Below are 144,179 nucleotides of genomic sequence, written 5' to 3'. Positions count from 1 at the left end.
ACAAAATAGAAACAGAAGGAATATTACCAAACTCATTCTATGAAGCCACACTCAGCTTGGTACCTTAACCTCACAAAGACTCAACAAAGAAAGAGAATTTCAGGGCAATCTCCCTTATGAACATTGATGCAAAAATACTTAACAAAATACTTGCAAACCAAATATAAGAACACATCAAAAATATCATCCACTATGACCAAGTAGGCTTTATCCCAGGTATGCAGGAGTGGTTCAATATATGGAAATCCATCAATGTGATCCACCATATTAACAAACTGAAAGAAAAAAACCACATGATCATCTCCCTAGATGCTGAAAAAGCATTTGACAAAATCCAACATCCATTCATGTTTAAAGTACTGGAGAGATCAGGGATACAAGGCACATATCTAAATATAGTAAAGGCGATATACAGCAAGCCTATAGCCAACATCAAACTGAACGGAGAGAAACTTAAAGCAATCCCACTGAAATCAGGGACAAGACAAGGCTGCCCACTCTCTCCATATCTCTTCAACATAGTGCTGGAAGTCCTTGCTAGAGCAATAAGACAGTTGAAGGAGATCAAGGGGATACAGATGGGAAAGGAAGAAGTCAAATTATCACTATTTACAGATGATATGATAGTATACATGAGTGACCCCAAAAACTCTCCCAGGGAACTCCTACAGCTGATAAACACCTTCAGCAAAATGGCCGGATACAAAATTAACTCAAAAAAATCAGTAGCACTCCTGTATACAAAAGACAAAAGGGCTGAGAAAGAAATTAGAGAAATAACACCATTCACAATAGCCACAAATGACATAAAGTACCTTGGTGTAACCCTAACCAAGCAAGTCAAAGACTTGTATGAAAAAAATTTCAAGTCTCTGAAGAAAGAATTAGAGGAAGATATGAGAAGACTGAAAGATCTCCCATGCTCATGGCTTGGCAGGATTAACATAGTAAAAATGGCCATCTTACCAAAAGCAATCTACAGATTTAATGCAATTCCCATCAAATTACCAACACAATTCTTTACAGACCCAGAAAGAAAAATTCTCAACTTCGTATGGAATAACAAGAAACCCAGAATTGCTAAAACAATCCTCTACAATAAAAGATTTTCTGGAGGTATCTCCATCCCTGATATCAAGCTGTACTATAGAGCAACAGTTATAAAAACTGCATGGCACTGGCATAGAAACAGAATGGTGGATCAATGGAATCGAACAGAAGACCCAGAAATAAACCCACAAACTTACGGACACCTGATTTTTGACAAAGATGCTAAAACCATACAATGGAAAAACGATAGCATCTTCAACAAATGGTGCTGGTCCAACTGGATGTCTACATGTAGAAAAATGAAAATAGATCCATACTTATCACCCTGCACAAAACTGAAGTCCAAGTGGATCAAAGACCTCAACATAAAACCAGACACATTAAATCGGCTAGAAAAAAAAAAGTGGGGAATACACTTGAACTCATTTGTACAGGAGAAAACTTCCTGAACAGAACACCAACAGCACAGGCTCTAAGAGCAACAATCAATAAATGGGACCTCATGAAATTGAAAAGCTTCTGTAAAGCAAAGGACACTGTCATCAAAAAAAAAGCAACTGCCTACAGATTGGGAAAGAATCATCACCAACCCTTTATCTGACAGAGGACTCATATCCAGTATATATAAAGAACTAAACAAGCTGAAAAGCAAGAAACTAAGTAATCCACTTAAAAAATGGGGAACAGAGCTAAAGAGAGAATTCTCTGTAGAGGAAAATTGAATCGCAGAGAAGCACTTACAGAAATGCTCAACCTCATTAGCCATTAGGGAAATGCAAATCAAAACAACCCTGAGATTTCACCTTACACCCATCAGAATGGCCAAGATGAAAAACTCAAGGGACAACACATGCTGGAGAGGTTGTGGAGAAAGGGGAACCCTTCTCCACTGCTGGTGGGAATGTAAACTTGTACAACCACTCTGGAAATCAATCTGGCGCTTTCTCAGACAACTAGGAATAGCGCTTCCTCAAGATCCAGCCATACCGCTCCTAGGCATATACCCAAAAGAGGCTCAACATAAAAAGGACATTTGCTCAACCATGTTTGTAGCAGCTTTATTTGTAATAGCCAGAAGCTGGAAACAACCCAGATGCCCCTCAACTGAAGAATGGATGCAGAAACTGTGGTACATCTATACAATGGAGTATTACTCAGCAATGAAAAATAAGGAAATCATGAAATTTGCAGGTAAATGGTGGGACCTGGAAAGGATCATCCTGAGTGAGTTGTCCCAGAAGCAAAAAGACACACACGGTATATACTCACTCATATAAACATACAACATAGAATAAACCCACTAAAATCTGTACATCTAAACAAACTAAGCAAAAGAGAGGACCCTAACTAAAATGTTCAATCCCCATCCTGAAAGGCAAAGAGGATGGATATCAGAAGAAAAAGAAAATAGGAAACAACCTAGGAACCTGCTATGGAGGGCCTCTGAAAGCCAGAAGAAGAAAACAGGAAACAACCTTGGAACCTGCCACAGAGGTCCTCTGAAAGCCTCTGCAGTATAGACTGTCAAAGCAGATGCTGAGCCTGATGGCCAACTGATGGGCAGAGTTAATGGAATTTTATGTAAGAAGTGGGAAATAGTAAGAGCTGGAGGGGACGGGAACTCCACAAGCAGAGCAACAGAACAAGATAATTTGAACACAGGGAACTTCCCAGAGACTCATCCTCCAACCAAGGACTATTCATGGAGATAACCTAGAACCCCTGCACAGATGTAGCCCATGGCAGTTCAGTGTCTAAGTGGGTTACATAGTAATGGGAAGAGAGACTGCCTCTGACATAATCTGATTGGCCTGCTCTTTGATCACCTCCCCCTGAGGGGGGAGCAGCCTTACCAGGCCACAATAGAGGACAATGCAGCCACTTTTGATGAGAACTGATAGACTAAGATCAGAAAGGAGAGGAGAACCTCCCCTATCAGTGGACTTGGGGAGTGGCATGCATGCAGAAAGGGGAGGGAGGATGGGATCGGGAAGGGAGGAGGGAGGGGCTTATGGGGGGATACAAAATGAATAAAGTGTAATTAATAAATTTAAAAAAAGAAAAAAATATACATATATTTACATATTCATAATTGCTCAAAACAGCAAGGAACCAAGAGGGTATTCAATAATAGAGTGATAATAATTTATGTGGCCTTACAATGGAATATTATTTTGTGAAAACACATACACACACACACACACACAATGACCAATCAATCCATAAAACTGGAAGATCCTTAATCTGTGGTTGCTCAGTAACAAAGTCAATCTAAAAGGACTGTGCTTTACAATCCTAACTATACAACACTCTGAAAGCTGAGACTATGAAGTTACATTACATAGTAACATTACAACTACATCATCAAAACAGATGCAGATACTCAAAGCCAAACTTTGGGAGGAACACAGGGAATCTTATGAAAGAAGGGAGAGATAGGAAGACCTAGAGGGGACAGGAGCTCCACAAGGAGAGCAACAGAACCAAAAAAATCTGGGCATAGGGGTCTTTTTCAAGACTGATACTCCAACCAAGTACCATACATGGAGATAACCTAGAGCCCCTGCACAGATGTAGCCCATGGCAGCTCAGGCTCCAAGTGGGTGCCCTAATAATTGAAACAGGCACTGTCTCTGGCATGAACTCAGTGGCTGGCTCTTTGATCACCTCAACAGCCTTACAGACCACAGAGAAAGACAGTGCAGCCAGTCCTGATGAGACCTGATAGACTAAGGTCAGAGGGAAGGGGAAGAGGACCTCCCCTATTAGTTGGACTGGGGGAGGGACGTAGAAGGAGAAGAGGGAGGAAAGGTGGCATTGGAAAAGGATGAGGAAGGGGGAGACAGCTAGGATAAAAAGTGAATAAGCTGTAATTAATAAAAACAAAAAACAAACAAAAATATTAAGAGGCATTTAACCCTTTTCCTCATCTCTCACTTCTAGCAACGTGGCCTGCCAATCAATATGTGCAATTTTAGAAGCCTCAAATTAAAAACTGTCTTTGACTATCTGAGCCTACTTCTTTCATCCTCAGAAACCAGTGACTTCTGCGTCTCTGCAGGCACTCAGTGATGATAAGAAATCTCCATGAGGGAAGCTGCCAGCCACTTGATGTTTCCCCTTACCCAAGTTTAACAGCAATCTGGAGGGTTTTGTTTGTTTGTTTTTGGTTTTTTGTTTGTTTGTTTGTTTTTTGTTGTTGTTGTTGTTGCTGCTGCTGCTGCTGCTGCTGCTTCAGCTTTTTTTACTTATGTGTGATGTAGGGAAATGTGATGTGTGAAAACACGTGCTCATCTGAGGAGTTCCCCAAGGTTGACTTAGGATGTCTTTCTCAGTTGCTCTATGCCTTACTGAGCCAAGCAAGGTCTTTCACCGAATCTGGAGCTTTTCTTTCGGTGAGGCTAGCTAGCCATCTTGATGAAGGGAATGCTGGCCCCTGTTTCACTCTGAGCTTAAACAAAGGGGTCTAAGGTCCAAACACATGTTCTCCTTATTAAACCACCATCCTCTCTCTCAAGTGTTTGTTTGTTTTAAATATTCTTAATATTATTTTATATTTTCTCCTTGTAAGTGGGAAAGTCTATTGTTAGTCACCAAATCCAGACGTCTCCAGAAATGCATTTTTATAAATAATTATTTCTATTAAATTGATGTTATATTGAATTCTATGTACCAAAAACAGTAAGACATCAAAAGCTATGTGTCATTATGTAAACTAGACAAAATTGTCAGCTAAATGTAGCATGATGATGATAATACAGAAATGCGGGAACGTAATGGCCCAGGATAACTGTGGGAAGGGTCAAAGAGAGATTCAACCCCTGTTCCTCATGAGGACAGCAGGCATTGGCCTCTTTCCCTCTCCCAATCCAAAGCCAGAAAGTCAGCTGCCCCACCATCAACCCTGATAAAAATGTACTGCTCTGACAGTTATCAGACCTCACTCCTTGTTTGGCCTTAAAAAGTTTTCCCCCGGAGTATGCACATGAGGTATTTTTCAATACCCCTATTCTGGCCACACAAACCTTGCCCCAGATAGCCTGCCCACATCTCTATGGGTATAAAGACCCCATTTTCCCTCTAATAAACGGAACCCGTTCTCTGAATACGTTCTTTGCCTGTACACTCACCAGGCAGACCCTATCTACCCTCTTAAGCCTCCCTCCTTTCTGTGAACCTTGAAAATCTAAAAAAACCTAAGCCTGGGCATCCTGAGGGGAAGAGGCAGACAAGGAGAAGCACAGAAATACACTGTACATTATATAAACCATGTTTAATATGTTGATAAATTATAACAAAATTTAAAACAATGTTGATAGAATGGCAGAATCTCTGCCTAGGCTGCATTAGTGGCGACAACAAATTTGAGAGCTCGGTGAGGTATCCAAGATCCAAGTGACAAGCAGGTTGTAAGCTTGATTTCCATTGTTGATAGCATTAAGCTATACATTAAACCACCTACCTGAAGCTTTCAGTTTTTCTTCTTGACATGAAGTAATTTAAAGGATTTCTTTTTTCGTCAGAACCAAGCCTTCACTAATATTCCCAGCCCCACTCTAAACTTACCAATAGCCTGTTTACCAGCCCTCCTCTGCCTATCTGTATCTCTTCCCCATCCCTACACACACACACACACAGAGAGAGAGAGAGAGAGAGAGAGAGAGAGAAGGAGAGAGAGGCATAAACATCCACAATGTGTATTTTACTATGGAATTGAAGGCTAGGGAATAGTCTAGCACTATTTAGGTCAAGAGACAAGCCAGGCAGTCCTTTTTCATAGCTTCGTTCCTGTATTAAACAGCATGTTCCCTCAGTCGTACTCTTCTACAACAATAATCATCCACAATCTCTAATAAGATAGTTAATTCATTTTTCTGTCCAATGTTTGGAGATACTGTTAAGTGTTATGGTCAGGTTCAGAGTCAAGTGCAAGAAAAGAAACACATTGGAGAGGTTTCTAAATTTTATTTATTAGTTCAATGCATGGCACATATTTGCTCCTCTTCCCATACGCATCTATGAGGACAGGTTTTAGAGTAGAAGACCACTACTGTGAAATCTGTCCACCATCTACAAGTATGTACATTCTTGCTCTCCAACCTTCTGCTGTGGCTTCTAATGTCTGACTTGTGCAAGAATTTATTTTCTAGTAAACATTTGATTAGTAGCTTGTATTTCTTATAAACATACCACCTTTGCCCTGGCTTAAGTGCATAATGCTCTTATAAAGAAGCAGATCAATTTACACTTACTGATACTTACAATAAAAAGGAACATCCTTACAAAGTAATGGACTCAAAACTTTCTGAACTCTGGCCAGAAACTTTAAAACACTAGGCTGGTGACTTGAGCCCATAACAGAATTGGCACAGGTGACGCACATACCTTTGAAGATAAAATCTTCAAAGGTATAAAATCTTTGCTTCATGTAAATTCACTACATTCATCTTGTGGCCAATGGAGGAGGAGTAGTCAAATTCTGCAGATGAATAGTTAGGGAGTCATGCTTACTAAGGAGTGATTGTCCACGAGGGAGCCACATGACAGCCCTGAAAAAGGAACACATAGATAAGAGGATTTTATTAGTGAGGTGTGCCTCTGTTTTATTTAACCACCTTCTGCTCCATATTTCATATAACCAGAGACTGAAAAATTGAGCTTTCTTTTAATATCCTACACAGATGCATGTCAGGTTGTGCTGGTGTCAGTAAGTGTCCCACTGCTTTGAAATGCACTGACCTGCCAGTCATTTACATCCAAGGAAGTACACTTCGATAGAGCAATCTGGAGAGTGAGGAAAGACTATCTTCCTTTCCACCAGGTGATCAGTAGGATGTCACACTCTGACTCATTTGCTAAAAATGATTTCATGAAGAAATCATTTGTCTTCTGCAAACAATAGTAAAATCTGACTTAGTTCAGACAAGGGTATATAAGTTTAGCCAAGAGAATAGTTAAAGTCAAAAGTTTTTAATTCCATTCTGTTACAATCAGATGTGTTCTAGCTGGAGCAGTTCCAGTCGCATCTTAGTCTTTGGATGAAACGTTAACAAGAGAATGAGAAGTACTTGATTTATGAAGACTCTTGAGATCTCCACACTTACAATCTTGTAAAGGGCAAAGTGTGTGATGATAAGGACTTCTTGGTCATTTAAATCTAAGGATTATTTGGAACACAAAAGGCCGATTATTCAGAAAGCAGAAGCAGGCTGACCCAGATCTAGATTCGGTGAATGGCTGTAGTTACACATGCCACCTTCTTTCTACTTTAAGATATCACCAAGCTTTTTTTTTACCTTTTTCTCTGGGTAAGTTATTTCAGCCCACACCCCATGAGATACCAGATGATTCAGTGGAATTCTAGAAAGAAAACAATTGGAACTTCTCATGGAGAAGGGAGAGTACTTCTACAGACACACACTCACAGACACACAAATCACTTTCTCATAGGATGATGTATTTAAGAAACTTTTAGTGCTGGTTTAAGGCTGTTGCAGTAACTTCCTGGGATTAAAGAGAGAGTAAGTTGCCAATCAGACAACTCTCCTAGCATTAATAAGAAAGCTATGTCTGAATGTCTAATCGTGATAGTTCTCTGTGTGCATTGATTATTTCAGCCCTGTTAAATCCTAGAGGGCTCTGGCTTTCCTTCCTGAGCTCCACAGTCATTGCTCTATTTCGGAGCACAGCCTACTGTTTTTCTATCAATGTTTTAAAAAAAATTATTGGGATATCAGTATTTCCTACTATAGATTTCCTAGTAAATGTGGCCTTTTCACACCCACACAGGCAGAATTAAGATTTGTCTTTTCTACCATACAGCTCCAAAGCACAGTCAGGTCTCTGCAAGTATTTACTCTACATCCTCATATACCTGGGTACGCATTCATGTTTATGTCTGTCCTTCATTTTAACGTCAGACCCAGAGGGTGGAGAGTGTATTTTCAATTTTCATTTCATCTCTGCAAGTACCTTGTAATGCCCATTCACCTACTTGGTCTTTAAAGATGTATTGTGGAATTATTTCGAGTTGGATCAAAGATAATAACAATAACTCATCCTTAGCAATAAAGAATGAGAAGCAAGTCTTGTTACTTCTTTGCTTCTAAAAAAAATGAGCTCTGTACATTAGCTGTGAATTTATATTACTGTTTACAGCTTACCCTGTGCTCCTAGAGTGAGAAATAAGTTAACGTTTGAAAAGATTTTACGGATGCTCGGGGACATTTTTCTGAAAAAAAAAGAAAAAGAAAAAGAAATTATTTTAGTGATGACCTAAGGATGTATTATTTGAAAGTACTTATATTTTTATGTTTCCATTATATTAACTCATGTGTAAAGCCCTTGGGAAGAAACAAAGTGATATGTTGTGACTTATGAGACTCAGAAGACACCTCTGGCAATCCATGTGAAATGTATCATGAGCGTCATCACGACTGCTTCTGAAGTGTGTGTTATTATTAAGTAACAGCACAGAGTCCTCATTGCTTAGAACTGTAACTTTTTATTCGCTTCTTTAGCCTAGCTGCATTCTTATAGAGATTTGTAACAGGAGTAGGAGAAGTCTCTCACCGGAAGGATCTTGGGAAAACAGTGCAGTATTGCAGCTCGCCATGAACTTTATTGATGCTAAGTTCCCAAAAGTCAGATGTTTTTAGAGCTAAGTGAGAAAGAAAACAGGACGTGATTTGGGTAAATATGGGTGCTGTCTTCACAAAAGAGTTAGGAAAATTATGCACTTATCTAAAGAATAGCTAAATAGATTTTATCTGCATTGTATATATATAGTAGATTGTACATGACTATTGTACTAATAATAAATGGCAATAATCTATTCCAAATTTTAAGACTGGTATAGTGTGCTTTTTCCTTAGTTTTCAGTGGGGTTCACAAATAATATCCAATGTTTTGGTTACAGAGGCAAATTGACCCATCAGAGACAAGGAAAGGAAGGAATGATGGATTATATATGGAGTTGCTAGGTCTTTGTTGTAGGTCCTCTGTGGACTGCCTACATGTTCATAGCATATGCACTAGTATGGAACCACCCTCAGGTTACAGAAGCCATGGAAAAGGGGGTTAATGAGAGCCTTTTGGTACTAGTTCTAGTGAGTCAAGAAAACTAAGTTCTGGGATTTTTTTGAACAGCACAAGGGCTATGGTTGATAATAATTTTGCTCAGTCTCCAAGTAGGTTCCCAGAGACAGGGGCTGTCTCTGACATGAACTCAGTGTCTATGACAAGAATTCAGTGGCTGGCTCTTTGATCACCTCCCCCTGACTGGAGGTAGGGGGGGAGCATCCTTACCAGTCCAAGGAGGAAGATAATACAGCCAGCCCTGATGAGACCTGATAAGCTAGCATCAGATGGAAGACGTCCCCTATCAGTGGACCAGGGAGGGGAATGGGAGGAGAAAAGGAAGAGAAGGCTAGATTGGGAGGGAAGGAGGGAAGGGGCTACAGCTGGGATAAAAAGTGAATAAACTGTAATAAATTAAAAAAAAAAAAAGAAATTTTGTGATGGCTGTGAAAAGTGACTTAGAATGTTTTTTTAAATAATTTTATTTTTTTCTTATCAGTTACACACCCGCTTCCTCATTCCCTCCCACTCCCACCCTCCCTTCCTTATCTCCACCCTGCCCCTTTGCAAGTCCACTGATAGGGGGGACCTCCTCCCCATTCATCTGATCCTGTTTTATCAGGTATCTTCAGGACTGGCTGCTAAGTCCTTCTCTGTGGCCTAACAGGACTGCTCCTCCCTTGGAGATGGGGAGGTCAAAGAGCCAGCCATTGAGTTCCTGTTAGAAATAGTCCTTGTTCCCCTCATTATGGGAAACCAATTGGTTACTGAGCTACCACGAGCTACACCCGAGCAGAGGTTCTAGGTTATATTCATACATGGTCCTTGGTTGAATACCAGTCTCAGAAAAGACCCTGTGCCCAGATATATTTGGTCCTTGTGGAGCTCCTATCCTTTCCCCATCATACTAACTCCCCTTCTTTCATATGATTCCCTATACTCTGCCAAATGTGTGGTTATAAGTCTTTGTATCTGCTTTGAAAACACTGCTAGTTAGAGTCTTTCATATGCCTTCAGTAGACTCCTGTCATACATTCAATGCACATCCTATCTGTATTTCTAAATGAGGATTGATCATCTTACCCCATTTCCGCTCTTTTGATAATCATTTTAGGTGTATAGATTTCACTATGTTTATCATATTGTGTAGGTCTATATAAGCGAGTATATACCGTGTTTGTCTTTCTCCTTCTGTGATATTTCACTCAGAATGATCTTTTCTAGATCCCACCATTTGCCTGCAAATTTCATGATTTCCTCTTTTTTGATTGCTGAATAGTATTCCATTGTGTAAAAATACCACAATTTCTGTATCCATTCCTCTGTTGATGGACATCTGGGTTGTTTCCAGGTTCTGGCTATCATAAATAAAGCTGCTATAAACATGGTTGAGCAAATATCCCTTCTGTGTACTTGAGCAAACTTTGGGTATATACCTAGCAGTGGTATAGCTGGGTCTTGAGGAAGCACTATTCCTAATTGTCTGCGAAAGCGCCAGATTGATTTCCAAAGTGGTTGTACCAGTTTACATTCCCACCAGCAGTGGAGGAGGGTTCCCCTTTCTCCACAACTTCTCCAGCATGTGTTGTCACTTGATTTTTCATCTTGGCCATTCTGATGGGTGTGAGGTAAAATCTCAGGGTCGTTTTAATTTGCATTTCCCTGATGGCTAATGAGGTTGAGCATTTCTTTAAGTGTTTCTTTGCCATTCGATATTCCTCTACAGAGAATTCTCTCTTTAGCTCTGTTCCCCATTTTTTAATTGGATTACTTGGTTTGCTGCTTTTCAGCTTCTTTAGTTCTTTGTATATACTAGATATTAGTCCTCTGTCAGATAAAGGGTTAGTGAAGATTCTTTCCCAATCTGTGGGCAGTCATTTTGTTTTGATGATGGTGTACTTTGCTTTGCAGAAGCTTTTCAGTTTCAAGAAGTCCCATTTATTGATTGTTGCTCTTAGAGCCTGTGCTATTGGTATTCTGTTCAGGAAGTTGTCTCCTGTGCCAATGAGTACTAGGCTGTTCCCCACTTTTTCTTCTAACAGATTTAGAGTATCTGGTTTTATGTTGAGGTCTTTGATCCACTTGGACTTTAGTTTTGTGCAGGGTGATAAATATGGATCTATTTTCATTTTTCTGCATGTAGACATCGAGTTGGACCAGCATCATTTGTTGAAGATGCTATCTTTTTTCCACTGTATGGTTTTGGCATCTTTGTCAAAAATCAAGTATTCATAGGTGTGTGGGTTTATTTCTGGGTCTTCATTCGGTTCCATTGATCCTTTTTTCTGTTTTTATGCCAATACGATGCAGTTTTTATTACTATTGCTCTGTAGTACAGCTTGAGATCTGGGATGGAGATACCTCCAGATGCTCTGTTGTTATACACGATTGTTTTGGAAATTCTGGGTTTTTGTTTCTCCATATGAACCTGAGAATCTTTTTTTCAAGGTCTGTAAAGAATTGAGTTGGTATTTTGATGGGAATTGCATTGAATCTGTAGATTGTTTTTGGCAGGATGGCCATTTTCACAATATTAATTCTACCAATCCATGAGCACGGGAGATCTTTCCATCTTCTGATATCTTCTTCAATTTCTTTCTTCAGAGACTTGAAGTTTTTCTCAAACAGGTCTTTCACTTGCTTGGTTAGTGTCACCCAGGTACTTTATGTTATCAGTGGCTATTGTGAAGGGTGTTGTTTTCCTAATTTCTTTCTTGGCCCTTTTGTCTTTGGTATACAGGAAGGCTTCTGATTTTTTTTGAGTTGATTTTGTATCCTGCCACTTTGTTGAAGGTGTTTATCAGCTGGAGGAGTTCTCTGGTTGAATTTTTGGGGTCGCTCATATATACTATCATATCATCTGCGAATTGTGACACTTTGACCTCTTCCTTTCCGATTTATATCCCCTTGATCTCCTTTAGTTGTCTTATTGCTTTGGTTAGGACTTCAAGTACTATGTTGAAGAGGTATGGAGAGAGTGGGCAGCCTTGTCTTGTCCCTGATTTCAGTGGGATTGATTTAAGTTTCTCACCATTGTGTTTGATGTTGGCTATAGGCTTGCTGTATATTGCCTTTACTATGTTTAGATATGTGCCTTGTATTTCTGTTCTCTCCAAGACTTTAAACATGAATGGGTGTTGGACTTTGTCAAATGCTTTTTCAGCATCTATGGAGATGATCATGTGGTTTTTCTCCTTCAGTTTGTTTATGTGGTGGATTACATTGATGGATTTCCATATGTTGAACCACCCTTGCATGCCTGGGATGAAGCCTACTTGGTCGTGGTGGATGATATCTTTGATGTGTTCTTGGATTCAGTTTGCAAGTATTTTATTGAGTATTTTTGCGTCAATGTTCATAAGAGAGATAAGGCTGAAGTTCTCTTTTTGTTGGGTCTTTGTGTGGTTTAGGTATCAGGGTGACTGTTCCTTCATAGAATGAGTTTGGTAATGTACCTTCTGTTTCTATTTTGTGTAATAGTTTGAGGAGAATTGGTGTGAGCACTTTTTTGAAGGTCTGGTAGAATTCTGCGCTGAAACCATCTGGCCAAGGGCTTTATTTGGAGGGGAGACTGTGAATGACTGCTTCAATTTCCTTGGGGGATATAGGGCTGTTCAGTCTTTCTACGTGATCTTGACTTAATGTTGGTAGATGGAATCTATCAAGAAAATTGTCCATTTCATTTAGGTTTTCAAATTTTGTGGCATATAGGCTTTTGTAGTATGATCTAATGATTGTTTGAATTTCCTCAGTGTCTGTAGTTATGTCACCATTTTCATCTTTGATTTTGCTGATTTGGATAGATTCTCTCTGCTTTTTAGTTAGTTTGGCTAAGGGTTTGTCTATCTTGTTGCTTTTCTCAAAGAACCTGCTTTTTGTTTCATTGATTCTTTGAATAGTTTTCTTTGTTTCTAATTGATTGATTTCAGCCATGAGTTTGATTATTTCCAGCCATCTACTCCTCTTGGGTGTATCTGCTTCTTTTTTTTCTAGGGTTTTCAGTTGGGCCATTAAGTTGTGTGTATGTGATGTTACGAATTTCTTCTTGCAGGCACTTAGTGCTATAAGTTTTCCCCTGAGCACTGCTTTCAATGTGTCCCATAAATTTGGGTATGTTGTGCCTTCATTTTCATTGAATTCTAGGAAGTCTTTAATTTCTTTCTTTATTTCTTCCTTAACCCAGCTGTCATTGAGTAACAAGTTGTTCAGTTTCCATGTGCGTGTAGGCTGTTTGTTATTTCTGTTGTTGTTGAGGTCCAGCTTAAGTCCATGATGGTCAGATAGAATACAAGGGATTATTTCAATCTTTTTATATCTGCTGAGGCTTGCTTTATGACCAACTATATGGTCTATTTTGGAGAAGGTTCCATGCAGTGCTGAAAAGAAGGTATACTCTTTTGAGTTTGGATGAAAAGATCTGTAGACATCTATTAGGTCCATTTGATTTAGGATCTCTGTAAGTGTTTTTATTTCCCTATTTGTTTTCTGTCTAGTTGATCTGTCCCATGGTGAGAGTGGAGTGTTGAAGTCTCCCACTATTAGGGTTTTAGGATCAATGTGTGATTTAAGCTTTAATATTGTTTCCTTTACGAATGTAGGTGCTCTTGTATTTGGGGCATAGATATTCAAAATTGTGATGTCCTCTTGGTGGATTTTTCCTTTGATGAGAATATAGTGGCCCTCCTTATCTTTTTTGATTAACTTGGGTTGAAAGTCTATTTTATTAGATATTAGGATGGCTACTCCTGCTTGTTTTCTGGAAACATTTGCTTGAAAGACATTTTTCCAGCCCTTTACTCTGAGGTAGTGTTTATCTGTGTTGCATAGGTGTGTTTCTTGGATGCAACAGAATCATGGATCCTGTTATCGCAACCATTCTGTTAGTCTGTGTCTTTTAATTGGGGAGTTGAGTCCGTTGATGTTAATAGAAACTAGTTCCCAACAATTGTTACTTTAGATGTGGGGTCGATGGTGTCACTGAGTTTCATTTCTTGTATTCTTTTGATTTTTTTTGTTGTGTAGTTATCTATTTCCTGTTTCCTTAGATGTAGTTATTTTCTTTGGTTTGGAGTTTCCCTTCTAGTAACTTCTGTAGAGCTGGGTTACTATGTAGATATTGTTTAAATTTGGTTTTGTCATGGAATATTTTGAATTCTCCGTCTATGTTGATTGAAAGTTTTGCTGGGTATAGTAGTCTGGGTTGGAATCTGTGGTCCCTTAAGGACTGTATGATTTCTTTCCAGGCCCTTCTGGCTTTCATAGTTTCTGTTGAGAAATCTGGTGTGATTCTGATAGGTCTACCTTCATATGTTACTTGGCCTTTTTCCCTTGCTGCTTTTAGAATTTTTTCTTTGTTCTGTAGGTTCAGTGTTTTGACTATCATGTGACGTGAAAAATTTCTTTTCTGGTCTAGTCTACTTGGTGTTCTGTAGGCCTCTTGTATGTTTATGGCCATCTCCTTCTGGGAAAGTTTTCTTCTATAATTTTCTTGAAAATATTTTCTGGACCTTTGAGCCTGATGTCTTCTTTTTCTCCTACTCCTATTATTCTTAGATTTTGTCTTTTCATGGTGTCCTTGATTTCTTGGATGTTTTGTGTTTGGAACTTTTCTGATTTTATTTTTTCTTTGAGAGATGTGTCAATTTCCGCAAGTGTATCTTCGGCTCCTGAGATTCTTTTTTCCATCTTTTGTATTCTGTTGGTGATTCTTACCTTTGTAGTTCCTGATCTTTTCTCTATGTTCTCCAGCTCCTGGTTTTTCTCTATTTGTGTTTTCTTTATTGATTCTAATTCTGTTTTCATGTCTTGCACCATTTCCTTCATCTGTTTGAATGTGGAGTCCTGCTTTTCAATGACGTCTTCTATTTTTTTGTCCGTTTCCTCTCTATGTATCACTAATTGTGCCTCTACTTCTTTGGGTATAATTGCCTGTATTTCTATGGGAGCTTTGTTTATTTCTTCTTTATTGACCTTCTTTTGTGTGGACATTTCTTTGAGAGCTTTGTGCATTTCTTCTTTGTTTGCCTCAATTTTCGTGGTCATTTCTCTAAGAGCTTGATTTGTTTCCTCTTGGTTCGTCTCTATTTCTTTGGCTATTTCTCTGAGGGCTTTGTTCATTTCATCTTTATGGGCCTCTAATAGCTGGAGAAACATAGTTTTGAGGTCGTTTTCTTGTATATCTAGTGAATTAAAATGTCCATTGTTTTGTGGGGTTGCTGGTGAAGTCATTATGTCCTGATTTTTGTTGGGAGTGTTCTCAGATGGCCTCTAGCCATCTGGTCATTTATAACCCTCACTGTTTGTTCCTTGAGTTTGTAGTTCGGGCTATGATAGTCTCTTTCTGTTTTCTGGACTGTTTTTTTTTTTTTTTTTTAGGAAGGTGAGTGAGGTTCGCTGGTTTGGGAGTATGCGTTGTGGTTTCAGTTTTGCCTAAGTAAGGAATGTGACTCTGGTGCTATTCGCATGTGCTTTTAGCGAGCGCAGTGTGCATGCGCAGATTCTCTGACTATTGCAGTGGCCTGCAGGCCACTATTATGCAGTTCTGTCTGAGATACAGGGATTGTTTGCCTGGATTACACTGGTGGACCCACAAGGCAGAGGCTACAACGTTGGGATCATTATCCCAAGAATCCCTATGATGCCCACACTAGGGGTGTGGGTGGCAGGGATCTCATCTGGTTGCTTCTGTGGAGAGGCCCTGGGTCTGGGGCAAACTCTCCTTAGAAGGCTCACTCACTCTCTTGCAGGGCCAGTTGGAATGCACAGGGGTTCCCCTTGCTCTCTACTCTCTAATTTGGTCCTGCTGTGAAAAATGCACGGGTAGGCTAACAGTCAGCTCTGTGACACTGTGGCCGCAGGACTCGGTGTCCACCTTTCCTGTGTGCTGCCTCTCTGTCCTTTCCTTCTGCCAAGAGGGGTTATGTTGATTGTTCCTGGGGTAGCGCGGGAAAGAGTTAGGTTGAGTGTTCTCAATCCCAGATCCGAGCCCAGATCTCTCTGCCAGAAGCAGCCTGGCAGAAGAACCTATGTTTGCTGATCCCGAGAGAGTACCAGGTAGGGTTGAGTGTCCTCAGATCCAGAGCTTGGGTTTCTCTGCCAGGGGCCTCTTGGTGAGCTGGAGAGGGTGTGCTGTGTCCTGTGGCAGGCTGCCTCTCTGTCCTTCCCCTCTGACTTTCCTGGCTCCGCTAGGGCTAGCTTATGGCGGAGCTCTCAGCGGAGTGCCAGAAGGGGTTGGGATTTCTCAGTCCAAATCCTGAGCGGGGGTTTCTTTGCCAGGGGCCGGGGGTCGCCTGTGCTAGTACTTGGTGCTAGTCCTTATTGTGCTGGACCCGGAAGAATCTCAGGACATGTTGAATGACCACAGTCCCAGATCCTGAGCTAAAGATTGTTCACTAGGAGCAGCCGGCAGCACTGGGGACCCGGCGCTGTAAAGCTGCTGTGTGCCTCTCTAACCCTCAGCTCCCTCCGCTGCGGCAGGGTTATGGAGGCGTTCTGGATCTTATTGGGCTGGGCCTGGGAGAGTCTTGGGATGTGTTAAATGACCACAGTCCCAGATCCCGAGCTAAAGTTTGTTCACTATGAAGAGCCGGCAGCCCTGGAGGCTGGGTGCTGTGAAGCTGCTGTGCGCCTCTCTAACCCTCTGCTCCGCTGTGGCGGGGTTATGGCGGTGTTCTGGTTCTTATTGTGGTGGACCCAGGAGAATCTCAGGATGTGTGGAATGACCACAGTCCCTGATCCCGAGCTGAAGTTTGTTTGCTAGGAGCAGTTGGCAGCACTGGGTTCAGGGCACTGTGAAGCCGCTGTGCGCCTCTTTATCCTTCTGCTCCGCCGCAGCAGGGTGATGGCGGCATTTGGGTAGTGCCCGAAAGGATTGGGTTTTCTCAGCCCCAATCTCGGGTTTTGGTTTGTTTTTTTTTTTTTTGTTTTTTTTTTTTTTTTTTTTTTTTTTGGTGGGAGCTGCAGCTCTCGCTGGGGCTGGGGTACAGACAGTGTGGTCTGTGGCAGATTCTGCTGGACCCCTCCTGCCTCCTCTGAAGAGGGAGTAGGGTTTTGGGTGCGGGGAAGTGCCTATGGATCACCTCTCAGGGTGTCTCCTCCTGGAGGAGTCTGCTGTGACCTGATTCTAGAAGGACTCAGATCAAGGTTAGTCTCTTTCTTCTTGGAAGTCTAGATAACTCTGTTCTGGGTTGATCAGCCCCTTCACTCACCAATTTCTGTGTTGCTGGTCCTCTCCCCTTCAGCTAAGCTGCACACTAGCCGCCTCCATCTTGGAAGTCCCCAGAATGTTCTTATCATAAGAAATTATAAATATAAAAGATAATAAATTTGCTAGATACCCCAATTTAATTATTACATAATATATTAACATTTCATACTGCAACCCATTAATAGATACAGCTCCTATTAAAACAATTAAAATAAGATAAAATAGTTTAGAACTAAGTAAAAAATAACTGATTTTAAATTACTAGGTTGTGTTAGCATTTCTATTGCTGTGCTTTTATTCCACACTGATAATTCTGTCAAAAGAATAATTCACTCTGATATATTTTATCACATTTTCTTACATATCCTACTAATTCCTGGAATGTTCCTCTTTTATGGGTTTCTTATATAATTTTCTATTATTATATTAAGCATCTATTATTAAATTAAAATTAAGCATCTCTTAACTGACTAGTCATAGTTTATTAATGATCATAGTTTTCTATATCTATTTTTACTTATTGTTAATGCTGAGAAGTTTATTCTTAATTGTGGTCTGTGTGTGTGTGTGTGTGTACAATTTTGTTCTTCATACAAGTATTAGGTAGTAAATTAAGTCAAAATAATAGTTTATTGAGATAACTTAAAAATTTTTGTTTCTATGTATCATTTTTGGCCATAAATTTCTTTTGATTCCTCCAGATTAGAAATGATAGTACTTTGTGTTGGTACTTTGGTACCAACAGAAGCTGTTGGTACACAGAAGCTAATCATCTGTGTTTCTGATCCAACCTTAAGCTACCAACAGGACTTTCATGTGTGAACCACAGATAATTGCCTCTCTGCTTTTATTCCTCTGCATTGGCAGCCATCATAGAATTTTACATAGAAAAAAAAAAAAACAACTAACAACAAAACAAACAATGGTGGTAGGAGTAGAGACTGATAGTTCCTGATTCATTTGACCAAACCTACTCTAATTCACAGTCCAGATGATTCCTTGTTTTTCATTTGTATGATAGTCAATGCACAGTTTGTGGATGGGGTTCTCATGAATATTTTTTCCCTATTAAAAGGAAACATAATACTTTTTTTCCTTCTTCAGCAACAAATGGTTTGTTTCTTACCCTCTCCTTACAGTGGGTCTTTTCTTAGATTTCACTCCTCCGTTTCTTGATGTATATCCTTCATTTAACAGCATGGGCCATGATATAGATAAACTTTTGCGTCCATGCATAACTAATAGTAGTTTCTTCCTTCTCTACCACCTCCTCTATCCTATGAGTAGCCAGTGGAGACCCATAGACTCTAAGTGGCCAGTGAGTATCTTCAGTGACTGTAGAGTTTAGAGCTGTTCTAAATTTTAACACTAACTTCTATCCAAGCCATAACAGTGAACTGAAACTGAATTATTCTCCTTTTAACCTGCTTTCATATGCCTATTCATTCTCCCCCTCTTTTGTCTGAAAGGATTCATTGTGTTCCATCTCCTCTGAAAAGTCTGCCTATCTCATATTGGAATCCACTTCCTTTGGTGGCCTTGAGGCCTCCACTTTAGTAAATCTCCAGGCTGTATAAATGTGCAGATTGGTTGATTTTTTTTCCTTGTCTTTAAGGGAGGAATAATAGTCCCCAGAAGTTTTCTGCATCCTATATGAAAGCACAACTCCTATTGAAGATCTTGGAGATATTTTCAAATACATGTACCTGAATTTGCCGAGGTAGATAAATGCAAAACTAAAAAATAAACAATAAGCTGAGGTAGTTGAATGTCTTGACTAAAGAATCAGAGAGACACTCTGCATGAATAGATCCAATAAAATATTTATTGTATTTACACCTTGACTTACAGTCATTATTTTCATATTTTAATTTTCTCATAAGTTACATAAGGCAAAAAGTTAATGCACACAAAATTTTACAATTATTTTTTTCATGTAGGATTTGCTCATTTTACAGTTACACTTAGGGAATGAACCCATCATGATAGAAATTGAATTTGTTTTATGAGGATATATCAGACAGGACTTTTATTAACCTTAAGGAATAATTTCTCTTGCCTTTAAAGTAATCCCAAAGCACTCTGGAAATTTCTAGCTAGCCAGAGTGGTAATAAAACATCATATAGACAAAAATGACAAATAAAAGAAGAAAAATCCTAGAGAATACATTTTAAAAACCATACTGTTAAAAGAGTATAATTTGTTATGCTGCATCATAGATCAATAACCCCCAGGGTATCCATTCACTAAGAAAAGAAAAGACGAGAGTACTAAACAGTAAATGTATCAATATCTCAATCAGGAGGAAGCAAAAGATTTCTAAGTGGGAAGTGCTGAATCTGTAGAACAAGAGGTCACTGATGGCTTCAGAAACCCCAGGAAACCCACAGTGAATGTTCTTCTCTGAAACTCCCCACTGAGGAAGTTCCTGTGGGAAGAGGACAACCCAGGGTTTGAAAACAGCATCCATTGAAATCTCAGTGAAGGGTAGAGTATTTACTTCCTCATACAATATTTGACAAGTCGTTAGGGGGTGTCATATTGCTCCCCACAAAAGACAATCTGAATTAGATAGCAGGGAAAAGCTGAAATTGTTCAGGAGGCTCTGATGACTTTAGTTCAGCTTTCCAAATACCAGCACACCAGCACAAAACTTTCCAGTTTGAGCAAATTGTCAGACCTGTGTTATCATGTTAATAAGATTTCCTAGACAAACTATTATTAAACTATTAACAAGAAAACTGAACACTCAGGAAACTCTACTGTTTAACGTAATTTTTTTTTCCCGATAACATGGGAAAATGTTGGGAAAAGAGCAAAAAGGCTATATTCTCTCTTGCTTAATGATAATGCTTGCATTGAGTTCGTTCATCTGAATATTTAAAAATTGTGAATAGCAATAAGCAGGTAGGATCTATCCTATTTTAACTACCATTACATTGTCATCTCTTTTAGAATCCACAATCAACTGCTTGCAATGCTATATATCTGGCTCATTTTTGTGTATATTCATGTTTCTCTTTCAAATGCATTCATATCTATCTATATATCAGATAATGTTTTCCATTTTACAGTCATATTAACACCTAATTAGCATATTAGAATGAAGGCAGCACATCTCAGCCTTACGCAAAGCTTAGTAAAGTTATTGTCATTATTTGTGACAAAAAAAAATGTATTTGAAAGGAAAGAATTTTATTTGGTTTTCTGGTATTATTATTATTTTTTTTAATATTTTACCTTCAGGTCTAAGCACTGCACCATTGTATATCTTTGAGAACATTTTTTCTCAGATGCACTGCTGAATAAGACATAACTTATAAAAGGAAGCTAGTCTTAATTTTAAATGTAGTAGGTACATTTGAAACATATAGAAAACATTCTTACAGCGTGAAAAGCTTTGTCTTCCAGGACACTGGATCCTTGCTGTTTTAACAATATCACCAAAAGACAAGGACTTTAATTCTGTTTTGAAATATAAGCTTTCATTAGAATTATGACTTCTATGTATAACTTTTGTTTATTCTTCTGAATTTGAAGAAGAGCTAAGAACAAACAGAAAATTTAGACTGCTGCCAAATAATGTATGTCCTTTTAAATTAATATGCATAGTACTACAAGAAATATAATAGGAAAAAAAATAAAGAATAAACTACATTAGAAATAGATAAACATTTCTGTAAGCTGGGATTGAAGTCAAACTCACTTCAGATCAGGTTAGATAAAATGCAACAGGAGACTGAAATTTTGTTTCAGAAATTTAGCAAGGACCAAAACATTCTTCTTATGCCTAGTATCTAATTTCAGCATTGCTTAAAGATAAAAGCTGACTACTAACTGTTACTGGCATCTGTGCCTAAGGTTCATAAGGACTTACAGGCTCCCGAGACAAGAGATTCTAAACAAAGTCTGTCTAGCTTAAATCACAGAGGAAGAAAAGCTAACACAGTACACTTGAATCTCAATATGAATTAATAGGAAACATCTCTCAGACAACCCAAATCAAAAATGAAGGAGGCAAGGAAGACAAAAATATGAGGAGGAAACAGAAATGAAAATTATTCAAACAAAATGAGGCTGCATCTTTTGGATATAGGCCTAGGAGTGGTATAGCTGGATCTTGAGGTAGCAATATTATCCTAATTGTCTGAGAAAGTGCCAGATTGATTTCCAAAGTGGTTGTACAAGTTTACATTCCTACTAGCAATGGAGTAGGGTTCCCCTTTCTCCACATCCTCTCCAACACGCATTGTCATTTGAATTTTTGATCTTAGCCATTCTGTTGGATGTAAGGTGATATCTCAGGGTCATTTTGATTTGTATTTCTCTGATGACTAGGGACGTTGAGCATTTCTTTAAGTGTTTCTCTGCAATTCAGTATTCCTCTGTTGAGAATTCTCTGTTTAGCTCTGTACTCCATTTTTAAATTGGGTTACTTGATTTGTTGCTGTTTAACTTCTTTTTTAAATTTAATTTTATTTTATTAATTACACTTTATTCACTTTGTATCCTCCCATATGAACCTCCCTCCTCGCCTCCCAGTCACACCCTCCCTTCCTCTTCTTCAGGCATGCCCCTCCCCAAGTCCACTGAAAAAGGAGGTCCACCTCTCCTTCCTTCTGATCTTAGTCTATCAGATCTCATCAGAAGTGGCTGCATTGTCATCTTCTGTGGCCTGGTAAGGCTGCTACCCCCTCAGGGGGAGGTGATCAAAGAGCAGGCCAATCAGTTCATGTCAGAGGCAGTCCCTCTTCCCATTACTATGTAACCCACTTGGACACTAAACTGCCATGGGCTACATCTGTGCAGGGGTTCTAAGTCATCTCCATGCCTGGTACTTGGTTGGAGTATGAGTCTCTGGGAAGACCCCTGTGTTCAAATTTTCTGGTTCTGTTGTTCTCCTTGTGGGGTTCCTGTCCTCTCCAGATCTTACTATTTTCCACTTCTTACATAAGCTAAGTTCTTTATATATTCTGGATATTAGCCCTCTGTCAGATAGAGGGTTGGTGAAGATCCTTTCCCAATCAAGGACATTTGCTCAACCATGTTCATAGCAGCTTTATTCATAATAGCGAGAACCTGGAAACAATGCAGATGTCCCTCAGGTAAGGAATGGATACAGAAATTGTGGTACATTTACACAACAAAATACTACTCGGCAATTAAAAACAATGAAATCATGAAATTTGCAGGCAAATGGTGGGATCTAGAAAAGATCATCCTGAGTGAGGTAACTCAGAAGCAGAAAGACACATATGGTATAAACTCACTTATAAGTGGATATTAGACATAAAATATACTATAATCATAATAAAATCTGTACACCTAAGAAAGCTAATCAAGAAGGAGGACCCTGGGTAAGATGCTTAGTCTTCATTCAGAAAGGCAAGTGAAATGGACATCAGAAGAGGGAGAAAACAGGAAACAGGACAGGAGCCTATCTCAGAGGGCCTCTGAAAGATTCTACCCAGCAGGGTATCAAAACATATGCTGAGACTCATAGCCAAACTTTGGACAGAGTGCAGGGAATCTTTTGAAAAAGAAGGGAGATAGAAAGACCTGGAAGGGACAAGAGCTCCACAAGGAGAGCAACAGAAGCAAAAATATCTGGGCACAGGGGTCTTTTCTGAGGCTGATATGCCAAACAAGGACCATGCATGAAGATAACTAGAATCCCTGCACAGAAGTGGCTCATGGCAGCTCAGTGTCCAAGAGGATTCTACAATAATAGGAATAAGGACTGTCTCTGACATGAGCTTATAGGCTGGCTCTTTGATCACCTCTACCTGAAAGGGAAGCAGCCTTACAAGTCCACAGAGGAAGACAAAGAAACCAGTACTGAAGAGACCTGATAGACTAGGGTCAGATGGAAGGGGAGGAGGACCTTCCCCATCAGTGGACTTGGGGAGGGGCATAGGATAAGAAGAGGGAGGTAGGGTGGGATTAGGAGGGGATGGGGAAGGGCTACAGCTGGGATACAAAGTGAATAGACTCTAATTAATATAAATACAATTGAAATTAAAAAATAAATTAATTAAAATAAAAAACAAAATGAGGCTGCAAACTATTTTTAATTACTAGATGAAATAAAGAAATATCAACAAAAATGCAAAAGGAAATCAATAATATTAACTCACTTCATATTCAGTGGATCAATGAAGCTTGTGATTGACATGGAAAAAATATCATTACATTGCTTTAAATGAAAAAATACCACATTGATTAAGCAGTTTATAAACAAGAAACTACTATGGAAACTTAGAAAGTGCAGATGCATATGAAAAGACTCTACTAGAACATACAGTAACTGTTCATTTCTTTATAAAATTCTCTATACAGCAATGTTTGTGCAAAATATGTTCAGTTAACTACTTTAAGACAAACAAGAAGTATGTTTCTAAAGTAAGTAAGCTTAGCTATTAACACAAGTCAATTGAGAGATATGAATACAGTCTAATCTCAGATCTTATCTTGGCAATTTGAATTTCATTTTTATATAATTTTTTATTTATTACAGTTTATTCACTTGTTATCCTAGCTGTAGGCCCACCCTCGTCCCCTCTCAATCCTGTCATCCCTCCCTCATCTCCTCCCGTGCCCCTTCCCCAGTCCACTAATAGGGAGGTCCTCCTCCCCTTCCATCTGACTCTAGCCTATCAGGTCTCATCAGGACTGTCTTTCATAGTCTTCCTCTGTGGCCTGGTAAGGCTGCTCCCCCCTCAGGGAGGGGTGATCAAAGAGCCAGCCACAGAGTTCATGTCAGAGACATGTCTTTTAGAGGCCCTCTGTGGTAGGCTCCTGTCCTATTCCTTATTTTCACCCTTTCCGATGTCATTCCATTTTTTTTGGTTCTGTTGCTCTCCTTGTGGAGCTCCTATCCTCTCCAGGTTCTTTCATATGATTCCCTGCATTCTGACCAAAGTTAGGTTATGAGTCTCAGCATCTGCTTTTATACACTGCTGGGTAGAGTCTTTCAGAGGCCCTCTGTGATAGACTCTTGTACTGTTTCCTGTTTTCTACTTGTGGTTTCTCTCAGATAGTATAAATCTTTTTCCTTTTACTAAAGATTACTAAACTTCATTCTTTTTATTTTATTTTATTTTATTCTTATCAGTTACTTTTTATTAACTCTGTATCCCAGCTGTATCCCGCTCCTTCATTCCCTCCCAATTCCACCTTCCCTTCCTCATCTCCACACTGCCCCTTTCCAAGTCCACTGATAGGGGGGGACCTCCTCCCCTTTCATCCGATCCTTGTTTCATCAGGTATCTTCAGGACTGGCTGCAAAGTCCTCCTCTGTGGCCTAACAACACTGTTCCTTCCTCTGGGTGTGGGGAGGTCAAAGAGCCAACCATTGAGTTCCTGTCAGAAATAGTCCCTGTTCCCCTAACTATGGGAAACCAATTGGTTACTGAGCTACCATGGGCTACATTCGAGCAGAGGTTCTAGGTTATATCCATACATGGTCCTTGGTTGAATGTCAGTCTCAGAAAAGACCCTGTGCCCAGATATATTTGGTCCTTATGGAGCTCCTATCCTTTCCCCATCATACTAACTCCCCTTCTTTCATATGATTCCCTGTACTCTGCTGAAGGTTTGATTATGAGTCTTTGTATCTGCTTTGAAAACACTGCTAGTTAGAGTCTTTCAGATGCACTCAGTAGACTCCTGTCATATGTTCAATGCACATCCCATCTGTCTTTCTAAACGAGGATTGATCATCTTACCCCATGTCTGCTCTCTTCATTATCTTCATTCTTATTTTGTATTTTGTAACTTGTTTTGTGACATGCTAACTCTATTGAACTTTATTGGACCCAATTGCTTTACAGAAAACAGGAAGTATAGTTTATTTGTTTCTAATATAGTCCCTATTCATGGGCAATAATGTTGAATGCAAAGACAAATAATAACAACATTATCTGTGTTAGGAAATAAAAATCCAGGTATGGTGGCACATGCCTATAATACCAGCAGAGGCAGGCAGAGCTCTCTGAGTTTGAGGCCAGCCTACTCTAAAGAATGAGTTTCAGGAGAGACAAGGCTATACAGAGAAACCTTGTCTCAAAAACAAAACCAAAACAAACAAACAAAAAGATTGCCTGGCTGAACAAATTAAACAATTCTCTGGTTTTGTTTTGTTTTTTTCTTAGACACTACACTTTGGAGTGTCTTATTACAAAGAATGAGTAGCTAATACATAAAACAGTACCAGGGAAGCTGTGGCTAGAGACTGTAACCCTGAAGACAGATGGAAAAAACAATGGCCCTGCTGTTTATGTCAGAAGGGCATTTCTGAATTATTGTCAAAACTTAATCCTTCACTAAGTAGGAAGAGAAAAGTTGAAGTCTTCTGACTTGTGAAAGTACGTTATGTAGCAGATACTTGGGAAAACGCTCCTTAAGATGCTTACAGTTTGTTACACGCAAAAGTGAAACAATAATTTAATGGATTTTTTTTATTGGTTTTTTTTTTTATGAAATAGAATCATATGCTCCCCCCTCCATTCTCTTAAGACAGGATGTTTACAGGAAGGTGGAAAAAAGGTATGTTCTCAATAAGTGGTTCTTAACTTTCCTTTTATACCCTTTACTCCAGTTCCTCCTGTTGTGGTGATCTCCAATCATTTCATTGTTACTTTCTAACTGTAATTTTGCTACTGTTACGGGTCACTGTATAAATATTTTTGAAAACAGAGAGTTTGCCAAAGGGGTCATGACCCCCAGTTTGAGAACCACTGCTCAAAGGGGTGGTGAAAATTCATTAAGTTCAGGAAGTAAACAACTCAAAATAACTTCAGATAGTCTCTGAAATGGATCAGATTCAGTAGCCCCTTTAAATTCCCAAAGATAAATAAGTAGTGATAATTAAGAAAAATAAGAACTGCTGAAAGACACCCTCAGACAAGCTGCCCAGAAGAGGCTCTGACCAGAGCAGGAGCCTGGAAGAAGCAGAAACAAGTTAAACTGCCAAGAAAAAAAAAAGAACAAAGTGAGCAAGCTGCTTAGAAGATTCTCAGGCCAGTTGAGCTACCTGGAAGGAACAGCTTCCAAACTATTGAGCTGCTTAATGGCTATGCAATTCATTAAATAATAAATACATTAAATTTCCAGCTTTCATCACCTATGCCTGGGTTAAGCTCTGGCAATACAGCTGTCTTTGAGTAATCTCTGCTCTTGCAAGTAATGCCTCATTCATATTTTTTTAATTTTTTTGTTTTTTTAATTTTTTATTAATTACACTTTATTCATTTTGTATCCCCCCATAAGCCCCTCCCTCCTTCCCTCCCGATCCCACCCTCCCTCCCCTTTCTGCATGCATGCCCCTCCCCAAGTCCACTGATAGGGGAGGTTCTCCTCTCCTTTCTGATCTTAGTCTATCAGTTCTCATCAAAAGTGGCTGCATTGTCCTCTACCGTGGCCTGGTAAGGCTGCTCCCCCCTCACGGGGAGGTGATCAAAGAGCAGGCCAATCAGATTATGTCAGAGGCAGTCCCTCTTCCCATTACTATGTAACCCACTTGGACACTGAACTGCCATGGGCTACATCTGTGCAGGAGTTCTAGGTTATCTCCATGAATAGTCCTTGGTTGGAGTATGAGTCTCTGGGAAGTTCCCTGTTCTCAAATTTTCTTGTTCTGTTGCTCTCCTTGTGGAGTTCCTGTCCTCTCCAGCTCTTACTATTTTCCACTTCTTACATAAAATTCCATTCACTCTGACCAACAGTTGGCCAAGGGGCTCAGCATCCTCTGTGGTAGGTTCCTTGCTTGTTTCCTGTTTTCTTCTTCTTCTGATGTCCATCCTCTTTGCCTTTCAGGATGGGGATTGACCGTTTTAGTTAGGGTCCTCTCTCTTGCTTAGTTTCTTTAGATGCACAGATTTTAGTGGGTTTGTCCTATGTTGTATGTCTATATGAGTGAGTATATACCGTGTGTGTCCTTTTGCTTCTGGGACAACTCACTCAGGATGATCCTTTCCAGGTCCCACCATTTACCTGCAAATTTCATGATTTCCTTATTTTTCATTGCTGAGTAATATTCCATTGTATAGATGTACCACAATTTCTGTATCCATTCTTCAGTTGAGGGGCATCTGGGTTGTTTCCAGCTTCTGGCTATTACAAATAAAGCTGCTACAAACATGATTGAGCAAATGTCCTTTTTGTGTACTTGAGCCTCTTTTGGACATATGCCTAGGAGTGGCCATTTACTCCAATAAAACTCATTGGTTCACCAAATTTTACTTTGGTAGCATCCATACTTTGGTTTGTTGATAGTTACCTGACTGGGGAGAATAAATGTTTGTTCACATTTCCCCAGGAATAACAATACACATCAATGTGGTACAGAGATACCCAGGCAGACCTTGCAACAGAGAGTGGGTTTTTATATGTCTAGAATTAAATTGAGATTAAAAAAAACAGTGCTTGTTCTGAAAAACAGGATTTAGAGCAAATATAAAGGATCAAGACAGCAGGTTAGAAAATAAAAACACTTTGCAGTTCTTTAACTATCTGAGTATTGAATAATCAACTCAAATACATTCTTGTAATATCCTTAGGTGAGAACACAGAGAATTGGTAGGAATCAGTGTTAAAAATGCTGGAGGTGGCTAGATGAAAGGATATAGATTATGAGTGGTGTATCTGGCTTTGGGGCATGGGAGAACAGTCTAACAGAATTCCAGGAAGTCAGTTTGTTTCTTTAAATTAATTAATTCAATTTACTTCTTGTTCATAGGCCCCTCCTCTTCTCCCAGTACCACTTTCTCTCCTGCATCCCCTGCACATTCCCCCTACACAGACACCCCAGGTCATCTGTTCACATGAGGACTGAGTTCATGTTCCTCCTCCCCTGTGGCCTTGTAGAGAAATTTCATCAGGGGAAAGTGATGAGAAAGCAGGCAAACAGTGTTTTAAAGGAGGCTATATCAGTCTCTTCTGTAGATAATAGAGGTAGCTCAAAATGAAGAGAAGCTTTTGGGATCCCAGATTACCATGGTTAGAAATGAGGCTTAGAAGAGCTGTCTGTTGCAGCTACAGACCATTTACTATAAAAAAAAATAATAACAATAAAAGAAGCCTTGAATTACAAAAGCAGAAGGCAACATAAAAAAAAAACAATTGCAGTCTATCTAATTTTTTGTGGTGATTTATTATTAGATAGATTAGATTGATCTATGTGAATCCTGTCTGGATGGAAACCATTGCCACAATAAGAATCAATGGTGAAAAGCCTCGCTGGTTTTTAAAAGATTTTGAACCAATATTAAATCTTTATTTTTTCCACTCCTAGCTCACTCCCACCATGTGTTTCTTTTTCCTCAATGATGGATTTTCTGTATTTAAAGAAAGACAAAATGGCAGACTTCTTATAATTTTATTTCTTTTTTTCATCAGGGTAATACCAAAAAGGGTGTAAAATCAGAACCCAAAACACTGCTAGCAATAAATTGTTGGAATATTCCTTTTTTTCCTTAAAATCTTCATTGCTTTTGTGAATAAGAATTATAAAACTAGATTTATGGGCTGATCAGAGATAATTTATTCAAATAGTCAATATTATCCTCAAACTTCAATGTTATCATTTCAGAGTCAAAACCTACCTTACAGAATTAAATTTATTCCATTACTTTTTTCAGATTGTGGTTCTCTTTTATCTTTATATTGCTTAAGTTATCTCTTCTGACAGACTCTGTACCTTTAAATGCAGGATTCAGTTATTAAAACCTATAGAATTTAGGTACCAGAGCATGCCCATCTGTTCTAGTCTTAATTACTCTGTAATTATTGCCATACATTTATGTATGACTATTATTGGCTAGTTACTTGTATCTAGCAGAAAAATTGAGTATATCTAACATATGGAATCTCCATGGTTGCTATATTTCTTTCAGAGGTTATTCATCAAAATTAAAATTAGTGACAAGCACAATGTAAAAAGTCTATGGGGTTGTATTCTCCAGATGCCCAGTGTGTATTTCCTGTTGGAATCTTGGAAACAGAATAACATCACTGAAGATTTATCTCCATGTACTCATTTTCTATTTTTTTTCATTTTTCCCATTAAATGTGATTACTTCTTTAAAAAAATTATTATTTTAAGTTAATCGTCTTAGCAATTTTGACATCTTGTAGTTCACTTTCTTCTATGACGCCACTGAAGTTAGAGTATCAACCTGCATTCCCCTTACAGACGTATGGTTTCTAGAATGATGGAACTGCGAACACATAGCTACTCAAGTCTTTGGGGGAAGGCAGCACAAAATTTCTGAGTGAGGTAACCGAGATCCAGAAAGATAAATGTAGTATATATTCACTTCTATATGGATATTGGCCTTCAAATAAATGATAACCAACCTACAATCTATAGATCCAGAGAGGTTAGATATAGAGGAAGGAACTAATCAGGGAACACATAGATTTTCCATGGATTGTATGGGTGGGCAGGAGGGTTGATAGGGACAGGAGCAGGAGGGAGGATCACATGGAGGGGAAAAAAGGAGAAATTGTTGAGGAAAAGAATGAGAGGAGAGACATCTGTAATTGAGAGACAACTTCCTAAAATATATAACGGTGATCCTAATGTAGTCTAATAATGGAAGATATGGAGTCCCAACTGGCCATCTCTTGTCACCAAACAAGGCTTTATATACCAGGGATTAAGTTGCATTCAGTTGAGTTGTTGGCCAAAGAGATTCCATGAAAATCCCCAAACAACCTAGCTGTTACTAAGATAATGGATTTCTCTCTGCAAAATAAAACCATGTCCCAATGCTGAGGCTAACATCCACACAACTCATTGAACATTAAGAAGTAAGGTGGTACTTACATGTCACCCCTATATTCTAATATATTTGGTGTGTGAATATACTCTGCAAGCTACCAAAAAGAAAAACATAAACTCCAGCCCAGCTACAAATTCCCACATTCTGTCCTTCTTGCAACATATGCTAGGGCAATGAAAGCACAGAACTGTGGGAGTAGCCAACCAACGTATGATTTGACTTAAGGCCTACTCCACAAGAAGAAAGCTATACCTGGCCCTGCTTGAGTAACCAATAACCAGAGACTAGAGAACCAATAGATCCAGAATAAAACCAAAGACTACTGGTCTAAAAATATAGTATTAATAAAATGAATCCTAATGATATTCTGCTATACTCATAGGACAGTGCCTTGTCCAGTCATCAGAGAAGCTTCCTCCTGAAGCAGAAAAGAACAGATGTGGAAACTCCTCACAGCCAGATGGAGAGAGAGACTTTGGAATACACATCTCTAGATGCGATGTCTCCATCAAATCCCTCCTCTCAGAGCTCAGGGAATTCTAAGGAAAAGAAAAAGGAAAGAATATTAGAGCCAGAGGGGCAGGAATTGGGGTCATTTGGAGAGTAGTGTGGAAACCTAGTCCAGTGGAAACTTCCTGGAATCAATGGGGGTGATCTCAATGAGGAATCCTTGTAATGAAAGATATGGAGTCTCAACTGGACATTTTTTTGTAGACAGAGAAGGCTTCTAAAGTTAGGTCAGGGATGTATTCAATCGACTTTGTTGAGGAGATTCTGTAAAAATCTTCAAACAACCCAGGCTGATGCTAGAATAGAAGTTTGCTTTCCAAAGACTGGAAGCAGGGCTCCATTGCTGAGAATAACTTTCACACAGATGATTGAACATAGAGAAGAAGAGCTGGTTCCTGCATGGAGCCCTCACCACTACACTCTAGTCCCTTCGATGCAGGGAGTTACTCTGAAGGCTACCAAAAAAGAAACCGAGACACTAACAGAATCACAAAACCTTTGAGCTATAATCTGCCCCATTTGCAATGGTGGGAGAGGCCAAGTAATATCTGGTTTAACTTGAGGCGCACACCATGAGAGGGAAACCATGACCAGAACTAGCTGTATGGCCCCAAACTGGAGACTGGTTAGCCCTGAGAGCTAAGGTAGAACCTAATGTGACTAGTCTATAAAATAAAATCAATGAAATGATTCCTAATTATATTCTGCTATACTCATTAATCGGTGCCTTTGCAGTCCTCATCAGAGAGGATTCCTCTGGCAGCAGATGGGTGCATATGTAGAAACCCACAGCCAGACGACATGCAGAGAGAGAAGCCTCCATCAGTGGAGTATGAGGAACCCCTTGGAAGAAACGGAGAAAAAATTGTAGAAGTCAGAGGGAATGAAGAAAACCAGGAGAACATAGCCTACTGAATCAACTAAGCAGGGCTCATGTGAACTCACAGAGACTGAAGCAGAAAGAACGGGGCCCACATAGGTCTGAACCAGGTCCTCTGCATATATGTTATAGCTGTTAGCATGGTATTCTTATGGGCATAATAGTGGGAGCAGGTTTGTATCTGACTGCTTTGCTTGTTCTTGTCTGTTCCTCCTGTTGGTTGCCTATCTAGTCTCCATATAAGAGCTTTGCCTTGTCTTATCCTTTCTTGTTTTGACATGCTTGGTTGTTGTCTCTTGGAGTCATGGTCCTTTCTGAAGGGAAATGAAGGGGAGGTGGACTAGGGAAAAAGGAGAGGTAAGAGGGAGCTTGAAGAAGTGGAGAGGGGAAACTGGTAGGATAAGAGAAGAATTTATTTTCAAGTTAAAAAAAATTATGAATCTTCTTGAACTGCTTTAAATGAACTAGCCAACAGCCAGGTCAAGTCTGCCTAGAAAGTATCTGTGGCCCACAAATACATTAAAGCAGATAGCTAGAGTTGGTTTTGATATTAAAGAAAGCTCCTTTTCACTTTTAAGGCTTGGAAATGGAAGAAATTTTTCAAAATTAGGCTGTTATGCTATTTTTTTTCATGTTTTCAGTTATACCGGCACCTGAAAACACAAAGAAATGGCAAGACTTCCAAGGAATGTTAATGAGATAGAAATATGTATAGAGGCAGTCCCTGAATCACTAATACTCATAGAGCTAAACAGTAGTGTGTCTTAGCTGATTACTGCATATATTTATATAGTCAGGTGAAAAATTGGAGAAATTTCTACATTCAAGATGAAATAATAGAAAAGAAGATGCAAGTAAAAGGTAAGTACTTGTTGAGGCATCACTCTACAACCTTTGAGCAAACCAAGCCATCGTCAACCTTCCAAGTACACTGATTCCATAAACATCTATTATCGGCTCCTAAATGCTTTAATCATGACTGATAGACTGTTAAACTGATCAGAGAATTTTGTGATACGTTGAAAGTGATATAGGAGAAGATGATTGTACATTAGCTGAAATTCCGATAGTCTTTCAAAAAACTGTAAACTATTATAGAAATACCTAGTGGGTACCCTAACCTAGCTTGGTAAACAAAACAAAACAAGAAGGTGTTTCAGCCGAGATCTCAACAATGAGTTAACTCTAACTTCTCAATGTATAAAAGGTGAGGAGAAGACAAGAAAAGGTTGATTGTATACTTTAAAGTTTTATTTTTCAGATGTGTAATAAGGAGGGTAATTATGCCAGTGAATATATTTGTGTTTCTGTATGCATAATCAAAGTCCTGAGTGCCTTACGGTCTGTATACATAACCAAATGTGTGCTGATTCAAAGAGAAGCCTATGAGAAATGCAGTGAGGATAAAGAACTTTACCTTGTGTGTGGAAAATGGTGTCAAGACTCAAATACAAATTTTTCATATATACATTCCAAATGCTTCCACACCACTCACCACGGAAACAGGATCAACAATCAGGGATACCAGTATGTGAACCATTACTACAGAGGAGCCTGATTGATTCTTCTGTTCACCTTTGATGTGTCTTTCATCTTGAACCCCAAAGACTTCACCAAAAGGTTTATTCTCCAAGATGAAATTGAAAGTGATTCTTCTTAAAATAGAAATAATTTCACCTAGGAAATATCTAGGTTCTTCCCCCCACCCCCAAGACGCAATATATCAAATTGGACAGGCATATTGTACAAGACAATTCTACCGAGACCCTACAATTCTTTTCATATTCACAAAAGAAAAATGCTGTAAGGGGAAAAGTTACATAAAGATCAGAATGATTCATATAGAAAAGGCCATTGAATTTCGCTGAAAAGTAAGTGTCAAGATTCACCTCAAAATATCAGACAACCATATTGCCAGACTTAACTTCTCATGTCATGCATGGAGACAAAGCAATCATTTTTTTTAGAATTCACCACTAAAAGAGAAAAATGCCCACCAGTCCATTCATATTGTTAAGATTTGTCAACTTGTGCTTTAAAATTCATTTCAGTAGCAAGAGAATAAGGCATTTCTTGTCTCTGACAAGTGAAAACCAGTCAATATATTTGTTAAAACTAAAAATGTATGTTTCCGTTACAGATAGAAGTTTAAAAATTTCTCTTAGCAAAAACTATGGTGTTAAATTGAAACACCTCTCTTTTTCATTTATTGGTCTGTAGTGGGTTTTGTTGTTTGTATAATCTATAAAATGTTTATTTTGTTTTTTTCTTTTTTACTAATGTTCATAACTGCTTAAGGACAAACTTAAAAATGTTTGCTCTTAGTAATATTCACAGAAAATTTAATTTAGAATACAAGGACTCGATGTCTTATCAAGTTGATTATGTATACTACTTATTTGGTTTGTCAGATTTTAACTGCTTTGGAACTTGAGTGTTTAAAATAAAGATGAGCTGATTATCTTTTAACACAAATCTAGAGATATCTGAGAAGAGGAATCTCAATTGATGAATTGAGTCCATAAAATTTGTCTATGAACATGTCTGTGGGACATTTTTTTTAATGATTAAAGTAGGCTGACTCAGGTATCTATGGGTAACAACAACCCTGATCAAAAGTGGTCCATGGTGGTATAAGAAAGCAAATTGAGCAGTCCATTAGGAGAAAGCCAGTAAGCAGCATCCTTCCACAGTCTCTGCTTTAGTTTTTCCTTCTAGATTCCTGCCTTGGCTTTCCTAGCTCATTAACACTAATCTGTAAACCAACTAAAACATTTTCCTTGCCTTACTGTTTTATTGCAGTGAAAAGGCATCAGGTCCAAGGCAACTCTTATAAAAGATGATGTATAATTGGAGGCTTACCACCAGTTTTAGAGGGTTAGTTCATGATCATCATAGAGAAGTAGACAGTGATGGTTCTGGAGAAGTAGCTGAGAGTTTATATCCTAATCTACAAGCAGTCAGACAGAAAAAGACATAATAGGCCTGGCATGGGTTTTTGAAACTTCAAATACCACCCAACATGACACACCTCCTCCAGCTAGGCCAGATCTACCCGAACAATGGCACACATATTCTTTCAAAGTATTTCCTCTAACTGGGAACCAGGCATTCAAACATATGAGCCTGTGGTAGCTATTCTTATTCAGATCACCATTTTCTCCAAGTTTTTTTTTTTTTTTTTTTTTTTTTTGTTGTTGTTGTTGTTGTTGCATTTAAGAGTACAAGATGCTGAGACTTATGGGCAACCTTTGGGCAAAGTGCATGGAATCTTATGAAAGAAGTGGGAAACAGTAAGATCTGGAGAGGACAGGAACTCCACAAGGAGAGCAACAGAACCAAAAAATCTGAGCACAGGGGTCTTTCTTGAGACTGATACTCCAACCAAGTACCAGGCATGGAGATAACCTAAGACCCCTGCACAGATGTAGCCCATGGTAGTTCAGTATCCAAGTGGATTCCATTGTAATAGGAACAGAGACTGTCTCTGAAATGAACTGATTGGCCTGCTCTTTAATTACCTCCCCCTGAGAGGGAAGCAGCATTATCAGGCCACAGAAGAAGACAATGCAGCCATTCCTGATGAGACCTAATTGACTAGGATTAGAAGGAAGGAAAAGAAGATCTCCCCTATCAGTGGACTTGGGGAGGGGCATGCATACAGAGGGTGGAGGAAGGGATTGGGATGGGAGGAGGGAGGGAACCACAGGGGGGATACACGGTGAATAAAGTATAATTAATAAAGATTTAAAGAAATAAAATAAAAGGAACTAACAACAACAACAAAAAGAATACAAGAAAAACTAATCTACGACAGAACTTGGTACCAGGAGTGGGATGTTGATATGAAGAATCTGATCACATTGTTTTGGCAGTAATATGGAAGACTTTGGAACTTAGGCCAGAAGTGGTTGAATATTGTATGTAGAGATTAATGATCCATTTTAGTAGGATTCTAGAACACTGTAGTGTCAAGAGTAATGTGGACTTTTATTGTAGAGGTAAACAGGGATTTTAACAGCAACCAGGCTAGAGGCCATTCATGTAATATTTGGCTGATTTCTTCCTAAGTCCTATAGAAGGCTAAATTTAAAAGTAATGGACTAATGTTTATGGCTGAAGAACTGTCAACATTGTATAATGTTGAGTCTCTGATATGGTTATAATTGATAATAATTATTTTGGTCTAAAATTAAAAAATAAAATAGTACAAAAAGGACACATAAAATGTAAAGTTTCGAGAAACACAGAGCTTTAGGAAGCTTAATTTTACACTCAGGGCAAGTGCTAGAAGACAGGATGTAATTGTCAAGAATATTGTTGGCATTAAGGAGAGGACTACTCTGTACAGGAATACAGGGAAATGTTTCCTCAGAAAAAGACCCTACCCAGATAAGCTTCAAACTTTACAAAGGAAACCACAGGGGTCTTGTTGTTGTTGTTGTTGTTCCTAGAAAGCAATTTCAAACAATAATTTCTGCTAACATGGTTCAAGTGACTAAGGGTCCATCCCATGATGGCAGCCAAAGTTGACAATATTGTCTCTGTGTGCTTTAGAGTAAAAACTGATGCAAAAGGAAAAGGTTTGGGAATTTTTTTTTCTACATGTTGTCAAGTAGCTTCTGAGGCCAGGTAGCACTGGCCTCTGCATGAAAGCTATGAGACTCAATTTCATGAAGCTGTGAAAGGATGCTTGAGGCAGAAGACATTTGCTAAAAAATGTATAGAAGTAGAACCAGCTCAAGATATGTATGTATGTTTCAGGCAACAAAGCTGGTGGGGAAAAGCCATCTAAGCTCTTTAGAATGGATAATGAGTTACAGAATTTAGCATTTGCCTTACTGTGTTCTGGTCTTAGTTTGGGATGGTATTTTCTCACTGTGCTGTCATCATTTCTCTCATTTTAAAAGTAGTGCACATTCATTACCATTATCTTGACAATATGTAAAAGTATGAAATTTGCTTTGTGGTTTTACAGGGAGTTACAATTAAGAAATCATCTTGAGTCTTTGAAGAGACTTGAGGCTTTAGGCTTTTAAACAGTGTTGAAACTGAGAAAGACATGAGGGTTTTTAAAGGTGGACTTATTTCATTTTCTATTATGATAGGTCAAGCCTATGGGGGCCAAGGATTGGAATGTGTGGTTTGAGTGAGAAATGTTTGCCTAGGCTCAGGTATTCAAACACTTGGTCCTTAGTCAATGACAATGTTTGAGGAAGTTATGGGAGGTAGAACCATGATGGTAGAAGTTCATCACTAAGTGTGGTTTTCAGTCTTTATGATTTCACCCCACTTCTTGTTTACGTTCATGCTTACAATCGAGAATATAAAATTTTATTTCCAGTCAAGATGATCTTTTCCTCTTCTGGAACCCTAACTCCAAATAAACTCTTCTGTGTCTGAGCTGGTTTGGTCAGGGAAGTTTATCATGGCAACAGAAAAAATAACTAATATATAAGGTTTACTTAAGGATCTTCTTTGAGAAATTTTGTGTAAGTAATATATAATAGCTGAAATTTACATTACTGTTCATTCTTTAAGCCTGGTATTATTGCCCTTCTGGTTGTCCAACTACCACACATGAAAGACAAAGGCAACAGGAATAAAAAAGCTAAGAGGACAACTGATATTTTAGTCCTTGTAATACCTATAAATCTAATTTATCTCCCTAAGAAGGCATCTCATATTTATTCACTAAGTTAATGGACAACATATATTAGGCACCTTGTACAGTATCTCTGAAATTTTCTGAGGTAAAGTACAATTTTAATTTTTAATTTCAATATACCATGGGACAATAATTTATAGAACATGACAACAATGAAGTGCTTAGAAATTAAACATTTGAAAGCCGAACATAATACAAAGCAAATTATTTTAACAGTAGATTCAATAGAATTAAGAGTAGTCTTTCAATTGCCCTAAATGTGAACCCTTATTATCAATTTTGATACATTACTTATCACGAGCCATAAAGAAAAACTTCACAGATAAGGAAGAAAAACCTTTCAGAAACTTAGATGTAGAAAAAGAAAGAGATTACTCAAAGGCACTATAGAATTTTCTGGCAATGCTATGTAAATATTGAAGTTTGCCCTTTTGAAATAAAAGTGTTGCTAGTTGTACTGGTTGTTTGATTTTCCTCTATAGCTTATATCCCATTAGGGTTAGACAGGAATACATTTGATGGCTGAACCCAATCGAATTTGACGCATTTCTGATAAAGGGCGTCAGAAGTCAAATTGATGAAGGGCTTTGCAAAGGCAAAGTGGACACGTTTCCTTCCTGAGTTCTTCTCCATCGTCTTTTCCGAGACTGGTCTCCTACAGAAGCTTGTCAATTCAGCTAAATTGGCTGGCCAACAAGCTCATGGGAATTTTCCTGTCTTTGCCTCCCAGTTCAGAGACTAGAGCATGCCTCCATTACATCTGTTTTTTTATATGGATTCTGGAATCCAAATTCTGGTCCACATGCTCTTGCATCAAGTTCTTCACTAACCGAGCTGTCCCTCCTGCTTTGTGAATGATTTTATTTTTATTTTAGTATTATAAAAAGTCCTCGTTACTCTATTTTAAGGAAGAGAAAAATCAAGACAGACTGTTTGCATATATTTGATAACTATCTTTGCTAGTGGTAGAAAGAGATGGGTAGTTTTATTGTCATTATTTTTTAGATAGGAGAATGCATAAGGTTAATAAAAAAAAAACCTCTTAATGCTTATTTCAACTAGAAAATGGTGGAATTAGGATTTGCACTCAAGCCATTTGGCTTCGACCCATCTGTCCAATTACTGTGCCAGACTAGCAAAGGATGAACAGCTTGTTCAGGTCTCTTACAAATAAATAGGAGGAAGTTAACATTCTGTGAAAAATTGGGCAATGAACCTGAACAGATGATTCATAGGGTACCTCTCCCTCCTGTTCACTGAAGTGCTCACTACGTCCACAGGTAATGGCCTGGGAATCTTTCTATAAAATAATACAAACAGAAAGTTTTTGTAATTTCTAAATTGTGTAAATGTGCTAATGGGAGTGTTCCAATATCAGCATAATGTCAAAATGAACATAAATTTTGTGTAAAGCATGTGATGGCAAAGGCAAATCAAAAGTTGAAAAGAGTTGTGTTTGTTTTTATAGGTTTCTACAAATATTTTTATCGAAAAATCATGCCCTTCAAGCACTTGAAAATTGCAATAAAGTTCACGTTGAAGGCACTGGTTTTAATGGGTTAAAATAGAGAAACTGACATGTATTTTCAATTATTTTATCTAAACTATTAATTTCAATTACACTGGAAAAAATAAAAATTATTATTAAGAAAAACTATCAAGCACTTCACACAACAAAAAAAAGAAAAAGCTAAAATGTGTTGAATATAACTTATGTTTTACTTTACAACTAATATAAAAGCTGCATTTATAGTATGTCACTATAGCACAAATAGTGCTTCTATCTGACAAGGAAGGTCAGTATTGTGGTATGTAGGGTCCTTCAATGGATACGACCTTTTATGTCTTTTATCCCCCATCAGCCTTCATAGTAGTATGAAAGCTGGTAAACCCAAAGGAAATTTCCCAATCAGTAATTGTTTTCCTTCTGTACCTATTCTCTGCTTAGACCTTTCTCTATTCAATATTCTTCCTTTCACTTTAATTTTTATTCTACTATTCCATTTCCCTTGATACATCTCCTACAATGGTCAATGGACCCTTTATTAGTTACTCTTCTGTTGCTGTAATTAAAAAAAAAAAAAGAAATGAACAACAACAACGAAACTTGAACAGAAGCAACTTACAAAAGAAAGAAATTATTTTGGCTTAAGTTTCCAGGAAAGTCCATAATGGCAGAGGAAGCATGGTAGTGGGTAGTTGGAAAAGAAGCTGAAAGATTATATCTTCAGTTATTCACAGCAAGCAGTGGGAGCAAACAGGGAGCCTACCCTCAGTGCTATATTTCTTCTGGAAAGGCCGCACCTCCCGAAGGAGTGGGTCTCAACCCTCCGAATGCTGCAACTGTCTAATACAGATCCTCATATTAAGGTGATCCCCCCACCATAAAATTATTTTGATGCTATTTTGTAATTGTAATTTTGCTACACCTATGAATTATAACATAAATATCTGTTATGCAGGATATCTGGTATGTGACCATGAAAAGAGTTGTGACTCATAGGTTGAGAAGCTCTGTAAATATCCAGTACCACCAACTAGAGACCAAGTTTTCAAGGAGCCTATGAGGGGAATTTCTCATTCAAACCATCATTGCCCCCTTCTGATTTCCTGGCTTCAAGTAAAACATACAAAAACTGAAGAGTCAACATGATGACACTTATGTAAGGCAATATACAGTTGTTGTGGGGTTATAATATATAGTCATTTCTTTCAAAAACAGATGTCTATTAGCTACGAAAACTCAGAGACTATAGCTAAGACAGTAAAAGCAGAAATTTTGTATTAGTTAAGTAAGCAAGATAAAAAGTCATTTCTTCATATTCCTAAACACACACATATTATCCAACAACTTAAAGTGATTATTCAACAATTGCTTTTGATTAAAATATTAAGGTAAAACATCATCTTCTTAATTATTGGAAAATATATTCAGGTGAAAATATGTAAACGTTTCTAAGTGATCCCAAAGTCTATTCCAACTATAACCAGGGACACAACCCCTCTTCAATGCCTGTCTAATTAGACAGACATTTATCTATCTATCTATCTATCTATCTATCTATCTATCTATCTATCTATCTTTTCTCTAATATTTATACTTTCTTAATTATTAGTAAAAATAGAGATAAAGAGAAATTAGTTTTTGGAAAATACTGTTACCTTTCTTATCAGGCTGTCAGAGTACCTGACATAAACTACTTAAGGAAGCAAGGATAGTCCCACACTTTCAGAGAGCCCAGTTCACCATCATAACTTAACCTCCTTGCTATCAGACTTCTATTTTTAAAAGAAGTATCTACATTTCACCATTCTCTCATAACTTTTAAGGTATCACATCTATCCTTCTGACAAAATGCCTAGCAAACAATTAAAAGAGGAAAGATTTTATTTTGGCTCTTCATTCCAAAGGCTTCTGTTTTTGTTGTTGCTGTTGTTTGTTTGTTTGTTTGTTTGTTTGTTTGTTTTTGTGTGTGTGTATGTGGAGGGCCTGGTGGAACAAAGCAACTTACAATACCATAGTAATGAAGCAGAAGTAGAGCCTATACTCACATGCTTTCCCTGTATCCCCAGAGGAATTGATATTCCTTTCCACATTCCAGGCAATCCTCTCATTTCAGTCAGTCCTCTCTAGAAATGCCTTTTCAAATAGACATAGACCATATTCTTTACTGTCTCCAAGGTCCTTCTAAATCCAATCATGTTGAAGTTCAAGATTAATCATCACACAGGTGTAATTTTCTTGGTTATAAACTATTAGGTTAGAGCAAAGAGAAAGGCAGCTTTAGGCCATGAAATGTAAATTATTATATCTAGTTAAAACACTCATGCATCAATCAAGATACAAATCATTACAATCAAGATACTTTTTCCAACAATAAATAAAGTTGCTTATTTCTGTAATCCCTCCCCCAAAACCACATGTCCTTTTGGATCGAAAGCATCTCTTACATCCTGTTGCCTGTGGAAGCATTTTCCCTGTACAAAGTGTGGAGCTATCTGAAAAAAAAAATGCATTGTGGTGGAAAGATATCAGGTATGTATATTGGATAAAGAAAAAAAAAACTTCATAACCAAATTCACTCAAATGCTGAAGCATTGATTGTCTAATTGTAGATGAATGTTATAGAAAATTCTGTTTTAGTGTATCTCATAGATTTGCATAGCACACTTTCCAGATCTTCAGTGGATCGTGGACAGCCAGATAACCATGATGATGACATTTGGAGAAGAGGCAAGTTTGGCTTTGTAAGGTGCTGAAGAACTTCTCAGTGTCACTACTGAGACATCAGCTGTCATAAAGAATCCACTGTTCATTGCACGTTATAGTCTGACTGGCACATGGTTTATTGTTTCACAGAGAAGAAAAGATGACAGCTAAAAATGACAATTAAAAAATGATCAGTTTATGAGGCACACAAATATTGAGCTGTTTCGCCTTTCTAGTTTGCTTCAAATGCTGAGGATCATTGAATGAGTTCTTTGGCAAATTGCTATGCAGTTGTAAGGAAATGTGCCTTAATGATTGTTCTGAATTGGTCACTGTAGATTCTGATGGCCATGTTCCCCATCTTCAGAGATCTCTCACCTCCCTTTGTAAAATGCCTTTAGCTACCACACTCTATGTTAGCAGTTCCTGGGACAAATGTCTTGTTGATATTGTAAGTTATACCACTTCTTTAAGACCAATTTACAACATTCGAACACTCCTAGTTTCTTTCTTTCTTTTTTCTAGTATCGTTTCCATGACATAAAATAAGCATAAAACAAACAAGTAATGAGTCATTAGCAAAAGAAAGAAAATGTACATTTAAGTGATAAGTAACATAATAGCATTTACTAAGATTGTATTCCCATATTCAATGAGAAATTTAAAAATCTACAATTACATTTGTAGTAACGTAATAATTTGTACTATTTCAACAATATATAAGCACTTTCTAATTTTTTTCAATATCCAGATTTATCGATAAACTTTACCCTATTTTGATAATAAAGAAAGATAAAAATCACTGAAATTTTAACAGCATTTGTGAGTGTGTGTGTGTATGAGAAAGCTGCCTGTATTACCCATGTGGGTGCACACCTATGGAGGTCAGAGGCCCCTCCACCATGTGTTTGAAGCAGAGGGTCTCACTGGAGTACAACTACACAAAGTGCTCCAGGGTCCCCTGTGACCACCTCTGATCTTACCCTCAGAGATTCTGCAGGAGTGCACCACCAGGCCCAACCTTTCACATAGGTGCTGAGGATCCGAATTCAGGTCCTCATGAGCCCCAGGCAAGTAGTCTACATACTAAGGTATTTTCCCTGTCCTTGACATGGATTTTTAATCTTATTACACTATTTTATTTATATTTAATCCTATTACAATATTTTAATGTATTATTCTTGGGCCTACGGTGTATAGGCATTTATTAAGACATCATTTCCAAGGTAAACTACAGTTAATTTGGTATAGATATACTCAAATTATTATCCATTTGAGACTCTCAAATAAACAGTCTATTGAACCATTTAAATAATTTTCTTAGCATATTCTTCATACTTTATAGCTTGCAGTTCATAATACTACCAAGTGGTTACTAGCTATCTTCCTTTCAAAAGTATCACTAGCGCCCCCCCCCAAAAAAAACTTCTTTTTTTAAAACTAGTACTCTTGTTTGCTTTTAGTGGAAAAGATGACTTATTTTCTATTACATTTTACATGAGTTTCACACACACACAACAACCAAGAAAAATTTGTTCTCATTTTTCTTCAATGGCTGTAGTTATTTTTAAGTGAAGAAATATTATTTACTACACAAAAGACTATTTTCGTGTTTCTGTTTATAACTACAGAAAAGATAATAGTTGCCACAACACTTTTTATTTGTACTGTAAAGTATATTTATGCTCATCTTGATGAGGATAATTTTATAGCCACCTTACTTTGAAGTATTTATTACAGAGATTTGTATTTCAAGAACTACTTGTTAAGTATTTTAAAAACTATTTTCTCAAACTCCATTTTTATTCTGATAAAATAAAAGCCTGATAGTGGCACATGATGTTGTAAGTCCATTCTGAGTCCTGTGCTCAGCTATTTTTGTCTTATCACTTGGTCTTCAATCCCATAAAACACATCATTATTTTCTTTCAGAGTTTGTCTACAACCTAATCAAGGTAAGTTGTATGAAGCGTCTGAGTTTGTAGTCTATACAATACCATAAATTTGGACACTTGGCAATAATTTACATTAGCAATTATCTTAGTTTCTCATACTGTTGTTTTAATAAAATACTCTGACCAAGTACCTTAAAGGGAGAAGGGTATTTTGGCTCAGTGTTCAAGTTCCATTTCAGAAGGGATTGAGGGAACTGGCCATACTAGCTCACAGCTAACAAGCAGAATGTAAGGATTACATGCTGATCAGTCAAGTCCTATATTTCACACAGTCTGGGATTGCTGCTGTCCACACATAACACGGGATTAACTACTAATTAATCCCACATTAACGTAGTGAAGATAATCCTTCTCACAGAGGTTGGTTTCTCACGTGCTTCTAGAGTCCCACAAGTTGAAAACGCTATCACATCAATCAAATTATTCTGATAAAAACCTTTCAAAATCTATCAAGAATCGCCACTGCAGCGGATGGGTGTTGTTCCCTGAACAACTGAATAAATGTAGCTGACCATATAGTTGGACTTCTGGAGTTTGACATTAGATATCTACACTTCAGTGTGACCAGCTATAATGCTATTGTTGAGTTTGCAGAGTAATTTTAATTATATTGATGTATAGAATCAACAATATATAAAAAATCCAGCATTCCAGTGTTCCATTTTCATGAGGAAGATACTCATTCCTCACTTAGTAAGAATTATCGGGCAAACAAATCACAGAATTAGGACCAGAAAGCCTGGACCCTGGGGCCTTCTTTGACTTGTATTTGTCACAATCTTTCCTGAGATTTTATTTTCATATCAATGTAGCAGAGAAAAAGAACAAGAAGCTCTCTGAAGTACCCTTAAATTTAAACTGCTTATAATTATAAACTCAAATATCTTATCCAGGAAAATTTAAAGAGCAAAAACTTCACCTCGAGAGAGAAGAAAATTTGTTATTGCAATAGTCGATAAAAATATTTTTATGACTAGTCAGTGAAGGCTCATAGTCCTAAAGGTCTTTTTCAAGCAATAATTCAGCTTTTAAGAAATATTCTCACTGACACGATCATAAAAAAAAAAAAAAAAGCTAGTGACAAGGTTCTACCAGAGTCTCCTTATGCATTGTACAAAGACTCATTCCATTTTAAATGTTCACACTTCCGCCCTGGGTTGCAGCAGAACCAAGATGGAATAGAGTTGTAAAGAGGATGAGAGCAGACATTTTCTGAAAGATGGGTTTCGTCATTTGCAAAGGGAGCGTTTAATAATTTTCTACTTTAAAAAGTAGAAACCAAACAGTAGCTAGAGGCCCTCCCTGGGGAAGGTGAGCAATCTAACCTTGGCAGCTGAAGGAAGCGTGTGGGCCTGATAGCCTGGTGAACCCACGTGTCTAAATTTTGTAAGAACGAGAGACGAGAGTGTTGACATTTTAAGCATGTAATTATCCAAGTAGCGTTCATTGTCTCTTGCGCACATACATTAAACCTTCTATAAATTCTTCTATTTTATTCCATTCACCTTTTCAACTGAATATGTTTATTTGTATAATACTGACAATTTAGAATACACTAAATCTTCTTTCTTTTATAAATTATATTTTTCCATAGACTCTTTCGTAACAATTCTTTTAAGGCAGGAATGGCCACCACGTGTGTCTGTCACCCCAGGCACATTGCTTGGACTTGCTAGCTGAATGAGCAATGAATGAAGCATCATGCACCTAAGTCAGAGAGTGATAATGCAGGACCCTGAGGTCTTCCTCTAGCCTCAACACATGTGCAGGTGGGCATGAACTCTCCTAATACATCGTGCATATGCCACACACACACTTCTTTTTAGATTTCATATTAAATTATAGATTAAACTCTTTTTATATTTTTTAATGTATATAAAAACATTTATTCCTTAGCGAACATAGGGATTGCCAACTGTCTCTTGGTTGTGGAAGTAGTCACATGGGCTCTAAGAGAAAAGCCTTGAATGCAAAGACCATTTACATGTCAAAAACAAGGAGGCAACAGATATTTATGCGAAGGGCGTATTGAAATCAAGATCATCTGACGAGACACACTGCACAGCAGGGATAGGAAGAGGCAGAGGCCACTCCTAGGACGTGTGTCTCTGCAGATGAGGTGGTTCTCTTGAGTGTCTCCTCTCCTGCCACCTCCGCTGAAAGTTCATTCTAACTGGACTCGTCACTTGAGAAGACAGCTTTCTTCTTGGGCTTGCATTGCTGAGTATTTGGACGACATTGGTTGGCACGTTGAGGCTTAGGTGTGACAAAGTCATTGTCTGAGTCTACAGAAGTCAGAGCCTGCTGCCTTAAGACAGTGGGTTTCTTAGCAGACAGGGCTCTCTGGCTGCCTCCTTACCAGTTTCAAGCTCCTCTATTCCATCCATGACTCCGGTGTGACAGGCACGAAGCTTCTGCTCAAATTCATGTATTATGGCCTTCACCTCAGGCGTGGTCCCACGACACAGTTGGCCTACAACTGACAAAAAAAAAATAAAATAAAATAAAAAATAAAAATAAATACACTGAAGACAGATTCATGTAACAGAGCTTATCTCCAAAGTAGTCAAAGTCGTCCAGCATAGAGGCCTCGCTCTGTGAAGGGCAGCTGGGACACACACTAGGCCAGATTCCGGTATTTCTGCTCAGTTCAGGCTGTGCGGAACCGCTGACACAGCTTCTCTACCAAGCTCCTGGTCTGTTTGTCCATGATGACGCAGGAGAGGAGCTGCTTCATGATGGTGTGGAAGGGCTCCTCCTCCACCCGGCTATCTGGGTCTGATAGGCAACTGATGATATCAGGGAGATTACAGATTGCATCGCCCTTGTGGTAGAGCTCATTGAAGAAATTCTTGGCCAAGGCAGCCATCTGAGGCATGGGGGTCGATGAGCAGCACGGCCATCTCGCTCACTCTGAGCATCTCCTTCAGGCTCAGGAGCATCACCACCAGCCCAGCTGTCCTCCTCACTTGCTAAGGTGGGTCCCAGAGGCAGGCGTACAGATGAGGAGTCCAGGGATCCACCAGGTTAGGGAAGAGGGTAGCCAGATCCCCAGTGGGCTATTGTATAAGCCAGAATTGTTGCAGACAAAGGCAGCCAGGACCTGACTGTCAGCCAGCAGTTTCTTCTCACAGATGCTACGGATCAGCTCTGCCTCAGGGTCATCGGCAGTGGCCCCGACCAGCCCCATTTCTTCATCCATAGTAGTTTCAGAGCTTGTATTCTTCTCCTTGGGGGCCTAGGCCCTGTGCTACTGCTCACCACCTAGCCAGCTCTCCACTCACTGCTTGTTCCAAATGTACCATCTACTGTAAGGCCACATCCCCAGCCAGTGACAGCAAGTTCATCAGCAGGAATGTGGGCAGCATGGGGACAGTCCCCGTAGGAACTTCCTCAGCGAAGTTCTTCTCAGGCTTCTTGAAGGCTTGCTTTGCACAGTGTTGCAATATCTGGGCACAGATCACCTCAGGGCCGTCTGCCAGTTGGTAGTTCAGCGTCACTGCGACCTCTTTGAATGGGACCAGAGAGGATCTGTGTGTGCAAAGTCCTCTGTGACCATCTCCCGAAGTTGTTCAAACAATCTGTGATCCTGAGGCAGCCAGAAGGGAGGATGACGCTCACCCAGGGAAGGCTTCCTCCTTTCCAGGATGTTGGCAATGGCAAGGCACACCTGCTGGGCCAGCCTGTAGTCCTGTGGAAACTTCTCATCCAACCCTATCTTCACCGGAGTATCTAAGTTCCTTCCTACAGTTTCTGGTTTTCCTAGTGCCATCATGCTGAGAACCATGACAGAAGAAAAGCACTCCAGAGGAGAGCAGGGGACCTTCTCCATGGCCCGTTCCCATAGCAGCTGGTTCCTGGAAACCAGGCTCCTTAGACCAGATGAGAGGCAGCATAGGGCATGCCCTAAACAGGGCCTGAGGCACCCCAAATTGGAATACCATCACAAAGAATCCAATCACCTCCTGCACCACTGTAGTTGTGTTTTCATACATCATCTTGCTGATGATACCAATGGTCTCTGTAACCTTCTGGGAGAAGCTGTAGGCATCCTTCAGATACTGCAGAAGCATCTCCTGCTTCTCCAGCTCATTCTTCTGTAATCCCTCAGGCTTAGACATATCAGGAGAGTCTCTACTACCAGTCAGCCCTGGGACCTCCAAGAGACCCCTGTGTGGAAGCTGCCAGGCCTTTGAAGATAATTCTCAAGAGATTCAGGATGCTATTTTCCTCTGGGTCTGTGTGACTTAAGGGCTCAGTTTGCTGAAAGTGGCTGGTGGCTTCCATAATAATAGCCTGCTTGTAACTAGCTTTGGCAAGCAGTTGGTGGATACGTCCTTTTCACCCCTTCTGTAGTCTGTGTCTGGGGTTTGATGATCTGCCTCTTCCTGGGGAAGCTTTAGAAGCTGCTGTAGGGTAGACTTCAGTTCTGGCAACATGGTTTCCCATTCCTCCTTTGGATCTAGTGCCGCAGACACATCTGCATTTTCCTCTGGCTCTCACTTCTTGTAGTTCCTAGGTCTCCTTCTGCAGTGGTCCAGCAAGGTCAGTATCACTAAAGTTGAAGGAAAGGGCTAGAAAATTGGCCAGCAGCTGAATGGCATTTTTACACATTAGCACCAACTTGACTTACCTGCCAGATGTCCCACTGTAAAGGCCACCATTGCCTGGAAAACGGTAAGGGGCAGTGCCTTGTGTTGGACAATTATGGTAAAGAGGTGCAAAACACAGTTTTGAAAAAAAAGGAGTTGACATCATGACCATGAGCTTGAGCTTGCAAGATGTCCAAGAACTGATCTCTGGTTTCTCAGGCTGCTTCCTCTAGTTGGTCACCTTTTAGAGCCTGCAGCCATTTCAGCCATTGCCCTTAGCACAGCATTGCACATTATGTAATTCTCTCCATCCAGATGACCTAGCAAAATGCACATGCGGGACATCGGGACAGCTGGGATCCGCTCTGCTAGCTCAGTGAGGAAACCTGCAAAGCCGTTGCCCGACTGTGTTTTGACTCAGCTCCTGAGGACACTTCTGTCGACTCTCTCTTACAATCTCTCCCACTGTGCTCTTCATTCCATACTCAGTTGCCCACAGACTCACAGCTGTCACCAGTACAGATGGCAGGTGTTCAGAGTGCTGCAGCATCTGGATGATCTTCACAGTAGCACTGAGCATATGGTTAAAAATGGACCAAGGCCACCCCAACCAGGTGTGCTATGGCTTCCTGGTGGGGCAGTTTTTCTGGCGACTAATGGTGTGATTCTCCAAAAGTCGGTAGCAATAGCCAAAAACCAAACTGACAAATTCTTCTTCAATTACTGAGTGGTCCCACAGGTGACAAATGTCCAGCCGAAGCAGCTGTGGTAAAAGCTGAAGAACTGGTTGCTTCTCTTTCTCCCAGTCAAAGCCAAGGGCTTCTTTGGCCTGGGCTTTCTTTCCTTCCCACCCGTGTCCAGGTCAGCAAGGCTTGTCTGGCTGGTCATATTCTCAAAGGACTCCAAGAGGGATATCAGAGCAGAGCAGTTTGTTTTGAGGGCATTCAGGTGGGCACTTCTATCTGATACACTCAGAGCTGCATCATCCAAGATGGATGAAAGTTCCTGGGAGTGGCCAGATACCTCTTTCATCGGGAATTACAGGGTATCTTCCTTGAGACCAGGATCTATACTTTGAAAGTGTTGTAAAATGCTGTAGGTAGTATAAAAGTGTTTCAGTATGGCAAGGGCCCTCCAAGTTTAGAAAGCCGACCAGAATGCTTTAAGCTGAGATGGAAGATGCTTGACAGGCAATACCTCCTGAACAACATACTGATTGATATCTCCACTTTTCAGCAGCTCCTCTGGAGGTAAGGGCACATGGAATTCAAAGTTTTGGGGAGATGTCCTTCCCCCATTGGTTCACCTGGACACCCCAACACTGCTCACCCTTCACTTCTCTGACTAGGGTCCAGATTCAACTATTTTAATCTAAAATATTTTGTGTATAAAATCTCAGGCTCAAGTGGGACCCCTCATTTACTTGGAGTTATGCATAGCAATAAGGAAAGTTCTTTTAGGGAAAAGTTCTTTATTATTTTCCAAATGGGAAAACTTGAGGAACAACCCTACACAAGAGTATGGCTTGAGTGAACTACACATGAGGGATATTTCTCTCAAAAAAAAACAAAACAAAACAAAAAAAAAAAAACAAGCACATTTAGAATATGTAGAAGCATGTGTTTTAGTTTATTCCTTCCTCCTTAAAGTCCTTCTGGTGACTTTTTCACAGCAATACAGAACAAGCTAGAACAAAGCTTGTGTTACTTTAATTCACGTATATATTGGTACCATAATAAACTCTGCCACTTAAGTATTTACTTCATGTTTACAGGGTATAAATAAATAAGAAAAAAATACTATAAGAAACAAGAAAAAACCTTCAGAGCTGTACTATCCTATGATAATATTGTTGGAAAATGAAGTGAACTCCATTAACATAGTAGAGACACCAAGTATCTATCGCTCTGGGAGAAGAGGTTAGGAAACAGGGTAGTACATTTGAGTGACATGTTTTGTCAGCCATAAATTTGTTAAATCCCTGGTGCTCAAGCTGTGCATAGAGAAGGAAGAAATGACCTTAGGTAAAGGGTGATCTGTGCACATATGAGAAAGTGCATGCCATAATTAATATTCTATTGCTATAAAGAGACACCATGACCATAGCAACTCCTATCAAGGAAAGCATTAATCTGGGCCTGGCTTACAGTTCAGAGGATAAGTCTTCTGTCATGGCAGAGAGCTTGGCAGCAGGTAGGCAAACATGGTGCTAGGGAAAATGAGAGCTATATAGCAGGAAAAAACAGCACCACTGAGCCTGGGTTCCTAAAATCTCAAAAGCCCATCTCCAGTGACTACACCAACAAAGCCATGCCTACTCTTAAAAGGATGCATCTCTTAATCCTTTCAAGTAGTACTGCATACCGATGACCAAGCAGTGAAATCTATGAGCCTATGGGGCCATTCTTATTAAAACCACCACAGTGAGGGAAGATAGAAGGAAAACAAAAATTACTTCCCCCCTTAATTAGCATGTCTACAATTATTTTAAATAACAGTTTTTAGATGGCTCCAAGAAAAACAGAAATACATGCAAAACAAGGCAAACAAATGAACAAACAAGAAGAACAACAACCAAAAACTATTCTTAGGGAATAATCATGTCCTATGAACTATGCTTAGAAAAATAGCCAAGCATACAGTTATGGTACCTGGCTTATAGAATAGCTAAGAAGGATATAAGTCAAGTGTGTAGTCTGAGTACTGAAAGAACTTTAAGGAAATGAAGGACCCCAGATTCATATGCTTATATTTAAAAAATTGTAACTATTTTGACCTTAAATCATTTTACCAGGGTATGGTGGCTATGACTATAATCCCAGTCAGTGTCAGGAGATTGGGGAAGAAAGATCATACGTGTAAGGCTAGGCTGGACTGTATAGGGAGATTCCTAGGGCTCTAGAACATTGGACCAAAGAGGGACATTCCATCTCACAAAAGTGAAATAAACTAGCATTCAGATACCCAAGGGCAGGAAGTGGACTGTTAATGTCCAAAAGCTATCCATCAATTTTTAATTTGGCTAAGGAAGAGAAACAGGGATTCTTCTCAGGACCATGGAGCAGGGAGTTCTTCCTAGGAAGTAGAATCAAATCTAGCTGTGCCCTGTGCTTCTGTGGAGACTCACATAAGTATATCTGAGTTCCTTCTGAATCACACATAAGAAACCCACCTGGAGAGAACCATCAATAAACAGCTCCAGGAGCAATAAATAAAAATGGTCCTCAAAATTAATGTACACCAGAAATAGAGAGCTCATTAAACACAGACTTCTGTGCCTCATACCCAGAAGACTGACTCAATAGTCTTGGATCAGGTCCCGGGAATATGGGTGCCTCAAAAATTTCCAAATGTGGTGATATGGACTGAAAGACCACATCAGATTACTATTAATGGACATGTAGGCTTCTCAGAGAAAACTCTGGTTCCTGAAGTAGTCTATATTCCTTTAAATCATCCACTCTTCAAATTGTATCCCTTACTTGGTTTTTATTTTTTTGCCTTTATATTTTCTACTCACTTGTTGCTCTTTCTAAATATTTTGTTTTCTATTTTTAGCTTGATCTCTCTTCCTTTCTTAGAAAAAAAAATCAATGTGTTGAAATAAAACATGTGTTTCAAAGAAAAAACCTCAGAGGAAAAAGCCCTCATTCCACAGCCTTATCAGAGAAATCCCCAGCTACTTTATTTGTTCTACACTTTCTTGAAGGGATACTTTGTCCAAAACTCAGAACTTACTTTATGAATCACCTACTGCTTATTGATTATGCTTCATCAAATTTCTAGTTTTCTGTAACCCTCACATGAAATTAAATTGAGCTTTCTAAAGGAAGCTGAACTATACGGCTAATATCCACTTATAAGTGAGTATATACCGTGTGTGTCTTTCTACTTCAGGATGATCTTCTCTAGTTCCCACCATTTGCCTGCAAATTTCTTGATTTAATTGTTTTTAATTGCTGAGTAGTATTCCATTGTGTAAAAGTACCACAGTTTCTGTATCCATTCCTCAGCTGCAGGACATCTGGGTTGTTTCCAGATTCTGGCGATTATGAATAAAGCTGCTATGAACATGGTTGAGCAAATGTCCTTGTATACTTGAGCATATTTTAGATATATGCCTAGAAGTGGTATAGCTGGATTTATTTTTTCTTTTCTTTCTTTTTTTTTTTTTTTTTTTTTTTGGATCTTGAGGTAGCACTATTCCTAATTTTCTAAGAAAGCGCCAAATTGAATAGGATAAACATATTAAAATCTGTACACCTAAAGAAGCTAAGCAAGAAGGAGGACCCTGGGTAAGATGCTCAATCCTCATTCAGAAAGGCAAATGGGATGGATATCAGAAAAGTGAGAAAACAGAGAACAGGGCAGGAGCCTACCACAGAGAGCCCCTAAAAGATTCTACCCAGCAGGGTATCAAAGCAGAGGCTGAGACTCATAGTCAAACTTTGGGCAGAGTTCAGGGAATCTTATGAAAGAAGGGGGAGACGGACAACCTGGAAAGGACAGGACCTCCACAAGGAGAGCAATAGAACAAAAAAAATCTGGGCCCAGGGATCTTTTCTGAGACTAACACTCCAACCAAGAACCATGCATAGATATAACCTAGCACCCCTACACAGATGAAGCCCTTGGCAGCTCAGGCTCCAAGTGGATTCCCTAGTAAGGGGAGCAGGGGCTGTCTCTGACATGAATTCAGTGGCTGGCTCTTTGATCACCTTCACCTGTGAGGGAGCAGCCTTATTGGGCCACAGAGGAAGACAATGCAGCCAGTCCTGATGAGACCTGATAGGCTAGGGTCAGATGGAAGCAGAGGAGGACCTCCCCTATCAGTGGACTGGGGAAGGGGCAAGGGAGGAGAAGAGGGAGGGAGGGTGGAATTGGGAGGGGATGAGGGAGAGGAACATAGCTGGGATACAAACTGAATAAATTGTAATTAAAAAAAAAGTATATTTAAAAAATAAAGATATGAAGCACAGCTCCTCAAAAGAAAGGGATATGAACTAAATACTTCTGTTTAGAAATTATCATATGTTTCATTTGCTTTAAAAGATTGTAGAAACATGTGAAATGTATTTTCAAATGTACATTAAAATACCTATGCTTTCTTCTTGCATAAACTTTTCTCTTTAAAAGTTTAAAGAATATTCTTAAACAATTCCTAATACACATAAAGTTTTACATATATCCTTCCCACATCGCCTCTACTTCGGGGCCCGAGAATTCCTGTTTATCCTTCACAGTAAAGATGTAAGTTGGAGGGATGGCACCTTATTTAGCTATCTTTAAAATGAAGACAATACTTGTGAAGTATATGTGTTAATTTTCTCACATAGAAAATATCATATTCTTATAATGTCATGAGACTTATAATTTTGACTATTTTCAACAAAATTGTTAAAGGCCAATGTTATTTATGTCAGCATGAATATTTAACTGTAATTTTTGGGACTAAAATTATTAGCCCACAAAATGCCCTGTTATCACTGGAAATTAATTGAAGATGTTTGAGCATGTTTTCAGCCTTTTCACTGTAATTTCAACTTTCTCATTTTATATTTCTGCAACCCTTAAATATAGATAATGCTTATTATGTGTCTTACATGAAAACCAGTACAGATCTTGTGTAAAAACCATCTATTATTTGCTTCTGCCTGCAAATCTCAGCAAATCTACTAAAAATAATCTGTTTCTTCCTCAAGGTCATTGTGCTAGGTATGTCTTCTATTGCTCTAACAAAACTGTAAGACCAAGGAAACTTAAAAAATGTTTTTGCTGGGGGAAAAGATTGCAGTTTTAAAGGGTAAGTTCATGACCATCATGTATTGAAGCTTGGCGACATGCCAAAAAGCATGCTGTTGGTGCAGAAGCAGAGAATTTATATCCTTAATCATTCTAATCCAGGAATAAGTGGCTTATAGAAAGAGTAGAAGGGAAGGAGAGGAGAGGAGAAGGGAGAGAGAGAGAGAGAGAGAGAGAGAGAGAGAGAATTCTAGCTGGGAATGGCCATGTCCATCACATGTCCCACAACAAGGCCATTCCTAATCCTTCCTAAATAGTTACACTGACTGGAGACTAATCATTCTAATATGTGAGCTACAGGGAGTCATCATTCATTCAAGTTCCTTTCTCATGACTGAGGCCCCACTTACATTCCTAACACATCATATCTGTAACCTGGCTTAATTGTTGCATCTACTTAGCAAAGTACCATTTACTTTTATATCAAATTAGACTTTCTAGACCTTTTTCCATGCTATGAATACCATTTGGAAGATCAACTACACTTTTTTTCTACTGTACTTGTGGTGATTCTTTAGAGAGAAGTCATTAACCTTCTTTAATTCTCATTTTTTGTGAAGTACAACTGGATTAAGATTTAAGGTTCCTTGAAGCATTTTAAGTAAAAACGAACAAAGAAGCAAACATGGTAGTTCATATGTAAAAGAGAAACAGCAACAACAAATACACAACTAAATGATGATGAGAATTCTAATAATGTTCACAAAGGTATTACCAAGACTGCAGGTATGTCCGTATTTGGCACATATAGAAAGCTGTTTAATAAAGATAGAACAAATTTTTACTGGGCACTGACTCACTTATATCTTTAATTTCTGCACCATGAATTTAAACTTAGCAAATAAATTCTACATATTCTCTATGCATGTAGCATTATGTTAGCCACTCAACATTTAAGGGGGTGGGAGAACATATATAGTCCTTGTACTCAAGGACCTTAAAATCCCTGGGCATTTGAAGGAATAAGTTGGCAATGAAAATATAGTGCCATTATCGCTATGATAACAGAAGTGTGTGATTCTAGTGGAGCATTTGAGACACACACTTTACTTTTAGGCCACCTTCATGGGAGATGAGGAGAAAATGTGTTAGCAAATTGAAAAAGTCTGTGTACCCTAAGAAAGAAACAGCATGCACAAAAACCAGGAGGCAGGTGAAAGTACTCGGTGTGGAAAGCAACAGGTTAAACTTTTTTTTAATATGTTCATTTCTGTGCTAGGAGACTCTGACTAGAGGTAAATCTAGAGAACAAAGCAATACAATGTCCAAGGATTTCAGGCTGGGCTTGGTGATTCATGCCTCTAATCTAAGCACTAAGTGAGCCTAGGCAGAAGGACCAGGTCCAGCCATGACTACACAGGGACCTGTACTAGTCTGCGCTAGAGTTTGAGAAGCTGTTTCAACCCCACCCCCAATAAAATCATCTGAAAATAGAGGTGACATAATCAAATTCCAAACCTAGAGAGTTTCATCCCTTAGGAATGCTGTAAAGTATATCACAGAAGAGTGCAGAGGAAGTACACAGTTAAGTATATTTTATTGACTAAGAAATTATTATATGCATGTGGGCTGAGTTTTTTTTCCATATGTAATAAATTATTTGACAATGATTTTGCTAGATATGTCACAAAGTCAGGTAGAAAGCAGAATGAATATCTCTTTTGTGAGAGAGTATTGGTTAGAGATAATACCAGAGTCAGTGGGAGAAGTGAAAACATGGTCAGAAGTCTTATGAACTGGCAGCTGTGAGAATGGGAAGTAGAATATGAGATACTGTGATTAACCACTAGAGATAGTAGAAGAAGAAGAAAAAAGAATGAGTAAAACCAGCTTTATCTTTTTTTTGCATTTTTTTATTTTATTAGTTACACTTTATTCATTTTGTATCCCCCCATAAGCCCCTCCCTCCTCCCCTCCCGATCCCACCCTCCCTCCCCTTTCTGCATGCATGCCACTCCCCAAGTCCACTGATAGGGGAGGTTCTCCTCTTCTTTCTGATCTTAGTCTATCAGTTCTCATCAAAAGTGGCTGCATTGTCCTCTACCGTGGCCTGGTAAGGCTGCTCCCCCTTCAGGGGGAGGTGATCAAAGAGCAGGCCAATCAGATTATGTCAGAGACAATCCCTCTTCCCATTACTATGTAACCCACTTGGACACTGAACTGCCATGGGCTACATCTGTGCAGGGGTTCTAGGTTATCTCCACGAATAGTCCTTGGTTGGAGTATGAGTCTCTGGGAAGTTCCCTGTGTTCAAATTATCTTGTTCTGTTGCTTATCTTTTTTTTTTATTTTCTTTCTTTCTTTCTTTCTTTCTTTCTTTTTTTGTTGTTTATTTTTCATCACAAGGCTGCCTACTCCATCCTTTCCACCCAGTTTCCCGGTTGGCTCCTTTCTCCTTTTCTCTCTTCCCCCTTCCCCTTTCTCCTTTTCCTTTTCCCACAGAAAGGGGACCCCTCCTCCTGTATCAACCTTCCCAGCACATCAAGTCACATAAGGACTGAGCATATCTTTATCCCCTGAGGCCAGGCAAGACAGCCCTGCCAGGGGGGAAGTTATCCGAAAGCAATAGAGTCCATGTTAGAAACAGCGTACCCTCACTCCACTCATTAGGCAACCCATGTGAAGACGACGCAGCCCACCAGCTAAATGTGTGCAGGGACCTAGGTCCAGACCATGCATGCTCCTTAGTTGATGTCTCATACTCTGAAAGCCCCCATGGGACTGGTAGTTTCTGCTGGTTTTCTTGTGAGGTTCCTGTCCGCCTCCAGGTCCTTCCATCTTTCACCCAACACTTTCACAGGACCAAAACTCCGCCCCATGTTTGGCTGCAAGTCCCAGCATCTGTCTCCATCCCCTGCTGGACAACAGTCAAGTTGGGCTCCTATCTGCAAGCATGGCAGAATATCATTATTAGTGTCAGAGGCTGGCTCTCTACAGTGGGGTGGGTCTCAGGTTGGGCCAATTATTGGTTGGATTTTCCCTCAGTTGCTGTTCCTTCATTATCCCTGCACTTCTTGTAGGCAGGGTGCTTTTGGGATCACAGATTTTTTTTCGGTGATTTGTTGTTCTCTTCCTTCCACTAGTTGTACCTGGCTAGAAGGTGGTCACTTCAGTCTCATGTTCCCCCTGTTAGGAGTCTCTGCTAGGGAATAGTTCTACCTTAAGACCCAGCTATACCACTCCTGGGTATATCTGAAAGATGTTCAACCATACAAGGACATTTGCTCAACTATGCTCATAGCAGCTTTATTAGTAATAGCCAGAATCTGGAAACAACCTAGATGTCCCTCAGGTGAAGAACAAATACAGAAATTGTGATATATTTACAGAATGGAATACTACTCAGCTAATAAAAACAGAGAAATCTTGAAATTTGCAGGCAAATGAATGGAACTAGGAGTGCCGAGGAAGAGGATGCAGCCAGCCTTGATGAGACCTGATAAGCTAGGGTCAGATAGAAGGGCAGGAGGTCCTCAACTATCAGGGAAGGAAATAGGGACAGGGCATAGGGAGAGAAGTGGGAGGGTGAGAGGGGCTGGGAGGAGCTGAGGAAGGGGGATGCAGTTGGGATACAAAGTGAATAAATTGTAATAAATAAATATATAAATCAAGTTAAATTAAAAAAGAAAAGATCCTCAAGGAAAAAACAGTGAAGGTCTCATATAAGCAAATGGCCAAAGGTAGGCATAAGAACTCACCCAACAAAAATCAGGACACCATGGACCCACCAGCAACCCCCAAATTCAATGGATATTTTAATTCATTGGAAACACAGGAAAATGACTTTAAAGTTATGCTTATGCAGTTATTAGAGGAACAAAAAGGAGGAAATGAACAGAGCCCTCAAAGAAATACAGAAGACTATAACTGCCCATGTACAGAAACAATTAGAGACATATAGAGAAGAAACAAACAAACAAAAAAATAGGAGCCACATTCACTCAGATAAAGGAAATGGTGCAAAGCTTGGAAACAGAATTAGAATCTATAAAGAAAACACAAACAGATAACTGGAGAACTTAGAGAAAAGATCAGGAACCACAAAGATAAGCATCACCAATAGAATACAAGAGATGGAAGAGAGAATCTCAGGTGCTGAAGATACAGTGGCTGAAATTGATTCCTCCCTCAAAGAAAAGGTAAAATCAGAAAAGTTCCAAACACAAAACATACAAGAAATCAAGGATGCCATGAAAAGACACAACCTAAGAATAATAGGGATAAAGGAAAGAGAAGACTCCAGGCTCTAAGGACCAGAAAACATTTTTAAGAAAATCATAGAATAAAATTTTCCCAACTTAAAGAAAGAGATGTCCATAAACATACAAGAAGCCTAAAGAACACCAAATAGACTAGACCAGAAAAGAAATACTTCACGTCACATAATAGTCAAAACACTAAACCTACAAAACAAAGAAAAAATATTAAAGGCAGCAAGGGAAAAAGGTCAAGTAACATATGAAGGTAGACCGTAGACCTATCAGAATCACACCAGGCTTCTCATCAGAAACTATGAAAGTCAGAAGGGCCTGGGCAGAGTTCATGCAATTTTAAGGGAAAACAGACGCAAACCCAGACTACTATACCCAGCAAAGCTTTCAATGAACATAGATGGAGAAAACAAAATATTCCATGATAAAACTAAATTTAAGCAATATCTACACAGCAACCCAACCCTACATAAGATACTACAAGGAAAACGCCAATCCAATGAAAACAACTACACCAAAGAAAACATAGGATACAGATAATTTCCCAACAAAAATTAAAAGAAAAAAAAAGCAATAAATCATAGTAAGACCACCAACTCCACAATAAAAGGAACAGTCATTGGTCACTATTATCTATTGACATAAATGGCCTCAATTCTCCAATAAAAAGACACAGACTAACAGAACGGTTGCAGAAACAGGATCCAACATTCTGCTGCATCGAAGAAACACACCTATGCAAAAAAGATAAACACTACCTCAGAGTAAAGGGCTGGAAAAAAGTTTTTCAAGCAAATGGTCCCAGAAAACAAGCAGGGGTAGCGATCCTAATATCTAATAAAATAAACTTTCAACAAAAATTAATTAAAAAGATGAAGAAGGACACTTCCTTCTCATCAAAGGAAAATTCCAACAGGAGGACATGACAATTTTGAACATCTATGCCCCAAATACAAGACCACCCACATTTGTAAATGAAACATTATTAAAGCTGAAATCACACATTGATCCCAACACCTTAATAGTGGGAGACTTAAACACTCCACTCTCACCAAGGGACAGGTCATCCAGTCAGAAGCAAAACAGGGAAATAAGGGCACTTACAGAAGCCCTATATCAAATGGACCTAATAGATGTCTACAGAACTTTCCACCCCAAATCAATAGAGTTTACCTTCTTTTCAGCATCCCATGGAACCTTCTCCAAAATAGACCATATACTTGGTCACAAAGCAAATCTCAGAAGATTCAAGAAGATTGAAATAATCCCTTGTATCTTATCTGACCATTATGGTCTAAAGCTGGACCTCAACCACAACAGAAAAAGCAAAAAGCCTGCACATATATGGAAACTGAACAACTCGCTATTCAATGACAGCTTGGTTAGGGAAGAAATAAAGAAAGAAATTAAAGACTTCCTAGAATTCAGTGAAAATGAAAGCACAACATACCCAAACTTATGGGAAACAATGAAGGCAGTGCTAAGAGGAAAGCTCATAGCACTAAGTGCCTCCAAGCAGAAATTTGAAACATCACATGCAAGCAACTTAATGGCCCAACTGAAAGCCCTAGAAAAAAAGAAGCAAATTCACCCAAGAGAAGCAGACGGCTAGAAATAATCAAACTCAGGGCTGAAATCAATCAATTAGAAACAAATAAATCTATTCAAAGAATCAATGAAACCAAGAGCTGGTTCTTTGAGAAAAATCAACAAGATAGACAAACCGTTAGCCAAACTAACTAAAAGGCAGAGAGAAACTATCCAAATCAGCAAAATCAGAAATGAAAAGGGGGACATAACTACAGACAGTGAGGAAATCCAAACAATCATTAGTTAGTACAACAAAAGCCTATGTGCCACAAAATTCAAAAATCTAAAAGAAATGGAAAATTTTCTAGATAGAATCCATCTAACAAAATTAAGTCAAGATCAGGTAGAAAGATTGAATAGTCCTATATCCCCCAACGAAATAGAAGCAGTCATCAACAGTCTCCCTTCCAAAAATAGCCCTTGACCAGATGGATTCAGTGCAGAATTCTACTAGACCATCAAAGAAATGCTAACTCCAATTCTCTCCAAAATATTCCACAAAATAGAAACAGAAGGAACATTACCAAACTCATTCTATTAAGGCACATTCACCTTTATTCCTAAACTACACAAAGACCCACAAAAAAAGAGAACTTCAGACCTGTCTCTCTTATGAACATTGATGCAAAAATACTTAATAAAAGCTTTGCAAACTGAATACAAGAACACATCAAAGATATCATCCACCACGACCAAGTAGGCTTCATCCCAGGCATGCAAGGGTGGTTCAACATACAGAAATCCATCAATGTAATCCACCACATAAACAAACTGAAGGAGAAAAACTACATGATCATCTCCTTAGATACCTAAAAAGCATTTCACAAAGTCCAACACCCATTCATGTTTAATGTCTTAGAGTGATCAGGGATACAAGCCACATACCTAAACATAATAAAGGCAATATACAGCAAGCCAACAGCCAACATCAAGCTCAATATAGAGAAACTTAAATCAATCCCACTGAAATCAGGTACAAGACAAGGCTGCCCACTCTCTCCATATCTATTCAACGTAGTACTTGAAGTCCTTGCTAAAGCAATAAGACAACTAAAGGAGATCAAGGGGATACAAATTGGAAAGGAAGAAGTCAAAGTCTCACTATTCACAGATGATATGATAGTATACATGAGCGACCCCAAAATTTAACCAGAGAACTCCTTCAGCTGATAAACCCCTTCAGCAAAGTGAAAGGATACACAATCAACTCAAAAAAATTAGAAGCCTTCCTGTATACCAAAGAAAAAAGGGCCAAGAAAGAAATTAGGGAAATGACACCCCTCACAATAGCCACTAATAACATAAAATGCCTTAGGGTGACTCTAACCAAGCAAGTAAAAGACCTGTTTGAAAAAAAACTTTTATGTCTCTGAAGAAAGAAATTGAAGAAGATATCAGAAAATGGAAAGATCTCCTGTGCTCATAGATTGGTAGGATTGACATTGTGAAAATGGCCATCCTGCCAAAAGCTATCTACAGATTCAATGCAATTTCCATCAAAATACCAACTCAGTTCTTTACAGACCTTGAAAAAAAGATTCTCAGCTTCATATGGAGAATCAAAAAACCCATAATCTCCAAAATGATCCTGTACAACAACAGGATCTGGAGGTATCTCCATCCCCGATCTCAAATGGTACTACAGAGCAATCGTAATAAAAACAGCATGGGATTGGCATAGAAACAGAATGGTGGATCAATGGAACTGAACAGAAGACCCAGAAATAAACCCACATGTATATGAACACTTGATTTTTGACAATGAAGCCAAAGTCATTCAGTGGAAAAAAAGACAGCATCTTCAACAAATGGTGCTCATCCAACTGGATGTCTACATGCAGAAAAATGAAAATAGATCCATATTTATCACCTTGCACAAAACTAAAGTCCAAGTAGATCAAAGACCTCAAAATAAAACCAGATACTCTAAATCAGTTAGAAGAAAAAGTGGGGAACAGCTTAGAACTCATTGGCACAGGAGACAACTTCCTGAACAGAACAACAACAGCACAGGCTCTAAGAGCAACAATCAATAAATGGGACCTCATGAAATTGAAAAGCTTCTGTAAAGCAAAGGACACTGTTGTCCGAACAAAGCAACAGGCTACAGACTGGGAAAGGATCCTCACCAACCCTACATTTGACAGAGGGCTAATATCCAGTATATATAAAGAACTCAAAAAGTTAAAATGCAGCAAATCAAGTAATACAATTAAAAAATGGGGCACGGAGTTAAACAGAGAACTCTCTGTAGAGGATTGTAGAATGGCAGAGAAACACTTAAAGAAATGCTCAACATCCTTAGCCATTAAGGAGATGTAAATCAAAGCGACCCTGAGATTTCACCTTACACCTATCAGAAAGGCTAAGATAAAAAACTCAAGTGACAACACATGCTGGAGAGGATGTGGAGAAAGGGGAACCCTCCTACATTGCTTGTGGGAATGCAAAATTGTAAAACCACTTTGGAAATCAATCTGGCACTTTCTCAGACAAATAGAAATAGTGATTCCTCAAGACCCAACTATACCACTCCTAAGCATATATCCAAAAGATACTCAAGTACACAACAAGGACATTTGCTCAACCATGTTTATAGCAGCTTTATTCTTAATAGCCAGAACCTGGAAACAACTCAGATGTCCCTCAGTTGAGGAATGGATACAGAAATTGTGGTACTTTTACACAATGGAATACTACTCAGCAATTTAAAATGAGGAAATCATGAAATTTGCAGGCAAATTGTGGGACCTAGAAATGATCATCCTGTGAGAGGAATCTCAAAAGCAGAAAGACACACATGGTATATACTCACTTATATAGACCTATAAGATAGGATAAATATACTGAAATCTATCCACCTAAAAAGATAAACAAGAAAGAGGACCCAGGGTATGATGATCAATCCTACTTGGAAAGACAAATGGGATGGACATTGGATGTAGGAGAAAACAAGTAACAGGACAGGAGCCTACAGCACAGGGCCTCTGAAAGACTATATCTAGCAGTGTATCAAAGCAGATATTAAGACTCATAACCAATGCTTCGACAGAATGCAGGGAATCATATGAAAGAAGAGGGAGTTAGCAAGACGTGGAACGTACAGGAGTGCCACAAGGACCAAATATATCAGGGCACAGGGGTCTTTCATGAGACTGTTTCTCCAACCAAGGACCATGTATAGATATAACCTAGAACCCCTGCTCACATATAGCCCCTAGTAGCTCAGTGTCCAAATGTGTTCTCTCATAAAGGGAACAGGAACTATTCCTGACATGAACTCAACAGCGAGCTCTTCGACCCCACCCCCCACCCCAAAGGAGGAGCAGCCTTGCTAGGCCGCAGAAGAAGACATTGCAGCCAGGCCTGAAGAGACTTGTTAAGCTAGGGTCAGATGGAAGGGAGGAGGTCCTCCCCTATTAGTGGACTTGGAAAGGGCCAGGGAGAAGATGAGGAGAGGAGGGTGTGATTGGGAGGGAAGGAGGGAAGGAAGGCTATGGCTGGGATACAAAGTAAATAACCTGTGATTAACATAAAAAATAAATAAATTAAAAAAAATAAAAAAAAGAAAAGCTCATTCTAAGTGAGGTAACTCAGACCCAGGAAGATGCACATGGTATGTACTCACTTATAAGCAGATATTAGACCTAAGGTACAGGATAACCATACTACAGTCCACAAACCCAAAGAAGCTAACCAAGGGAGGGTGCTAGAATGTCACTCAGGAGGGAAAATAGAAGAGACCGCAGAAGTGGATGAAGAGAGGGAACTGGCAAAGAGATGAAATGGGGAGGGAAACAAGGATGAGGGCCAGATGTGGGGAGAACAGGGGAAGGAGTGAGGGCTAGGAACAAGAAGGGAACCTGAAGGGGTCATACCCTGGAGGCCTGCAACAGGGTAGGCTCCTGGGAGAGCATGGGTGTAACTCTGGCAATCTTGCTTTAAATCTACCCTTCCTAAATGTTTTCTTCTTAGAGCACACATAATATTTACCAACAAAAATGTAAGGTCCAGGATGAAACAGACTATTTTCTTCTTCTTCACTGTACCCAGCACAGAACTTTTCTAAACATGATTCCAATGAAAGTATGAAGATCATTCACCTCAGGGGTAAACAAGGCCCTATTTGGAAAGTCCGCATGTGCTGTTTCATCCCTCTGAATTTGTGAAATTCAATGAAGGCGTCCTGAAGCAAAGCTTTCAAAGAATGAATACGAAAAATGGATTGTCAGAAGTGAAGAGCACAGCTTTCTTTGTTTATGATTATAATTGAAAATAATGGAGAATGAGAAAATTTGGGCTATTTTTCTGATATGCATTATCATGTATTTTGATGCTTCTAAAAAGCCCCATACAAATTTGGGGTTCCACTCACTTTCTTTTCCTTTTTTAAAATCTTTACCTTCAATACAACATGACTGCAGCTTCTCCTACCTCCCATGCCTCCCTTTCCCCTAAATCCACTACTCCTCCGCCCCTCCCCCCAAAAAAGAAAAGAATAATTCTTCCAACATGGCATAACAAATTACAATAAGACTAAGCACAAATCCTCATATCAAGGCTGGATGAGGCAAACTGGTAGGAGAAAAAGTCTCCCAAGCACATGCAAAAAGTCATAAATACCTCACACTTCAGCCATTAGGGGTCCCTGAAGAATACAAAGCTACACAAGCACAGCATGTATATATATATATATATATATATATATATATATATATATATATATATATATATATATATACACACACACACATTTGAGATATATATATCTCAAATCCACCCAGGCTCCATGATTGTCTCGTCAGTGTCTGTGAGCCCTTATGAGTTCTGCTTAGTTGATTAGGTAAGTCTTGTTCTTATGGTGATTTTGACCCCTCTGGTCCTAGAATCTTTCCTCTTCCTCTTCTTTGAGGTTCTCCTGGCTTGGCTTAGTATTTGGCTGTGGGTCTCCTCATCTGCTCCTATCAGTTGCTGGACGATGCTGCTCTGATGACAATTGGGCTAGGCATTGATCTATGCCGCTCACTTATTTTATAGGCAAATGCTGGTTTTGCAGAAGCAAAATTGTAGCACATGCTTTCCAACATAAGCAGTGCTTACTCCAAAACAGAATCCAGAAGCAAAACGAATTAATGTGACTGTATTTAATTTGATAATGCTACCTTTGCATTGAACTCTCACTTCCTAGAGAAGTTTTTTAGAATTTTTTACTAACAGCAAACATTTGGGGATTTGTTGCTAAGAGCAGCATAGGATGCCCATGGCGGAGGGGATTCATGGGAGGGTATTCAAATTCACCACACTTCATCAACCAACAGGATCACTGTTGGTCTTTATATTCGTAGTTACCAATTTGTTTCTGTGCTACTGGATATCAAGCCCAGGAAATGGTACATTTTAAGTTTGTGCTCAGCCATGCTATGTACACACTCTACTAGCTAGATTTGCTCCCCATACCCAGAGTAAATCATGATTTCCTGTGATATAACCACTGCTAGTGGTCAGGACCCAAACCCTAAGATCATCGTAACTTTCTGTTCCTTTCCTTTCAGATGGCAACATAATCAGATCACTCTACATAGGCATGCCCGAAGGCTTCTCTTCACGCAATTTTTAGATTCTGTCAAATCATCAATAACATTATCCATCACAATATCAATCAATACCCAGAATACGAAAAGGAAAATTGTTATATGCTATCAGTGAGAATATAAATTATACTTTCATTATGGAAACTGATACAGAGGTTCTCTTAAAACTCTAATAAACAGAACTACCTTAAAATTCTACAGCTCCACAGCACTGTAACATAATGTAATCAAAGAAGATAACATAGTTATACCCAAGATATGCTTGCGTCCCATGTTTATTGAAGCATTGTTCTCATGCACTAAACTATGATGATATCAACTCAGTTGCCTTCAGTGGATGAGTAGATAAAGAACATGTAACTATAAACAACAGATTATATATAATCTTCATAAATAGAATGAAATCCTGACTTGGATAGAACTGGAGATGATTATAGTAAGGTAAAGTATACGGATACAGGAAGACAAACACCGTATGTTCTTACTCCTTTGTGGGAGCTAAAAAGCCAGTCTCATAGAAGAACACAGAGAACAATGAAGTACTGAGATATGCAGGAAGAAAAAGGACAGAAATAAATTCAATAAGGGTCACCAAAACACTGCCTGGAACTAGGGATGAAGCTCAGCAATACAGTGCACACCTAGCATGAACATTCATGAAAGAGATCCTAAATACAACCCTCAGAAAATAAAAAAGGAATAAGCAGGCCCCCAAAGACAGTAGTGTGCTGTCAGAACACCATCAGAAGAATGGCCCATGGCAAACAGTGTCTTGGGGAACTAGGAGAGAGTCTCCAGGAAAAAAAAAAAAAGGCAGAGGACCCTTTACCTCTGGTGCAAATTGTTTTCTGGATTGCTCTTGGACCTGATTTCATGCCTCCTGTGGCAAACATTTACATTCAATTTATAAGACATGTTTATATGTGTCCCAGGTATGATCTATAGTGGGTGCCAGGCAATTTAAATTGTTTACATTGGTCTGTCCTGAGAACGTTCTGGTAAAGGCTGCCCTGTTAATATTTACTATGTGCTTACGGGCAATTACTTACATGTTTTTTTCTGAACTCAAACAACCTTCCTTGGGTCATTACTTTCTTCATTAAATTTGTATATAAAAGTACACTGAAACTGAAGAAAGATTGTTTACAGCATGCGACTGTAGTCTGCCCCATTCTTCCGGGTCCTCAGATTCCAGGTCCAGCAGGCAAGCTCGGCACAGGGCAGTGAAAGGCAACAGTATACCCGCAGGTTTAAACAACCCAGGATACATTTCAAAATGATTCAAGAGTGCAATATCAGCAGCAGGTAAAATGATTAATCTTTGAGGAGACAGAAATGCTTTAAACTATGATTTGATTAGCACCCATTATGCATATGTGCTGAATTACTTAAAGATTTACAAATATTGTGTCTCTATAAGAAAAGATCCATTAATTCTCTATTAAGCCTGAAGACTAGCTCTGTCAGGACCTTTTTTTTTTTTTTCTTTATCAATATCAGTTGCTTTGCCTGATTTGAGATTTTAAATATGTTGTTATCTGTGAGCTCATTCTGGCTCCATATGGCTGGCAAGAACACAAACTCTAAACGCGATGACTTTCCCCAGTGCCTAGACACAATGGGGAGGGTGACTTTTGCTCTCTAGGATTTGGCTTCTTCATTTTCATGTTGAGACTGGAAATTTCTAGTGCCTATGTTTTTATGAATGTTAAATGATACAGTTCAGCTGCTTAGCATATTTTTGTAAGATATTCAGTGTTATTACCATAGATGTACATATTAATCTCTCTTTGATTTCCACATTGTAACATCATCCAAACATTTGGAGTATCTTAGATGTTTTCTTACTCATTAAAATCATCACTTAAATCATCTTCATTACTGTAATCAGTGCCAACATTAAAAAACTGTAAATCTCATTAAGAACTCAAACTTTCACAAAAGTTCAGCTTTTATTTGAACACAATGAAAAATTTCTCCATTTCTTTTCTTAACAACATAGCCAGTACTATTAGCAAAAGACATTTCACCTTATGTTAATATCTTTAGTTTAGTTGTTTGTTTGGTTTGCTTTGGTTTGGTTTGAGACAAGAGCTCACAATATAGCCCTGACTGTCCTTAAATACATAGAGATCTGCCTGCTTCTGCGTATTAAAGGCATGCTTTATTTATTTTCTGTTAATATGTTTTAAAGGTAATGAGCTATAACAACAAAGAACATTCATTTAGAAAACCACATAAAATGATGCCATATAGTTCCTTGATTATCACAAAGCAAGAACTCCCATATAAATATCATAAGTTCCAAAATAAGTCCCTTCAGTTTGTATCTTTACTGGTTTAATAGTTTAATGCATTGGATCTCAGCCATCCTAATGTTATGTCTTAGTTAGGGTCTTAAGAGACATCATGACCAGGAAGACCCTTTTTTTTTTTTAAGGTTTCTTAATTTTTATTTTTTGTAATTTCATACATGCATTCAACAAAATATGATCATATCTACCAACTGTTCCCCCTCCTGTAACTTTTCCCCTATGTCCCCCAACATGACCTCCCTCCCAACTTCATACCTTTCTTCTCTTTTTCAATAACCCACTAAGTCTAGTTAGTCCATCTGTACATGAGTATGGCGCCATCACAGGAAAAGTTACCAATGGTCACATCCTCAACAAGAGTTATTCCCCCTCCCCAGCAACTACCACTGCCTAAAGCGTCTCAGTTATGGGCGGGACCTACACCTACCCCATCTAGGCTAAGATTTTGGCTGATGAATGTTGTATAGATATTGTGCAGGTTACCACAGTTGATGGAAATTCATCAGTGCGATAGTCATGTAATACCCAGAAGTTAAACTTTCACAGGAAAAAAATATTTTTTTAAATTTTTTATAAATTATATTTTATTCATTTTGTATCCCCCCATAAGCCCCTCCCTCCTTCCCTCCCGATCCCACCCTCCCTCCCCTTTCTGCATGAATGCCCCTCCCCAAGTCCACTGATAGGGGAGGTTCTCCTTTCCTTTCTGATCTTAATCTATCAGTTCTCATCAAAAGTGGCTGCATTGTCCTCTACTGTGGCCTGGTAAGGCTGCAGGCCATGATCAAAGAGCAGGCCAATCAGATTATGTCAGAGGCAGTCCCTCTTCCCATTACTATGTAACCCACTTGGACACTGAACTGCCATGGGATACATCTGTGCAGGGGTTCTAGGTTATCTCCATGAATAGTCCTTGGTTGGAGTATGAGTCTTTGGGAAGTTCCCTGTGTTCAAATTTCCTTGTTCTGTTGCTCTCCTTGTGGAGACCCTGTCCTCTCCATGTCTCACTATTTCCCACTTCTTACATAAATTTCCATTCACTCTGCCCAACAGTTGGCCATCAGGCTCAGCATCTGCTTTGATAGTCTGCAGGGCAGAGGCTTTCAGAGGCCCTCTGTGGTAGGTTCCTAGTTTCTTTCCTGTTTTCTTCTGGCTTTCAGAAGCCCTCTGTAGAAGGTTCAAAAACTCAAGTGACAACACATGCTAGAGAGGTTGTGGAGAAAGGGGAACCCTCCTCCACTGCTGGTGGGAATGTAAACTTGTACAACCACTCTGGAAATCAATCTGGCGCTTTCTCAGACAACTAGGAATAGCACTTCCCCAAGATCCAGCCATACCACTCCTAGGCATATATCCAAAGAGGCTCAACACAAAAAGGACATTTGCTCAACCATGTTTGTAGCAGCTTTAGTTGTAATAGCCAGAAGCTGGAAACAACCCAGATGCCCCTCAACTGAAGAATGGATACAGAAATTGTGGTAAATCTATACAATGGAATATTACTCAGCAATGAAAAATAAGGAAATCATGAAATTTGCAGGTAAATGGTGGGACCTGGAAAGGATCATCCTGAGTGAGTTGTCCCAGAAGCAAAAAGACACACACAGTATATACCCACTCATATAGACATACAACATAGGACAAACCCACTAAAATCTGTGCATCTAAGGAAACCAAGCAAGAGAAAAGACCCTAACTAAAATGTTCAATCCCCATCCTGAAAGGCAAAGAGGATGGACATCAGAAGAAGAAGAAAACAGGAAACAACCTAGGAAGACTCTTTTTTAAATTAATTAATTAATTTACATATTTATTTATTTAGTATGATTTATTCACTTTATATCCCTTCTGTTGCCCCCTCCCTCATCTCCTCCTAGTCCTACCCACCCTCCTACCCACCATCCACTTCTCCCTCTATGCCCTTTCCCTAGTCCCTTAATAGGGGAGACTTCCTCCCCTTCTATCTGACCCTAGCCTAACAGGTCTCATTAAGGCTGGCTGCATCATCTTCCTCTGTGGCCTGGCAAGGCTACACAGTTAAACATTTAATTGCAATTGGCTTACATTTTTAGAGGTTTGGTCTGTTACCATCATGGTGGGAATCATGGCAGCGTGGGTGCTGGAGAAGCCAAGAGTTCTACATTTTGATTCTCACATAGCAGAAGACAACTGTGCCAACAGTGGATGTAGCTTCAGCATAGAAGACCTCAAATCTCACCCCCACAATGACAGACTCTCTCCAACAAGGTCATTCCTACTCCAGCAAGGTGACACCACCAATTGATGCCACTCTGTATGAGCCAAACATTCAAATTCATGAGTCCATGGAATCCATACCTATTCAAACCACGACATTCCACTCCCTGGCCCCTATAGGCCTCTAGCCATAATATAATGCACCATGTATTTAGTCTAGCTTCAAATATCCACTTAGTCTATGGCAGTTTCAGCAATGTTTAAAAGCCCAAAGTTCCAAGTTTCTTCTAAGATTCATATAATCTCTTAACTGTAATCCTCTGTAAAAATCAAAATCAAAAAGCAGATCATATACTTCGAACATAAAATGGCACAGAATGTACATTACAATTCCAAAATGTATGGAAGGGAGCACAGTGAAGAAATACTGAACCAAAGCAAGACTGAAAACCAGCTGGGCAAACAAACTACAAACTCTGCACCTCCATGTCTGATGTCAAAATGCTCTTTAGATCTCCAACTTCTTTCTGCTTTGTTGTCAGTGAAACACTTCTGTCACTTGAGCTCGTTCCATTCCCTGTTATCTGTTCTCCTTGGCAAAAATCCCACAGCTCTGGCGCCTCTAACCTCCTTCTCCTGGCATCTCCAAGGCAATCCAGGTTTCACAGTCACAGCTCCATACAGTGACCTCTCTTGGCCTCCATGTAGGTACTCCCCTGCCAAATCTGGCCTTAGTGGCTTTCCTTAGTCATGTAGGGAGACTCCATAACCCCTTTCTTCTATCTGTGATTCTAAAGCCAGAACTTTGTGGCTGAAGCTGCCAAGTACTGCTGCTTGCTAGGACTGGAACACAGACCCCCTCATTCAAGTACATCTTCACAAGCTTCTTGTTTTGCATTGCTTTCCTTCACTATCTAAGTGTGGCTGTCCTGGAACTTACTCTGTAAACCAGGCTGAACCTGAACTCAGAGATCTGCATGTCTCTACCTCCTGAGTGGAGGGATTAATAGTGTGTTCTGCCTTGCCTGAACCTAAGCTTTTCTTTAATTCCTTTTCACAAGATAAAATCTTAGCTAGATGGAGTCTTCCCCTGAGGTCACCTCATCTTTTATTCCATATCTTAATCTGTTTATCTCCTTCAACATAGGATTTAGCTCCATTCCACTTTTTTGTCCTAACTTCCTCTTCAGTCTGTAAATTATATATTTTTTCCTTGCTTCACTTGCTTCTTTTCATCAAGAGTTTTCAAGAAACTCTTCATAAGAGTTAGCCACATGACAGAGTCTATATTAGGCTATTTTGAGATTTCCTTTGCCAATTCAATTAATCTAAATCTCTTCACTTTGGCCTTAGGCATAATCTTGGGACAAGAGTAAAACATAGCCACAGTCTTCACTAAAATATCAAAGAATGATCTCTAGGCAGCACAGTAAAGTTCTTCTCCTCAGAAACCTCTTGAGCCAGGCCTCCAAAGTTCAAACCATCCTCAAAACCACTGTGTCCCATATCCCTACTAGTATGTCCCATTAAGCCCTGCTTAAAGCATTGCACTGCTTTCCTAATCCAAAGTCCCAAAAATCCACATTCCTCCAAACAAAAGCATGGTCAGCCTACCACAGCAACAGTGCAGTCCCCAGTATGAACTTCTGTCCTAGATTAGAGTTTGTTGTTATTAGTAGGCAACTCTTATAAAGGAAAACATTTAATTGGGGTTGGCTTACAGTTTTAGAGGTTTAGTCTATTATCGTTGTGGTAGGGAGCATGGCAGTGTGTGACTGACATGGTGTTAGAGACATCAAGAGTCCTACATCTTGATCCACGAGCTGAGGAAGGAGACCTGGTGCTACACTGAGCATGGCTTGAGCCAAAGTCTTTCTCCATAGTGACAGACTTCCTCCAACAAAGCCACACCTACTTCAACAAGGTGACACCTATTAGGGCCAATTTCCAGCCACACATTCAAACACAGGAGTTTATGGGGGCCATATCTATTCAAACCACCAAATGCTGTGATCCTTTTAGTTCAGTTCTCCATGTTCTGGAGACCCTTAACCGTAAAATTATTTTTGTTACTATTTAAAAACTGTAAGTTTGCTACTGTTACAAATTGTAATGTAAATACCTGATTGGCAGGATATCTGATATACGACCCCAAATGGATATGATCCCCAAAGGTTGAGAACCACTGCTTTAATGTAAACAATATTATCAGGACTTTCTTTATGTTAGCACATTGTGTCCTGTGTAAGATTGATTTATTTATCTAAATCCTTAAAATATCATCTTTTGACATCTAGAAAATATTAGCTACCGCTCAGATTTCTAACTAAGATTCAGGAATACTAGATTTGGGCCTAAAGGTTTTGGTTTTGGATATTTTGCAGAAGAAAGACATTTTTTTGTTGGAATTTTCTAGTGAATTCTGTCATTTAATGTTGCAGCCATTTTCTTTTAATTTCATAGAACATTTTATTTCTCTGGCCGTGTATCAATAATCTGTTATACTTACTTTTCTGTTTTACAAAATTATTTACCAATATGAAACTATCAATATCAAATAATACAGCATTATAATAAGCTTCATGTAAAAGTTTCACGTCTTAACTAGATTCATAAGCTCTATTTTTTTTTTTTTTTTTGTGAGGCACATGAATAATTTCAATCCTTAGTGGGTCTATGTCCATTTTTTAGCAAGTCATCACTTCAGTTATAAAAAGTAACTTCTGCTGGTTGAATGTTAGGCAACTTGACCTAATCATCTAAAGTCATCTGAGAAGAGGTAATCTTGATTGAGTGAACGCTTTAAAAAAAAAGTCAGTTGTAACTCAGCAATTAAAAACAAGGAAATCATGAAATTTGCAAGCAAATGGTGGGATCTAGAAAAGATCATCCTGAGAGATCTATCCCAGAAGCAGAAAGAAACACATGGTATACGCTCACTTATAAGTGGATACTAGATAGGATAAACATACTAAAATCTGTACACCTAAAGAAGCTGAACAAGAAAGAGGACCTGGGGTAAGATGATCAATCCTCACTTAGAAAGACAAGTGAGATGGACAGGGGAAGTTGGAGAAAACAAGTAACAGGACAGGAGCCTACCACAGAGGGCCTCTGAAAGACTCTACCCAGCAGTATATCAAAGCAGATACTGAGACTCATAACCAAACCTTGGGCAGAGTGCAGGGAATCATATGAAAGAAGGGGGAGTTAGTATGACCTGGAGAGGACAGGAGCTGCACAAGGGGCAAATATATCAGGGCACAGGGGTCTTTTCTGAGACTGTTTCTCCAACCAAGGACCATGCATGGATATAACCTAGAACCCCTGCTCAGATGTAGCCCATGGTAGCTCAGTATCCAAGTGGGTACCCTAGTAAGGGGAACAAGGACTATTTCTGACACAAACTCAATGGCTGGTTCTTTGACCTCCCCCTCCCCCTGAGGGAGGAGCAGCTTTACTAGGCCACAGAGGAGGACATTGCAGCCAGTCCTGAAGATACCTGATAAGCTAGGGTCAGATGGAAGGGAAGGAGGACCTCCCCTAGCTGTGGACTTAGAGAGGGGCAGGGAAGAGATGAGGGAGAGAGGGAGGGAGGGAGGGAGGGAGGGTAAGAGGGAAGAAGGGAAGGAGAAATTGGGAGGGAATGAGGGAGGAAGCTTCTGCTGGGATACAAAGTTAATAAACTGTAACTAAAATAAAAAAATAAAAATTTAATTTTAAAAGTGAGTTGTAGTTGAGACTATGAGGTCTTTTTGATTAATCATTGAATTAGGCAGACAGCACCTTCTGTGGGGCAAAGTGCCACCTCAAGGCAGGTGGTGCTGAACTGTGTAAAAGAACAAGCTGGGCAAGCCATGGGGGAACAAGGCAAGAAGCAGAATGCCTTCGTGGTTTATACCTCAGCTCCTGTTTGAATTCTGCTCTGACTTTCTCAGTGTTCTACTGTGATCCTGACTTGTAAGACAAACTGTCTCCTCCCCATGCTGCTTGTGGTCGTGGTGTTTGCCACACCAATAGAAAGCTAACGAGGCCGTGTTCTGATGCTCTGATGTTATTCCATTTTATTATTCTTTTATTTCAGTTTATTTACTTTATATCCCAAGGGAGCCCCCTCTCTCCTCTGCTCCCACGGTCTTCTCCTTCACTTCTCCCTTTCCTCCCAGAAAAGAGGAGCCCCCTCCCTCACATCACTCCTCCCCAGCACACTGTGTTTCACAAGACTGAACACATCCTCATCCTCCTCACAGAGATCCACTCGTCTGTGGGGAGTCGAGGAATCCCTAAGCGTGGGAGGCCCTGAGTGGACATGTGTTGTTGACGTGGGCATAACCATGTCAAGAACCTTAGCCTCAGACCCAGAGGGAAATAGCTAGGTCTCACCCTCCCCAGTTGTGGGGAGGGGTTGTGAAGCTCAGAGGGAAATGGCAAAGATTTTCTCTGGTCCATCTGTGGATGTTAATAGCGTGTGCAGAAAGCATCTACCACGGTTTCCCCCCTTCAGATGTTCAGAGCTGGTGAACGCTCCCCAACAGAGACTGCTTATACTGAAATTAACTAAACCGCCTTCTGTCTTCTTGATCCAGTTCTGCCACATGAACCCTCCCTCCTTGTTTGTTGGTATGTAATAACCCCACTTCCTTGCTCAACTCTATGTAACAAACATGCTGAGCTTCCAGGATGTTAACAGCTTCTCCATCCAAGAGCCCACCCCATCCAAACCTAGCTTTTCTCCATGTCTGTCTGTCTGTCTGTCTGTCCTTTCTTCATTTCATCATTACCCTTAGTCAGGTCTGTTCTCTGGGAACTGTATACAGACTCAGCACTGTGCCTCAAGGTGCTGCAATTAAAAGTAAGCACCACCACACAGAGTTTAAGGCATAGCTTCAATCATGCAGGGATAGCTTTCTTATCTTGAACAATATATATGAAAGCTTGTTAGGAAACTGATCATCCTATTATTATTTATTCTTTTCACAATATGTAGAATACTAGTCTTATTTTTTACTTTTTCATATTTATAATATTTCATGCTAAAATAATTTGGAAGCAAAGATTCCTATTAAAACTAAAGAGGAGAGGAACATAATTCTAAATACCTAGAAGTTGTATATTTTTATAAATACTATTATAAGAAATAAATGTCTGTTATGTAATTCTTATGTAGTTTCATCTATCTTGGTTCTGTTAAATAGACGTAATTTTAAAGTTAAAGTTAATATGAAAAGACTTAGAAAGATGTTAATGGCATTGAAATAATTAAGCAAGTAGGTACATTAATTAGGAGCATAATAACACTATTTTTTTTGTAGATGATAAAACAAAGAAAGGTAGCAAAATGTACCTTCATGATAGTGAGCTAAATTTAATGACCCCACTTCACCTTCTTTGTTAAATGAATTGCTGGTGTCATGAACTTTTTAGAACTGTAAAGAAAAGTTTCAAGATCTGACATAGTCATACATTGAAAACCTAATTTAAATTTTATTTTTAATTTAATAACTGGTCTTTTAGCAGTATTTTTGATATAAATAAGCTGGTACTCTCAAACTATTGATATCAGAGAAAGCATTTTTAATTATTTCTTAGGATATTTTTCCACTTTATCCATCGGGTTTGTTTTTATTTATCAGTGTATATATGTAAAACATTACAGGTTTTACATCAAACATATTTTGAAGCTAATAATGTGATATAAGAATTAGATAAGAGATGAGTCAAATGCAGGTTTTATTTCTGATGCTATTGTTTTCGTAAGACCATGTCACACCACACATCCTGGCTTTAAACTCATTCTATCTATATCTATCTATAACTAACTACACTTTTTATTTTAACTTTAACTATAACAACCATAACTGTAACTATAACTACACATACATACATATGTAGAGAGAGAGCAAGTAAGAATGAGCACACTCACATCAAGGCTGACTCTAAATTCTTGATCCTCCTGCCTCCAGAACTATAAAGCTGGAATTACAAGTGAATTCTCAGCTCAGAAAAAGTCTGAAAAAGTCTGAAAAAGTGCTGGCGTTGCTACAAAGTCATTGAAGCACCGACTTCATAACTGTAGCATACCTTGATTTTTATTTATCTATTCTTCTCTCAAATATCATATCCCGACCAGAGTTTTCCCTTCCTCTACTCCTCTCAGTCCCTTCCCGCCTCTCCTCTTTCCTCCCCCTCTCCATCCACTCTTCCTCTGTTTCCCTTCAGAAAAGAGCAAAACTTCCAGCGATGTCAATCAAACAAGTTACAATAAGGCTAGGCACAACCCTAATATCAAGGCTAAAAGATGCAACCCAGGAGAAAGAAAAGGGTCCCCAAAGAGTCAGAGACATGCCTCCTCCAGTTGTTAGGAGTCCCACAAGAAGATCAAGGTGCACACCCATAACATATATGCAGAGGACCCAGCTCTGGTCCATGCAGGCTCTGTGATTCTCGCTTCAGTCTGTGAGTCCTCATGAGCGTTGCTTATTTCATTCTGCGGGCTGTGTTATTGTGTGCACATCTTGATTTTTAACTAAACTATTCTTAAAAAAATAATATAGTGATTCTTTTCAAGAAAAATTAATGACAGATTAAATCGTATCAAACAGTTCCTTATTTGTGGTATACATTTTATGTACTTCAGGGAAGAATTTATGTTTCTATTTCTATCAGCAAAGTATCTGGTATGTGTATGTCAATTGTTAACATTCTTGTTACAGCTTTTTCCTGAGGTCTTCTCCTTGATTTGTATTACCAGTTTCCCCTTTTTTCATAATCACACGGAAATACTATTTCAGCCTTTTAAGATAAAAATATATGCCTATATGATGTAAATGTGCATGCATTCTTATGTGGGTATGTAGACACTTATTTGTTCTATCCCTCTACCAAATTATTATTCTTTTTTTCTCTTTCCACGTCTTTAGAGTGAAACTATTCAGAATTGAATGTATTCATTAATGCACTGTCTTTCCTTTTGAACTTCCTTTTACCAGGCCTACTTCAATACTTCAGTGAAATAGGTGCAGAGTCTTTTATCCTGGACCATGTGGTTGATGCTCAGTATTGATTTCTGATTTGGACTCAGCAGCACTTGACAGAGTTGGTCCTTTCTTCTTCCATAACCGTCTTCCTTACTTGGCATGATGGAACGAATTCCCCTGTTTTCCTCCTCCTTTTAAAGTCTCTCTGCTCCTCATCTTATTTTTCTTCTCCGCATGCTATAACCATTTTATGTTATAGTTCTCTCTGATGCAGTCTTTTGGGACTATTTCCTTACAGAAAGCATGTGCTCTTATTTATTGTTTTAATATTCATATAAGTGTTTATAATTCCCAAATTTTTATTCTTGGCCCGATTGCCATCTGAACTATCTAACTTATATATTCAACAGATTACAGGAAAGGGAACCAATCTCAAATTGTGCACATCTAAACCAATGACTTTCTGCTCCTTCACAGTCTTCTCTATTTCAATCAATGGTAGCTGCTTTCAACTGTTCAGGCCACAGGGGCCAGGGTGGTAAACGTCCCATTTTCTGTGCCACCTGATGTCCAATCTTTCAATAAATGCTACAGCCTTTACCTTTAGAATGTGTAGAATGTTCACCTTAATATCACTGCTGTGGTATCCCTGTTAAATTACCAAGCCTCTGTGATTATTGAGGCTCCTTTAATAGCTTGCTCTATAATACTAAGGAAAAAGTAAGCCATTATAAAAGCCTATGCATGCAATCTTCCCTTCCTTATCCTCTGGTCTCCCTCCTGATGCCTCATCTCTGTGATTTCATATAGTTCTTTCCATCTGTCTTACTCAGCCCTAACCAAGCTGCATTCCACATCATGGTCTCCTAGGCTCTTTGCTTTCATTCTTCTTTTTGCTGAACATTTTCAAGATCATGTGCTTGTTTCCTTAATGCCTCCAAGTCCTTATTCTTCCCCTAGACATATTCACAACTATCTTCCTATTTCACACACTCCTTTCTCTTCTACTCACCTACTTATCATTTTTCCACTACATAAGATGCAAATTTAACTGTATCTGTCTCACAAGCACCTCTCGTTGCCTTGTTCAGACATCCATCCTTGCCACCGAGCTCCTGGCACTGCACAACATACACGCACAGCTTGTTGAATAAAATGTCACATTAAAGTGAAGAGCCAGCAGGTACTTTAAAGGGACTAGAATATTTATCAGTAAAATATTAAAACAGGCTTCAAAAGGCAAGTTGCATGGGATTGAAAATGTGATTGAATTAGAGGCAATATGTCTGTGTGTATGAGTAAGCTGGCCCGTAGGAAGAATTGAATGTGTGATGCTTAAGGGAGAGATCAGTGGGAATAAAGAATGTAATAAGAACATTGTCATTCACATAGGCAAGAACTTAGTAGACTGGGGAGGCAGCTTGGGACATGTGAGATAGACAGAGTGTTTATTTGTTTATTTGAAGGGAGGAGTGTGGTGCCTCCCCTCCTTGAGCAAGGCAGGCAGATTCCTGACCTTTTACATTTAGGTGTGAGACCTGCATGAGGAAATTATGTTATAATATATACCATATTAGTTATAACATCTTCCTCTTCTAGAAGTTTGCCAATGATACTCTGTTTTGCTTATCATGTTAGTCAATGGAAATCACATCAACAAACCACTCTTCTCGCTGATGTGGACCAGACACACACATTCAGGAAATATAAATTTCACTTTTTGAATATTGAAAATATACAATATTTTAAACAAAACAGAAAATAATTAGAGGCTTATTGGAAAAAAAAAACCCTGCTCTACTCCAAAGGGATCTTGTGAATAAATATTACACTGGAATTGTTCTTCTTTGTAGTTGAACTATCTTTGAGTGGGAAAAAGCAATCACTCAACTTATATAAGAAGGTTTGAGAGGGAATTCTTCCTATGGGTAGTAATATCTCTGCTTCCCAATATGTGTTTCCATTTTTTTCTGCCTGGCTCAATGGAACAGGCAGCTAGCTTAAATTCTTTAAGACACAGTAAAGCATTCTCTCCTATTTTTCTCTGAGTTTGTTTTTTTCTCAGTGGTTACAAAATCAAGGACTTTGCTTTTCACTACTGTCCCAATTTGGCTTCCTTTTCAATTTTCCTCAAATTACAGATAAATAGTGAATTACAAAAGCATAGGAAATTTTTTCAACAGCAAGCACTGGTAATAAGATCAAATTAAGTGAAGATATCAAATACAATGCTTCAAAGTAGCACTTCAGATCTATCTAGTACAGTTTGTAGAGACTGTTTATTTGAGAGCAATCTACTCTTCAATCAGATTATTTTACTGACACTTAAAAACCTGTCTCATGCTGTAGATAATCAGATTTACATTATCCCTTGTGGGTAAAGATATTAATAATTATTGTTGTTGATACCTATTTGTTGGGTGCTTCTATGTGTCAGGGAGGTAGCATGACTTTTCTGATGTAATAATTATTAAGATCCTACTAGTTACAATGTATACAATCTAAGTAACAGGGAAAGAAGTGAGTCAAGATGATGTTCATTACAAGGTTATAATTAAATGACACAGCAGGTGACAGTCAATGGGTATTTGATCCATGCAATTTTATTCTTAAGTTTTGTTTTCTCTTACATGCAGCTTCTCTGTTATTTTAAGAGAACTCAAGACCTGGCACTATTTATCACATGCTTTCATACTGTTTCATATGTTTTCTTACTGATGCCTTCATATTGTTCCTTCTAAGTTCCACAAGTCTCATGAATTTTGATTTTACAGGAGTTGAGGTAAAATAATCTTAAATAAACTAAGACATGGCATGATCAGTGTCTGTCTTACCTCAAAGATTAGGGTTCTATGTTCTGAAAAATAATAAGTCCATGCTTCAGCCTCAGATTCCACCCACCCCAGATGTTTGCTGGAGAAACATGTCTTAAGCCTGCTAACCTCCATACTCTATTCAGAAGCTACCCTAGCTACCCACCATATAGGTATCTTAAGGATATACTTTAAAACTCCATGTTTTAACAAAAACTGCTAGTGTCTGCTGGGAACAGTAGAGCAAATACAGTTTATTACAACTAAGAAGAAAGAAGGTAAATGAACAAATGGGTCAATACATTCCTTATGTTTTTTTTTTTGTTTGTTTGTTTTGTTTCAGGAGACGTTATCTGGATGGGTTAACTTGCAATGATACCTATTTGTACATAAATGTCCTTTTAAAGATTTGAGATATTGGAGACTGAGCTGCCTATGGGCTATGTCTGAGCAGGGTGTCTAGGTCTTATCCATGTTTGAAGCCAGTTTGGGCTACATATAACATACCAAGTAGTTAGGGCTATGTAAAAAGATCCTGTAAAAAAAAATTGATGTAGTATCTCATTCCTGGTCGGCTGAGGCTAGGAAATTGCTGTGAATTTAAGGTCACCCCAAGTTCTTCAGTGACTTATATGACAGCTTGGGCTAAAGTGTGAGACCCACTCTTCATTTAAAGAATGTATGAATCCGTCAAATGATAAACGAGTAAAACAATACGACGCTGAGTGAATGTTGCTAGGATACCTGTCCTTTTCTGGATATATCTTTTTTCATCTAAGCCTTTACTACTTTTTGATGCAATGCCCTCACCAAAGGTGTTATTATTTATGAATAAATGATTACAGCAGCTTGTGAAGTAAAACTTTTTAGGGCTTCAAGTTATTGGAATAGCCAAGGATATTTTTTCCAATAATACCCTAACAGCACAGGACATAAACCAGAAGTAGAGTGATAGAAGTACATCAATCTAAGAGCCTTCTACATAACAAAGGAAGAGAGTAGAGAGACATAAAATACTGTAGGACATCATAGAGGAATATAACATTCTCAAGAATGTCACAAAACTCAGATACAGAATTAGTGATAAATAGAGGAAGCTATTCATTCCTGTAAGCAAAGACTAACAAGATGTATCACAGAGGGTAAAATCCAAAAGCATGAATTTGATCCTGAAACACACATGATGGAAGAGAGTCAAAGCCCTCTGATCTCTGGTTTTGCATGGTTCACACATGAATAAAAAATTGAGATATTTTTGTGACAATATTTATAAAACTATTAAATTATCAGAGATACTATTCTTGAACAAATAGGTTCCTTAAGGAAGGAATTATTACTGGAATGCATTGTTGGGTTTTGTTTTGTTTGGCTTTGCTTTGCTTTGCTTAGCCAATATTTTATAATTTGGCACAGAATTGCAGCAAAAGCCCTTTACATGAATTAATTGAAAAGCTCTACAACTCAAGAACTGACTACAATGTGAACTGACTACTGGATTGTTGGATGTGTTTTTGCTTCAAAGATATATTGACATCAGGATCCCCTGAAAGAATAAAATCATCCTTTTGAAGTCACTTTTAATATAACCTACATTATATAGAGAGTGTCATTTGTCCAAGATTTTTTATTTCTGTCTGAGGTTTCACTGAGCATCAACCTTAACCAGAGCCCATGTCAGACTGTAAAAGTGAACATGCATGCATGACAGCTTTAATGATGCTTAAATTTAAATAAAGAAAAAGTAGCATGGAGTAATTTTCCTTATAAAAAGCAAGATATATATTTTAGGATCACCATGGTTTTTTCTCCAACAGTAGTAATTATGCATGCTTTCTCATTAACTGAATAAACTACTCCAAAGAAATCAACTAAGTAGACATGCTTGTCATTCCATCTATAATATTTCAACATAATTCTGAAGATGTTTTCAAAAGTAAAATAATATGTTTTTGTATCAGAATGTAAAATCATTTTGCTATCACAAATGCAGAATTAAAAAGAAGTTTTAATAAATGCAGTTACATAAAACAGCAATTCTGAATCTATTTTAGAACATGCTACCTTTATAATTCTGCCTCAGCACGCCTCACCAAAAGACAATCAAAGAAATAATAGCAACAACAACAACAAAAAAAGCTAAACAAAAATCTGACTTTTACTAGTAGCATGTTGAACTACAAAATATGAAAAGAATGCCCAATTATTGGATCTAAATAAAACTTTTGTAAATTGCCACATTGTAATTTTGTAATTGCCTGCCTGAATCAGCTTTGTTCAATCTGAGGCTAAGTGTGTGTGTGAATGCACCTCTATAAAAAAATTGTAATTTCATTTTAAAAGTATGATTTTGTGATTTTTTTTTTTGTAACTTGATTTTGTAATTTTCAAGGATGAACTTCGTAGATACCAATGCTGTGTTGCAGTGAGAAAAAGCTGGATGAGCATGGCAGACTGTCAGGCTGAGGTGAGGGTTTGTGCAGAGTACGTTCCTGGGGATTTATCTTTTAATGAGAGTGTGACACCCCTCTGTGTTCATTTAATGTGATATGAACAGTTTGTTTTACCCTCGGGAATCTTTCCTGTATGTTATTATTCCTATACAGTTTTAAAATTAAGTCCCCGAATTTTAGGTAGATGATATAATACATATGTTTATAAGATAATAAGAGAAATAAATGATAACACATATATTATTTTCTAAATTCTTGTGAGTATTCCCACATTTAAAATTAAAGGCCCCAAGGCATGCAAAGGAAAGGTTCTTATTTCTAGTCTACCCATGAAGCTCCCTTGACTTTCAGATTTCTGAACAGCATTACATACCTGGTTACACCTTAAGTTTTAGATTTATTTCACTTCTTATTAGAATAATGCATGTGGGCAAGAGAATATTAAGTCAGTTCTCTTATATATGACTTAGTATAGTGAAAGGTAATCACTAGGTTAGGGAGAATATGTTGAGTCAAGCTCCAATGTTTAGCCTTGCTTTCTTCTCTGTCCTTTTGGAACATCGCTTTTGTCATCTGTGAGCTGTGCCTGTCTCAGAGAGGAGTTGGAGTCCTGCTGTAACAAACAGCGCCACCCATGATCCATAGGATCCATAGTTTCTCAACACTAACCAATTCCAGGTTTTAAATAGTTTTTACTTTTCAGTTTCTACACACTTTGTCATCCATTCATGATTTTTATTTTACTTAAAGTGTGTAATTCCTTTCTCTGTTCAGCAGTTATGCTGAGAGGTCCATAGTTAGTTTTATAAGTTTCTTCTCTCTCTCTTTTTCTTTCCTTTTTTGTTTTTATCTTTTTATCTTTTTTTGGCTCATGGATTTTTTGTTTGTCATGAAAATGTAAGCATGGAATATTAATATATTTCAGTTTCATTCTGTAATGTCAGTAATTTTTAAAAAAATTAAAAGATGGGCTGGAAAAAATATGGTCCTGAAAGTCGATAAATATGCCAAGGAAATGTTTGCCTGCTTTGCAATATATCACTAATCATAGTGAATCTAGATTTGTTACTGTGTGAAGGTTTCTTCCCAATTAAAAGAAAGAACTTAGCTGAGACACATAGACCATCTATATAGAAATTTAGTTTCCAAGTCAAAGAAAAGTTATACATTCTGAATGAGGGATGAATTATGGTGTAATGGGGATTGTGATGCAGGTTTTAAAGAAAGTTTTATAATATTTACTAAATGGATGGCATACTTATGACATCCATATGTCAGAATATTAACCCTTTCCCACCCTCAAATCCTGGTAGAGCTCTCATGATTCTCTAAAGAGTCAACAAAGAGGAAGTGTTAAATCCTCCTTGTAAATGATGATATGATGATGTCATGAATATTTGAATAAACAGAACTTGTTTATTGCTGTATATGGGTCCTTTCTAAAGATAATTTATGTATTCTTATTTTCAGTACATTAGTGTTTTGCCTGTACATATGTCTGTGTGAGCATGTCAGATCTTGGAGTTACAAACAGTTGTGAGTTGCCATGTGGGAGCTGGGAAATTAAACCCAGGTTCCCTAGAAGAGCAGTCAGTGCTCTTAACTGCTGAGCCATATCTCTGTTTTAGAGACGAATTTTTAGTGCAATTGTTTGCATCTAATACCTTTACTTTTCACAGTCCATGCTCTTTCAGGACCGTAGAAGCTAGATTCTCATCCATTCAATCAAAACTCAACAGCGACTCTCCGAAGACTATGTTTTCTTTAGGAGCATAGAATTTTTGAGTTCCTTGATTTCACATTTGCACTGTAAGAGCATTCTGTTTTCAAAGAGTATGTATATACATGTAATAATATGTAATGTACTTAAGTTTATTTTTTCCTGGATTTAAAATGGATGGGAAGATGTAACTAAATGTCAAATGAATGTCTTCATTCAAATATTTCACAAACGACATAAAGTTGTTAACATCCAAAACTATGTTTGTCATTTTTTTTGTCCTCCCTGCATCTCCAAACCCCTCCATCTTGGTAAATAATCCAATTGTCTGTTGAGGACACAAGCCAACCCTGAGCACCATCTCAGATACTTTTCATCATTTAATTTCCATATTAAATTAGTCATTTATCTTGTTAATTCTGTCTTGTAAATGCCTGCCTTTCCATGACTTCTATGGGAAACAGAAGCAGGGCATCTCCATTTCTCAGCTATTACTAGGAGTCCCTTCACATAGATTTTCCTCAACATAAACCTTAATTTCTCTGTTATAAATAATAACTTCTCACTTTACTATTATTTCTGTGGGAATTGTCGCTGCTTCTTAATATTGCTAGTGCTGGGGATGGCTGACTGTTTATTATAAGATATACCTATTACCTTAGTAAAATTCTGCAGGCATAATACCTAGAATGATTTCCATAAAAGTAACTACATCCTAACTGTTCTCAATAGCACTGCAATGTTATTAGAGGAAGTGATGAATTCATTCCAAAAATGACATTAATGAAACTTGATAACGATTGAAAGAATAAAGTGAAAGACCACTTATATTTGAAAACATTCCATAAAATGCTATAAGACAGCATAGAGGAATATAACATTCTTAAGCATGTCACGAAACTCAGATACGGAATTAGTGATAAACAGATGAAGCTATTTATTACTATAAGTCAAGGCTAACAAGATGGATCAGAAGGTAAAACCCAAAGATATAAATTTCATCCTGGAACACACATGATGGAAGGAGAGTCAGAGCCCTCTGATCTCTGGTTGTGCATGGTTCACACATGCCCCTCTCCAATAAATGAATGTGAGTGCGTGTACATGCAAATGTTTGTATGCACAATTACAAAACAAATGCATGGAGAAGTCAAAGTGCAAAGTATCTATTTACAATATTATATATAAAACAATATTTATTAATATAAAAATTTGCAAATCTCCACAGATAATGGATAAGTTAAAATGAGAAAAGGCATGATACAGAAGCAAAAAATTCACGTATATACTTCTATTTATCTCTATATATCTATATACATTTGTTAAATATCTTCAGATATTAAATTTTGATAACAATAAGAGAAAGGTGACTAGAAGCTAAAGTATGAAACTGTATTATGAAAAATTTTTAAATTAAAAAAATGTATTCTTGTATATTACTGACAGAACAGACTGATCTCAGAAAAAAAAATGTCAGTAACAACCCAATACAGAAATGATAACCAGATCTTAACAAGTCTGCTTCAAAGAATTTATCATTCTACCTCATTTGCATGTCTTCGTATTTAACTATGTATCAGAATGTTTTTCATGTTCTATTCGATTTTATCACAATGTGCTATAAAATATTATAAGAGAAACATATTCAGATGTGTCTGACTGAAGAACACATATGATCACTAACCTATTACAGTTTGCCTGTGAACCATCCCTGGCAGGTTCTCACCTGGTTGTTACTTTTTTGTTGTTGTTTTCATGAATGAGACCTGGAGTTGAGGTACTGGATCAGAGGGTTAGCGTGCTTCCTGAAGAAATGTGGAGAGCAGAGCTTGCATCCCTAGTACCCAAATTACATAAAGAAGCTAAGGGGGCCTATACCCTTGGTAATGTGGGAAACAGAAGAGAAGCATCACTTGATTTTATTGGCTACCAGCCTAGTTTCAGTGTCAGTGAGAGGCCTGGTCCCAAAGGGATAAGGTAGAAAATTGATAGAGCAAAATGCCTAGTGTGCTCCTGTCAGCTCTGCAAAGACATGCATGTCCACAAACGCATGCATAAGTACCGCCCCCTTTTCTCATACAAACACATACCACACACACTACACACGCGCGCGCACACACACACACACACACACACACACACCCCACATGCATCACACACTTCCACTTAGGTGCCCACATACATGTATGTATATATGTATATATGGATGGTTTTATATATAATATACTTTATATAAAACATGTATAATAGGTAGTCTGATTTATTTGGTAATAAAAAAATACAATGCTTCTTATTTTGGGTTATTCTAGGGACTTTTAGTTGCTAATGTGTATGGAAAAGTAAAATGTGAAAAATATGTGTAATTAATACACTTTGCACTCATACTGATATGCTTTCAAAATACGAACGTTTTGAAAAATATTGGGAATAAAATTCTTTTTTAACTTTTTTTTATTTTTTATTAATTACACTTTATTCATTTTGTATCCCCCATAAGCCCCTCCCTCCTCCTCTCCCAATCCCACCCTCCCAATTCTTAAGTCCTTGCTCTTCAAAGACCAGCAATAAGTTCACATTCTCTGAGCCCAGAGGATATTTGAGAATTATTTTCCTCTAGTATTGTTTCTCAAGCGTATATTTTACACATAAATATTTTAAGACATATAAGAAATTTGAGATTCTAGGCATAAACAATATGAGAAGTGTGTATTACTGTCAACAAGGTTGTAAAATGGTAGGAAGACAAAAAAATAGGTAAAACGTTACAGAATTAAAAGGACCAAAACAAAAACAAACAAACAAAAAAGACAGACATATTTCTGATGTACTTTAGAGAGCCTTGGAGTGCACTAGTTAGTGATGTGATAGAAAATTTGTGAATCATGGAGATGCACGGAGACCTCATAAAATAGAGAAGTAAACACCCACAGCCTATTTACTGTTCTGCCTCTTGGGATCAGCCTTTAAACAAGGAGTTATGTATGGGAGGTAGGGACACTGGAATGGGAGGATCAAGCAAGGCTCTTGGAGAAACAAGGGGGATCAGGGAGAGAGTATAGGGAAAGACAGCTAAAGTTAAGGGCCATTTGAGGGGTAGTATGGAAACCAATAGAGCAGAAGCTTCCCAGAATATATACATACATGAAGGCTATTTAAATGAAATTGTGAAATAACAGGGGAGACAGAGTCCCACGTTACAACTCTGTCACCAAATGAAGCTTCCAGACCCAAGGTTGGGTTACATGTAATTGAGCTGTTTGCCAAAGGGAGCCCAGGAGAACCCCCAATTGACCCAGGCTGCTGCCCAGTCTATAGGTTGCTCTCGATAAACAAACAGCAAGGCCCTAAGACCCACATAACTCATTAAATATGGAAAAGTCAAAAGAGCTGGCTATAGAGAAGCTTCATCCCTATGGGGTAAAGTTCTTGGTACAAGAAGGTATTCTGTGAGCTACCAATGACAAAACAAAATCACCACCCCAGCTAAAAATCCTTCAGTCTACAACACCAGTGCCCTGCCTGCAAGTTAAGTTAGTAGAGTAGTGGCACAACACTTATGGGAATCACCAACCAATATCTAGTTTAACTTGAACCCCTACTAGATGTCACTTTAGTGACAAAAAAATCCAATCCAAAACAAAACAAAACAAAACACCTGGGACCAGATAGTTGAGGGACCTAAGAGAAAAACAAAAACTTTTGTTCTACTTAAGGAATGTAGCAATAAAATAACTCCCAAGGACATTATAGTGTACATATAGATCAGAGCCTTGCTCATCCATCATCAGAGAAGCTTCTTCCTACAGGAAAAAGGAACAAACGTAGAGACACACAGACAGACGTTATGCAAACAGTGAGAGACCTTGGAACACTCAGACCTAAATGGGATGTCCTCATGGAATTCTTCCCCTCAGGGCTCATAGAACCCTCTGGAAGTGGAGCCAGAAGGAATTGAAAAGCTAGAGGGATGGCGGACTCCAAAGAAACAAAGCCTTCTAAACACAGCAGGACCAACTCACATTTGCAGTCACAGAGACTGCTAGGCAGCATTCACAGGGCCTGCAGGGTTCTGCTTCGGGTGGAGTCCTAGAGCTGAAAGGAAAGCTGAACACAATCCCCATCCCTAACCCAGAAGCTATCTACAATTGATAACCACTTGCCAATGAGAATTTAGTTTTCTCCAAGGGAGTCTCACTGGGGAAAATCTACTTTTAAGGGTAGGCTGCATGACTAGCAGCAGATGGCCAACAGAAAAGGAACTCAGTCCTATCTTTGGGGGTTTCTTGTCCCATAATGAGATGTCAGATTTTACCTTTCTTTTTCAATTTTTATTTATTATTTCTCTGTCTCTCTCTTTCTCTCTCCCTCTCTCATCCTCTCTCTCTCTCTCATTCTCTCTCTGTCTCTCTCTCTCTCTCTTTCTCTCTCTCTCTCTCTTTATATTACTTGCCTATATATTATGGCTTCTGGCTTTGTGTTTTTGTGGGATTCTTGAACATACAAATGAGTGAGTCTCTGAGTCTGTTTCTTGTTCCAGAGGCTCTTTTCCTTCTGTTTTTGTTTTTGTTCATTTTTTGTTGTATTCTGATGTGGTTTTTTTTGTGTGTGTGTTTGTTTGTTTTGTTTTAACTTATTACATTGTGTTTTATTCTTATCCCTTAGAAGCCTGGGTTTTCTTTTTTTATATTTTCTAATGAGACAGAAGGGGGTAGATGTGGATGGAAGGGGAAGAGGGGAGTAATTGGGAAGAGTAGAGGAAAGGAAAACAGCAATCAAAATATATTTTATGAAAAAATCTTTCTTCAATTAAAAAAAAAAACTGAGAAGGACTTCATTTGCTGTGCCAAGGGTAAGTGTGAAACTCCTGGAAGTTTAAAAAACAAACTCAACAGAGTTCATAAAATTATCATAAATCTTGGAGTGAAAAAATTTGAAGAAATAACTGAAAATGGTATCTCCCCAAACTTACAATGAGGTATATTAAAACTGCCAACATAATAAGACAAAGAAAACAAACAAGCAAACAAAAAAGTTACTTATACTTATAAGGGAACTTGTACTAGACCAACAGTAGATTTGTTAATATAAGTCTGCAGGCCAGAAGACATTAATAGGATACACTCTATTCAGAGAAACGAAAACAACATTAAACCTAGCAAAACCATCCCTCAAGGTGGGGGGAGGGGAGGGAAACAAAAGTAAGTCTACCATCACCATAGGTTGTAACTCCAAAGAACACTTAAGGAACTTCTGAAGACAAAGTTTGGTAACCACCATCAGGAAAATATGCAGAAGTAGAAAAGTTAGCCATAGACGGGACGCACAAAACAGAAAGCTATGATACTCAACTCAAGCCTTGCCAATTCAGAAAACCATCCAGTCATGAAGATAAATGAGAGAGGAATAAAAGTACAATTAATATGTAAAATAGCTGAACAATTGACAGAATGACAGTACTGAATTTTTACTCATCAAAATAAACTTTAATGTAAGTTGATTAAATGAACTGTCTAAATATACATAGATTCACTGAATGGATTAAAAGAAAAAAACAACCAGATTCAATGATAAGTCATTTACATATTTCATCATTTCACCATGTAAACACATACAAACACTGAAAGTGAAGGAATGAAAAGAAAATGCTTGCATAAGACAGAATGTACTTTAAGTACTGAGAGGCAGCTCTTAACTTCTAAAAGAACTATACTAGGAGGATAGAGACAATTTTTACACAAATCAGTTAAGGCCCGAGGAAAGCCTTATTGCTGTTGGAGCAGGGTTTCTTCATCGTTCTCCAACAGTGAGAATGCTAGCCAAAGCCAACATGACATATCACTTCACCTTGGTAAAAATGGCTATGTTTGAAATGAATAAGATGACAAAGCCTGGCAAGAATGTGGAGAAGGAAGCCGTTCCTGCTTGTTCAGGCTGTAAGTAAATACAACTAGTGTGAAAATCTGCGGAGACTTTTCTCCAAGACTTAGAGTCCTACGCTTGTGTACACAGAGATCAATATGTTCAAGAGATTTTTGCACTCTTGGATTCATTGCCTCATTACTTCCAATAGCCAAGAATTATAAGCCGCCCTGTGTCCACCATCTGATGAAAAGATGAAGACAATGTGGCACTCATGCATATTACGTACAGTCTGAAAACAGTGATCTGAGAAGTTGAAACTAGAATGGCGTTTATTGCTCTAATTTATATTAAAACCATTAACTGACACTACTATGTTCTAGGTTTTTTTTTCTTTCTATTCAGGATTTTATTAACTTGGCCAGGCCAGCATTAAACCTGTGATTCTACTTCCTTCTTCTCCAATTACCACCCCTTGTCACTAGTTTCTACTGAAATTTGTACTATAGAGAAATTATAAATGTTCATAGAGACAGATATGTTTAAACTGGTTTTAAAATTACACAGTACATACACACATTGAAATCAATATCACTAGTACCACTTATGGGCTTATTTTTATTTATTAGTTAAATTATAAATGTAATTTGAAATTTTTCCTCTGTGTTTATTATGTGTCTGGGTTTTTTTTGCCTGCATGTATGTATGTGAACCACACATATATGTGAACACTGGGAAACAAACCCAGGTCCCTTGGAAGAACAGCTATAGATTGTAACTGCTAAGCCATCTCTCTAGCCCACAAGTGTATTTTTATGGAAATAAAATCCAACAACAAAATATTAAGAGAATCCTGCAAGATGCTAATTCCATTATTCTTGCGTTGGCTTGAGAGATTGCTGCTCTTACATGCTGCCAGGTGATACTAATCTGATTAATGGCACAAGATTAATTCTGACTCTAGTTGGAAGTGCTTCTCTTTCCTCCCATGACCATGTATTGATATGGATATATAGGCTATTAATTATGCATAGCTGTACTAAACAAATAAAATGCATAGCTGGATCCTTTCACCACATCTGCACCTGGCGTTTTAGCAAAACAGCTCAAGCCAACAGAACAGCTGCTGTGCTTTACAGGCTGAACTCATCTTGATAATTTTAATGGACATGGCGACAAAAGACGAACTACCTCAGAGGACTTCTGTTAAAAAAAAAACAAATGGGGGTTTCTGAGTGAGTTCCCTCCCAACAAACCCACTGCCCCTTAGCCAAACCTGCTTACACCTCCAGCCAAGAACTAGAAACTTGCAGGAGAGATGCCAAGCAGTGGGAAATGTCTTCAGGGGGTGCTGGGTTAGATGATTTGAATAGACTTCCTGTGGGTTATCAGAAGGCGTTTTCTATTACCACAGCAAATATATTCAATTCCACCTACTCAGTTGGACTTTCTTTTCCCCTGCCTTTTCCAAATGACTACATGGGGAGGTTTACTATAGCAATTTTTCAAGTAGATTGTATAACGTTTTCATATGGCTAACTTGCTCCCTTGTCCCCTATTTGAATCTATTTTTTTTTTGTTCTCTTGATGAAAACACTTAATTTTAGAAGTGTGTTGGCCTAGAGCTGTGCTACATGTGTTTTGAAAAATGCTTGCTCAAGACTATTGATTGCAGTAATGTCTGGTTACAGCCAACAGTGTACCCTTCTGATGCTCTCGTAATTTTAGTGACTTACAATATCCTATCATCAAAAATTTGTACTGGTACTTGCAAAATTTTTACCTGAATTGTACTGATTAAATAGTTGGGCCCAGGAATTCATACATAAACGCTGCCACTTCTCTCCCTGACATAGAAATAGCAGTTTCAATCTCTTGCTTGACTATTTCACAATTGCTTTTTACTATTCTTTCTACTGCTTTTTTTTTTTTAAGATTTTTTTAATTTATTATATATACAATGTTCTGCCTGCATGTGCACCTGCAGGCCAGAAGAGGGCACCAGATGTGGTTTCTGGGAATTGAACTCAGGACCTTTGAAAGAACATCCAGTACTCTTAACCTCTAAACCACCTCTCCAGCCCACAGCTCTAATTTTTTTTTAATTGTGTATCTAGATGATGCTCAAATCCAGTTATCACAAACACCAAGGGATAGCCTTTTTTCTTTATTGCTGTACCTGGACTCTAAGTTGCTTAGTAGTGACATAGTTGCCATAGTAGAACCACCAGCTGCTTCCAAACAGACCTCTTAGTGTTCATATTTTTGTTGCAACGGGATTTACTTTAACAGGATTAATCTGAAAGGGCCAAGGCTGTAGTGGCTCCAATGTCCATGATGCTGAATAACATCAGTTGCATAATACTTGCATAATACTTTAAAACTCTTGTTTCCACTAAGTGGGTTTTTTGAGATACAAATTTTTAATCTTCAAAAGAAAGAACGTTTATTTTGGAATTTCTGGAAGTAATTCTTTGCATGCATACCTTCACGACATGAGCAATTTAAAAATATTAATTAACTTAAATTTTGCTGTATCTCTTTTCCTCTCTAATCTAAGTTCAAATAAAAAAGTTAACAAACAACAGCAAAACAAAACAAGATTCTGCTAAACTCAGTACCTAAGGGATTTGTAGGGTCCAAAGGAGAGAGAAGTCTTGAAGTAAAAGTCTACACTAAAAAGACACATTTATCTTGTTCAACTCAAAAATTGTTTTTCCTTGTAGTATCATTTAACACAATCTTCTTCAGTTGTTATTCTATAATAATCCTCTTACTTCAAGGCCTACTGGACTGTTGATGGTGGTGTTTGTGTTTGTTGTTATTTGGTTGTTTTTTTTGTTTTTGTTTTACCTACAATAGAAGGGATATAAAGAATAATAACAATTCACTTTCTGAAGACTTAGGAAATTATGTGAATAAGTAAAAAGACTTGGCAGGTAAATTGGTTTAATACACTTTGAGGTCATATGTTCAAACTTTGATTTGTTTCCTTTCTATGCTAAGACATAACTTAAGGATACCTTGTAGCCTTAAGGCTAACAATGCTCATCATCACAGAAGTGCTTCAAGAATTATTTCCTTCATGCTGGGAACTTTACGTGCTTTATCTAATAAATAAATAAATAAAAATAAAGACATTTTAAAATGATCAAATAAAGAGACAGGAAAATTATATTTGAGAATGCTGACCACACATTACTAAAGCAAGCAGAAAGCATATTTCTGCATGATGGAAGAGCAATGTATCCATTTAGCATGTATGAAGGGAACACCTGTGAGGAGGAATTCTGAGAGCACTGTGGTTGAAATGCTCAGAAAGACTGGAAGGCCACTGTGCATGTCTAAGTGAACTGAGATGAAAAGCAGAAAGTGCCATCTTCTTCCCTGACCACCCTTGAGTTAGTCACACCTCTATCTGGAATGAAATTCAGCACATACAAACAGGCGATAAGGTTGAGCTTTCAGAGGAGGGCCAAGTAATGTCTGCTGCCCATATGTAATTAGAAATTACCACTTTCAGTCTGTAGAGAGGTGCAGATTTGGCAAATAATTATGGACGTCTAATTGTGTCGCATGCCATTTTATTTCTTTACTGCTCTTTCGTGTGCAGCTCTCCACTACAAGGTAATTTTTTTAATTAAAGAGATGGTGGTTTTGTTCACTTAATTAAACCTTATATATCTAGCAAATGCTTGAATTTTAATGGCCAGTTTGTATAAATAGTGAACAAAGTACTACTTTTGTATTTAGATAAAATATATATATACATATATATTTTAATTTCAGGGAAAGGAGGTGTTACCTAAAATGCAGTTTGAAAAAGTCAAGTTGCTGCCCAGAGAGTTGAAGAGCTGGTGTTCTGGATAATGGGAAGTTCAGAGAAGGCAAAGCAAAGGACAGAATGCAGACAGAGAAGACAGATATGAAACTAGTCCATAATACCTAAAAATGTACCAGTTCTCAGTATTATTAATTGAAAATAAAATATATGCAGCAATTATAACCCTGGATACTCTATGAACAATGGAGCCCAAAAATTCCCTTGGGGCTCATTATTCACCAAGTTAAAGAGATCTGTTGATAACCTGTGCTATGGTTTTTGTTGTTGTTTAGTCTTGTTTTGTCAATTGTTCTTAAAATGGAACAAAGCAACTCAGTCCATGTAGGATGTTCTATACAGGCATGATTCTAAAACAAAACTTCATGCTACATGTGACCACGAATAATTTCATAACTTCTCATTTTTCCCATTTTGGTCATCTACGGTGCATATTGGAAAACCAATGCACCCTGTTACTGTGTATACCATGAAGAAGAAGAGGCTGTTACATAACAGCCACTCAACTAAGGTAACTGTTATCATTTACCTGCACTGAACATGTAAAATTTGCCTATAATATATACAGATTACGATTTATATAAATAATCTTAATCCTTTTTCTAGTCAAGAGAGTCAATAAATTTGCTTGCTGTGTTGCAATGTATTCCTATTTTAAATAGGAATCTTTTTCTACGTTTACTCTATTGGTACTAGCCGTTTTAGTCTTAAAAATAAAAAACCTATGCATGTATTCTTAAAATTCTAAACTTAGACAGTAGAAGGTGGACTAACTAACAAGGTTTACATATGGAAAACACTCTGTAGAATATTGATTTCAGAAACAGAATTTATAAAAAAAAAATTACCTAAGTTTTGTCAGAGAAAACAAGATGATAAAGTTAACAACAGCGAACAAAAACTGAGATCCAGTTAAAATATGGACAAAAATACCTGAATAGATAAATCTCAAAGGAGGAAATACAAATAGCCAGCAAGCGCACTAAAAATATTCTATGTAGCTAGCCAAGACTGGCCATAATAGTACACGCCAGCAGGTAGAGCAGAGGTTCCAGGTCATCCTTGGCTACACAGTGAGTTTGAGATTTGCTAAGATACATTAGGCTCTTTCTCTCTCGCTCTATCTCCTCTCTCTCTCTCTCTCTCTCTCTCTCTCTCTCTCTCTCTCCTCCCAGTTTACTCAGAATGCTGAAAAATAAGGGTGACTTGAGATCAGGATTAAAAGAGAAGATTGTGAAACAGAAAGACTTTCTTTCAAAAAAAAATGTGATTTATACATGTTAATAAATTTCTTAATTAGGCCATTTGTATTGTTTTCAAATCTCTGCCATAGATTAATCTACCTACATCTTTGCTAAGATTTTTCCAGGTACCTCTACTAACACATGCTTACAATCACCAACTTTTTTTGAGAGTTTTTTTAGAATTATCATTTATTACAATTTATTCGATTTGTATTCCAGCCGTGCCCCCTCCCTCATCTCCTCCCAAACCTCCCTCTTCTCCCCCTTTCTCTTCTCCCCCTATGACCCTCCTGTAGTCCACTGATAGTGGAGGACCTCCTCCTCTTACATCTGACCCTATCCTATCAGGTCTCATCAGTACTGGTTGCATTGTCTTCCTCTGTGGACTGGTTAGGTTTTAAACTCATATAATTTAAAGATTAATAGTATGTTTTTAAAATATTCATTTTTTTTGAATCTTCTAGTCTCCTTAAATTATCTTCCATTTGTCATTCTGAATATTGCCACTTAACTAGTCAAGACAACAAAATTGGATGTAGGAGAAAACAGGGAACAGGACAGGAGCCTACCGCAGAGGGTCTCTGAAACTCTACCTAGCAGTGTATCAAAGCAGATACTGAGACTCATAACCAAACCTTTGGCAGGGTACAGGTAATTATATGAAAGAAGGGGGAGTTAGTATGACATGGAGAGGACAGGAGCTCCACAAGGACCAAATATATCAGGGCACATGGGTCTTTTATGAGACTGTTTCTCCAACCAAGGACCATGCATGGATATAACCTAGAACCCCTGCTCAGATACAGCCCATGGTAGCTCAGTATCCAAGTGGGTACCTTAGTAAGGGGAACAGGGGCTGCCTATGACATGAACTCAGTGGCTGGCTCTTTGACTTTCCCCCTCCCCCTGAGGGAGGAGCAGCCTTACTAGGCCACAGAGGAGGAATTTGCAGCCAGTCCTGAAGATACCTGATAAGCGAGGGTCAGACGGAAGGGGAGGAGGACTTCCCCTATCAGTGGACTTGGAAAGGGACAGGGAGGAGATGAGGGGTTGGGATTGGGAGGGAATGAGGGAGCAGGATACAGCTGGGATACAAAATGAATAAACTGTAAGTAATATTTAAAAAAATAAAAATTTAATTAAAAAGACAATAAAATAATTTCTTAATACTTTAATACCTCTGCATCATCTCTAAGAGATTTATTTGTTCTTTGTTTATATTCTTCTTTCATATGGACCATAAAATATATATATATGTATATATATATATATATACATATATATATATTCTCAAGAAAGTAAATATAAGATTTACTAGTTTTTATTAACATAGGAAGTTATATAGCCAGCTACCATCTTAAATGCTAACTTCTGTTTATCTCAAAATGCTTCATCAATAAAATACACAGCTAATTCTATGAGAAATCATTTGAAAATATTATGGGATATATGCAATTCACAGTTTACTTTATCTCTACAGATATTCACAAATTTGTTATATTGACTTATATATTTCCACTCTAATCTAGACTTTCTAAGTTTAAGAACATTGTAAAATTTAAAGCTAAAATTTCGCTTTTATTTTCCTAAATTTCATCCCTTTAACCCCTCTAACACATTATTAATACATATAACTTCCTCTCAACTTTTTGAGCTATGCATCACTCATAATAACCTTAAGTTTATATCTTGTTCTCTCTAGACTAATTTTTCCACAGGTCAATATTAAATCTAGAAAAGAAAGTTCATGCAACTACAACTGCATATTGAATTCTTACAATATAGTATAGTTCAATTGAAAAAAATACAGGGACTGCAGGGATGGCTCAGAGATAAAGAGCACTGGCTGCTCTTCCAGAGATCCTGAGTTCAATTCCTAGCAACCACATGGTGTCTCACAACTATCTATAATGAGATCTGGTGCCCTCTTCTGGTGTGCAGGTATACCTGCACACAGAACATTGTGTACATAATAAAGAAAGAAATCTTTTTAAAAAGAAGCTGCTTTTAAAAAATTAAAAATAGATATTAATGAGTACTTTTTTTGCAGAAAGCAAATATAAACATTGATGTGACAGAGATCCCATATCAAATCAACCTAATTATCTATGTGAAAAATAAAAAGGAACTTGTAGAACTAGGAAGCATGTTGCTTTTTTTATATTTTATTTTTATTTATATTTTTATTATTAATTACAGTTTATTCACTATGTATCCACAGTAGCTACCTCTCTCCTCCCCTCCCAATCCCACCCTCCTTCCCCCTTCTCCACCCATGCCTCTCCTCAAGTCCACTGATAGGGGAGGTCCTCCTCTCCTTCTTTCTGATCCTAGCCTATCAGGTCTCATCAGGACTGGCTGCATTGTCTCCCTCTGTGGACTGGTAAGGCTGCTCCCGCCTCAAAGAAAGGTGATTCAAGGGCAGGCCAATCAGTTCATGTCAGAGACAGTCCCTGTTCCCATTACTATGGAACCCATCTGGACACTGAACTGCCATAGGCTACAATTATGCAGGGGTTATAGGTTATCTCCATGAATGGTCTTTGATTGGAGTATCCATCTCAGAAAAGACCCCTGGGCCCAGATTTTTTGGTTCTGTTGCTCTCCTTTTGGAGTTCCTGTCCTCTCCAGGTCTTATTATCTCCCCCTTCTTTCATAAGATTCCATGCAATCTGCCCAAAGTTTAGCTATAAGTCTCAACATCTGCTCTGATACCCAGCAGGGTAGAGTTTTTCAGAGGCTCCTGTCCTGTTCCCTGTTTTCTCCCTCTTCTGATGTCCATCCTCTTTACCTTTCTGAATGGGGATTGAGCATTTTAGCCAGAGTCCTCTTTCTTGATTAGTTTCTTCAGACTCAATTCTCAGCATTGCTTTATTTAAAAGACATCACAAAATGTCATCCCAGTAGGCAAATGTTAATTTTTAATGGACAGAATGTCATCACAAAAAGTTTGTTTTAGCAGTACTCATCCTTGTAGTTGTGACATTTGTCAGATAATGCTATTTCACTTTAACTGAAATTTCTAGTCCATCTCAAGGATCTCTTTAGATTTCTTTTTTTTTTTTTAGAGAGTAAGTTTGATTTATTGTATTACTCTGATATTTCTCTTTTTTGCATTTTTTTATTTTATTAATTACACTTTATTCATTTTGTATCCCCCCATAAGCCCCTCCCTCCTCCCCTCCTGATCCCACCCTCCCTCCCCTTTCTGCATGCATGCCACTCCCCTATTCCACTGATAGGGGAGGTTCTCCTCTTCTTTCTGATCTTAGTCTATCAGTTCTCATCAACAGTGGCTGCATTGTCCTCTATTGTGGCCTGGTAAGGCTGCTCCCCCCTCAGGGGGAGGTGATCAAAGAGCAGGCCAATCAGATTATGTCAGAGGCATTCCCTCTTCCCATTACTATGTAACCCACTTGGACACTGAACTGCCATGGGATACATCTGTGCAGGGGTTCTAGGTTATCTCCACGAATAGTCCTTGGTTGGAGTATGAGTCTCTGGGAAGTTCCCTGTGTTCAAATTATCTTGTTCTGTTGCTCTGCTTATGGAGTTCCCATCCCCTCCAGCTCTTACTATTTCCCACTTGGGGAAATAGTAGATTTTTTTTTCAGTGATGGCCTTCTCGATGTTTAATTTAAAATATGAGTACTATTAAGGTGAGTATGTCTTCTGAAAAGATTTTAAGAATATGAAACAGTTACTAAGTCAGGCAGGAGAATCGAAGCATTACATAGAAAAACAGGGACTGGGGGCATTGCTTAGCAGTTAAGAACACTTGTTGCTCTTGCAGAGGACATAGGTTTGATGCCTATCACCCACAAGGCTCACACAACCATTTGTGACTCAAATATTAGGATATCAAATACCTTCCTCTGGCCTCCACAGGCTCTTCACATATGTGGAGCACAGACACTACAAGCAAAACACCCATGCCCCTAAAATAAAATAAAAGTAAAAAATAATTTTCACAAAGCAATCATTTTTGAATTTTGTTCACCAATTAATTTTGATGCACTAGCTATTCCGGCAACATCATCAAGAGTGTATAATATCCAAGAGCTTTACTGTTTGGGAATTATAACACTACGGACAATTATTCTGCCTCTTTACTCAGTTTCTTCATTTGTAAGATAAATGCCATGACGGTCCTTGATGTCCATGATACGCTTCGTAAACTAAATATTTTAAGTGATACTCTCAGCAAGTCATCAACCAAATAGTAACTATTAGTGTTGTTCTAAAACAGCACAGGAAACACCACAAACATAATGCCCCTCAGTTTCAGTCACACACTTGACAAACCCTCAGATGATCCCTTGTGGACAAGATGAGCTGTGAGCTGGACTAGAGAACAGTTAGGTGGATCAATGCTGCTTGAGCAACTGCAGGCTCCGAGTATTGACTAATGGATTCTAACCAGTGCGAAGGAGATGAACCAGGCAGCTGCCCTTGGGGCTTTCCTGATCAATCGTTTTCGGCAAGGAAACTTGAGAATGCCATAAAATAACTCTAATTTTGAAGTGACCTAAAGTTCAGAAAAACAACGAGCATATGAAATGGCAAAAGATAAAAAAGCATTCATACAATCCTAATAATAAATAGTACAAGCAATAAATGTAGGAGTAGGAAATCAACTAAAACTAATGAAATATTTGTCTTTAAAAGGTGAATGTGTACACGTTTCATCTGAGAGAAGATCTAATAGAAAAGAAAAGATAGTGTGAGACATTTATAGATTATTTTTGTTTGAAACTTGATTTGAAGTAGCCGACTGTAGCAAAATGACAGGAATATGGAAACATTCAAACACAATCCAAGAGGAGTACTACTAATCAATCAGCTCCAAGAGTTTTGAAACAGGGACTAGTTTTAAAGCAATTCAATCTAAAAGAATCAGTAAAACTCTAAGTTACGCTTTTCTATTGACACGATGCTAACAAGATACAATAACACAGCTGGGGTCAGAATGTTATCAATGTATCAATGGTTCTTAAGTTGGCTAAACACTGGAGTCACATCTGAAAGGACCCGAGAAGTTGCTTCCTGATGACGTTAATTAAGTGGGCCCAAAAAATGACAAGATATTCTGAAAATAAGTCGCACCTATACACCTGCTGTATAGGTGTATGATATCTTCACTACTGCACAGTAACACAGCCTTGGGAACGGACTTGTAACTCACTGTTTTTTCCTATAATTTACTTTCTAAAATTATCAGAAAAGGGAAGCATGTTTTTTTAAAAAAAACAAAAAAAACAAAAAAAAATCTAAAATAAGACCATCATTTACAGCTCAAGATACAACTAGGCACCCAGACTTTGGCAGTAAATAAGACTGATTTAATAAAACATACAGCTGTGACAGAAAAAAAAAAAAAAAAAAAGAAGAAACAATGGTATATATTTAGGACTCCTCTCAAAGCTATGCTACCACTCCTGTCTTCCACATAAAAATAGTTCAGATTTGCTTGGACCGTATATTTAGACCTCTTGAAAAAAACCACTGTCCTGATTTAAACATGACGGTGTTGTAGTAGTAAGAGGGGAAAGGAAGAAAAATTTTAAAGCAGATGGCGTATCCTGAAAACTCTGGCCGAATAAATGAACCTTATGTGTTAAAAGATAAATTCTACAGAATTCAGATGTCCACCTCATTAGTGCTTGTGTGTGTGTGTGTGTGTGTGTGTGTGTGTGTGTGTCCAATATCAGAGCACAATGCAGCAGCATCTCTCAGAATAAGGTTTATCATTTCATATTATCTATTCCAGTATGAAGAGGTAGGTGTTACAGTATATTGGAGGAACTGGAACTCACCATTGAGAATATAGCTCCAATATATTTACCAGATGACACGTAAGAAATACTGTCATTTTTTTAATGGTTCATAAATCAGAGAGGTACTCGGCTACAGAGTCAGGTATGGTGCAAGGAGCTAGCTCTCATTGATGGACTTAGCAGAGTCTATGATACTAGAATTTCCAAGTTAACATAATTTTGGTGGGCAGAATTTGTCTCAATAACAGACCTCCCAACCAAGCCTTCTAATGTTCAATAGCAGAACAATTCCATCTGCAGCAAAGATTCACTGCTGTACTAATGGGCCTAGTGGAAAAAGACAAAGCTAGTACATCCCAGAACTTCCCTGTTATTTATTGTGTGGTCAAGCAAGCCTCCATCAAAAGAAAATGACATATATAGGGCTGGGCAATACAGAAAATAGATAGAGCATATGAACTTCCCATGGCTTTATGTCACCTATCATTGGATCATTGGCTTGTCTTCCTCAGCACACAACCTAGGAGGAAAGAGAGCAAAGTTTGTACACAATGTTTTAACACCACATATGACAGCTATCAAAATAAAAGTACTACTGCGCTATGATCTTACTCAGTGGTACTCCTAAAAGACAGGAAACAGAAATAACTCTCCTAAAGGACAGCGCTTTAAGCAGTTCATCTGGTCATTGGTGGTTTATATAGGAGATAGCCTGAGATAAGGAGACGTAGTGATTTCAGGGCAATCTATAAGAGCTTGGGTTACCAGTCACAGACCTGTGAGGAAACATTAAGGTTTGGAAACAGAATGTATGGGGATGATCTCTGTGACCATAATGGCATATGACACATGTCATTACCGCCCAGAGGGCATCTGCAATCGGAAGAGTCTAATAACCTGTAGACTCAAACATTTACAGTCAGCCAACCGATGCCCTCTTCCACCCTAGTGCTATCATGGTAAAACGACAAATGACGGGATCATCAGAACAGAAGGGCAGAATTTATTCGCACACGCAGCAACTTGTTTCCATTCAGCGTTGCAACTGAATGGCCGGTCTAACACCTGCATGCTGCAGCACAGATTTATACTAAACAACATCAAAACTCTTGAACCAGGTGCAGTATTCGAAAGTTAAGAGATTTTCTGACATTATATCCCATCTAACATTATAGCCCTTGACACGGGATGGGCCCTTGACACATCATGTCACCTAATCACGTGATGGAATGGCCATTTGAAGGCACGGGGCAGGGCCAGCCGTGAAAGAGATTTCACATATCCTAATATGCACTTTGCATATTAAATCAGCTATTTTTGTTATTGCTTTCTGCTGCTTTTGCTAGTTTTCAAGTTAATTCCCAGGGCACAGGGTGTGGAAGTGGGTGAAGTCTCCCTTTCCCTCAGTCTCAGTAGCCTCTGGGGATTTTTAGGATCCTCCCTGTCAGGATTTATGTTAGATGTAAATATCTAAGGCTATACTATCTTCCTCTCCTCCCTCTTCTTCCTCAAAGCCTGAATCTCTCCCTGAGCCCACTTTAACTGGGATAGTCTCTGATGCTTAGTTTCTCTAGGGGAAACTTATTTTCCCTCAAGAGTTTAGTAATAGGAAACCAACCTGAACTCTTTCTTAAGACCTTATCACCCTGGACCTAAAACTGTTTACCTGTCATCTGTCACATGAGTAAGCATGACATGGCATGACTACTATCTCTCTGAATAATATTTGTCTGCTCATTTTTTATCTCTCCCAGTTGAATGAAAACCCTTTGGTGGTAGAGATGGAATACTCAAGGATACATTATGCATGTTATTTTGCACCCAAAAGGCACCTCATATTCCCTTTACTCTAAATATACATTGGGTTAGCTTTCCATCACCCTGAGAATAAAACCTATATGATCATGGTAGTCAGAGAATCAAGAGTTATTTTAACTCACAATTTCAGAAATTGTAATAAATGATGCCTTTGGGCACATGGCGAAGCAGTACGTGGCAGGGGAAAGCGTTCAGTGGAGTAAAGTGAGTCTTCTCCTTTCCGTGGATAGAGATGAAAAGAAGGGCTCTAGTCTCACAGCCTCACTACAGAGCCAGGGACTGATGACTAAGCTTTCCACACATGGGAGTTTGGTAGGTGATGACCTGGACACCACCTTCCTAGGGACCAGCTCTTACAGTGTCAAAAGGAGATAAGGGCTGCCAAAGAAAGAAGATAGTCAATAGTCCTATCCAGCTGCAATGCTCTATGGATCACAACAAAAACCAGTCTGGCAAGATATTCCTCAAGGCACAGTAGTGGAACTTATATCCTGGGGTAACCAATTGTCACCTTATTGGACTTAAGGTGTGCTCAGATAGGAGGGAGTTTATGTCTGGTGCTGTAAACTTAACCAACTATCCACAGCTGGTAAAGCCATGGAACTTTGAGAAGCTAATACAGCCACTTCCCTAAACCAGTATCACTCGTAATCATCTTCTGAATACTCATCATTTGTGTTCACAAACACACGTAGCTGTACCCCTCATCAAATAAGCTGCTTTCAATGCAGATCGAGACCATTACCGACATCCGCAACTGGTCCAAATACAGAGCACAGCTGACCATGGAGTATCCAACCCCCGCTGAAGATCTACAATGGTAGACCTAGAGCTCAAGGAATGTCATGGAAGAGGTGGAGCTGTAGTAAAAGCCAGAGGACCAAGACATTAAGACATTTGCTATAGATAGTGCTTTATGAGAGAGGGGAGAGACAGAGACTGAGAGACACAGAGAGAACACAAGGTGAAGGGAGGTATGGAGGAGGGGCTGGATCTAGGAGTTGAGGGAAGAAGTTGAAGGGGGATATGATCAAAATGCACTGAGTGAAATTCTGTACAGACTAATAAAAATACTATATTGTTTAAAGATGAGCCAAATTAAAATAGGTTAGAATTTTAGTGGTAGGGACCTCAATTTATAATAAAAAGTGACTAGTTAGGTAAATGCCCACCCATCACAAAATTAAAAATAAAAACCAGCAGGCAACCATCTAAATCATGTTTCTCAAGAACCATAAGAAATGTCTGTTATAGTCATTAGCAAGTTATTGGCAAGCAGGATACTATTAAATAAAGAAGTTATTCCCCAGTTGGGGAAAAAGGATCTAAGATGATAATAATGTATGACTGAGTTAAAGAAGACATAGCCTCATTAAAACAGTTTTAAAATACCTACAATAATCAAGTTTGTTTTGTCCTTTAAACTCTCACTCCTTATCAGCTTACTGAAGAAAAATCTTGCCACAGTATTTCTTCCCATATGCATCCCATAGTCAACATCATCAGTACTTCCTGCACATGGTCCTGCACCTTGGCTGTCAAAGAGAATAAAGCGAGAGTAAAAAAAAAAAAAAAAATCACTGAACATCAATGCAAATAGCACTCAGATTACCCCATCATGCTCTGTTTCACGTGTCCCATGCAGGCTACAATTGCATTAACATTGCATTTCCTGTGTGGAAAAAAAAATGAATGGAAATTTTGAGAACAAGTCAACAGGTCTAAAACCACTCTCAGATCCCTAATGTTTTCTGAGCCATAGAAGATAGATGCCTTCTTTGGCAACCAGGCACTTAGCATGGCAGAAGAGCACTTCAATTCTCCCTCAAGCAGTGCTCTGTAGACGTGTTCATGCCTTTGAAACCTGAATCCTTTGAGGGAAAAGTAAAGGCAGATGAAGGTTGCCTTCACTTGGTATGCTAAAATCATACTCTACGCTTTGATTCTTGGGTTCAGGGTATTACATGAGAGGAGCTATTTCTCATCATGCAGGTCCAATTCCATTTTAAAAGATTCCATTACAACAAACATCTTTATACAACAAAATACTTTCCAAGCCTGCAATCCATAAATTTGTAATCATTGCTGGGGGAAAAAACTCAATTACTATGCCAATAAAATATGAAATCCTTTAGAAGATAAGGGCTGAGTCTGAACTTTGCAAAATATTGCTGTGAGCATTCACAGTATGTGGAGTGTGTTTTGGGTAGAAGGAAATGCCGGCCATGCCTTCCTCATCCACCTTTATGCAGCTGTTACTGACAGCACATCTGCAAATATGAAATATAGAATATTAATCATTCTTCAACACATGTAATGATTTGCTCTTTGTATCATGTTAAACCTTCTCTAGAATAACAAAATTAGTAAATTGCTTTCCTGGTTTTAGAGCAAAGAAAACATCTGCAGAAAGATTCTGTTCCATTTAATGAAAAGCTATATTCAAGTTGCTTCATGCCTTGTCCTTGCTTGGGCCCAGGCTCCACAGCCACTTAATCTCCATCACTGTCATTTAGAGAACATTTTGGTTGGTCACCTAAGGGATAGTAATCCATCTTTCAAGCCTCCCTACCTGTCCCTGACTTGAGTTTTGTCATCAGAATGTGGCTGTTTGGAAGGTGGGGACATTATTTTGAAGCCACTTTCCAGCATTAATAAAGGTCTCTTTGTTGTCACTGAATAATGTTCACATTAGCAGCCTGCACCTGAGTCCTGTCTAAACTCTGTGAGCCATTTCCTCTGAAAGAAAGTCCTCAGATGCACGCATGCATTGCTCTTGCATTAAACAACAGCCAGAAACAAACAACAATAACAAAAGGATCATGTCATTCCAAGTGGAATCCACCTTGTCTTTTAATTATATCATGATTAGTTCCCCAACCAAGGCTTAAATAAGTATTTTGGCCTTGCTTCCAAGTCTCCAAATTGCTTCCAAGAATTCTGAAAGTTCTGATTAGAAAGGACATATAAACACAAGTCTTTCTTAACTCTACTAACGTTAACCCGCAAGCCTCCAGCTGTGAAGGTGTGCAGTTGGGTGCTGCTGTTTTCACTCTTGCTTATTCACTGAGAAAGTTGTTGGAACTGGAAAAAAAAAATTCAAGCTTCAATCTGCTATGAAGATTGGTAAGATTTTTTAATTGTCCTGTTTCCATCTGTGGAACGAGTACTTCCTAGGGTTCTAAGAAAGGTTAAAAGATAAATAAAAGCCAAAACGTAGGAAATAGTCTCTAGCCACAGGGAAATTACAAGCCCATGAGGTTATGGACTGGGGAGAATTCTAGTTTGAGGAGAAGTGTTGTGTCAAAGCCTATCATACCCTCACAGGCTGATGAGTTTAGATACGTCACTTGAATTCTAGGAGCCTACTCCTACCAACCTAGCAATGCAACTGAGTAATTACGTCACGATACCACCTACACCGCGTCTCCACTTCTGAACAAAGAACAAGTATTACAAAAGTAAGGCAACGCAACTGAAATGATGGATTGAATGAGGGAAGTGACAGTTAAAATTTACTCTGTAAACAAATTAAGTTGGAAATATTGATAAATGCCTTGCTTATGCTTCATCACCAGAGGAAACCACTAAAGTAGGTGTTCAATAGATAAACAGTGGAGAGGAATTTGGTAAACTTCCTTGGGTCGCATTGGTACTGAAAGCATGAGCTCTAATAAGTTCAAGTTCCTCTGACTCCAGAAACCTATGTGAGAGTGTGAAGTTGGTTTTCTTCCTTGATCTGTCACCTCTCAACCTCTCCTTAGCTTCTTCTCTGCAGCTTATCTTCAACCTCTTTTCTCTTTTTTTCTCTTTTGGCCTACACATGTTCTGTGTAAGAGCATTTGATACAAAATACGACACCAGTGTTCCAGCATTGATGATGGATCTATATTCTGATCAAGCCCTTAGTGAGTGAAGGTTAGAACAATGCAGAGGGAGAGAGAAAGTCAACATCTAACTTCCCGTTGTAACTGGGCAACACTATTTGCCTGGTGTGTATTCCCTCGTAGTCATATGGCTCACAGTTGTTACTCGCTGTTGTTGCCCTGTATTTCCAGAAAATACGGTAATTCATGCTGCTAATTAAAAAAAAAAAAAAAGACCAAATTTCAAAATAGAGTTTCCATGTCTACAGCTTTTATACTATTGGAAAATCAAAATTGTCAGTAAATATATCAAGAATTAGGTGCCACTTGTATATACCTTATTAAATATCCTTGCTCACCACATCATTTAGGCAATGAAAAGTCCCCCCAAACAATTATAATCTCCCACGTGCTCTGCTCTTAGGCTTCTTCTTTCCCTTCCCAGCAATATTTAAAATTGATTTTGGAGTCCCTACCACTGAATATTTATGAAGATGAATATATTCTTTTTCTTATTTTGGTATTTAAGAATTTCACACAGTGCATTATAAAATTGTTCTCAAACAATACAAGGAGTTTTGCATATATTCACCTTATATGAATTAAATACTAATTTTCTTTTTTTAATTAATTTATTTTTTATTAATTACAATTCATTCACTTTGTATCCCAGCTGTAGCCCCCTTCTTCATCCCCTTCCAATCCTACCCTCCCTTCCTCTTCTCCTCCCATGTCCCTCCCCTAGTCCACTGATAGGGGAGATCCTCCTCTCCTTCCATCTGACCCTAGCTTATCAGGTCTCAGCAGGACTAGCTGCATTGCCTTCCTCTATGGCCTGTTAAAGCTGCTCCCCACTCAGGGGGAGGCAAAATGCTAATATTCAAATGGACTTTTAAACTCATTGATTTGGAGGCTTTATCAATATTTACATATTTAGCTCTTGTGCATTTATATTTAGATACTGTATGATATCTAATTACTCAAATATTCCCAAATCTATATATCCCTCTGTTTGTGTATATTTAGATAGTTTCTCCTTTCTATATTATAAATAATGCTAACATAAACATCCTTGTACCTATTTGTCCTAATAACAAACTTGCTAAATTATGGCGAGAACATATTACCGCTTTCCCTATATTAACCAGTTTGCTCTCCAAGACACTGAAATAATTTATCCTTTTGGGAATGCATAGGAATTTCAATTGCTTCACATGTTTATAGAGAACAGAGTAGTCTTCTAACTAAATATTTATCAATTATTAACTTGATGAGCATTGCAATAACTTTTCCTAGTGAAATTTGAACAAACATCTACCCAACTTCGGCAAAACACCAGTAAAAGTCCCAAATAATCATTCCACTCCAGCCGATCTTGACGGTAACTGGGATTTCGTACAGGAGCCTAGGTGAAAAGCTGCTTACCGGCACTTCAGTGACACGCATGTCCTTTCTCCCCCGATACAAACAGCTACACACTGGAAAGTCCCACCTTAGCATGAATGATTACTTCTGTATAAATTCAAACACGAAGTCTTCTCCTTTAGCCAAACTTCCTCACTCTATATTTAGATAAAATTCTTCTCTGCATGTACCTGAGAACTTTCAGAGACCCAAGCCTATCTGAAGCAGATTGCGTGCAGCTGAAATGAATGTGCAAGGGAGTGAGTGCCTGGGATCTTCAGAAGGCGAGGCTCCAGGAACCCTTCTAAAATCCTCCTCTCTATAAGAGAATGCCAACAGGCTAGACTTCAGCATCACTGAAGTTCTCTTGAGGGCAAATTCAGCTGTTCTGATTGAGAAGACAATGGCTCCTATGCTCAGCAGACAACACTTCACAGAGCTATATTGTATTTCCCCAGCTATTAGTGAAACTGAGCTAATAATTTCCCTTATTTCTGTTTTCTATTCTGTAAATGCATTACTTTTGTTTTGGTGCTGGTTTCTACCTCTGTACTATGTAGACCAGCTTCAAGGTATTTTCGTCTGCCCATCCCCCGTCCCTCTCTAGCTTTGGGATAAAAGGAATACAATAGTCTACTGTCCCTTTTTAAACTTGATTGCTAAGAGTCTACTGTCCCTTTTTAAATTTGATTGATTGTGGTATCACACACCTGGCACTGAGCTGCTTGCTTGGCAGCCTGTAGTTCTTGGATAAGCATTATCTCTCCGAAAGAGAGGGTTGATGGCCACAGCAAATCATGTCTCCTGTTCAGCCACACAATCATAAGGGTAACAACGAACTTTAATGCGCTGTTCTGTATATCAAAGCTTTTAGGTTATTGTGTTTCATGCTCTCTATCTGCAATCGCATCTATGAAACAACTATCTGTTGGGTGCATGTATGGTATAAACAACCACAGGCTAACCTGTTTTGATTATATTTTTTTATGATAGGTTAAGCTGAGCTCTGATGTTTAATTGGCTAGATATAGTAAATGAATTTCTGACTTCTGAAATTTTTGTTTTTCTATTTATTTATTTATTTATTTATTTATTTATTTACTTATTTATTTATTTATTCTTTTTACAACCCAATCATAAGCCCTTCCTCTTCTCCTTCATACCCCACTCTTTCTCCCTCTTCCCCCTATCCTCCCTCCTCCTTCTCAGATAAATGAATCTCTCCCCCACCACCTCATACCAGCACATCCAGTACCACCAGGACAGAGGCCCAGCAAGGAAGCCCCGCTAGGGGGAAGTGATTGGAAAGCAGACAACAGGGTATGTGTCAGAGATAGCACCTTCTCCCCTTTCTAGTGGGACCCACAAGAAGGCCACGTTACCCACAGGCTACATTTGTGTAGGTGGCTTGGGTCGGTGTCACCCAGCGTCCTTGGTTAGTGCTCAGTCTTGCCAGACTCCTTGGACGCAGGATAGTTGGCACTGTTGGTCTTCTTGTGAAGCTCTTGTCCCCTCTGGGTCCTTCTATGCGCCCCCACTCTTCCGTAAGTATCCCTATGCTCTGTCTAATGTTCGGCTTTAGTCTCAGCATCTGTTTCAGTCCTCTGCTGGGTGGAGCCTTTCAGAGGCCGGCTATGCAAGGCTCTCCTCAGCAAAGTATCTTTTTTTTTCCTCTCTTTTTTGGTTCTTTTTAAAAATGTATTTACTTTTTTTATTAATTACAGTTTATTCAATTTGTATACCATCTGTAGCCCCCTCCCTTGTCCTCTTTCAATTCCACCCTCTCTCCCTCATCTCCTCCCATAACTCTCCCCAAATCCACTGATAGAAGTCCTCCTCTCCTTCCCTCTGACCCTAGCCTATCAGGTCTCATCAGATATACAGATTTTAGTGTGATTATCCTGTATTATATGTCTAATATCCACTTATAAGTGAGTATATACCATGTGTGTCTTTCTGCTTTGGGGATAGCTCACTCAGGATGATCTTTTCTAGTTCCCACCATTTGTATGCAAATTTCATGATTTCCTTATTTTTAATTGTTGAGCAGTATTCCATTGTGTAAATGTACCACAATTTCTGTATCCATTCCTCTACTGAGGGACATATGGGTTGTTCCCAGTTTCTGGCTATTACGAAAAAAGCTGCTGCAAACATGGTTGAACAAATGTCCTTGTATATTTGAGCATATTTTGGATATATGCCTAGGAGTGGTATAGCTGAACCTTGAGGAAGCGCTATTCTTAATTGTCTGAGAAAACGCCAGATTGATTACCAAAGTGGTTGTACAAGTGTACATTCCCATTCCTACCAGTAATGGAGGAGGGTTCCCCTTTCTTCACAACCTCTCCAACTTGTGTTGTCACTTGAGTGTTTGATCTTAGCCATTCTGATGGGTGTAAGCTGGAATCTCTGGATCATTTTGATTTGTGTTTCCCTGATGACTAAAGACATTGAACATTTAAGTGTTTCTCTGGTATTTGATATTCCTCTGTAGAGGATTCTCTATTTAGCTCTGTACCCCATTGTTTAATGGATTACTTGGTTTGTTGTTGTTTACCTTCTTGAGTTCTTTACATATTCTGGATATTAGCCCTCTGTCAGATATAAGGTTGGTGAAAATCCTTTCCCAGTCTGTAGGCTGTCATTTTGTTCTGATGACAGTGTCCTTTGCTTTACAGAGGCTTTTTAGTTTCATGAGGTCCCATTTATTGATTGTTGCTCTTAGAGCCTGTGCTGTTGGTGTTCTGTTCAGGAAGTTGTCTCCTGTGTCAGTGAATTCTAGGCTCTTCTCAACTTTTTCTTCTAACAGATTTAGTGTGTCTGGTTTTATGTTGAGGTCTTTCATCCACTTGGACTTTAGTGTTGGGCAGGGTGATAAGTATGGATCTATTTGCATTTATCTACATGTAGATATCCAGTTAGATCAGTATCATTTGTTGAAAATGCTGTCATTTTTCCATTGTATGGATTTGGCTTCTTTGTCAAAAATCAAGTGTTTATAGGTGTGTGGGTTTATTTCTGGGTCTTCAATTCAATTCCATTGATCCACCATTCTGTTTCTATACTAGCACCATGCAGTTTTTATTACTATTGCTTTGCTGTGCAGCTTGAGATCAGGAATGGAGATACCACCAGATCTTTTATTATACAAGGTTGTCTTAATTATTCTGGGGTTTTTTTGTATGAAACTGAGAATGGTTCTTTCAAGATTTGTAAAGAATTGTGTTAGTATTTTGATGGGAATTGTAGATTACTTTTGGTAGGATGTCCATTTTCACTATGTTAATCCTACCAATCCATGAGCATGGCAGATATTTTTATCTTTTGATTTCTTTTTCAGTTTCTTTCTTCAGAGACTTGAACATACTAAATTCTATACTCCTAAAGAAGCTAAACAACAAGGAGGACCCTAAGGAAGATGCTTAACCCTCGTTCATAAGAGCAAACATGATAGAAATTGGAAGTTGGAAAGGACAGGGAACAAGAGAGGAGCCTACCACAGAGTGCTTCTGAAAGACTCTACCCAGCAGGTGATCAAAGCAGATGGTGAGACTTATAGCCAAACTTTGGGCAGAGTTCATGGAATCTTATGTAATAACGGGGAAATAGAAAGGATAGGAGCTCTACAAGGACCAAATATATCTGGGCACAGGGTCTTTTCTGAGACTGACACTCAACCAAGGACCATCTATGGATATAACGGACGTGGCCCGTGGTAGCTCAGTAACCAAGTAGTTTCCCAAAGTAAGGGGAACAAGGACTATTTCTAACAGGATCTCAAGGGCAGGCTCTTTGACCTCCCCACCCTCACCCCAGGGGAGGAGCAGTCCTGTTAGGCCACAGAGGAGGACTTTGCAGCCAGCCCTGAAGATACCTGATAAAACAGGGTCAAATGAAAGGGGAGGAGGTCCTCCCCTATCAGTGGACTTGGAAAGGGGCAGGGAGGAGACCAGGGAGGGAGTGTGGGGTTGGGGAGGGAATGAGGGAGCGGGATACAGCTGGGACACAGAGTTAACAAAATGTAACTAGTAAGAAAAAAAAAAATTAAAAAAAAAAAGAAAGGCCTGGAGGGGACAGTAGCTCCACAAGAAGACCAAGAAATCCAAAATTATCTGGGCCCAGGGAGGCCTTCAGAGACTATTAAAGAATAATTTATTTTAAATTTAAGGAAAACATTAATATAAAATAGAGGTAATTTTATTTCTTTTTTGAATTCAAGAACTTTTTTTTTTCTAAAAAAATAAAAGTAAATAAACACCTTGTTTCCACAGGGAATTCTCTGCCAAGAAAAAAAATCATGAACACTAAAATCTCTGATCTTTATTACCTTAAGCTAGAATATTTCAACTTTTGTCACCATTAAATATGATAATCATTTTAGTTGTTTACAGGAACAACAACAACTAAGTATGATTTTCTTAATGAAAAAAAGTATTTTCATCAAACAAACTTCAATCTCAATCAGAAAATATGGTAAAAATTCTTGACAGCCAGTGAATGACAAGAAAAGCTTTTGCAATCTCTCAATGATTTGATACTTTAAATGATTTCTGTTACTCTAAATGATCACAGCACAGCATTGTCTTCAGGGGATTTGCATTACGATTGTGTTGCCTATTAAAACCAAGCAGAAATCATTAAAGCAACCTGGCTTCTGTTTCTGTAAAGGGCCAAACTTCAGGATCATTTTCTTCTTTTATCTGATTAGAAAGCAAGTCTGTCTACACACACACACACACACACACACACACACACACACACAACACACACAGAGTTACCTCTACAGCATAAAATACAAGGAAATGAACTCTTTATAACTTTACCCAGTGTGACTCAGTTATTAATTATGAAGAAGCATGCTAAAATGAAGATATTATGTGCTTAAACATTTGCATTCTTTGCTGTACTATTCACAACCCAGTTCACCTGGAAAGCATTAACCTGTTTCAACCTGAAGTTTCTTAATTAGAAAATGATTCTTAAAGCATAGTACCTAACTTTTAGAATGGTGTAAAAGCTAAGTAAGATTGATCACCTGTCCAGTGGCCTCTCATCAATCCTTTTTCTCTGTAAAGGGTCTGTGTGCAGGGGGAAGTGGGAATATACACACCATGCTTATGTACGTGTACATTAATGTATGTTCATCCTCTTAGAAAGCAGCCTCACAAAGAAATATTACGTGTTCAATGCAGTGACTTATGAGACAATTGGTGATTAAACAGCTGAAATAACAATGGATCATAAATTTAAAAAGAGAATTCTTTGTGCAGGGATGTGACCTTAGGGGAGAAGCTAGACATTAAAAAGGAAGGATGAAAAGAAGAAGACAAGAAGAAGAGCAATCATTGTCTGCAGACAGTGAAGATGATCCAAATCAATGCAGGTCGTGACTGAGGATTACTACTCACTCTATTTCAGCTGCCATAGCCTCTGAGGTCCACCAGGTCTAGATGCTTAACTTTCACAATGCCCAACAGTGGCTTTATCTAAAGTTTTTTTTTTTTTCAAATACCAGAAGCATGAATTTCCAAAGCTTGTATGATGAGAACTATAAATTCCTCATTGTGATTGTCACAATTCCAGCAAAATTACAAAGTATATTAGTGGCACATTGGTAGAACAGAAGCATACCGTATCTCCTTTTTTGAGGTTACGTAAAAGCACTTTCTCAGATCAGAAGTTCAACTACACACATTTGAGAAGTGGGTAAAACAAAAAATGCGTAAGTAGGGTGATTATATGACAGTGCAATGTAGTGAAATAGACTGAGAATGTCACTTCTACATAAAAAATATCAGTGTTCACTTAGTAAATCTTTACGCTGCCCAAACACAGCTCACATACAGGAGCAATGGTAGAGAACAAACAGCTTTAGTCCACTTGACTCAGACAGAGCTAGGCTTTCCTAATCTTCAGGCTTCCCAATTTTCCTTTTCTTTCAACAATCTACCCTTTGAGTAATTGCTGCTTTTATTAACATTCCACGTACATTCACTTTTTACAGATGTGTGGGGTTTTTTGTTGTTGTTGTGTTTAAGAATTTTTGAGAACTTTGCCCGTGCTTACCGTATCTACATCATTCCTCTCTCCCTCTGCTGCATACTAATCACCAAGACCACGTCCCTCTGTAACTGACAAAAAGGCAGCCACTCTTTGGAGAGACTTCCGCCCATCACCCACAGTTATTTGTGAATTACATGCAATTTCTATTCTTTTAGGCAGTCCTTCTTCTGAACGCTGGCTGTTGCGGGTCTTTATGTGTCCCACTTTTTTATCTCTCAGTGCTACCCTCATTGGAGCCATTCTGCCAAGAATTTTTCTGATGGGTCATGACTTCTTCTCTACCAGCATCCTTGCTTCCACATGAGGCTCAGGTCCGTTTCTCATGCACTGCTTTGGTTCATCGTTTTTCCCATTCTTCACCATTGTGTTTTATCAAAATATATAATATATATTTATTATTTATTATATATAAATATATATTATATATAAATATATTTATAAATATATTTTATAATTTATATTTTATAAATTTATAAATATATTTATAAATTTATATATATATATGTTGGGTCCTCAGATAAACCATTCTTGACCACTATAATATATCAAAATTTCTATAGTAAACATATGTTGGCTTTGAGAAGCAACTACCTATGAAAAACTAGGATAATTTCTAAGAGAGAAAACTGGATCTGCTATTTTTTAATAACAGTTAATTTTTTCCCTAAGGAAAAAGAAAAGGATCTAGCCAAATTGAACACCAGATTTTCCAAGCTTCGGTTGCTAACATCAGGAGTGCTGTGTGATAGCTAAATATTTCCCAGTTACAAAACATACCTTTGATACCAGCGAAACCATTGGTAGAAGTATGAAAAGCCACTAAGAAACATTTTTGTGGATATTATAGGATTGTAAAGACACATTGTTTCCCAGGACCAATTGTTCGTGGCTTTTACTTTTTTTTTTTTTAATTTTAATCATACTTTCTTGGGAAACTTTGATTCACATATCTTCCAATACATGAAAATTTAAAGATATTTAAAGTGTTAAGAAATTATATTTTGTTAAGTCATTTTTAACGTAAACAAGGAGAGCTGTAAATTAACTCAGTCATCTCTCTGTGATCTGAACATTTTAACTGACAGTTTACATATAAGACATATCTTGGGATTTAGTTGCAATAGCTGTTTAAAAAGAAACTAAATTAGAAAAGCAAAGAACTCATGCTTCTTTAACAAACCAATGTCAAAATTTATATACAACTACTAAAATTACACAGATTGAAGGGGAGTAACTTTGTGGGGCCAAAGAATTTAAGAATATATTGTTTAGTGTGTTATAATTTAACACACTGAGTTAACAGAGAGAAACCAACATTTCGAATACAGTCACTATTTTTTAACATTTTTCTAGTGTTTTTCTTTTGTGCTTTCTTTGTATTATTTTACTGTTCTGTAGAGATAAATGAAGTTGAAATGTCCTCAAGGTGATAAACATAAATTTCACAAGTTTTACTTTTTTAAGAAAATATTCTTCCCTGGCTAGTTTTACATCAACCTGACATATGTTAGAGACATTTAGGGAAAGAAAACCGTAACTGAGAAAATGTTCCCACCAGATCAGACTGAGGGCAAAACTGTGGCATTTTCTTTAAGTTGATAATTGGTGCAGGAAGTCTCAGCCCATTCTCATGGTGTCACCCTTGGGCAGGTGGCCCCAGATGGTATAAAAAGTAAGCAGAACAAGCCACAAGCAACACACCAGTAAGCAGCCCTTCTCCGTGGCCTCTGCATGAGCTCCTGACTCCAGGTTTCTGGCTTAAGCTCCCATCGCATCTTCTCTGGATGTTGAACTACAGGCCTAATATGAAATAACCCATTTCCTCCCCAAGTTGCTTTTGGACATGGTGTTTTATCATAGTAATGGAAACCCTAACTGACTCAGAAATTGGTATCAGGACCATGGACTGCTATAACAAACCTGACCATGTTTTTGCAGAGATATGTAAAAGAAGTTTGCAACTTTGGTCTGAAAAAGCTTTTGGGTGTTCAGAGTTTAATAAACTGCTGTGTGAGCTTGGAAGATACTGCTCAAAAGCAATTCAGATGATCAGGCCTGACATCTGAAAGTTATAAAGGGAAATAAAGCAAGCTGAGGGGTCCATGGGGAACATTTCCTTGATGGTCTCAGCTTCAGGTTCTTGCCTCTGAGTTCCTGCTTTAAGTTTCTGCCCTGATTTCCCTGCGTGAAAGACTACAAGCTAAAAGATGAGATGAATTCTTATCACAACAACACAATTCCTAATAATACAGGTGTTCAATTTAATTGGACATTACTTCATTTTGGCATACTTACTACAGAACTAAACAGAAAATAAAAATATACATTTCAAGCAAATATAGTTTCAACGCACAAGTACATATAACATAGCTTCTTCTAGTTCTTCATTAAAGTGAAAATTATCTCAACATCACAGATTCAAAACACTAACAGCTGTGAATATTGTGGTCCACTGGGTTGTGCTTTTGTTGTCTGACAATCATGGATCCCGTCCCACAGGTTCATGGTGGTTTCTCCTTGAAATGTACTTAACTTTTTCAGCTCTTATGTAATATAAATGAGGTTTAAGTATCAATACGTTCTCTCTGCCTCTGTCTTCTTATGTGTCTCTTGTCTGTCTCTGTTTCTGTGCCCGTCTCTGTGTATCTCTCTGTCTCTCCATATAGATCTCTATCTCTCTGTGTATGTCTCCTCTCCTCTCTCTCTCTCTCTCTGCTTTCTGAAATGCTGGAGATAATATGAATGCAAAACATTGTATCTGCCCCATGGAACTAATGACATCTCCTGCCTTTTCTCTTTTATACCAAGTCATGAGAAAATAACACCTTCCCCACCCAGCTTTCCTTCACCTTTTTTTCTATGTTGTCTTTATCTCTTTATTTATTCTTTCATTCAAAAAAGATGAGCTGAGCACAGCGCGTGACTCTCGAGGTGCTGAGAAGACAGGAGTGTATAAAAAAGTCCCAGCCTCATTGCGGCTCTTAGTAGGAGATGCTGTAAATACACACCATCAACTGACTTCAGCTGGAACTATGAAGGAACTAAAGGCAGAGCTTTGAGAACAACAGGGCTTCTAATGTGGGCAGTTTGGTCAAGATGTGCCTGACAACACGCTATTCAGACAGATCTGAAGCAATGTCAGAAACAGACTTGGAATGTTTTGCAGGTGAAGAAATATGAAGATGTTATTAGAGTAGAAGCGATTCGAGAGGCTTCAAAGAAGAAAAGAATTGGAGTATTGTGATTCAGTAGGCATTTACAGAAGAAAGCAAAAGTTGAATCATAGAGAGAAGTGCGAACTTGGCCAGGTGTGCTGTCTCACACCTGTAATTCCAGCGCTCAGGAAAGAAGATGTCCCTGGGCTTCAGAATAAAAGCCATCTTAAAAACATATATAAACACATACAGATAAGAGGTGTGATATTTGTTCAAGCAAATGTGATGCTATTAAAGATGTTCAAGTTTGAGATCAATCATGATCACAATAACTCTTCGGTCTTACTGTGTCTGCCTGCATAGCAGACTGACGGTTAAACATTCAGGGCACTTCCCATTTGTTTCTTTGCTTGATAAAGAACCACAATATTAAGCCAAAATGAACAATGTTCATTAAAACAGGAGCCTTCAACAGTTTTTTGTTGTTTGTTTATTTTATCATTAGATTCCCAAACACTGTCTGATTTTTAATTCCTTCTAAATATTAAACTTAGGTTTAGTCAACTGTGCCCAATAAGACAATCTTGTGTGGAGGTTTTTCCACCACAAGGACCCTGGAGGTATAAAGGAAGAAGTTATACTACTTAAATCCTTCCTCAGACACACAAACACAAAATGCATAAACCGATCATTGAGTCTTCTGTGCAAAGCTGCCTCTTCATCTAGAGCAGTGGTTGCCAACCTTCCGGATGTTGTGGTCCTATAAAAAATTATGGTTGTAGTGACCCCTCCCCAACCATAAAATTACTTCATTGCTACTTCTTAACTGTAATCTTGCTACTTTTATGAATTGTGGTATAAATATCTGATATGCAAGATACAGGATATATGATATGTGACCTCTGTGGAGTCTAGACCCACAGGATAAGAACCTCTGACCTAGACAGTAACATCAACTTTGAGGGCTGACACATCAATGTTTTTGTAGCAGGAAGCAAAGAATGCTGGCTGGAAGGGAGGCTCAGGAGTAGAGTAATTACTACCAGAGAACAGAGGTGCCCCAGTATCCATGTTGTGTGAGCATGGTGTGTTGGGAACATGGGTGATGAGGCAGCTCACAAATGCCCTCTTCTCACCTTTACCACCACCACCATATACAAGAACCCTCCCATACATACCCCACACACACGTGCACGCACACACACACACACACGTGTGCACACACAGAATGTGGGTCTTTTTTTTTTTTTAAATGTCCGTTGCAGATAGCTACTTGGTTAGGGGTGAGAGCCCATGCTTACTTCCTTCAACACAAACTTCACACAAACTCAATGGTATTTTTGTCCTTTATGTCTCATATTTCTTTGAGGTCATTTTTTTTTTGCCTTATTGGTCTTTTGCTTGGATATTTTGTTTTCTGAATTTTTCTTTTGTTTCTGCTTTGTTTTGTTTTTCTCTGTGTATGAATTTCTCTCTGTATGTGTGTGCTGTTGATGTTTGTTTGTTTGTTTGTTTGTTTTAAAGAGAAAGAAAGAAGGGGCATGAAGTTGGGTGTGTGGGGAGGTTGGGAGGATCTGGGGGTGTTTGGAGAGAGAAAAAGCATGATCAGAATATTTTGTATAAAAACAATTTTTTTTTCAATTAAAAAATGTCTAGTCAGTTTGTAAGAAACCAGCGTGGAGAGAAGGGCCTGTAACACTGTCCAGTTAATTTGGTTTGAGACAGAAGCTAAATGCAGGACATAAAGTAAGGAAATGAATGCAGTGAGTTTATTGAACACTTGGGCAAATCAAGTCTATGCAGACAGGCTCTTCAGTTTTAGGGTTTTGTTTTTTTGTTTTTTTTTTGCTATTATCTTTGATAGCAAAGATATCTATATTCACTTTGTGATCTTCAAATTAATCAAAATAAGCCCATTTAGGAGAGTATGAATTAAACTATAAGAAGAGCCATAAGGAGATTAGACATGGTATCTCTATGTAAATGAAAGCAAAGGCTGGCTGCTTTGCACTTTGCCTTCCAAAAGATAACAAATGGTTTAAAACCAATATGGTTATTCAGACCTTCTGCATATGTTATATTCACTGTAACTTTCTTGAAATATTGTAAAAAGATTAAAGTAGAATATAGATAAAAAGGAAGGATGTATCTCCTCCCCACATGTGATTTTTGTGTACTTCCCCTGAACAAGGAATATCCAAATGGCTTACTGAGTCAGAATGTTCTATTAGAGATTTTTTTTTAAGATTTATTTATTCATTATGTATACAGTGTTATGCCTGCCTTTATGCCTGCATGTCAGATGAGAGCACCAGATCTCACTATAGATGGTTATGAGCCACCATGTGGTTGCTGGGAATTGAACTCAGGACCTTTGGAAGAGCAGACAGTGTTCTTAACTTCTGAGCCATCTTTCCAGGCCCCTGAATCTCCTGTTAAAGTTTTTGACCTGTGGCCTAAGGTCCATCAAATAACCTTGAGAGAGTTAATCACTAACTACAAACAAAAGCAAATAATGCAGAAATGTACATATGCGTTCTTATAAATATACGCAATTAAAAAATTTTTTTTGAACTTTGTTAAATGCCTTTCCAGGGTTAGATGGCATATTCTTTTTTTTTTTTTTTTTTAATTTTATTTTTTTCTTATCAGTTACATTTTATTAACTCTGTATCCCAGCCCTGCTGTATCTCAGCCGTGTCCTGATCCTTCATTCCCCCCCAGTCCCTCCCTCCCTCCCTGACCTCCACCGTGCCCCTTTCCAAGTCCACTGATAGGGGGGACCTCCTCCCCATTCATCTGATCCTGTTTTATCAGGTATCTTCAGGACTGGCTGCAAAGCTCTCCTCTGTGGCCTAACAGGACTGCTCCTCCCTTAGGGGGTGGGGAGGCCAAAAAGCCAGTCATTGAGTTCCTGTTAGAAATAGTCCTTGTTCCCCTCACTATGGGAAACCAATTGGTTACTGAGCTACCACAGGCTACATCTGAGCTGAGGTTATTTCTTGGACCACACATACAAAAGACAATTTTAAATTTAGATTGTATTCTTTCTATTTATTGTTTTATGAGACTTCTGAGTCACTTACTATGCTAATGAGATCTTCATTTTTATTTATTTAAATTATTATTATTATGTGGAGCGGTTATACGCTTGCTATGGCATGTATGCAGAGGTCAGAGGACAGCTTTGTGGAATTGGGTTTTCTTCCACTTTTAAGTGGGTTCTCAGATTAAATTCAGGTTGTCATGTAAGTACTTTCCTCACAGAGCCAGGTCATTGGATTTTATTTTTAACTACTTTCCAATACAACCTGGGAAGCAGATTTCCCATGTGGTAAACCAGTATACATAATGTTAAGAGCAAATATTGCATAAGAGTTACCTGAGAATTGTCTATATTGCACTAAAAACTAGTTTGACCTTTGCAGTAGCTTGGTCCAGGTACAAAGCACAAGATTAACCCCACCTAACTTGGATCACCCAAACCTGCACCTGCTGATACCTCCCAGGAAGTGGATTTTCTTTCCTAGTCAGGTTTGAGGAAGTTCTGCTTTACTCTTGATGATGTTTTCTCGCGACTTTTTTTCTCTTATTTTTTGTTATTGCCTTTTTCCAGCAGGCTAACGAAACAGTGTGAAGACCACGTTACCACCTGTCCTTTCTGCTCTTACATTTTCATCCTTGGGTAAAGAGTATACCAGGGACAACCATAAAGTTGGCTCTATGGAGTCAAATCGGTTTCAATGTATGAGCAATCTCATGCAGCTAACGCTTTGAGAATTGTTTGACTCTACGTTGAAAGCATGAAGATAACACAATACCACTCACCAAATACCTATAGTCAACCATGTTATACATTATTGTTAGCAAACCAAAGTTACCTTTTAGAAAAATGTAGTATAAAACTTCACTAATACTGACCTAACAGAGCACCTATTATTAAGGTTCTGGTTTTTAGCCCAGTACATGTTTAAAAAAAAAAAAAAAAGCAGACAAGAAGACTAACTGCTGTATTAAAAGCTGCTGAGCATTTACCTCTTTCATCAGTCTTCTGTTCCATACAGAGCATATTTCACACACTGGAGCTACTGGTCAGTTGGGAGATGTAATGAAAAGGGTAGTTAGCGCACATGTGCTCATAGCTATATCAAGCAGAATCAACAAAACCCACATATCGCACACTGGATCTCCAGGGCAGGTGTTGGAAGTCAGCTCTACGAAGAGCTCAGTAGGTAAAAGGGCTCTGCCCTCTTAGGGGGACTGATGTCATTATCAAAAAATAGCTTAATTATAAAAAATATAGACTCATATGAAGAGCAGGTTAGTCCCTCTCTTTTTTGTTTGTTTCGTTTTCTCTTCCTATGCTGTCCTAGTCTTCCATTTTCCATGATGAGATGACATAGCAAAAAGGTCCTTACCAGATTCTGACATTTGGTATCGAATTTCATGGCCTCCTGAATTGTAAGCAAAAAGTTATAGTTTTTATGCACTACTACACATTCACATTACTAGGTTTTATATGTTATATCATATTGTTATATATTATATGCCTAAGACAGTCACCATTCCCTCCAAACAAAAGGCTTTTCTAAGTGAAGAGGCCCAAATTAAAGGAGTGAAGGGTGTGGAAGCCAAAGAACACAGAGTCATGTGGTTGGAAATTATAAAAAGTCTGTTCAGCTTGACTTCTTTAGCCTGACTCTTTTAAATGTATAAAGGGAAATTATCAATTGGGGAAAAATATAAGGAGGAAAGATGGAATTTATTATCATAATCTGGCCTTGAAGGAATTAGAATAATGCCCTTCAAAGTATCTAGGTGTTATTTTCATAACCCATGAATATATTTAGTAGAATACCAAGAAACTTTGTAATTGTGATCATATTTATATTAATACAGGGACATTGTCCCAGTTAATCTAGGTGTAGCATTGTCATTTGTTTTTTAATTGAGGCTAAGAAAATATAGAACTAAGATACTTCATTTTTTGGTCATTTGACAATAATTACTAGATGTGTCCCATGTGACCAGTGCCAAGATTCATGCCCGGACACAGTGATGAGGAATTCAAATCCAACACAATGCTTGAAAACACAGAAACTCAGAAACTTGAGGAAACAAACACCCCAAAGTCACACGAGTAAATATCCACCAAATTCAATAAACATTCTTCATGAACATATATTCCTCAGGTAGAGAAAAGAGATGTAAACCAACAGCTAGATGACATCTCAAGGCAGAGTGCCATTTTGGAGGAAGAGCATCTGTTGATTCACAGCAACACACAAGGCTGGGATGCAAGGGGTTACAGAAGCAGGTAAGCCTAAAAGTGTGCCACTGAGTTGCCTCTCCTTCATTCTGCAGAGGATGAGCATGACCATCCCTTTCATAAAGTGGACATTGGCATGTTTTACCTAACTTGCACAAACCATTACTTAAATGTTTCTGTGTTTAAAAAGAAATTAACTAAGTAATTACTAATAATTACAGTTTATTTAATAAAAATATATGTCCCACGTTAAAAAATGACCTTAGAGGTGCTGGAGAGATGGCTCGGTGGTTAAAAGGACTCACTGCTCTTCCAGGGGACCAGGGTTCAATTCCAGTACCTACATGGCAGCTCACAGCTGTCTAAAACTCTTGTTCCAGAGGATCCGACATGTTCACATACATATACATACAGTCAAATACCAATATACATAAAATAAAATGAAGTAACTTTTTTAAAAATAAATTTAGTTCTATTCTTAATTTCATTTACAGAAAAAAAGGATTTATTTTGTTTTGCATGCAGATTGTACTTCAGTTACACACTCGCACATAACTTGGACATTGTTTCTTTTATCCAGAATACAAGTCACATACCTTTGAACTGAACAGAAAATAAAAATTCTATCACCATCAGAGGTGTGAGATAAATAATATTAGAGACAATAGCCAGGGAAATAAAAAATGATTTTTCATATTGTAAAGAAATACAAAGTACAGCAGCAGTTTTAAATGAGAAAATACAGGGATTTCTAAAATCGTTTTAACACCAGAAGAAAAGAAATCAGAACTGTTTGCTTAGACACTGTTATGACAATGGTGATCAGTCTTACTCTTTTCTCAAGCTTTAAATAAATGTAATTAGAATTCTAGAAAAGAAACTTTCAGTCCTGGAATTTATAAAAATTCAATATTAGAACTTTTCAAACCTATGGGGGAAATAGGCTCTTTTTTTTTTTTCATTTGATCTTAAGCTGCTTTATTACCCAATTGAGCAATGCACATCAGGAAAAACAACAACAACAATTACAACACAGTGAAAAGGATAAATGCTGGGAACGGCAGAAGTATGCTGGGAAGTTTGCTGAATGAGAAAGGGAGGGATTTTCATTGCCCCCAAATAAAATATATAAGCAAATTTGGATAAATCACATGCTTGCCACAGTATTTTAAAGACACTGTCTATAAGGAATCTTAGTTAAAGCACAGTTTATTGTTTAAGCATAGAGTTATAAAAAAATGGAGTTGTAAGGGCTTAAAAGTGTGTGTTATCTTCATTTTTATTTTGTAGTCTCCAGAAGGTGTCTAATTCTGGCTACTGATGTAATAGGTACTTAGCAAATATTCTATCCTGCTTCCCACATTCCCTCTCCTTTGGTTGAGCCTTGTGAGTAGTTCTAATGACTGGACCGTGAATGATAGTGGCCTTTTGCTGCGGAGATGAGCTTCTATAATCTGACATGGCTTCTATCTCTTCTTGTTAGTATTTAAGGAAAGAGGCTTCTCGAGCAATCTGGACTCCTGAATGAAGGGACTTCCCATTCTTCACAACATGTCTTGGAAAAGAGTAACAGACACGTAGGAAAGAATTATTTAATCTTTGAGATTCATACATGTCTTCTGTGGAGGTTACCTGTTTAACCTAAAATACATAGCACAAGATGTGCATTGGGTATAAGAAAATATGAAATACTTGACATCAGCCTATTGGCATAACACAAAATAATCATGTCAGGGGCAAAGAAGATAAGACACAATCATGAACATGCAATATATTTTCTTAGGTTGATAAAGTAGAAGAAAAATCATATGCTTCCATGCTTATAGTTTCAGGAAAGAAATTGGTGTTACTTTCTACTGGGTGCTTCTGGAAATGTTTTCTGAGCTATAATTAACACAGGAAGAACTGGTCAGCTTGTAAGCAGAACTTTAGGCCTTGCATGGTTGAAAAAAATGAGAATTTTAAGATTCTAAATGCTAGATATTAGCTTAAAATTGGTTTTGAGATTCAAAAGCAAATATAGCTGATCTACTGGATGAATGAAGTCAGCAGAGATCAGATGGAGACACAAATAACCTATCTTTTCAGGAATCCCCTGTGGCCCAGCACCACGTAATCAAGGAAGACATTTTAAGAAAGAAGATTCCAGACTTGCAGAGAGTGGTAGGGGTTAAATATATAGAGTGATAGTTAAACTCAGAGGGAAAAATGTGATCGTATGTTACAGAGGAAGGTGTAGCCCTGAGATAGCTCTTTACTTCCACTAAATGTGAAAGGACTTTAAAATTATCTACTACTGCCAAGGTATAGTCCAATAGCTAGAATTTGTAGGTAACATGAAGAAAGGGCAACAAAGTACAACAAATTCAAAATAATTTAATGATAATGAACCAAATACATAAGTCAGCAATATTTATTCCTTCAACAACAACAACAACAACAAAATCATTCATCAAAAGTCTCCTAGGAGCTCTTGTAGGCATTGGGATTAAGCAGTGAACAACAAAAACGGTCTACTTCGAGTAGAAGTCACAAATTAGAACCATCGGTTACTTTATCAATGTTCTGGTTACAGGGGCCTCCCACATTCCAGCAAAGGATCAGATTCCACAAGCCAAGACCACCAGACCACAAGGCATACTGGGGGCAACCCTAACCTGCAGAGATTCCCACTTCCCTTTAAGTACAACCTGCTTTTTCCCTGCTCAGGGACCTCAATGTCTTCCTCCTTTACAGCATTAACACTGCCTGTAAAGCCAGTGTTTAAATACAAAGAGGTATTTCATACACAGTTCTGAACTTGCAATACAAATACCCATGAAGTAAACAGGAAAGTTATCTCCCTTCCATTCTCTTAGTCATGTTCTATTGCTGTGAAGAGATCCTATGACCACAGCAACTCTTATAAAAGAAAGCATTTAATTGGGTCTTGTTTAAAGTTTCAGAAGTTTAGACCCTTATCGTCATGATGGAGAGCACAGTGACACTCAGGCAGACATGGTGCTGAGATGGAGCTGGAGCTGAGGGGTCTACATTCAGAACCACAGGCAGGAGAAAAAGAAGCACTAGGTCATAGCCCACCAGCAGTGACTCACTTCTTCCAACAAGGCCACACCTACTACTCCAACAATGCCACACCCCTTAATCCTTCTCAAGTAGTGCCACTCCCTAATGACTAAACATTCAAATCTATGAGCCTGTTGGGTGGGTGGGGGCAGTGTCACTGTTACTCAGACCACCACAGCCATTTTCCTACATAAAACCGGTGCAGACAAATTGTCCACAAAGACAGACAACAGAACGCATTCAAGGCTCACTGTTTTTCAGTTCTTAGATTCCACTGGGAAGACTTGATGCCCTTATAACTCCAGGCTATGTAAATAGTTTTCATTACACATCTGGCTTTCCAGTTGTTCTTTCATTGTAAGGAAACATCCTGGCTTGGAGGCTGAGAATTTTCTGTTTGCCTCCTGACTAGAAGATTTTAAAGACTCACAATTCCTATTCTTATTCTAGGTTCTATCTGTCCATTTCAGGTCAGGTTGGCAGTGTCTCTATCTTTAAATTTCTTAGTTCACACATGCATCAGTTGGGATTCAAATTACAAGGTGAAAGTCACACTTTAAAAATATTTTTAATTTATTTTTTGGGAATTGCATATGATATATTTTGATCATTTTCTTTCCCCTCCTTCAGTTCCTCCAAGATCCTACCCCACCTCCTTGATTGGCCAAATTCATGTGTTTTCTATCAAATTAAAGAAGCAAAAACAAAAGATGGCACAGTTGATCCCATCAGCATTCTGGGGACAAAGACAGGTTGATCTCTAAGTGTCAAAGGTTAACCTGGTCTACATAACAAATTCCAGCCAAGCCAACCAATGCTATATAGGAGGACATTGCATTAAAAAAAGAAAGAAAGAAAAACAAAGAAACAAGAAAGAAAGAAAGAAAGAAAGAAAGAAAGAAAGAAAGAAAGAAAGAAAGAAAGAAAGAAAGGAAACAAAAAACAAAGCTCAATTTGTGTTGGCCAGCTACTCCTGAGCATAGGGAATGTGGTTAATATTCCTGGTTTCACTTCATTAAAGAAAACTGACTTTCCTTCGCCCAGGGATTTGGGGAAATAGTGTGACAACTGCTAAATACGTTATGCAGTCTATTTTCATTTCAACTTCAGCTATGAGAAAAGTGTCCTATTGGTTAATGAAAGGCCCGCTAAGTTATTACTTCATATCTTTCTGATGGTTTAACATAGAATTATGTAGATGTGCGTGTGCTTTAGTTTTTGAATCATAATGTCCTCAGTTAAAACAGTCTGAGAGTTCTATGGGTCAAAGGTTAAGAGGTAGCTTCCTGGGGTGACTCAAGTTGTTTTTTCATATTGTTCTAGTCAGACTAAGGACAAGACTGTTGAGAATTGAAGGCCTGGCTGGGGCTATAAGGTCTGCTTTCAAGGTGGAAAACTCAGACACTGGCAAGTTGCTCATTATTGACGGAAGCCTCATGTCAGCTCCATGTAATCCTCTCCGTAAGACTACCTGAGCATTCTTATGATATGAAAGCAGCCAGCTTTCCTAAAAAATCCCAAACTCAAGCTAGGAACTAAAATATTATATAAAGCTTAGTCACTTTTATAATATCCTTTTTTTTTTTTTTGGTCACAAGCTATTTGCAACTGATTATGAGTACTATGCCACAAAAATATTGGCAAACCAAATATCTGGTAAGCAAATGATATATACAGTGTACGTGAAACACAATTTGATAGCAAAAACATTAATAACCTGATTTATTAATGAGCAAAGAGTTGGACACCCAAGAATAAATACATACAAAGAAGAAACAAATATATAAAGTATATTCTATGTTACCACCATAAAGAAAATGAAAATAAGACAAAAATGAGATATTACCTTTCACCTACTGGGTGATAATTATTAACAAGAAACAAGAAAAATATTAGAGGTAAATGAGCTTCTTTGCTTGTTATCACATGGTTTGTAATAACCAACATATACAAGAAAACTATTTTGCTACTTGTATTGTTCTATTTTATATTTTGCTTTGCTATATTTATTCAGCTATGCCATTTAAAATACTTTTCCAATATATGTGAACACTGCAAAAACAGTATTTTCTTTGCTTGCTGTTGAGCTTATAAAATGATAATTCCAAATAGCTATGAATCTTGCTTTTTATTTTTACTGAACTTTGTGTTTTAATATTGACCTGTCTTACTGTATGCCCTTTTATCCCTCGGTTTTATCTTAGTACAATATTCTACTGTGTGGATACACCCATTTTCCTATCTCTGGCCAGTGAACTCTTAGCTTAGATACAGATATTTTTACACTCTCAAACAATAATGCTTGAAATGTCCTAGAATTTTCTAGGAGTAACTGGGTTGAAACATCATTTGTAGAAATCACAACAACCGAGAAATGAACTTGCTCTCCCTTAGTTTCTATTGTTGTGGTGAACACCATGACCAAAAGCAACTTATGAGGAAAGGCTTTGTTTCAGCTTACAGCTCATAGTCCATCAGTGAATGAAGTCAGGGCTAGAACCTGGAGGCAGGAATTGAACGAGTTCCCTTGGAGGAATGGTGCTTACTATCCTGTTCTCCACGGCTTGCTCAGCCTACTTTCTTTTACACCGTAGGGCCACATAACTATGGGTGTCACTACTCAGAGTGGACTAGTCTCTGCCACATGAATCATTAATCAAGAAAATACCTTCACAGAACTGCTCACAGACAAATCCGATGGAGACAATTTCTTAAGTGACCTTTCTTCCTCCCTGGTGGCTCTAGTTTCTGTCAAGTTGAGAAAAACTAACCGTCGTAGGACAAGAAATAAAATTTTGTAAAACCTCCTGTAGAGGGACTGTCGAGATACATTAAAAGTGCTCATTGCTCTTGCAGAGGACCCAGGTTCTGTTTACAGTACCATGTTTAGGTTCACAACTGACTGTAACTACATTTCTAGAGAATCTGACGCCCTCTTCTGAAGTGGGCTTGTGCACACATGTGCACAGACATATAATTAGGTGCATACACACAAAATGAAATAAATACACTAAGATTTTCAAACCCTCTATGGGAAAATTTAAATACTATATGTTTAATCTTTTACTTTTTGTTCTGTTTTCAGAATGGCAGTATCTACAAAGTTATATTACTTCCAACAGTGTCATTATCACACTGTTGAGATTGCATCTCAAGAAAAGAAAATCAGCATGTTGAAGCTGTGTCTTCATGCCCTTGTTCATGGTGCCATTAGTGCTAAATAACCAAGTAGAATCAAGATAAATGTCACCACTGGATGAAGAGATAAATAAAGTGTAGTACACATACAAAGAAAAATAATCTTAGACTAAGTCATTTTAAAAAAAGGGTGAATTTTTAAGATATTACACTAAGTTAAATAAGCCAGGCATCAAAATACAAGTGATAGAATCTCAATTGTATATGTTAATCCCCAGGAAATTGAAAGGCTGGGGTAGGAAGAAGTCTCCATCATAGGATATGAACTTTATACAATGAAAAGTTCAGTAGATGTATTGAACACTGTGGTGACCATAATTAACAAAACAACATGTATTATACCTATAGAAACCATTAAGAATGTTATCTACTAAGAATTAAGTATTTTACAATAAAAATATATCAATAGATATATTAATTAACATTATTCCCTGCCAAAAATATATTCATACGCTAAAACATCATTCTGTGTACCATTAAACATGAAAATTTGACAGTTGAAAAACAATCAGAAAAAATACATTTTACCACAGTTAAAAAAAAAAAACAGCATTATTAATCAAGTAGGAAAATTTTAAAGTTCACAACCTTTTTTTTTTTTTGGTTCTCCGTAAACCGCCAGACAAATTGCTGTTTCAGTGAAAGTGTTGCCTCGTTCTCAAAAAAAAAAAAATTACTAAATAATAATAAAATATTTTAAAAGCTAAGAATAATTCAAGTAATCACAACAAATAATGAAAACATGCTTGTGCCTTGTGCCTTTTCTACAAAATATAATCAAGTACATAACTGTCTAATTTTCTTTATGTATGATGAATACATTTTTAGTTGAACACTTGTGTGTTTCTGACAAGATCAATATCAAATGTATGTTGACATAGGTAATTGATCATGCATCAAAATTGCAGCCAATAACAATCAAACAATATCATTAGCATATAATTTTCCTCACTGTGACTAAATAATTATCGTAAATTTTCAAACTAATTAGGTGCAATGAATTCTAACGATTATTGTCAGGGATGTTTGTTTGGTTCACGGTAATCGACTGATGGTTTGAAGTCCCCATAGACCTGTCAAATCAGTTCTCCAGGGCCACTGCCAGCTGCAAGCTATGTGGCCTGAGACATCTGAATGACTTTGATCAAACTCCTGGAGAATGTGGGAACAAGAACAAAGTGTGAAGTATCTACAAATAATACCAGGCCTGCGGGAGTTCTATCTCTTCACCTGCTCCAGCTTTCATCTTTTCCTACCATCACCAGACCAGACTTTGTAATGAAATATTTCGATTTCTCCTGTGGCCAAGCAAATATTCAATATGGATGCTTAATAAAATCAAGAAATCACATCAATTCATAATAAGTAAAACTTTCAGACTAGGTAAAACTTCTGAATACGTAAATGGGCTTGAATATTTCACATGTCCATTTGGCTATCAGAGAGACACTTTGATGTTCCATTTAATGCATTATTCACTTAACAGTTAACAGATTCTGATATCATTTGTATTTTTTAAACAAAAATATTACTGTGTAAATTTTATTTATTTACTTCCTCTGGGGAACTTTATCTAACCACTTGAATAAGGAAACCTTTGCTCTCTGTACGATACCAACATTCACTACGTCCATCTGCCCTCACTCTTCCAGGCCCCATTGTACCAAAGCGTACCTGTCTTTCCTTCCTGACTGTAGTTACTTGTAAACTCTGAAGGGGTCCTTGTCACTTGTGTTCTGGCCAGCTAAAGAAGATAGGCACCTTCCTCCCAAAGAAGATCCCATCATTGTACTCTTTTTCTCCCTGGCCACAACTAATCTATTTTCGTGCACAATCAAATCCTTCACAGACCCCTCTTCATTTTCTAAATTATTTTTACATCATTTCTTTATTTTTTCCCCTGTGGAAAAATCACCTGTATGATCTTCTGCTCAGACCAAACTATAGTGATCATTTATCTACACTCTGTTCTGTAAGTCCCATGAGAAAAACAGTATGGACTGTGCTAGGAACTGGAGACTTACCCTAAGTCTCCAGTAAATTTGGTAAATTTGGACAGAAAAGAAGACAGACAGCAAATCATAACATGTAAGTAGACATGAGGTAAAAAAATGAATTTCCCACATCTAGTGAATAAAGAGCAGCTTAATGAGTTTTGAAGCACTGGACTGTTGCAGAATATTTGATCCCATTGTGAACTGTAAAACCCTTTTTCTTTGATGTGGTTGAACCCTATTGCACACCTTTAATACAAGAACTTTCTGTTTATTATAAACTGGTGATTATGGTGTGGTTCACCCATCCCCAGAGCACACCTTTAATCCAAGAGCTTTCTGAACACAGAATTTAACAAAGTTAACCCTAGGTCAAAAGGTGGAGCAAGAAACCAACTGACAGGGATTAAAGAGTATGAGAGACTTTGAGTTGAGGGATATTTAAGACAGCATGGAAAAGAAGAAAGGGCTATTAGCTCTGGCATTAGCTTAGGATTCAGCAACTCAGCTCCTTGGTTTTTGGGGTTATGAGCTAGCAAGCCTTTGGTTTTGCCTTTTTCTTGAAGGGGCAGGGAGCAGGAGGAGCTTTTTCTCCTGAGCTGCCAGCTCAGTTAGTGAGCCTTTTGGTTTTTTGTTTTTTGTTTTTTTCCAATCAGAACTGAGCACTGAGCTGAGAAGGGAGGCTAGCTGGTTACTTTCTCTGCCTCTCTGAGCTAGCAGGTTTTCGTGCCCGCATCTGGCTCCCGAGTCTTTTTTGTTAAATAGAACAGTTGGGATTTTTTTTCTTGTAAACAACACTGGACTTCTGTTATAAAAGAAAAAAGAAAGCTGGAAGTTTAGGTAGAGAAAGACTTGTATGTATTTTTGATAGATGCTTTCCTTTCCCCAAATATGAATGCAAAAACAACAGTTAAACAAAAGTAAGATATAACAAAACATGGTGTTAGGAATGCCATCCCAGTTTAGAAGGAGACGAGAAAATTTAAATAAGTGAATGAGTATATTCAAATTTTAAAAGTTGTCTTCGTTTAACTGGTGATTGAAACCATGAGGGTAGACAGCATGATTGGTACAAAGTTCATCTAGAAAATAAAAAGGTAAGAAACAAATACAGGCTCTTATATTATATCAGGAGTGGCCTAAAGACTAAAGCATAAAAGAACCTGTGAATAATAATAAAAAACAATCAATAAACAAGAAAAGCCATGAGAGGACAACTGACTACTGTCTAAAACTGCAAATGCCTACGGAGGAGAGATCCATCAAACTGGGGAAAATGAGTAAAACTTACATCAGTGTCTGCAAAGACATTCACAGCAGGTCAGGCTCCTCAGCCCAGATTATCAGGGCATAAGGAATGGGGTTAAGAATCTCCCTAAAAATAGAGAGATGTAAGGGCAATTAAATGATGATTATGTTTAGGAGCATTGGAAGGGGGCAAAAATTACAACCCAAATTAGCAATTGAGAAAATACAAAAGATAATGGAATAAAATCCTTGTCAATGTGACAAGAACTGACCCATTGATATATTAAGAGTTTGATTCTATTGCTATAACTAATTGCCAAACTCGGTACCCTACAACAGAAAGTTATATCTCTGGAAGTCAAAGCTGGAAGCAGATTTTATGGAACTGAAATTTAATTGCCAGAAAAGCTGCATTTTCTTTTTCTGGAGACTATGAATCAATGTTGTGTCATTCCTTTTTTTTAATGATTATTCATTTGTGTATATCTATGAATGCGTGCAAGTAAGTAGAGAACAAAGGGAAAATTATGAAAATTAGTTCTTTCCTGACTTTCAGGGACTGAAAACAAGTCACTGGTTTTGAGGCAAACCACTATACCTGCTTAGTAATCTCAATGATTCTATTTTTGTGACTTTTAAAGCTTGTAGGCACCATTTGCTTTCTTTAGTTTAGGGCCCTCTCTTCTATCCTCATACTTATCAACATACATCTTCAAATGTATCTCTTCTCTACCTTTTCTCTAATTCTTTTTCATTGTCACCCTCTTTTTATGGTCCCCTAATTTTTCATGTCTATGGGCCTTTGTGCCTAAATTTCGACTACCAAAAATAACCAAGGATAATAATTCCATCTCAAATCTTCCATGAAAGCAAAAGCATTCACAGTTTTTAAGACATAATATGAAAAGTCCAGAGCTGGGAAAATGGCAGTCACTAAAGTGATTGCTGTGCAAACATGAAGGCTTAAGTTCAGATCTCTAGCACATACATGAAATCCAGTGCTCAGCTATAGTGCTATCGTGATTGAAAGTGGAGAGAGATAAACCTCTCAAGATTGATTGCCAGCCACATTCTGTGAAAGAGTCTATGTCAACAAAATAACATAGTGATAAGACAAGACACTCCACATCAATCTCAGCCCCATATACTCATAGGAAAATGACTAGCATATGAAAATGCATACAGGCATACATACATACAGGCATACATACATGCACATGAGCAGGTACACTCAAGACACACACACACACACTCAAAAAGTTCAATGTCTGTGTAAGACCAATATCCCACCACAGTGGACAAAGATGGAAAGATAAAATTAGAAAAAAGCAGTGTCTTAGCTATTTTTCTACTGCTGTGATAAAAATTCATGACCAAGGTAACTTAAAAGAAAGCCTTTAATATGGTGTTTATGACTTCAGATGATTAGAGCCCATGACCAACATTGTTGGGAACATGACAGCAGGCAGGCCAACATGGCACTAGAGCAATAGCTGTGATCTTACATTTTGAAGCACCCAGGAGGCAGAGAGAGTAATCTGGGAATGGTTTGGGCTTTGGAAATCTCAAAGCCTAACCTCTGTGACACACTTCCTCCAACAATGTCATAGCCCCTAATCCTTTCCAAACAGTTCCACCAACTTGAGACCAAGTATTGATATAAATGAGCTTATGGGCATCATTCTCATTCAAGCCACCACAGGCAGGTAAATCACACCTCCTTCCTCTCCTGTCTATACAAGCAAAGTTGGGGTGTCATATCTAGGCAGAAAATCAGCCGAGAACGCCACTGTTCTTTAGCATCATGGAGATAGTGAAATATATCACTAGGAGGAAAGTTTGAGGAATAGTGCTGGTCTATTGAAAAAAAAAAAAAAAAAACAAACAAACCTGATAACCAGTGGATGAGGAGACACATATCATCTTAAGGTGGGGACAGAATCCAGGGAAGGTAGAAAGCATAACGTATTTGTGGGGCATACTCTCTTAGCAAGGAGATTTACCTACAAACACTTGGCTAACTGGGAACAGAGATAAAGTAAATAGGTTTGGAATACAAATTCATGTAGGATGTGCATGGCCCTGAGTTTAACCCCTAAGAAGGAAAAATAAAAATGAATCAAAGAAAATAAACAGATGGATTCTTGAAGGGGGAGTTGTGAAGGGAATGAAAGAGAATTTAAGCAAAAACCTTAGTCAATATGTATATCACTGAAATGTGTGGTCTTTGCAGCCAGTCCTGAAGATACCTGATAAAACAGGATCAGATGAATGGGGAGGAGGTCCCCCCTATCAGTGGACTTGGCAAGGGGCATGGTGGAGATGAGGGAGGGAGGGAGGGAGGGACTGGGAAGGAATGAGGGATCGGGACACGGCTGGGATACAGAGTTAATAAAATGTAACTGATAAGAAAAAAATAAAATTCAAATAAAAAAAGAAAGAAAGAAAGAAATGGGTGGTTGCAGCATTTGAATTGGTTATAGCCACTCTGAAATTGTGTAAAGTACAAGCCTGTAGAAGTTCATGTCCATAATACCAGCACTCAGAAGGCTAAGACGAGAAGGCTAAGATGAGCTAGAGGGAAAAGTGGGACACAACACTGTCCCAAACTACCTCCGAATTAAGAATTATATGATGTACAAGATGTGATAGGGCAGGACAGAAGAAACCAGTAAGCATGTGGGGGAGAGAGAAAGCAGGAGAGAATGAGCTAATGAACCCTCAGCTACAGACTTATTGTGAAAATATCCCTATGCGTGCAAATCAAAATTAAAATGGCATCCAAAGTGACCTGATGGAGCTCCAAATTCATAAAAATGGGACTAGAATGGCTTTTAAGCCCATCTTCATTCTTCTAACACACAGTACTAGCTTACAAATTTTTCAGATGTTTCTGTTGGATAGTTTGGTTTTGCTAAAGTGTTTATTTAAATTCAAAGCTAGTCATCAAATATAAATTTTTCAGATATTTCTGTTGGGTAGTTTGGTTTTGCTAAATGCTTATTTAAATTCAAAGCTAGTCATCAAATAGAAAGGCTTCCCTGCTGTTATAAATCTTTCTCTCTTTCTCTCTCTCTCTCTCACACACATACCACACACATACATAATTTTCTTCATAATTATTTGGCAATTACTTTGTCATCAGACATCTGATTTGAAGAACTTAATTACACCTCTGGTGTAATCTGCTCCTGTCAGTTTCACACTGGATTTCATTATCCTCATTTTTGCAATCATAACTCAATAACATATAAAGCCAATTCTATTGGTAGGTCAAAGCCTGTCAGTCAATATTCTAGATAGCTACAAAAATAGCTTTTGATAACAGAATTTTGCTTTCTAGCCCTTTATCAAATATTAAATATTATCATATCGATTTATTAAACTAATACATTATATTCTCATTTAAATATTCTGTTTTAATTATAGCTCCATGTACACAGAACCTCTCACAGTTGATACGGTAAATGTTTAAAAATTTAAGTCACTTGGGCCATCAGATGCCTCATGAAAGAAATTTTGCTAAACTAAAAAATGAGAAGAAAACTAAACATTTGAGAGGCACCCGGGTTTGCAGTCTTTTGTCAGATATTATAATGGCTACATCTGCTTGCTTCTTGAATAATTTTTTAATTTTCATTCTTTTGCCATGAGGTGACACCTAATCTTAAGTGTGTTTCTTTGATGTGTGAAGAAGATGGATCCTTTTTTTTCTTTCTTTTTTTGTAATCCATTCTGTTAGACTGTGCCTTTTTTGGAGAACTGAGACATGTTGAGCAGTGTTATTTCCATATTATGGTGGTATAAGGTTTTTTTGGGCGGGTTGGGGAGGGTTTGTTTTGTTTTGCTTTTGATTATTGATCTCTTTTTCATTTCCTTGCACTGTTTTTATTTCATTTTCATAGATTTCTTTAACATATTTATTCATTCTTCTTTCAGGACCTCTAAAATTCTCATTAAGGATGTTTTGAAGTTCTTGTCTTGTGCTTCGGCTATATTGCATTTATTAGGGCCTATTATAGTATGGTAGCTGGGCTTCAATGGAGAAATCTTGTCTTGGTTATAATTGGTAATGTTTTCACACTGGCACATACCTATCTGGATTTGGGATGATTGTAACTCTAGCTGTGGATATCTGGTTTTGTTTTTGTTGGTAAGTGTTCTGTTCTTTGGTTTCTGTTCCCTTCCTGCTTCTTGGGAGAGTATGGTTGCTGTTAGTTGCCTGGTAGGAAATGCTTCCGAGATCCTGCCTGTTATAATCGCTGGAGGTTCCATTAAAAATGTGCTTCTTTTTATCTTTTTAACTTTTTTTTTTATTTTTTGTGAATTTCACATCATGCACCCCAAATCCACTCATCTTCCCATATCTCTGTAGCTGCCCTTGTAATCTCCTCCGCACAAGAAGACACAAACTGGAATAAGGTAAAATCATCTCTCCATGAAGGCTGCATTTTGTCACAGTGTGTCACACAGTATACCATTTTGTCCAAACAGCTTTGCTTGCAAATGTCCATTGCAATGAGTCACTGGTCTGGTTAAAAGTCTCTGGCTTCTGCTTCATCATCATTTGACTGGGAATTAGAATTAGAGGAGGGGAGGTGGAGGTCTGTAGATGGCCTACCTGTTTCTCTTATGTTTTGCTTTATTTAAAAAAAAAAAAAAAGACCTCATTTTGATGAGATCAGATAAAATCTCAATGCAGTTTCTATCTACCTTGATGGATAATCATTTGATCTTTTGAGAAGTGTCTTTCCAGAACATGTGCCCATTTTTAACTGAATTAGTGTTCATTTGGTGGTAGTTGTTAGGTTTTATAAGTGTCAAATGAATACCTGGAAAAAGTTTGTCTTGTTATAGAAGTGTTGATTGTTTCCTTTGCTAGACAGATTTGTAATTTTCTATAATCCTACTAATCAATTCTTGCTTTTGTCCTACTCCTCAAAAAAATATTATATCTAAGCTAATATCTTGAAGAACTTTTTTCTCGAATTTCTTCTAGTAGTTTGAAAAATCACATTATGATCAAACATTATAATCTTTGGTCTAGTAGTTGTGCTCTACAAGAATATAATTCAAACATCAGTTTCTACATTTTTCCAGTACTCTTGGTTGAAGAGGCTATCTCTTATTGAGAATATTTTTGAGAGCCTTTGGCAAAAATTAAATGGCTATAATTGAATAGATTTATGTTGGGCCTTCCATTCTATTACAATGATATATGGATCTGTTTGTGTGTGTGTCTGTGTGTGTGTGTGTGTGTGTGTGTGTGCCATTACCATGTGGTTTTAGTACAATAGCTGTGCAGCATAATTAGAGATTTAGATTGTGATATCTCTAGCATTGTTCTACAAGCTCAGGATTATTTTGACTAGTCAAGGCCTTTGGTTTTTCCACATACATTTTAGGGTGGTTTTTACTAGTTCTGTGAAATGCCATCATGCTTATTATAAGGATAATGTTCAATCTGTAGATTTCTCTTAAGAGAACAGAGATTATTTTTAAAATTTTGTCCTTATAGCTATACATATGAGCAAGTTTGGCATCATTTAATATTTTCAGCTGTTCTTTAACTCTGTTTTATAATTTGTCTTGTAACTCTCTTTCACCTCCTTGGTTAGTTTATTTCTAGGTATTTTATTTACTGACTTATTTATTTTGTTTCTATGGTGAATGGAATTCTTTTTCTGATTGTTCCTAAGCAACTAATTATTGATACATAGAAAAGCTACTGATTTTGCATCCTGATGCTCTGAGGAGTTTGACTCATGGGAGAGTCCCTATGGCTGTCTAGAAACACAGCTGCACAATCTATGAAGAGGATAATTCGGGTTTCTCCATTCAAATTTTCCTCTTGTCTGTATATCTACTGCTATACTAATTAACATAGTTAAGAATCTATCTCTTTCTTCTTCCTGGATGTGTTTTCATGTTCTCTCCTTTTACTATGATACTGGCAACAGTCTGACGATTGTATTGAGGCATCATCCTTTATCCCTTATAACATCTGGATTTGTTTTGTTTTGTTTGGGCTTTTTTTTTTTCCAGAAAGTTTCTCTGTGTAGCTTTGGCTGTCCTAGAACTCGCTCTGTAGACCAGGCTGGCCTTTTCAAACTCATAAAGATTCACCTGCTTCTCTCTCCCAAATGCTGGGATTAAATGTATGTGTCACCATCACCCTGTTCTGAATTTATATGATGGTGACATGTTCAATTTTATACAAAGGCTTTTTTAAAATCCATTTAGATAAACAAGTCATTTAATCCATAATTCTCTTACATCCTTTATTGTTTATTGATTTGTATTCTTTGAACTGTCATTGTATGCTTGAAATGAGAGTGACTATATGGAGGTATATGAGGTTTTTAATATATTATCAAATCAGTTTGTAATTGTTTCATTGAACAATTCTGCACTAGTGTTCATCAAAGAAACCTCCATCACATTTTCTCCATTGTGTTTATTTTGTTCTTATCAAGTTTTAATAACAGGTTAACATTGGCTTGGGAGAATGAATCAGGAAATACTCCATCCACTTTTATTATATACAATAATTTGAGGAGCACTGCTGTTATTCTTTACAAGTCTGGTTAAAAATAATGGGGGATACAGCCAGTATTCGGTTTTTCTTTGTTGAAAAACTATTACAGCTTCAATGTCATTGTTTTATTACTGATCTATAATGGCCTTTTACACTTCTTTGCTCAGTTCTAATGGGACATGTACTTCCATCTCTTCTATATTTTCCAGCTTATTGTCATATGTGTTAGGGAAATTCTCTAATGACAGCATAGATTTTAGAACTGTTAAGTTTTTTAATCAACCCTAACAGAGGATCCAGACAGTCCTAATGGAACTTGATAGGCTAGGGTGAGACAGTAGGGGAGGAGGACTTGCTCTATCAGTGGACTAGGAGGGAGAGATAGGGTAGGAAGGGAGAATGGGAGAGTTGGGCAGAGGACAGAGGGAGGGTGGGACTCAGAGGAGATGGGGGAGAGGGCTGCAACTTGGATATAAAGTGAATAAATTGTAAAAAATAAATTAATTTACAAAAACTTATTAGGCCCTCTCTGTCCTTTGTATAGTTTGCCTTGGAATTTGTTGGATTGTTGATCCTTTTATTCACTTTTTAATATCTAGCTCATTTATTTCTTTTGATCTTTATTAGCTCCCTCCTTTTACTGATTTTGGATTTGACTTGTTCTCGATTTCCTAGGCTGAGATGCATTATTAGATCTTCTTTGAGATATCTTATCTAGTAATGTCGAGAATACTATTGATGTGCAAAACAAAGAAGGTTTACTTCACTAAAGGTTTACTTTTGATGGAGACATGGTCATCATCAAAAAAATCAAGAATTTGTCAAAATTACTAACAAATTAATTTACTAGGAAAAGGCAAGAACACAATCCATGTAAGTTCAGGTTCACATCATAAGGATCTTGGTACATTGCTGAATGATTGGTGCTGTTTCCCTCTGACTAACCTTTTGATTATTAACTAAAAACACAATGAACAAAAATCAGAGTAATATACATCTTCAGAATCATCTGTTTTTAGACTGAGTGTGACTGTATTATATTCTTTTCAATATAACTTATGTTAAGATATAAATATGGAGGAATATTTTTGTGAAAATTTTGTGAGTGTGTTTTTTGTGTTTATTTGTTTGTTTGTTTATTTTTGTTTTTTGGTCAATGTTATTTAATCTATCTCTGTTAAAATTCGTTATATCTCCCAATGACTCTTCAATATGTTCCAAAACTGATTCAGTAAAAATATTAAGAATATCGTAGGATTATTATATATTTATGCTTTTGGGTGACTTTGTTCCTTTAATGTTAATATGACCTATAAAAATTATAACTCATATCTAAAAATTGATAATCCAACAAATGCCTTTTTAAAGTGTTTTCCATTGAGCTGGTTTAATATTCCACTATAAACAACATTAGTGTTGTATTTATCATTTTGACTTCTATAAAATATTTTAAACAATGTATAATTAGAACTTCAACCTGCAGTTAGGATGTATGTGAATTTAGTTGATTTTTGTTTGTCTGTTTTGCTTTTTTAACTTTTTTCCTAAATGGTGATTATCTTATTTGTAAACGAGAAAACAAAAGATGATTTTTGTTGTTGTTGTTGTTATTCTGCATGTCTCATTCTCCTTCTTTAGATAAAATGCTCTCTTTTCCTCTTCTGAGATGGTCCTAGAAATTATTTGGAGATGGGACAATAACAGAGTTCCATTTCTGCTCTCACAGGTAATTATATTCTTTTCCCAGAGGAAATAAGAGAGTTGAACAATAGTTCTAAGGGGTTTTGTTTTGCCAAACTTCTTTTTTTAAACTCTAAAAGAGAATGACCAATATAACCAGAAAAATTGAGGCAGGCTTTTAACACCGACATTAAATTTAGAAAGGAGATAGAGGCAGAAGGATCAGGAGTTTGATGCCAAGCTAGGCTTCAGAAAATTCTTTCATACACATGTATGTGTGTGTGTGTGTATCTGTGTGGGTTTGTATGCATATATGTGTGTATATGTAATTAAGGGCTGTGGTGGCCAAGTTAATCTACCTAGTCTTCAATAATCAACTCTATAAATGAAATTTTCAGTACATTTTAATGATGCAATTACAGCACTGTTTCGATTAACAAATCAATGAATTCAAGTAAGCATTTGCATTTTTTCAAGATGCTTGGAAATTAACTACTTTACAAGGGGAAAGGGCTTCATTAATATGTGTTTCCTTAATAATTTTATTATTTTTAGCATTATCATTTAATGTATTTAGCATTACTATTTAATAAATTATTAAGTTACACAATTAATAATTGTGTAAAGTGAAGGCATTGATGGCGCCATGGTATGACAAAAGGGAAGATTTTTATTGTAAATATAATAAAGGACAGACAGAGGCATCTGAAAGATTTCAGAGCAGAGAAAGAAAGGAATAGGCCAAACATAACCAGCAGACTGCACATGGCCAGGGCTATCTGTGAGAAAGGGGAAAATAGCAGGAGATAGAGAATATAAAAAGCATAGAACAAGAAGCAGGAGCAGAACACAGAGAGAAAGCACAGAAAGAACAGCAGGATTCTAAAGAGAATGAGTAGCTGGGAGGAAGGAAGCCTGAAGCCGGAGGGAGTTTAGTTTAGGGGAGGAGATGAGAAGAGTTCAGATCTAACAGGTAGTCCTGATACTGAGGGATCCTGGAGGCCAGTGTGAGTTTTGATAGGCTAAAAGGCACCACAGGTAGCTATGTGAACCTTCTGCCAGAAGTGGAAAAGATGAATGACTTCTTTTGGTAGAGGAGACAGGCTTCACAAAGTCCTGAGGAACAATGGCTTTTATTTAACTGCCAGAAATTCTCCAGTAGCCCAGATTGAGTCCATTACTGGGTTTTTGGTCTGTTTTTTGGAGTTTGGGAAATTCAAGATTTTTTGGATCTGATAGTAATAGGCAGAAATGTAAAAGTATCTGCTCATTAATATACTGAGCAATTCAACCTAGGTCATCGCACCAGCGTAATTTATAATTCTATTGGTCAAATAGTTTAAACTATGTGAATACCTATAATGGCAAATTATCTTGCTATAAAAGGCACAAAAACAGATTTTCCTCTATAAATGTGTGATATAAAGAATGTCTCTAAGGCTACCTGGGTGGTTCTGGACAGTATGTGACTTTTGTGAACATCCTTTGCTTCACACGTTTTAATGGAGACAAAATACCTAACCTCATATGACTCAGTTTCTGACACACAGTCATACTTAGTAAATGAGTGTAAGCAAGGACGAGAGGGAAATGTCATTAGGCCACCACCTGAAATTGCTTTTTCATCCATCACCTTGCCACTAAAATTTCCAGCTTTCCTCAAGCTCAGTATTTTGGTATCAGTGTCTGAAGCTTTGCTTTTTCAATTCTAGTGACATTTCACAAAAGCTCAGATATTTAGTGTATTAAGTTGATGAAGAATTGGGTGAGTTCTAAGATTTTCATATGGTTTTGCATAGAAATGTTGTACTAACCACAGACGATCAAACTACTTTTAACTTTTCTCTGACCTGCTCTTTACCCAATATTTTGTACGTGATGTTTGAAAACCATACACAATGCTATCCGAATTCAGTTTTGTGGGGGAAAAAGAATATGATTGCTATGCATATAGTACAATGTTTTATTTCCTCTAACTTACCACGAAACCCAGAAATAGATTCATACTCTAATATAGACTGATGCCATTTTATTTGTAAACCTTTTCCACATTGCAATAAAATCATGGTGTGGAAAACCAGGGACAAGCAGTCAGTTCTGTATGACAGCATTTTGTGATTTATTTATGAATATTTCTTTTCCTTTATATTTGCATATATTCATTGTACATATGCTGTATTTCATAGAGGTAATGTTTTCCTTAGACTACCTTCATCTTTCTTTCTATTAGTCTCATTCTTTCCCCTATTTCCTGTCTACTTTCATATTATATGTGTGTGTGCACACATATACAGAAATATGTATGTAGAGATATATAATTTTCTGTATATATGAAGATTTTAGAACCCATAAGAAAGAGTAATAATTATCTCTCTCCATCTGAGTTACTTCACTTACTATTATTGTAGTTGTTTCTATTTTACAAAATTGTATCATTTCATCTTTCCCTATGGCTAAATGAAATCGCATTGTACCATATTTTCTGTAAATGTTTTTATTTTCTCAGATGAGGAGGTGAGATGAGGGCCATGTTCAAGCTGTACAAATTACATGGCTTGGGCTGAGCCCAGAGCATTTTTTTCTCTATTCTACTAACTCTAGGCTTAGGCCTGGAAGCTTCTAGCCTTCATAAAATCTAATATTCTGCAAACCTGAACCTTGAATGTTTCAGCTTCCAACCTCCCTCTACTAAGCTAGGCCTAAAATATTTCAGCTTCCAAGACTCACTGCTGAATAACCTCACTCTTTTTAGCTCTTTCTGAACTCTCACTGGCTGATTCAACTCAGCTGTTCTGTCCCAAATTCCTCTCCAAACTGACTGATTCAATCTGGCTTCTCAGCTTCTGACTAAATCACTCTTCTTGACCTCATAATAACTTTGGCAAAATGTTCTAATCTAGCTCTTTCTCATTCTCTGGCTCATTCTGTCTTCACCTGTGTCTAGATTTTTCTCTCTTCAACTTGTCTCTGTAAAACTGTCTTGGTAAAACTGACACACACACACACACACACACACACACACCAGTTTTTTCTCCCTGTGTTCTCTTAAGTAGCCTCTCTTTCCTGTGCTGTTCCCCTGAGAGTTGGGTCTATCCTATCTCTGACTCATTTTATCAAAATTTTCTGCCCCTCAATTGGATACCACTTTCAAACATGGCTGCTTCCTTCTATAAACTAACCTTACCTTCAATGTTACACACTTTAAAGATGTGTGCTAAGGACATGCCTATATTTCAGTCAGATCATACTGAAATCCAGTGCATATCTGCATTCTGGGTGGATCATATAGACATAGATGGTCTTCAGATGTGATCCCTTGCCAGAACAGCCACATTGCTGGATTAAAATTCCTCTACACTTTCTGAGTCTCTTCATCCATTGGTAAGCATGTATCTGATTCATTAGACAAGCTGATTCCATGACTTGTCTTTTGTGAACATTGCATCTAAAAACATGGATGTCCAGTAGTATATTGAGTTAGAGTCCGTCAGATATATAAGAAATATAGCTATGGTTGTATAGTGTGTAACATGGTTCAATAAATAAATATAAATTATAGATAGATAGATAGATAGATAGATAGATAGATAGATAGATGAAATTCCATACTGATTTTCACTGATTAGTGTCTTGACTAATTTGCCTTCCCAGCAGCAGTATGTATGGGGTTGCCTTTGTCCAAATTCTCCATACATTTGTTATTTTTATTTGTTATTTGCATTCTTAAGGATAGCCATTCTGAGTAGAATACAATTAAACTCAATATTGTTTTGATTTGGATTTTGCTGATAGCTAAGTGTTATGTGCTGGCTAGTTTTATGTCAACTTGACTCAAGCTAAAATCATCAGAGAGGAGGGACCTCATTTGAGATGAGAACTTCATAAGATCAGGCTCTAGGCAGGCATGTAGGGCATCTTCTTAACTAGTTATGAGTGTGGAAGGGCCAAGAGCATTGGAGTGGAGCCACCTTGGGCTGGTAGTCCCCGGTTTTATAAGAAAGCAGGCTGAGCAAGACAGGAATCAAGCCAGTAAGCCGAACTCCTCCATAGCCTCTTCATCAACTCCTGCCTACAGGCTCCTACCCTGTTTGAGTTCCTGTCCTCACAACTTTTGATGATGAACTATTATATGGTACTGAGAGTAAAATAAACTTTTTCCTTACAACTTGCTTTTGATCATGTTGTTTCATCACAGCAATAGTAACCCTAACTAAAACATACTAAGATTTTTTTTTTAATTTTACTGGCTATTTGTGTTCATTTCATTAACCCATTTCATGACTGGGTTGAGAGACACTAATGTTCTGAGTTCTTTGTGTATTATAGATGTTTATCCTCAATGAAAGGTAAAAGTAGCAAAGAATTCCATTCGTTAGTCTGATGCTACATTTTGTAAATATTTCAATTTTTTAATTCATCAATTTGTAGACATTTTTAATTCATTAATTTGTTTGTCAATTCCTGGCTTTATTTTCTGAGCCAACACAGTGCATTCAGAAAGTCCTGCCTATGCTTTCTTCAATAGGTTCCCCTAACATGTACAGCTTTAGGGACA

General features: G+C 38.0%; 1 pseudogene; it reads right to left on the bottom strand.

Moving 5' to 3' along the window:
• Positions 1-45,384: 45,384 nt before the first annotated feature.
• On the bottom strand, positions 45,385-102,891 carry LOC129672864 (condensin complex subunit 1-like; annotated as a pseudogene).
• Between the last annotated feature and the right edge of the window lie 41,288 nt (positions 102,892-144,179).

Source organism: Psammomys obesus, unplaced genomic scaffold, assembly GCF_907164565.1.
Source record: "Psammomys obesus unplaced genomic scaffold, mPsaObe1.curated_primary_1811, whole genome shotgun sequence".
NCBI lineage: Eukaryota > Metazoa > Chordata > Mammalia > Rodentia > Muridae > Psammomys > Psammomys obesus.
Note: the sequence above shows the minus strand (reverse complement) of the source record. Positions and strands in the feature narration are given on the sequence as shown.